Source organism: Ornithorhynchus anatinus, chromosome 14, assembly GCF_004115215.2.
Source record: "Ornithorhynchus anatinus isolate Pmale09 chromosome 14, mOrnAna1.pri.v4, whole genome shotgun sequence".
NCBI lineage: Eukaryota > Metazoa > Chordata > Mammalia > Monotremata > Ornithorhynchidae > Ornithorhynchus > Ornithorhynchus anatinus.
The window spans coordinates 50,978,314-51,121,127 of NC_041741.1; the positions used below are offsets into that span (position 1 = coordinate 50,978,314).

At 51.3% G+C, this 142,814-nt stretch overlaps 2 protein-coding genes and 1 non-coding gene across 8 annotated transcripts; 1 reads left to right on the forward strand and 2 right to left on the reverse strand.

Moving 5' to 3' along the window:
- The first annotated feature begins 2,020 nt into the window (after positions 1-2,020).
- Positions 2,021-5,608, forward strand: CDPF1 (cysteine rich DPF motif domain containing 1). 2 transcript variants are annotated; one of them, XM_001507907.4, is made up of 4 exons: positions 2,021-2,073; positions 3,838-3,932; positions 4,402-4,513; positions 5,120-5,608. In XM_001507907.4, the coding sequence occupies exons 1-4, from the start codon at positions 2,068-2,070 to the stop codon at positions 5,264-5,266; spliced, it is 360 nt and encodes a 119-aa protein (XP_001507957.2). In that variant the 5' UTR covers positions 2,021-2,067; the 3' UTR covers positions 5,267-5,608. The 2 variants fall into 2 exon arrangements, with proteins under 2 accessions (XP_001507957.2, XP_007665224.1); XM_007667034.2 differs by having other exon boundaries at positions 2,060-2,146.
- A 3,899-nt stretch (positions 5,609-9,507) lies between these two features.
- Positions 9,508-68,158, reverse strand: PPARA (peroxisome proliferator activated receptor alpha). 5 transcript variants are annotated; one of them, XM_029078652.2, is made up of 7 exons: positions 68,098-68,158; positions 38,510-38,756; positions 29,808-29,968; positions 27,206-27,344; positions 24,116-24,318; positions 13,804-14,251; positions 9,508-13,105 (listed from the first exon to the last, which is right to left on the reverse strand). In XM_029078652.2, the coding sequence occupies exons 2-7, from the start codon at positions 38,715-38,717 to the stop codon at positions 12,858-12,860; spliced, it is 1,407 nt and encodes a 468-aa protein (XP_028934485.1). In that variant the 5' UTR covers positions 38,718-38,756; positions 68,098-68,158; the 3' UTR covers positions 9,508-12,857. The 5 variants fall into 5 exon arrangements, with proteins under 5 accessions (XP_028934485.1, XP_028934483.1, XP_028934482.1 ...); XM_029078650.2 differs by lacking the exon at positions 68,098-68,158 and adding an exon at positions 64,249-64,408; XM_029078649.2 differs by lacking the exon at positions 68,098-68,158 and adding an exon at positions 64,243-64,408.
- A 39,401-nt stretch (positions 68,159-107,559) lies between these two features.
- On the reverse strand, positions 107,560-107,641 carry MIRLET7B (microRNA let-7b). The gene has a single exon (NR_034679.1). It is a non-coding gene; the product is annotated as a microRNA let-7b (primary transcript).
- Positions 107,642-142,814: the final 35,173 nt, after the last annotated feature.

Here is a 142,814-nt window from a genome sequence, read left to right on the forward strand (position 1 = left end):
GGCCTCTCAATTATCTCATCTGTAAAGTGGGGATTTATTTTTTTTATGGTATATGTTAAGGGCTTACCATGTGCCAGACACTGTACTAAGCACTCGGGTAGATACCAGCTAATCCATGTCCCGCATGGGGCTCACAGTCTTATTCCCCAGCTGGAGCTGAATTTAACTTCAATTCAATCGATCAAGGGTATTTATTGAGTGCTTACTGTACGCCGGACACTGTCCTAAGCACTTGGGAGAGTGCAAAATAGGAATATAACGGACACATTCCCTGCCCACAGGGAGTTTACAATCTAGAGGGGGAGACAGGCATTAATACAAATAAATTACAGAGAGGGACATAAGTGACATGGGGCTGGGAGCACTCAGTTGAGTGTTTCTTGTGTGCAGGCCACTGTACTGAGTTTCCAGTCCTCTACCAGTCTTGACTACAGGCGGGAGAGCCAGGCAGAGGCCTGTCCATTCCTAGCCTGGCCAGTGGCTAGCGAGTGGAAGGCCACCTGCTACAAGTCAAAACTCCCCCGTGCTGGGCAGCAGCGGCACGGGAGACAATCGAGGGCCAAGACTCGAGTCTGCTGCGGGGAAGGAGGCAATGGTCCACCACTCCTGGATTTTCACCACGAAAACTCTCTGGATCCACCACCAGAACAATCGCAGATGGAGAGCGGGGCGTTCGGGGAGAGATGTGTCCATGGCGTTGCTATGGGTTGAAGACGACTCGACGGCATAAGACGAGAGTTTCCCAAGCACTTACTTAGTACAGTGCTCTGCCCACAGTATAAAGTCAATAAATGTGATTGACTGCGCTGCATATAATGAAAAAAAATGGAGGTATTTGCTAAGCGCTTCCTATGTTCCAGGCGCCATACTAAGCGCTGGGGTAGATACAAGTTAATCAGGTGGGACAAAGTCCCTGTCCCACATGGGGCTCGCAGTCTTCATCCCCAGTTTACAGTTGAGATAACTCAGGCACAGAGAAGTAAAGTGACTTGCCCAACGTCACTCAGCGGACAAGTGATGGAATCGGAATGAGAACCTTCTGAGTCCCAGATCCGTGCTCTATCCGCTACCCATGCGTGCAGGCCACCCACGGAGAAGCAGTGTGGCTCAGTGGAAGAGGCCAGGCTTGGGAGTCAGAGGTCGTGGGTCCTAATCCTGACGCCACCACTTAGCTGTGTGACCTTAAGCAAGTCACTTAACTCCTCCGCGCCTCAGTTACCGCATCTGTAATATGGGGATTAAGTCTTCGAGCCCCACGTGGGACAACTTGATGATCTGGAATCGATCCCGGCGCTTGGAACGGTGCTTGGCACATAGTAAGCAGTTACCAAATATCATCATCATTATTATTCTTATTCTCTCACAGTAAATAATCTCCCCCGATGAGACTGTAAGCCCGTTAAAGGGCAGGGACTGTATCTGTTACCGGTTTGTCCATTCCAAGCGCTTAGTACTGTGCTCTGCACATAGTAAGCGCTCAATAAATACTATTGAATGAATGAATGAATGAATGAATGAATGAAAATACACTGATTGATTAATTGATCTACTCAGCCGCTTAGTACAATGCCTGGCACACAAGCAAGCTCTTAACGAGTGCCAGAAAAGAACACTGTGAGCCCGTCATTGGGCAGGGATTGTCTCTATCTGTTGCCTAATTGTACGTTCCAAGCGCTCAGTAGAGTGCTCTGCACATAGTAAGCGCTCAATAAATACGATTGAATGAATGAACAAACCACAAAGCTCCCAAACCCCGCCAGGGGGCCCCCGAGCCCGGCCTGTCCCTTTAAGGGGGGGGGGGGGGCTGCGGTCACGCGATGCAGACGCAGAAGCCGGGAGTGCGCGTGCGCGGCGGCATAGGGTTTTTTCCCCCCCCCCCCGCCCTTCCCGAGGCGGGCGGGAGAGCGATGTGCGCATGCGCAACCGCGCAGGGGTTTTGGTTTTTTTCCCCTTTCCCCCGGCCGATGGAGAGAGCGATGTGCGCATGCGCGGGGGGCAGTTTTTTTTTTCTCCCCCCTCCCCCCTCCCGCGGAGGGGAATGCGCTGTGCGCGTGCGCGGAGAGCGGAATGGAGGTAAAAGCGTTTTTACTGAGCGCTTACTATGTGCAGAGCGCTACTTTGCACCGGAAAAGCGGGCGGAATCCAGGTCATTCCCTTCCCACCCTCGAGCTGGCTGTCGGCGGACCCTCTTTTCTTCTTTTTCTTTTCTATACGCTTAAGCAGCACGGTGCAGCGCACGGGCCTGGAAGTCAGAAGGGCCTGGGTTCTAATCCCGCCTCCGCCACATGTCTGCTCTGTGACCTTGGGCGAGGCACGTCACTTCTCCGGGCAGAAGCGACCTCAGCTGTAAAATGGGGATGAAGACCGGGAGCCCCACGGGGGGCAGGGGCTGTGTCCAACCCCATCTGTTTGTATAATAATAATGGGGGTATTTGTTAAGCGCTTACGATGTGCAAAGCACTTTTCTAAGTGCTGGGGGGATACAAGGTGATCAGGTCGTCGCACGTGGGGCTCCCAGTTTTAATTCCCATTTTATAGATACAGCTTGTATCTACCCCAGAGGTTAGGAAAGAGCCTGGCACATAGTAAGTGCTTAAATACCAACATTACAGATGAGGTAACTGAGGCACAGAGAGGTTAAGTGATTTGCCCAAGGTCACAAAGCAGACAAGTGGCAGAGCTGGGATTAGAACCCACGTCCTCTGACTCCAAAGCCCGTGCTCTTGCCACTAGACCATGCTGCTTCTCTGTGTGCTGAGGGAGAGTCCAATTGTAAGCACACAATAAATAGTAATTATGGTACTTGATAAGTGCTATGTGCCAAACCTTGTTCAAAGCTCTGGGGTTGATACAAGATCATCAGGTTGCACACAGTCTCTGTTCTACTTGGTGCTCACACTCTTAATCCCCATTTTACATATGGGGATTTTCAGCATGGCTCCATGGAAAGAGCCCGGGCTTGGGAGTCAGAGGCCATGGGTTCGAATCCCACTCTGCCACTTGTCAGCTGGGTGACTGTGGGCAAGTCACTTCACTTCTCTGGGCCTCAGTTCCCTCATCTGCAAAATGGGGATGAAGACCTTGAGCCTCATGTGGGACAACCTGATTACCCACTATCTCCCCCAGCGCTTGGAACAGTGCTCTGCACATAGTAAGCGCTTAACAAATACCAACATTATTATTTTACATATGAGGGAACCAAGGCCCAGAGAAGTGAAGCGATTTACCCACGGTCACACAGCAGACAACCGGCAGAGCCGGGATTAGAAGAGGGTGTCCAGGTCGGGTGCGGCCAGCCACGGTTTGGAGTCAAAAGTGCGTAGTTGGCCCTGAGCTGCCGGTTGTGGGGAACTGGGAGGGAGAGCGACTCGTTGGCATTGTAACGTACCGGGATTAGAACCCAGTTCCTCTCACTCTCAGGTCCGGGCTTTTTCCACCAGGCCACGCTGCTCCCCGTGCTGTCCTGTTGTCTTTTCCCAATCGTATTCATTCAGCTGTATTTACGGAGTGTTGACTGTGTGCACAGCACTGTACTAAATGCTTCATCGCGTAAGCGCTCATTGATAGATACCACTGACTCCCAGGCCTGGGCTCTCTCCACCAGGCCGCCCCGCTTCTCATGCTGCCCGATAAGCACCGCCGATGAACGCGGACCGAGCAGAGGGGGTGGGGGAGTAGTGCCGTCGGCCGGGGAGGAGGAGGAGGAAGGTGTGAGGGGGTGAGGGATTCCCATTTTCTCGGTCCCACCGCCCGCGTTGAGGCGGGGGAAGGCGGGAGCACAGAGGCGCCCGCTTCCACGGCAGAGCCGAACCCCCCCCTCCCCCGTCCCGTTGGCAGATGGCGTCGGCGGGGCTGTTCGAGTGCCGGCTGTGCGGCCTGTCGGCCCCCTACGGCTACGTGGGACGCAGGCCGCCCGACTCGCGCTCCGTCGTGTGAGTGGACCCTCCTCCTCGGCACCGCCCGTGGCGGGCCGAGGCCCCTGAAGGCGAGGGGGGCGGCCCCGGGCCCGGAGGGTCCGAACCCCGCGAGCACAGCGGTCCCGGGGGCGGGTGCGCTTCCCCGCCGTGGGCCGCTGCTCGGCGTCCGGCTGTTGTCCTTCCGGTCCCCCCGCGGGGCTCCCGGGCACACCGGGGCACGGGGACGCCGGCCCCGGGGGCAGACCGAGGGCGCGGACCCAAGTCCCTCGCCTCCCGACCGGGGGCGGTCTCCCAGCGGAAAGGGTCCGTCGCGACTCCGGCCTCGGACCCCTCCCGCCTGCCGGCCCGGACCGAGGCACACCGCCCGCGGCCGGCTCGGGTCCGGGCGACCCCGGGGGCGGCCGGGAAGGAGGGGTTCGGGGGTCAGGGCCGGCCTCCGCGGGGGCAGATCACGCGCTGACCTCTGGCCCCTGTCCCCGAGCAGCCTGCTGGAGGAGAGCTACGTCACGCGGGACCCGTTCGCCCCCGGCAAGGACAAGTTCCTCGTCGTCGGCTCCCGGTGCGGTCTGTGTGACAAGCCCGTGTGCGCGGGCCCGGTGAGTGGCAGTCGGTCGTACGTACTGAGCGCTCGCTGCGTGCGGAGCACCGTACCGAGCCCTTGGGGGAGTACGACGCTCAACGGGACGGACGCGTTCCCTGTCCGCGGGCCCGCGGCTCCCCCCGGCAAGAGTCCCCGTTTGCGTGGGAGCCCTGAGCTGCCTGATGAGGAAGAGTTGACTCTCCTCTGCATTTTTTTATTTTATGCTACGTGTTACGCTCGTACTGTGCGTGGAACGCTGTTCGAAGTGCTGGGGAAGGTACGGGTTAATCGGCTCGGACGCAGTCCCCGTCTCTCCTGGGGCTCACAGCCTAACTAGGTGGGAGAAGGGGTATCAGAACAGTGCTCGGCACATAGTAAGCGCTTATCAAAGAAGTTTTTTTAAAAAGGGGTGGAGGTAGATACCTCAGGGACCAGAACGAGCGAGGGAGCAGTGGCTTAGGCTGACACATTGGGGAGTGGGACGGATTAATCACGGCAGACCTCCCGTGTCTTTTTACAATTGGAACGGGTGGGCGCAGAAAGGTCGGGGGGTTGAGGCTGCGGTGGCTGGCCAGACCCGGGCCTAACCTCTCTTCCCTCTTCCCTGTCCTTTGGCTTCCAGGGATGCAGCTTGTTCTACTCCAAGCGGTTCTGCCTGCCCTGCACTTGGGAAAACATCGACGCGTTCCCCCGGGAAATCCGCCACGATCTGGAGAAGAAGAGAGCCGAGACGAAGCCCTCGTCCAAAAAACCGGACTCGAGGACGTGAGCGGGTGGGATTGGCGGCCGGCAGGCGGGGTCGGGGAGGCGACGCGCGGCCTGGAGCTGGGCCGTTCCCAAGAGCCCGGAGCGCCCCCGTGGACCGACCCCCGCCCTCCCGGACCTTCCGCGGGCCACAGTCCGCCGTGGTCAGGGCTGGGTGGTCCCCACGCTCTCCGTGACACCCCCCTCACCCACCTTCCCTAGGCCATGAAGGCGGGCCCTCCTTTCCCAGTGCTTTTTCTCATCAACATTGTGAGTAGAGAGGAGGAGGCGACGAAGGAAGGGGCTGGGGGGGAGCGGAATTTGGGGCAGCGGGTTATCGGAATAAATAGATTCCAAAACCCCGGTCGGCCTCTGTCTCTGCGAGTGTTATTGCGGCCCGACGGGGGTTCCAGTGGCCAACCGGAGGCTGGAAGGTGGTGGGGAAGGTCTTGGGGTCTCTGGGGAACGGTAGCTGGGCTCTCTCCGGGTGGAAGGGGGCACCCACGACGCTGGAAAGATGCCGGTAGCACCCCTTCCCAGTCAACACACGCGTCACGGAGACGGACGAACCGCGGTTTCGCCGAGTGGCATTCATAAACTGGGTTTCGGTCGGTCCCCGCCCCCGTTCGCGATCCCGTCCCATCCAGGGCATTCCGGGAGCCCGCCCGGCCCCGGCGGGGACCGCCCGTCCGCCTCCCGCCTCCCGTACCAATCGCTCTCCGGCCGACTTTAAAAAATAGTTTATTTCTTAAACCGTTAAGGCAAAACCGTACCTTGAGATTACTCTTGACATTCATCAGTCTCACAGTGTGACTTCCGAGCGCATCGGTTTATCTGAGGTCAGGCCCTGGCTCGCCCGTCCTCCTGGATTCCGAACGGGGGACGGGGCAGCGGGAGAAGGCCGGGGGCGCGGTCACGTGGAGGGGTTTTTGCGGGTGGCTCTATTGGCTCTGAGCGAATAGGCCGGAGGGATTCGAGCGCCGCCCGCCCCTTCCGCCCTCCCACCTCTCCCTCCCCTCTCCGCCCCCACGGCCACCCCTCTCCCCATCCTGCGCCTCCCGCAGCCCACTAGCGAGGGAACCTGAGTTAGCGGTCTCGTCCGGGGAAGACCCTCGGGCCTAGGGGCTACTTTTTTGCTCAGCGGTACTTGCTACCGATGTGTCCGATGTTTCTCCCTCGAGCCAGAGCCGTCGGGAAGTCAAAGGTGGCAGCAAAAAGTGGCAGAGGGAAAGAGCGAGGTGGGGGTCGGGGGTGTTGATGGCCCAGCTGGGGCCTAGAATGGACGTCTCCATCTGGGCCCAGGCGCACAGAGTCCCTGTGATGAGTGGTTCGGTCCAACGGCTTCTTAGTGGTCTTTATGGAACGGCCTGCTCAGCCTGGAGGACCCATCTCTGGATCCCGAGGGGGAGGGAAGGGTGGGAATTTTCTCTGAGCATCTTGGAAGACTTCAGGAGTGAACCACTCTTCACTGCTTTGGGAGAATTCTCTTTCCCGATTAGTAGTGTTACAAGTAGTGTCCTTGCTCGTTTAGTAATAACGTCCGGATCGTAATCACTAAAGACGTAGCTGGGAAAGGTCGCGCGAGTCGTGACGATGCCAACGATCCAGCACACGGGGCTCGGTCGGGCCCGGGGAGGCCGGTGGCCCAGCCGGCCCGGGACGGGCGTCCGGGGTTGGTACTGGCGGCGCCTCCGGCCCCGCAGCCGTGGGCCACGGCTCGGAAGCGGCCCCGGGTTCACGGGGACTCGAGGGGTGGAGGTTCGGCGGCCCTGGGTGAGATAGAGTGCCCCGGGCTCGGGCGGGTGCCCGCCCGAGGTCCGTCAGGTGTCGCTCCTTGCCCGGCGAGGGCCGCCCCACGGTGCCAGTCGGGGCCGTCCGATCCCGGCCTCCCTCCACGCTCCTCCTGCAAACGAGGTTTAGTCCCGAGAGGACTGCCACTCGAATCGACTGAGAGGGTCTGGCTGGCGTAGACCCCCTAAGACACTTGGAGACCTCCAGGCCACGGTCAGCCGGCCCCCCCGCCACGGAAGCCGGGGATCCAAATGGCAAGGCAAAGGCCAAGATACCCCCGAGACTGCCTCCTCCTCTTGCCCATGCTGGCCCGTCTTCCCCCCGGCCCCGGGGTTAGTCTGAGCTGCCCGGTGGACACGTCCGAGCTCGGGGCGGGAAAGGGCCCGAGGACCGGGGGACCGGCTGGGAGGGCTTCTGGTTTCGGCCGCTGACGTCGCCGGGGGGGCTTTCACCCTGCACCGCCCGCGGGGGGAGGTTGCCTGCCCCCATCTTTCCGACACTACGCCTCTATGGGAGCCGCGCGTTTGCATCAGGAGCGGAAGTGAGTCGCTTGGAGCAGAGTCCAGGGTCCCAAGAGAGCGCTGGCTTAGTGTGGGATTCAGCGCTAATCACGGGGAGCAGCGACAGTACGCAACTGGAGTTTTGGAAGTTGAGGGAAGGCGCTGAGCACCATTCCGCGGGCCTCGGGGAGCGGCCGAATTACTTCCGGAGCCCTGCCTGAATGGCCCGGGTTGGAGGGAGGGGGGATTTTAGGGTGCAGGAGATGCGAGGTGGGATTTCTCGTGCAGCCACACCGGGGTCTCCCCTTTAGCAGCTTTGCCTCGCCCCGAGAATTCTGCTAAGAAGACGAGGGAGGGAAGGGGGAACGGGAGGGGGTCTGCTTTGATTTTCACCTCCCAAGCCGGCTTTCTCCCGTCTCCCCGCTAGAAGCGGAACCCGATCTTTTTTAATCACACCAAAATTAGTTCATGATAAAAATCAACAGAGGAATGGGAGGCTTTTTTGTCGTTGTTCCTTTTGTTTTTAGCGAGGAGTCTTGGTTCGCAATTTGAAAATTCCCTAAGGATGTTTTCACTCTGCCTCGGGGAGACTGACCTCCAGATCTTGGTGTCGGGAAAATGGTTTCGAATGAGGTCCAACGTCTTTCAGGGGACTCTGCTTTGGTCTGTTCAGGTTTTGCTTCGGATTCTAAGGAATGTTCGTCAAAAAAGGACTTCCAAAGTGTGGAAAGGTTCAGAATCACGACTCGATGCCATAGTACAATCACTTATTACACACTAGGAGAGTCATCCGTATAAAAGAAAATTTCAGTGCACCAGGCCCCAGAGTATTACCCAATACCGAGGAATAATTTTAAAACATCCTGCGAGGAATAACATCAGCATCATTTTCTTCTACCAAGTGTCACATAAACCCTCCCCTCCCAACTCACGAAGTCTTTAAAAAAGGAGTCACAGGTTAACTTCCCTACCACGTTCACTGAACTGAGATCCTGGGGGCTAAATTATGGCTAAGACAGTTGCCGGACACTCCCAATCTCAGGTTTTCCTTAGCTTCCCGGCAAGTCACAGGTTTGTGAGAAGACCACACCGTTGGGGGTGATGAAACTGTATCCTAAGGCCTTTGTGAATTAAATCTACACATTTTACTGCTGAGAACACACCTGTGTCTACCTTTCTAGCTTTTCTGATAAAGTCTTCACTGGCTCCATGAAAAGAATGCAAAGAACCCGATTCTGCAAAACTGAGGTTCTCCAAAGGAATCATATTCTCTAAACACTGAACATCTTCATGAAAATGAAATTTGGCCTAAGGAAAGCAATTCATCTCTAGACAGATAAAAAACAAGAAGGGAATTCTGGGCACTAACGAGGATGGTCCAGCGGGGAGCGGGTGGACATTAGCCGGCTAACGGGCTAAGGGCTACCTAGAGTGATCTAGAAGGGAAACGTGATACGAAAGAGTCGATGAAGGGCTTTTTTTTTTTTGAGTACTTTCTTTAAACTGTTTCAAATCTGCTTCACTTTCAATCCGGTGAGTTTCAAAACATGTCTGCACCCTGACCTTGGGGAAGTCACTTCACCTCTCTGGGCCTCGATTCCCTCATCTGTAAAATAGGGATTAAGACTGTGAGCCCCATGTGGGACAGGGACTGTGTCCAACCTGATCAACCTGTATCTACCCTAGTGCTTAGAACAATGCTTGGCACATAGGAAGCGCTTAACAAATACCATTATTATCTTCCTTATCATTATTGGACAGCACTGGGTAGGAAAGGGAGGGCACATTTTTCACTTTTAAAAGGAAAAAAAACCCCAAACCACACAAGATGCAGGTAACTTCCTTCTGTGACACCCTGTTAATTCCACTAATGCTCTTCTCAGACCCATCTTTAGCAAAATATAAACTACACTCATTTCTTCCAAACTTGCCTCAAACGTATCAAGGAAATGTTAGAGAAATGAGGGTGAGAAAATTCAAAGATAAATCTTTTACTTCTGAGTTTCCGGAACAATATGTGCCCAATCCCTGACACCCTGACAGGAGGAGCTGTTCGGAAGGGAATCCTATCTCAGCTACAGCTTGCTCTTCCCTGAGAAAGATGCAACAGATGAAAGAGTGGAGACCTGTGGCTAATTTGGGCCATTTTTGCGGGGGAAAAATTGTCTTCATTGAGCAGGGAAGGACAAGTTTCAAACTCTCAGGGGGCAAAATTGTGAAAAACCGAAGGAGTGGGGAAGAAGGTTTGGGGATGGCGACTCTTTCCAGATTTTCCCCTTACGAAAGAGTGAGTGAAGATAGGGGGCTGCTACGTCAGCAGCGCATGGAATGTGGGTTCGTCCCGTCCGGTCAGTACAGGGGATGCTCCTTCGCCCTTCTGACTTCGAAAGATCTCCGAGATCCGAGGGACACGTCGAGCCCCTGTTGAGCATGGATGGAGAACCTAAGGCACAGAATTATTTAAGGCCCCAGATGGCTGAATCCCCCTTTCTTCCTCGAACCCCTTCATGGACCACATCTCTTCTTTCAGGGCCCCGTGATAACAGCAGAGAGGGCCAATGTGGGGAAAAGGGGCACTCGGAAAACACTGCCGACCGAGCCGGGAGGCAGTCGCAGGACCGTCTCCCCCTCTAGACTTTCGGCCCTATGCCAGTGTGGCCCATCCTCGGGGTTTTGTTCTCCGGAAGACGTCGCCCCTCACGTGCTGTTGGCCAAGGTTTGCTACGGCAGATGGAAACACCCCGACGGTTCCTTCGCCCCGACCCAGCACCGCTGCCAGAGGGACAGCCCGGGCTCAAATCCTCGCCCCGTCAGACCCGTGGGGTCATCTGGGGCAAGTTCCTCGACCTCTCCGCCTTCCGGTTGGATGCGGAACGGAGGAAAAGTCAAGAGAGCCTCCCTGAGGAATGGTCGGGCCGTGGGGCCCGGGGCCGCTGCCAGGATGCGATGGAAAGAGAATGTGATTTCCATTAATGACGATGAAAAGAACGTTTTGCATCTTGTGACCTCCTCTGGATCGACTCGCTGGTGGCTCACGAGCAAGATTTTTGGCGGGGAATAGAGTTGAGGGTGACGTAATTGACCAGCTTGCTAGTCTCAGAAAATCTCAGAAAGCCTGCTCAGCATCCAGCCCGGGGAACAGCAAGCGTTCCCCTTGGGACGCTTGATTTGGGTGACTGACAGCATAGTTGAAATTACGTTTTGGCAGAGATCTGAAAATAAGGCGGGCATTTTCAGAAAAGAAGTTATCAAAAGGCCTGTACAGCACGGAACAGGCCACCGGTCGGTCTTTGTGTTTCCTGTTAAACCGCCGGGCTGGCTAAAGGGCACAACTGAGCCCGATTTGGGACCGCTTTGGGCACTGGGGGCATTATAGTTGTGACTGAGGGCCAGGCACTGGACAGAGAGAGGCCCTCGTCCCTGTTCTCACAGCCCATGGCTCGCCCAGGCCGCTCGGCGGGACCGCAGCACCGAGGGGGGGAAGGGCAAGTCGTTCCCAGCCTCTCGACCTCCACCCCTGGCATTCTCAGCTCCTTTAAACTCCAGTTCCCGGGACTCCTCCCAACCGGGTCTTTTCCTCCGTCTAAGGGCCACCCTCGGCCCTTATAAATGCGCTAACCCACCTGCCTGCTCAGAATGAAAGATGAAAAAGCCCCGACCGGGTAGACGCTCCCGGCTCTATCCCGTGAGCCCTGCCTGCCCGCGGATCCGTCCCCGGTCGTTTCCTCGGCCAGGGTCGCGGAAGGCTGCAGGGCACCCGTGCCTTGGCCGAGCAGACCAGCAAGGGTCGTCAGGGCCAAAACAGACTATTTCTATGGCGCAAAAAGAAGGAATCAGCGGGGTGACCCCGACACGGGAAGCACGGAGGACTAACTCCGAAGATCAGCTAAGTGCCGGCGACGCTCCCACCACGGGAGGCTATTCTTTTCGCTCTTTTCTAGAGGGGCAAGGCGATTCAGTGACGCTCCTTGGCGGGCCAGCCGCCGGGAGCTGGGGGGAAGGGAGGGGAGGGATGGTCAGTGGTCGATGGCTGCCGGAAAGAGACAACCCGGGACAGTTCTGACCCTCCTGAGCGAAGATGCCCATCCGTCTGGGCTCTCGGGAGAGGCCTGACTGATCCGGAACGAGTTCTGCGGTTCCTGTGGAAGCCCCAGAGCCCCTCGAATCTGGACGGGTTTTCTGGAGACGGTTTCCAGAGGAACAATCCGTTTCTGACCCAGATTTGCCCGGGCAGTGGTCTTCCCGCTCGACCCCAGACCGGCCCGGCTCTGTCGGGGGACCACCCGGCCGGAGCCCGGATGCCGGCATGTTCACCCGACGGACGGGCCTCGGTGCCCTCGAGGCGGCTGCCGGTGGCTCCCGCGGGCTGGTGGTGCCGCGGTGATGTTGGGGGGTGTGGGAGGGTGGCGGGGGGCGGTGAGGGGCCGGGGGTGGGGTGTCTGGCGAGCTTGCTCAGCTCGCTCTCGGGTCCGTTCTAGGAAGACTTGGCCACAGTGCATCGGGGCCCAAGTCCGGAGCCACCCGCACCCATTGGGAAAACCAGCCTCTCGCCCGCTGCCCGCTCCGGCCCGGAAACCGGGCAGAGCGGCTTTTCTCCGTGCGGTTTCGCCCGGGGACACTTTCAAAACCCCTTCGGTCCTACTAAGGTCGAAATGAGCAGTGCCGCTTGGCCCGTACGGCAGGTGGATGCGGAAGAATTGAGGTCTGCCGAATCCTTCCCGGCCCTGAAAGGCCCGGGCCTCGGCCGCCCCCAGATTTACGGCATTATGCGAGTTACCAGAAAGTGCTGACGGGCTCTCACGGGGACGGGGGGCAGAGGGGGTGGGGGTGAGGGCGCCGGAAGGAGGGGTAGGCACAAGTGGGGCGGGCCCGGATGGAGGTGACCGATTTGTTAAGCAAATTCTCTAACCATCTAACACAATATAAATAGACCCCGCGTCGCTCCAAACCGGGAGAGGGATCGGAAGCCGGAGCGACTCATCTGATCGTACGTCACCCTCGGCTGTTTTCCCGCCTCGCCCCGCCGCCGATTCCAAATCCACTCTCACCGGCTCTGGGGCGGGTTGGCGGCTCTCTGAGAAGGAGTCGCTTACGAAACCGACCCAAGCACGCGGGCACACAAACACACACCCGTGCGAGCACCCGCCACGTACAACGGGGGTGGGGGCGGAGGCGGCGGGGGCCCGTTTCCTACGGTCTGGGTTTCTCGGGCTCTAGCTTGACGTCCCCTGCCGATTGTGACCCCCGCGGTCCCTCTGGCTCCCATCCCAGGGGGATCTTGCCGATGGCTTCCGACGGGACGGAGGCGTTTCCCGACCCGCACGGCTAATACATGTCCCTGTAGATTTCCTGCAGCAAAGGGTGGAGGGGCGCGTCCGATTCTGTCTTTTTAATGACCTGGACCAGCTGAGCGTGCTCCGTGACCAGCTGCCGGAGGTCGGCCATCTTCTGGAGGAGTTTGGGGAAGAGGAAGACGTCGTCGGGGTGGTTGCTCTGCAGGTGGAGTTTGAGCACGTGCACGATTCCCTCCTGCATTTTTTCAATGTGCCCCACGTTGACGAGGCCAGGGCGATCTGTTCTCCGGCCAAAGACAAGGAGGAGGGGGCAAGTCAGCCAGAGCTGCCGGGGGAGGGTCGGGTCGCCTCGGAACCGGCCCCACCCTCCCGGGGGACGTCCCTCCCTCCGGGCGAGTCTCCGCGGTCCCGGCCCCGGGTGGGTGGGGGGCGGTCGGGGCCCGGCTGCGGGGAACTGAGCGGACCGAGTCCCCGACTCGCTCGACGTCACCGAGGGCCTCGGTGGCCCGGTCCAAACTAGTAGGTGGTTTGCCTTCCTGATGCCCTGAGGGCTCACTGGAGAATGCCGACTGTCCGGCCAGCAGCCGACCCCGGGCACGGATAACGGCAGGCCTGTCCACTCGTGGCTGCTCCGGCCTGGCTCAGATTCTAAGGAGGCTTCTCTTTTACGCCATAAAGCACTTTTCTGAGAAGGGCAGGGCAGTGCCCACAGGGGCGGTGGGATCCGATGGCAGGGTAGGGCGCTTTCTGCCTCCCTGGCACCGCACGCTTCGCTCTCCTAATGGCAACTTTCTCAATGTCCTTCAATCTCGTCTATCTCGCCGTCGGTCTCTCGCCCACGTCCCGCCTCTGGCCTAGAACGCCTTCCTTCCTCATATCCGACAGCAGCAGACGGGCCCACCGTCTCCATCTGCCCCCTCCCCTTTGGTCTGCGAGATTCCCCGGGCGCACCGCCGCGCCGCCGGAGAGAGACTCACCTCCGCAACAAATGATGGCCGCCACGAAGAGGGAGATGTCGCTGTCGTCCAGCTCCAAGGCGTTGAACTTCATGGCGAAGTCGAACTTGGGCTCCATGATGTCGCAGAACGGCTTACGCAGGCTCTTGAGGAACTCCCGGGTGATGAAGCCGCTGCCGTAGGCCACCAGCATCCCGTCCTTGTTCATCACCGAGGCCAGCATGGCGAAGATGGCTTCGTACACGCCGTACTTGAGCAGCGTCACCTGGTCGTTCAAGTCCAGGCCGGCGAAGCCGGGGATCGACTTGGCAAACTCCGTGAGTTCCGTCACCGTCTCCACCGACGTGCACTGGCAGCAGTGAAAGATGCGCACTTCGGCCTCTTTGTTTTGAATCCCGTTGGCCACGAGTTTGGCCACCAGGGTCTTCTCTGCCATACACAGCGTTTCCATGTCGTGGATGACAAAAGGCTGAGAGAGAGAAAGAGAGAAAAAGAGAGGAGGGAGGGAGAGAGAGACAGAGATGCTAAAACACGAGCCTGAATAGTCCGCCTTCATAGGGCGCACTTTTTGTTGTTTTTATGGTATTTGTTAGGTGCTTACTATGTGCCAGTCACCTCAATAAGCGCTGGGGTAGACATATGCTAATCAGTTTGGATACAGTTCCTGTCCCACATGGGGCTCACAGTCTTAATCCCCATTTTCCAGGTGAGGGAACTGAGGTCCAGAACAGCGTTGAGGCCAGAGGAGTGGGGAGAAGGGGCGGGGGAAGCCACCCCATTCCTTCCCCTCCTTCCTCGCACCTCCCTCGCCATTTCTTCCTTCTTCCCTCCTGTTTCCCGGGCTTCACATCGGAGGTTGGGTCTAATCTCCAAAGGACCATCCTGGCCTCCTAATGCATCTTGACCATCTCCCCGTGGCCACGGATTCCTTCCTTGGAAGCCAAGGCGCTATTTGGGGTGTGTGATCGTCCCCACTCAATAGGAGCAGAAGGGTTGTAGGCACCCTACAAGGAAGCTCCTTGAGGGCAGGAAGGGGCCTTGTCTTTGGCGTCCATGGTGCTCTCCCAAGCTCTGCCCCTTGTCTGCTGTGTGACCTTGGGCAAGTTACTTAACTTCTCTCTGCCTCAGGTCCCTCATCGTAAAATGGGTATTAAGACCGTGAGCCCCATGTGGGACAGGAACCGTGTCCAACCTGATTAGCTTGGATCTACCCCAGCGCTTGGAATAGGGCTTGACACACAGTAAGCGCTTAACAAATACCGTCGTTATTAAGGCCGTTGACTGACCGACTGATTGACTGACCGATTACCACAGAGGCAGGGTACTGCCAGTACCAAGTCCCCGGAGCGCTGAAGCTGGCCGCCCCCAGGAAGCTGGTTACCAAAACAACCTGGCTGAGGGGCAAGGGGCAGGGGGCAAGGGGCAGCAGGTTTTGTGCTTCCCTGCATCTGTCTGGGGCAAAACAAAGGTTAGCTTTGGGAAGCGGCGTGGCCTAAAATGGAAAGACAGCAGGGGCTCGGGAGTCAGAGGGCCTAAGCTTCTAATCCCAGCTTTGCCGACTGCCGTGGGACTTCGGGCAAGTCGCTTAACCTCTCTGGGCTTCAATTTCCTCTCCTGTGAAATGGGGACTCAAAATCTGCTCTCTAGACCGGGAGCCCCATGGGAGTCAGGGACTGTGTCCGACTAATTAACTCATATCTACCCAGCGCTTAGAACAGTGCTTGACACGTGACAAGCACTTATCAGATATGGTAATGATATTAATAATAATAATGATAATGTTTCAAGCTCCAGTTCCAGGCAGGTGAGCTCCAAGAGTTGAGCCCATCTCCCCAACGGTAACACCTCGGTGGCTGGATTCTAATTCTGCCTCTGCCATTTGTCTGCTGTGTGATCTTGGGCAAGTCACTTCACTTCTCTGGGCCTCAGTTCCCTCATCTGTAAAATGGGGACTAAAACTATGAGCCCTATACGGGACAGGGACTGTGTCTAACCTGGTTAGCCTGGATCTACCCCAGCGCTTAGAACAGTGCCTGGCATATAGTAAACGCTTAACAAATACCATCAAAAAAACCAAAACAAAACCCTAGTTCTTCAACCCCTCGCATCAGCCAAGGGAGGTTCCTTAGCCTCGCTCAATGCACGGGAAGGGTTGGATTCTAAGTCCTCATCCTCGCTGCGTCCTGGGTGGCCATCTTGGGGCGGAAGGCCCATCAAAATACCTGTCGGATCGTCAGTCAGTCAGTCAGTCAGTCAACGGTATTTACTGAGCGCTTTCTGTGTGCAGAGTGCCGTACTAACCACTTGGGAGAGGACAACAGAACAATACACAGACACGGTCCCTGCCCACAACGGGCTTACGGTCTTAGACGGGGGAGAGACAGACGTTAATAATAATAAAAAATGAGTTACAGATATGCACACGAGTGCTGTGGGGCTGTGGGGAGAGGGCCAGCTGGTCCTGGGCACACCCAGGGCGGGCCGGCAGGTAGGGAGGGACTGGGACCGCTTTTGGACGGCCGTGCCAACTTGCGGGGTGCCAGCTGGCCGCAACCCTGGCTCTTCCACACTCTCCGCCCTGGGCAGTAACACCGTCCAGCAGAGGGAGGGTCGAGTCGGGGCGACGAGGTCGGGGGCGGCGGGGAGGGGAGGAAGGGGGTTGAGGAAAGGAGAGGGAAGGAGGGGGAGGGGGGCGTTCCTGGGGGGCCAAGGGAGAAGCATGCAGGGGTCGAGGGCGGGGACTACCAGGTGTCCAGAAAGAGGCTGGTCTGCCAGCCCGGAGGGTGGGCATCCTGGCTCTGGAAGCTGTCAATACCTGCGCTCCTAATTTAGAGAGCCTTTCTCCTAGGATGGAGTAGGTGAGCCTCATGTTGGCCAGGGACCGTGTCCTACCAGATTATCTCATCTCTACCCCAGTGGTCAGCACATAGTAAGCCTTAATGAATAATAACATCTGTTATAATAATAGTGTCGGTATTTGTTAAGCGCTTACTACGTGTCAAGCACTGTACTAAGCGCTGGGGTAGATACAAGGTGATCGGGTTGTCCCACGTGGGGCTCACAGTCTTAACCCCCATTTTTACAGATGAGGTCACTGAGACACAGAAGAGTCCCTTGGGTCTGCCCCAAGCCAACAACTGCTCACCCAACGACGCCACGGGCACAGGGTGTGATGGGGCAGGAGCGTCTGTCTGTCTGTGGCCTTCCTCCTCCTCTCGGGGTTCTTCCGGGCACTCTGTGGGGCCCTGCCAGAGAGCCAGCAGCGTGGCCTAGTGGATAGAGCCCGGGCCTGGGAGTCAGAAGGACCTGGGTGCTAACCCCAGCTCTGCCCCTTGGGCTGCCGGGTGACCTCGGGCCAGTCACTTCACTTCTCTGGGCCTCAGTTACCTCGTCTGTAAAATGGGGATTCAGACTGTGAGCCTCATGTGGGACATGGACTATGTCCAACCTGATTGCCTCATATCTACCCCGGCAGTTAGTGCCCGGCACATAGTAAGTGCTTAACAAGTACCATAAAAAAAAAGGTGGGGATAGACTGTGAACCCCCATGTGGGTCAGGGACTGTGCCCAACTTGATTAGCCTGTATCTATCCCAGCACTTAGTATATTGCCTTGCATATAGTAAGTGCTCCAGGTTTCAGCCCAGAGAAGCAGCGTGGCTTAGTGGAAAGAGCACGGGCTTGGGAGTCAGAGGTCGTGGGTTCTAATCCCACCCCCACCACTTGTCTGCTGTGTGACTTTGGGCAAGACACTCGCTTCTCTGGGCCTCGGTTCCCCATCTGTAAAACGGGGATTGAGACAGTGAGCCCCATGTGGTACGGGACTGTGTCCGACCCGATTTGCCTATATCCACCCCAGCGTTTAGTACAGTGCCTGGCACATAGTAAGCATTTAACAAATACCACATTATTATTACTATTAAAAAGTAACTTTGATCTCTGTGAATGAGATGGAAGAGAGAGAGGGACCTTCCTGGGTGAGGTGAAATGCTGAAAATGTTGGGGGGAGAGGAGGATACAAGGAAGGGGTTGAGAGCGCCTTACCCGGAGGCCTGGCGGTGACCCCTGACCCTCGACCTCTGGAGGAGGGAAGGACGGCCCTACTTGGGGACCTGGGGGGGGGGGGGGGGGGGGGGGTCATGGGGTTATTCAGGGCCCTCCTGGTTTTTCCGGTTCCCTGACTTCAGGAAAATTGAACGCCTGATTATCTTGTAACTATCCCGGCGCTTAATACGGCTCCCGGAACATAGAACAATTACCGTTTAAAAGAAATTGTAGGAGAAGAGTTGGAAACAGATATTCTTTGGGGGAAAAAAATGGAAGGGGCTCATTTCAGAATCTGTACAGTTTCATTGCTGCTTTTATCTGTTGGATCTTAACTCCAACCCCTATTTAGAAACAGAGGGGTTTATTTTTAAGGGCAGAAAATAATTACCACATCTGTTCTGGTAACAGAAATGATGAAAACAACAACAATAATAGTAACGGCATTTGTTTATTGCCGGTTATGTGCTAAAAACTGGGGTAGATGCAATATAATGACCTTCTGCCTTATCGGCAGTAGGGAAAGGAACTTATCGAATTCTGGAAATTGGCCTCAAAGTACCAAGAGTCTGTCTTACCTGGGGCCCCATGGCTAATGTCAGCTTCAAGGGCCCTCATCCCTATATGCAACCAGACACTCTGCCTCATATCTCTGCTCTGAAAAAAAACAACATACGAAGCAGATAACAAAGGGGCTCCGCGTTCCTAAGAGCTAACTCTGAAATCTCATGAGTTCAGAATTGGGGAGGCCGGGGCGGTAATACGAAAAACCGACGTGGTTGTAGGTCCCAGACTGGACCTGCCGAGAGTCCAGGGGAATGTGCAGGAAGGTTCTCTCTTCTGCAGAGACGGGTCCCTTGAAGGGCAGAGAGGAGAAAGTTTGGGCCGTAAAATGACTCAGTCTCTATTTGCGGGGTTTGAGTCTTCCCGGGCTCCCGCCCAGCAAATGGAGAGTTTCGTCTTTTCCAATCAAAGTCTTTAAGGGCATGTCTCTACTGGCCAAATGAGGCCCTTGGGGCATGAAAGTGGATTTCTTCAGCAAGTTCTTACAAAGCCCCAGTCGGCTCTTTTCAAAGTTACAGGAAACCAAGGGGCTGTTTCCCCAGAGTGGCTGGATGCCCAGTTTCCTGTTCCTTTGTGGAATGAGACCCCCTCTCCCTTCCGCTGCTCCGGGATCAACCGTTCCTGGCCTTCACGCCTGAGGAGGCCCAGCTCAGGCTCCGGCCCCCGTTGGGTCCCCAGACGGGTGACCCATCTGATCCAAACCTGCCTCGGCGGGAATCCGGTCCTGTCTCCTGGGGATGCGGCCAAACTTGGGCAAATAATAATAATGGTACTTGTTAAGAGCTTACTATGTGCCAATCACCGTTCTAAGCCCTGGGGTAGATACAAGTCAGTCAGGTTGGACACAGTCCCTGTCCCACTTGGGGCTCCGACTTTTAATCGCCACCTTACAGATGAGGCAATTGAGGCCTGGAGAAGTGAAGCGACTTACTCAAGGTCAGACAGGAGACGTGGCGGAGCCGGGATTAAAACCCAGGTTCTTCTGACTCCCGGGCCTATGCCCTATCCATTAAGCCACACTGCTTCTCAAATGAATCTCAAATGAATTCGAAATACAGATCTCCCCCTATATTGCTACCTCCGCCCCGCCCCCGGACCCACCATCCAGGGGCAAAGAGGGGTGCCGGCCCCTCTCATTGCTGCTGGGCCTGGTCCCACCTGATTCTGCCATCGGTACTCTCAAGCGTTGTGGGGGGCTACCCTCCCCGCCACCCCTTGGGCTATATCGAACTCTCCCCAGCGTTCGGTCCAGTGCTCTGCCCACAGTAGTCTGTAAGCTCCTCGAGGGCCGGGATCACGTCTACCAGCTCTCTTGACCTCTTCCAAGCACTCAGTACAGCGCTCCGCACACAGTAATCTCTCAATAACTACCACCGATCGATGGATTGTCAAGGCCAACGGGTCCCCGAAGCAGTGATTCCTCTAGGCTGTTGGGTCCCCGTCTGAAAGAGCCGATGATCTGGCGCAGGAGCCGAGCAGGGAGGTCTCAGCCCAAATCCAGGCCTGCTGGGACCGGTGCACTCGATCAACTGTATTTATTGGGCGCTTACTGTGTGCAGCGCACCGTACTGAACGCTTGAGTATAACCTAACAGAACTGGCAGACACATTCCCTGCCCACGAGGAGCTTACAGTTCAGAGGGGAGACAGACGTGAAGAGAAATGAATAAATGACAGAGATGGACATAAGTGCTGTGGGGCTGGGGGGGGGGGGGATAAATGGAGCAAGTCCAAGTGCTAGGGTGACGCGGAAGGGAGTGGGAGAAGAGGGACTCGGTATCGTGGGGACTCCCGGGAGTGAGCGAATCCCCTGGGTAGGACCGGGGCCGCAGAGGCTGCCGAGTTGTGGACGTCCCCCTCCCCTCGCCTTGGGCTGCCTTCCAGGAGTTGATGCCGTACTGGGGGCGGGGGGCAATGGGCAGCCAGGGCTACTTGGAGTCTGACCCTTTCCGGCTCGTTGGTTTCTGACACTGCCGGAAGACTGACCGGTTCGGCAGTCTGCCGGCCGCCCGGGAGGGCGGGGGTGAAACCGCGGGCCATTAGCCCAACGACTGCCTTTTTTTTTTTTTTCCCAAGTTACCAAAATCCACTTCTGCTGCCGTAAAAATACGGGACGGAGAAGGTGGCCCAGATTTTGAACCGTCGTCCAAAACACGCATCTCCTTCGATAATCTAACCAGCCCTGACACGTGGAATCAGAGCAAGTGCCGTTTCGGTTTCAGAGCCTGGCACTTCCACTCCGATAAGAGCCCTTAGGACCGTGTGCCGCATCCTCTCTTCAAGCCCAAACGGAGTGGCCGTGCTCACTCAACACCCCTGGCACGTATTTCCTCGATGAAGTCGCTGACCCTCGCTTTCAGAGGGCGGTGAAGACCGTCGCGGCTCGTGGAAAACAGGCTCCCGGAGGCTCCAGGGGGCCCCGAGGGGCTCCGAGGGCCGAGGTAAATCACGATTCTCGAAACCAGAGCCCAGATCCAGCTAGGGTTTCGTTCCAGGAGGGCTTATGCAGCGGGGGCCGGGAGGGCAGGGTTCCAGCTGGACCCTGACATTGAGCAAACACGGGGAGAGAAGAGCTTGACCTCCCCTGGGCAAACAGATGCGGGGGCGGGGGTGATTTCTGGAAACCGAGTCAACAAGGCCAGGCTAGGGAGCGACTCATCCCGCACGTGTGGACAGGACGAATCCCCTGGGTCCGGGGAAGGATCCCGGGTCCGGGATCAAAGGGAAGGGGACGAGGACCCAGCTCGGACTTACAAGTCTCTCAGGCTTTTAGAGAGCAGTTTTCCCAGACGCCCCAGCATTTCAGGCTGTCATAAGTGGTTGTCGGGTTTGTGGCTGGAATGAGGGCACAGATGGGTCTTGGCTTTTTGCACTTGGCCTGATTTATAATAATAACGTTGGTATTTGTTAAGCGCTTACTATGTGCAGAGCACTGTTCTAAGCGCTGGGGTAGATACAGGGTAATCAGGTTGTCCCACGTGGGGCTCACGGTCTTCTTCCCCATTTTACAGATGAGGTAACTGAGGCACAGAGAAGTTAAGTGACTTGCCCATAGTCACACAGCTGACAAGTGGCAGAGCCGGGATTCATTCAATCGTTCATTTAATCGTATTTATTGAGTGCTTACTGTGTGCAGAGCACTGTACTAGTCGCTTGCACTGCACAAAGCATTCAGACAACAAAGAAGCAGCGTGGTTTAGTGGATAGAGCACGGACCTGGGAGTCAGAAGGTCATGGGTTCTAATCCCGGCTCTGCCACATGTCTGCTGTTTGACCTTGAGAAAGTGCTTCACTTCTGTGGGCCTCAGTTCCCTCATGTGCTTCACTTCTCTGGGCCTCAGTTCCCTCATCTGTAAAATGGGGATTAAGAGTGTCAGCCCTCTGTGGGACAGGGACTGTGTCCTACCTGACAAACTAATATCTACTCCAGTGGTCAGAACAATGCTTAGCACATAGTAAGCGCTAAACAAGTACAACAATAATTAATTATTATTATGAACCTCCAATCCAGGGTCCAGACACACACATACATTCACAAACATACACACCCCCTCTCTCTTTCTCAATCTAAATATAACACGCAGGCCTCTCGGAGCTATCTGTGTGCATCTGCGTGTCCTCGGGGGACCTTGGATTTCGTCACCTCTGGCCAAGGGCAAACAAATCACAGCTCAGCCCCTCTGGCGTGTCACAGTTGGGAAGGGCAGAGGGGCGATCTCTGGGCCACGCCAACCCAAATCCTTCAAAACGGAATATTTTCGGCTCTTGTAAACTGACTCTGTAACTTTCTACCCCGAAAACCAAAACCCAACCAGACCGAGGTTTCCTCCGAAAGCCCTGGGATATCTACCGAGCGAAGGCTTGGAGTGTTACTAGATTTTAGAGGTGGGCCTGCCCTGATTTTGCAAATGGGTTGCTGCGGCTGTTGCCGTCGCTGCCAATTCTGTGGTCGGAAACGACTCCCGCTTGTTTGGCCCCGGGGCTTCTCTTGCCGGGGTGTGGTTTTTACCAATTTAAGAAATCAATAGGGCAGGCTTCCTTAAATACACCCAAATGCCCACTCCTGATTCCCTGGGACTAGAAGGAAGAATTAAAGGCTCAGGTAAATGGGGTTGGTTTTGCTCATGAAAGCGAGCCGCCCGTGAGATGCCAGAGTTTCTCGTGACTAAATTTCGAGCGGGTGATTCCCGGTGAGAATGGCCGCAAGCTCTTCACAAGGGGGAAGCTCGGTCGGCCACGTCAAAGGGGGGCAGGCGGAAAGCTCGCCGGCATTAGTTCAACCGGGGGACGTCCCTCTCTTTGGGGGGCTCCTCGGGGCTCGGGGACCGGCTCGATCGGGGACCGGGCCGCCCCGGGGTCTGGGGAATCAATCGGAGGGGGCTCCTCTCTCAGGGTCCCCCTCGCCCCAACCAACTGCCGGGAGAAGTTCTGGGGACTGCAAGAGTGGGCCACCGTGGGGGTGCTCCCAAGGGCTTGAAGCAGGATTTCTTTATTTCTACTGTCCCTCTCCCCCTCTAGACTGAAAGCTCATTGTGGGCAGGTACTGTGTCTTTCAATTGTTACAGCGTACTCTCCCAAGTGCTTGGTACGGTGTTTTACACACGCTAGGTGCTCAATGAATACGAGCGGCTCATAGGCCGGCTAGGATTTACAAAGGACTCTCTGGCAAACCAAGCAGCGTGGTCTAGTGGAAAAACCAAGGGCCTTGAAGTTAGAGGCTGATTTTTGCTCTGCCACATAACCATTTTTTTTTTTAATGGTTCTTGTTAAGTGCATACTGTGTGCCACACACTATAGTAAGCATTGGGGTAGATACAAGATAATCAGGTCGGATACATTCCTCGTCCCACATGGGGCTCGCAGTTTAGCTAGGAGGGAGTAGGATATAATCCCCATTTTACAGATGAGTTAACTGAGGCCCAGAGAAGTGAAGTGACTTGTCCAAGGTCATACAGCAGACAGGTGGTGGAGGCAGAATTAGAACCCAGGTCCTCTCTTTCCATTAGGCCATGCTGCTTGGACATGTCACTTCAATTCTCTTCTCCGTGCCTGTTTCCTCATCTGTTCAGTACTTTTCCTCCCTCCTATTAGGAGACTGTGAGCCCCACGTGGGACAGGGACTGTTTCCAACCCGATTACCTTGGATCTCCTCCAATGTTTAGTACAGTGCTTGGCACGTAATAAGCGTTTAACAAGTGCCATCAAAAAAAAAAAAAAAGCCAACAAGCGGGTTTCTCACAGCCCTCTCCCCTGCTCTTACAAGGATGATAAGAATAATAATGATGGTACTCGTTAAGCACTTATCACGGGATAAACCCCGTTCTGAGTGCTGGGGTAGATATAAGTTAATCGGGTTGAACACTGTCCCTGTCCCAATTGGGGCTCACTGTCTCAATCCTCATTTTACAGATGAGATAACCGAGGTACGGTGAAGTGAACTGCCCGAGGTCACAAAGCACAGATGTGGCAGAGCCGGAATTTGAACCCAGGTCCTTTTGGCTCCCGGGCCCGTGCTCTTTCCACTAACCCACGCTATTTCACAGTAGCCTTGCAACTAGTTTCAATATACATATATTTTAAATATATGTAAAAGGTCAGCTTTCATTTGGCCAGCCAGTTACCCGGACTGAATCTTGGACTGCTGTCATTTACTGATGGGTTTTCTCTCACCGGGGGTCTGGGCCATCGGATCCCAACTCCAATAAAACTGAAAGCAAAAACACCTACTGGATTGTTGGTGGTTTTCCCCGCAAGGATGACTCTGGCTTTGACTTTGTTCATGTTAAAGTTTTTCAGGTAGGCTTCGTAAATTCTCTTGGCAAGGGATTTGAGGTCGGCAATTTCAGAATCTTCCACTTCGTGTTCACAGGTAAGGATTTCTGCTTTCAACTTGGCTTTCTCGGACCTCGGCATTCTTCCGAAACGGATTGCTGGTCGGCGGGGAGGGGAGAAATGCGATCATGAAACGTGCAGAGATGACACCACAATCAGTAGGGAAGCAGCATGGCTGAGTGGAAAGAGCCCGGGCTTGGGAGTCAGAGGGCATGGCTTCGAATTCCGGCTCTGCCACTTGTCAGCTGTGTGACCGTGGGCAAGTCACTTAACTTCTCTGGGCCTCAGTTACCTCCTCTGTAAAATGGGGATTGTGAGCCTCACGTGGGCCAACCTGAGGACCCTGTACCTGCCCCAGTGCTTAGAACAGTGCTCAGAACAGTGCTCTGCACATAGTAAGCGCTGAACAAATACCCACATTATCATCAGTACAGGGGGCCGGCACCTAGCAAGAAGAGCGAAATGGCAGAAGGTCGAAATGGGGTTCTGGGACCCAAGTGGTTAGTGCAAACAAGGGGGCTGCTTCTCTTGGATGAAATTCATTCCTTCTTCTTCTTCATCATCATAATAATGGTAATAATGGTACTTGTTAAGTGCTTACTACGTGCCAAGCACTGTTCTAAGCATTGGGGTAGATACAAGTTGATCAGTTCCCTCGTCTGTAAAATGGAGATAGAGACTGTGAGCCCCACGTTGGACAGGGAGTGTGTCCAACCCAACTTGCTTGTATCCACCCCGGCACTTAGTACAGAGTCCGGCACATAGTAAACGCTTAGTACCATAATTAACATTAATTAACATTAAGGTTGGACACAGTCCCTGTCCCACACTGGGCCCACACTTTTAATCCTCAATTTTTACAGAAGAGGTAGCTGAGGCCCAGAGAAGTGAAGTGACTCTCCCAAAATCACAAAGTAGACATGTGAAGGAGCTGGGATTAGAACCTGGCTCCCAGGTCTGGGCTCTCTCCACTAAGCCATGCTGCTTAATGAATTGTCCATTCTGATAATGACTTCCCCTGGCAAGGAAACAGCCCAAAGAGGCTACGGCCCATGACAGAGTGGCAAAAAAGACAAGAGCCCACAGGATCTCAGCATCTGCCAGGCAGGAGCTAGAGATTACGGTGGCCGGAGCATCCCAATTCTCTCTGAGCTTCCGAGGGTACGCGTCTTCCGACCATTTCCAGGGGCACAAAATGCTCCGGCTTTCAAGGCCGCCCTGCAGTACTTTTAGGCAGAGGCAGGTAAGCTTGTAATATTAATAATGATAATAACAATAGCGGTATTTGTTAAGCGCTTACTATGTGCCAGGCCCTGTACTTAGCATTGGGGTGGACACAGGCAAATCAGGTTGGACACAGTCCCTGTCCCATGTGGGGCTCACGGTCTCAAATCCCCATTTTACAGATGAGGTAACTGAGGCCCAGAGAAGTGAAGCGACTTGTCTAAGGTCACACAGCTGAAAAGGGGCGGAATCAGAATTAGAACCCATGACCTTCTGACTCCCAGGCCCATGCTCTTTCCACTAGGCCGCACTGCTTCTCCCAAGAGCTTAGAACAGTGCTCTGCACACAGTAAGTGCTCAATAAATACAACCGATTGACAGTACAGTGCTCTCCACAGGGTAGGCACTCAATAGATATGACTGATAGTACAGTGCTCTCCAAACAGTAAGCTCTCAATAAATACTCCCAAATGATTTGTTGATTGAGACGAGCAGTGGTTAAAATTTCTTCTGGTCTAAGGCTTGTTGTGGGCAGGGGATGTGTCTACCAACTCTGTTGAACTGTACTCTCCCAAGGGCTGAGTACAGTGCTCTGCACACATTAAGCACTCAGTAAATACAACTGATTGACAGTACAGTGCTCTGCACAAAATAAGGGCTCAATAAATATCGCTGGCTGACTGATTGAGATGAGCGAGAATCAAAATTTCTCTCTGGTCTGGAAGGATACTTTAATGTGCGTATTTCAAGATTAGGGACAAAATTCAACCGCGGTTGTTTGATTTTGCACTTTTTCACTGTCTTTCATTCACCATCTCAGTGCTGCAGAAGGGACCACTTACTGTCTTAGCTGGCAGAGGAAAGAAGTCCAGCCTTCGCCTACCTACATTATAGCCCACGTGGGCAACTGGTGGCTCCCTCTGCTACCTGTTGCAGGCAGAGGATTAAAAAAAAGAATCTTCTGCTTTTTCCCATGAAGTATGCTCACTCACAGCGCTCTAGAGGACTCATTAATGCCACCCCAATGGGGAAATTCCATAGGCCACAATTTGAACCTTTTCATTTGTCACGTGGAAATAGCATGGAAAATAGCCCGGCCTCTATTTCCTCATCCGTCTGAGCCCAGATGAGTTTGTAAAAGAAAACCGGTCGGGAAGCAGCATGGACTAGTGGAGAGAGCCCGGGCCTGGGAGTCGGGGGGGACCTGGGTTCTAATTCCAGTTCTGCCAATTGCTTGCTGTGTGACCCTGGGCAAGCTACTTGGCTTCTCCGGGCCTCAGTTTCCTCAATGGCAAAATGGGGATTTAATACCTGTTCTCCCTCCTACTTACACTATGAGCTCCATGAGGGACAGGGACTGTGTCTGACCTAATTGACCTGTACCTACCTCAGTGTTTAGAACAGTGTTTGCCCCACAGTAAGCACTTAAATGCTATCGAACAATAAAGCAACAGACAGCGTGACTTTCTATTATACTTCTGTTTCGCTGATGATTTCCTTGCCCAAAGCTGATGGCATCTCCCAGAAGGCCCTTCTCTTACTGAAGGTTATTTTGCTTTTCGGGGATGGTTTTCAATCGTCCACTCCTGCTAGATCCCGGGTGACCCCCTGAGACTATTTCTTACTTGGGTCACAGGAAAAACAGTCTCTGGACTGCGGGGGTGGAGCCCAGATATTCAAAGGACAGCGATACCCACAGAACCGTGAGAGGAAGGAATCGGAAGACGCTGACCAAGTGTCAAAAAGCGCAGGCTTACCTACCGTTATGTGACATCCCGACCGAAAGGCACTTTTGAAATCGACAGTATTGGCACTTATTACGGTTCTTTTTCTGGATTTTGCAGGTGCGGTCGCATTTGTCATAGGCCAACTTGAGTCGAATCGTCCGCCTAAAGAAACCCTGTAAGAAGCGAAGAGAACGTAGTTTAGCGGAAAGTCGGGGCTCCCGGCGGAAACAGACAGACCCGGCTGCTCTCTCCTTGCCTTCCACCTGCCACAGTGGATGAGACTAACTTCAGGCAACCCTAAGTCAGGGCAATTTCACTCCAGCCTCTTCTGCAATCTTGGGGACCAACGAAAGAGTCAAACAATTTCTGGAGCAGGAGAAACAAATTAAAACGATCTGGACCCTAGTTTTTCCCCTTGGATGTTTTTCATTTAGAACACTGGCTTTCCAAGCCATAGCTAAGGGGCTCGAAAATCTGGTGAGGTCTCATGGAGCACTCAGCCCAGTGGGGATTAAAATGATCTGCACGCCAGTTTCTCCTCCTGGATGCTTTTCAACTAGAACACTGGTTTTCAAAGCCATAGCCAAGGGGCTCAAAAATATGGTGAGGTCCTTGGATACACTAAGCCCAAGATGGGAAAACCTTTCATCCCTCATTTGTTTTTTGAGCCAGGCACTGTACTAAGTCTGGGAAAGGTACAGGCTAATCAGGGCGGATACGGTCCGTGTCCCACCTGGGGCTCACATTATTAAAATCCATTATACAGATGAGGGCACTGAGGCCCAGAGAAGTGAAGTGACTTGCCCAAGGGCACTCAGCAGACAAGTGGCGGAGCTGGGATTAGAACCCACGTCCTTCTGCCTCCCAGGGCTGGCCTCTATCCACTAGACCAAGCTGCTTCCTTCCAATGTTGTGAATCCCAATGAAAATAATGATGGTAATAATAATGATAACAGTGGAATTTAAGTGCTTACTATTTGCAAGCACAGTACGAAGCACTGGGCAGATTCAAGATAATCAGGCCGGGCACAGTCCCTGTCCCACCTGGGGCTCTTAGTCTAAGCAGGAGGGAGAGCAAATATTTAACCCCCATTTTCCAGATGAGGAAACCGAGGCCCAGAGAAGTGAAGCAACTAGCCCCAGGTCACCCAGCGGCAGAACCGGGACTAGAACCCAGTCCTCCTGACTCCTAGGCCCGGGCTCTTTCAGCTAGGCCAGCCTGGCGAGCCCCAAGGATCCCAGTGCTGTGTATCCGTGAGCGTAGTCCCAGAGAAATTCAGCTCTCAGCAAACCATGGGCACGGATCACTCGGTTCCTTGAAGGAAAAATAAATAAATAAATAAATAAAAGGAGATGGGTCCTCGCTCCACGGCCCGATTTCCTTTCTCTAAGCAACAGAGGAAATACGGTACTTAGTCCAAGCTGAATTCCACTGGCTGGCTCCAGAAGGGCCCCTCAGGCTGGCCCTACTGTTCTAGCCCCTTCTCAAAACCTAGGTGTGGCCAGTTGGAATCAAGCCTGCACGAAAGAGGGTTTTTCCATCCCGCTTTGAAGTTCATCTGGAGGCGCTGGGGTAGCCGTTGCTTTTTAGGGTTTTTTGCCTCTGCCTCGGCTCATCTGCTCTGGTTTTTACATTTCCCTTTCCTTGTTCTTCTTGGACCGACCTGAGGCGAGAACTCCAGAAGGGGCAGAGGCCTCTGAGGGAAGGCTCCCACTCGATTCACCCCTTAAGCCCTCAGACGGTGCCAGACGGGGAGATGTTCAACCAGAGGAGGGGCCGAGGCGGGGGCGAGGGGCTGGGTTGGTGAGTGGGACCCCGAGGGTTAGAAGATGCCAGGGAAGGCGATGCAGAGTCTGGAGCGAAAGGCCGGCCCTGAGGCAGAGCACATGGGGTACAGAGTTCTGGATGCCTCTGAGGACCGCAAGATCGACTGGGCACTCTGCTGCTCTGAGCATTGGCAAATAATAATAATAATAATGATAGTATTTGTTAAGCACCCACTGCTCTCCAGGTACTGTTCTAAGCACTGCGGTGGATACAAGCAAATTGGGTTGGACAGTCCCCTGGGGGCTCACAGTCTTAGTCCCCGTTTTATAACTGAGGTCACAGGCCCAGAGAAGCCAAGTGACTTGCCCAAGGTCGCAAAGCGGACAGGTGGCAGAGCCGGGGTTAGAACCCAGGTCCTTCTGACTCAAGGGCCCCGGGCTCTATCCACCGGGCCACGGGTGTCTCTCTGGGGGAGGCAAAATGAAGATTACCTGAGGTGACCCCCTCTTCCCGGACACCTCAGGCAAGTCGGAGTGAATGGAGAAAGAGCCAAGGGGATGGAACGCCCCGGGCGGGTGTCTTCTGTGCAACAATCCACCATCTTGCTTTTTAATTCCTAATCTCCCTTGTTTCCTGGATCGCCAGGGTCTAGCCTAATTTAGTGAAAATCACCATAACCATTCTGCTAATTCTTCACCCCCTCCCGGGATGGTTTCTTATTGGATAAGGCATTTCCGGTCCCGACCTCAGTCCCGGGGGGGGGGGAGACACGAACGGAACAGGGAGGAAACAAAACATGAAACAGTGAAGATTCGGCCGGGGCCGAGGCATTTATCAAACAGACGCGTGCGCTGGGTGCCAACTGTACCTTACAACCCTCACAAGCATGGACTCCGTAATGGTATCCTGAGGCTTTATCGCCACAAATTCTACATTCAATGTTTAACATGCCGCTGCAGGACTCGTCACTGCTGCCTGGAACGGCGGGGTAGTTAATGGATGAAGGGCTGGATGCTGGTGAAAGGGTGTCTAGATGAAAAGAGGAAAATGTTGGGAATGCTCGAAACAACCAATCCCGACCGCTGAAGCGTGGCAAAGGAAAAGGATGTGGTTCATGCCTGTCGGCCCTTTTCCTTTAAAATCACTCTTTAAGCACCTCCCAAGTACCAGGCACTACGCTGACCGCCGGGTAGATACTAGATAATCCGGTCGGACACGGTCCTGGTCCCGCACAGGGCTGACGGTCTTCGACTCCATTTTCCAGATGAAGGAACTGAGGCCCAGAGAAGTGAAGTGACTTGCCCATGGTCCTGCAGCAGCCAAGTGGCGGAGCTGGGATTAGAACTCGGGTCCTCTGACTCCCGGGCCCAGGCTCTTTCCACTAGGCCCCGCAAACCGGATCCAACGTTCAAATGCAAAAGTGCCTTTGGCAAAGGTAAGTGCGCCGGCCACACTAAGACAAGTTAGATTTAGCCCTCCCGGGCAGAATCACTGAGTAATAATAATGTTGGTATTTGTTAAGCGCTTACTATGTGCAGAGTACTGTTCTAAGCGCTGGGGTAGACACAGGGTAAGCAGGTTGTCCCACGTGAGGCTCACAGTTAATCCCCATTTTACAGATGAGGTAACCGAGGCACAGAGAAGTGACTTGCCCACAGTCACACAGCTGACAAGTGGCAGAGCCGGGATTCGAACCCATGACCTCTGATCCCCAAGCCCGGGCTCTTTCCACTGAACCACGCCGCTTCTCTGGAGTAGAGCACTCCAGTTGAGCGCTCCTGGGAAACAGAGTCCCGATGCAAGAGGCTCCATCTAGGGTCAGTCAGTCAGTCAACAGGATTTATTGAGCGCTTACTCTGTGCGGAGCACTGTACTAAACGTACTTGGGAGAGTGCGATAGAACAACAGAACAGACACATTCCCTGCCACAATGAGCTTCCAGTCTAGAGGACCAAGGGCTCAGGAGAGGCCGGAAGGTGGCTCTATGCCAACATTTCCTGCCCAACCTTGGACGATTCCCCGTCCCCGCCCCCGACGAGTAACAACAATCACCACCAGCAATCTTCCCAGAGTCATCAATCAATCAGTGGTATCCCCTGGATGTTTACTAAGTGCACAGCTCTGTACTAAGCGTATGGAAGAGTCCAATCCACCAGAGTTGGTAGACGGGTTCCCTGCCCCACGAGGCGCTCGGCCGGGGCTAATCGCTGAACCAAACAGACGAACGGAGAGAGCTGGGGCGGCTGTTCGTCCCGTTCCAGCTGACCGGAGAAGCTGATCGGAGAAGCAGCGTGGCTCAGTGGAAACAGCATGGGCTTTGGAGTCAGGGCTCATGAGTTCGAATCCCAGCTCTGCCACTTGTCGGCTGTGTGACTGTGGGCAAGTCACTTAACTTCTCCGTGCCTCAGTTCCCTCATCTGTAAAATGGGGATTAAGACTGTGAACCCCACGTGGGACAACCTGGTTCCCCTATGTCTACCCCAGCGCTTAGAACAGTGCTCGGCACATAGTAAGCGCTTAACAAATACCAACATTATTATTACCCGACCCCCGTCCGCTCCGGGTCCGGCCATACAGTAGAACAGAGGCGGAGTCGGGATTAGAAACCATGACCTTCTGACTCCCGGGCCCTTGCCCCAACCACTAATGCCATGCAAAATCACACCTCAGACAAGTGACGGAGCTGGGATTAGAACCCAGGTCGTTCCGACTCCCAGACCCGGGCTACAGCCACTAGGCCATGCGGCTTCTCATTGGGATAGTCGAAACCCAGCGACCCGTCACAAGGCTGAGGTGGGAAGGATTTTCTTGACCCAGGACAGTTTCAGTCAGGGAAATCTGAAATTCTGTGTTTGAGGGCACTGGCCGGCTCCAGAATCAATCAATCAAAGGTTTTACTGAGTAGCCTGAACTATATGCTTGGTAAAGGACAAAGAAAGCGACAGACAGGCGCTGTCTGCAGGGGTTTACAATCTCAAGGGGAAAACGGGCAGACGCAAATTATTGACTAAGACGGGGCACGGAAGGAAGAACGAGGATTATATGATGATATGTCAGGAACGAGTTTCTTAAACAGAATCTCCCAGGACGGTCACCCGGACAAAAGATAACTGAGTTATCCTCCGTAGGCTAAAGTCTGAGCCGCTACGATCAATGAATCAATGGTATTTATTGAGCAATTACTGTATGCAGAGCACTGTACTAAGCGCTTGGGAGAGTACAACGTAACAGTGTTGGGAGACCCGATTCCCTCCCGACAAGGAGGTCTCCAGTCTACAATCTCCACCGCTACAACTTGGAGAATCTCACGTTCAGGCTGATTCGGGAATCGGGAACCAAAGATTAAGGGCAATACTGTAATAGATTTATGGTTTGTTTGTTGTTGTTTTCCTCAAGAGCCAATGTTTCTGGCCTTTCGATTATGAGTGTAATCCCTGAGTCTTTGTATCCAAACGTAATAATAATTATGGCATTTATTAAGAGTTTACTCTTTGCCAAAGACCACAGGATAAGAATAAAAGTCAGAGCCAGAGAGCTTTTGGCTGTATTTCCGAAGTGGAAAACACTAAAGAGTGGAGCCTGAACATGGAGAAGGAACGATGAAAATAAGTTGGGTGGTGATTCAGAAACGATACAGCTAATAGCATTTTTTCTGCATTTTTTCTCCATTGTGTTCAACTTCAGCGTACTTGTGTTCGATTTTATAAGCGACTGCCCATCAAGCTTTGAGAAAATGGAAAGCGGCACGGCCTGGGGGATAGAGCTCAGGCCTGGGAGTCAGGAAGACCTGGGTTCTCATCCCGGCTCCGCCTCTTGTCTGCTGTGTGACCTTGGGCAAGTCACCTCACTTCTCTGGGCCTCAGTTCCCTCATCTGGAAAATGGGGATTAAGACTGTGAGCCCCACTCGGGGCAGACACGGTGTCCAACCGGTTTAGCTTGTACCTACCTCAGGACTTACAGCAGTGCTTTACACATAGTAAGCGATTAACAGAAGGCACCTTTATCAGCATTATTATATTAAAATGAAATACGACATCTATGCCAGGTGGAATAAAATGGTAGATCCATGGCCAGTTCACACACAAGGACCTACTAACTCCCCAGTGCCCTTAGTACAGTGCTCTATATGGTGTAAGCTCTCAGTAAATACCACTGATTATGCCAAAAACATGTTTTCCCGTGAATATTTGGGGAGCTCCTGGGAAAGGCATGCCTGAGGCCTCGCAAAGTAACCCAGCCCAAACGAAGGAAAAGCCCCCTAACTCCTAAGGCCGCCAATGTGATGATAATAATAATCATATCATAACAATAATCGGGGTAACTGGTTAAGCACTTATGATGCGCCAAGCACTGATCTAAGCGCTGGAGTAGATGCAAGATAATTGGGTCATCTCTGGGGTTCTCATTCTAGGTAGAAGGGCGAACAAGTACCGAATCCTCGTTTTACAGAATTAGGGAGGCACAGAGAAGTGAAGTGACTGGTCCAAGGTGAGACAGCAGACCAGCGGGGGAGCCGGAATGAGAGCCCAGGGTCTCTGACTCCCCGGCCTGGGATCTTTCCACTGGGCCTCACTGGTTCCCTACACCAGCAGACCTCATAGCTGCCGGAGGAGAAGAGCCTCCAGATCACCTCCTGTGACTACTAATCTAGTTCAAGAGAACGGCAGGCGAAAAGAAAATAATCTGGGCCGTTTGTAAATGAAGGTTTCAAAGACTTGAGACCTCAAAGAAGAATGCCAGAGTTTGGCCTCTTTCTTCTCTCTCTCTCTTCGGAAGAGATTTGCTTCTCCTGGATGAACTCACCTCACCCTCCAGGACACCCAGGGACAAACTTTTGCAGAGAGTAAATTCCAAAGGACCTTCCGTAAAAGGCATGATTCTGGCGAAACATCTTAACGGAGGACTGGATTAGATATGAAGCCCAGAAATCCAATTTACAAGTAAGGAAATAAGTTGCCAGAAAAAAAGCCTTATCATCATCATCATCATCATCATCAATAGTGCTTCCTGAGCATTTACTGTGCAGAGCACTGTACTAAGTGCTTGGGAGAATACAATATAACAGATTTGGAAGACACATTCCCTGCCCACAACGAGCCTTGTGTCCTAAACAGGTCTGGCCAGAAACTGTAAACTACAAAAACTGGGAGGGAAAACTAAACTGAAAAATGATCCCACAGTCCCGAATAAAGTTTAACATCCTGCTAGCTCTGGTAGAGGGTGCAGGTGGGGAAGGAGACCCCCTGTAGTATTTTTTATTAGTAATAATAGTAATGATAATAATTGTGGTATTTGTAAAGCGCTTACTACTGTGCCAGATACTGTACTCAGCGCTGGGGTAGATACCAGCGAATCAGGTTCAACACAGTCCCTGTCCCACATATGCCTCAGTCTTCAACCCCATTTTCCAGATGAGGGACTTGAGGCCCAGAGAAGTGAAGTGACTTGCTCGAGGTCACACAGCAGACACGTAACGGAGCCAACATTAGAACTGGGGTCCTTCTGACTCCCAGGCCCAGGTTCTTACTCAATGAGTCAAACTGCTTCTCTATATGCTGACTATGCGCTAAACACTGGGGTAGATACCAGACAGGCAGGTCCAACATGGGGCTCACATTCTAAAAAGGAAGGAATACAGGTATTGACTCCCCATTTTGCAGATAAGGGAATTGAGGCCCGGAGACACGAAGTGACTTGCCCAAGATCTGAGCAGGTGAGTGGCAGAAATGGGATTGGAACCCAGGTCCTTCTGACTCCCAGGCCCGAGGTCTTTCCACTAGGCCATGCTGCTCCACACTTAAATATGCTCTGAGTCTTCTGGGGGGCTTAGGGCCCACCCTACTTCCCTTAGGAAATGAAGCACTAAAAGCCTGACCGGAGCAAAACTTTGCCTAGGACAGACCGAGTAGTTTCTGGCCTTTCGGGTTGAAGGCGAACCGATAACTGGAATCTGGACTGCGCTGATCGGATTCACACGAAACTTCCCCGACCAGTACAAAAAAATCCACCCTGAATTACAGAGTACATGTCTAAATTAACACTTGGCCCCGCATCAAGGCATTCTGGCAAATTCACCCATTAAAAATCAGTTTGAGTTTGCTTTGGACGAGAGACTAATCGGTGAACAGATTAGGTGTCAAAAGCCTGGCCAAAATCGGAGGAAAGGGAAAGAGGGCTGGGGCGGTGCCACGCTGAAGCCGCTGCAGACGTCTACTTTTGAGATTTCTCTAGGTTGCACAGTGTAAAGGTCACCAACAGATTTTGTGTAGATGCAGAGGGAAGGATGAAATGAGGAGGTAACGCTAAAGAAACCCTTTATTGGCCTCTTCCACCGGTTAAACCGGCTGTCCGACATAATCTCACGCCTCTAGAGACGGAATATCATTTAAAAGCAGCTCATTCGTTTATTCAATTCATTTGATCGTGTTTGTTGAGCACTTACTGCGTGCAGAGCACTGTACTAAGTGCACGGGAGAGTAGAATAGAACAATAAACGCACATTTCTCGCCCACAACGGCTTTACGGTCTAGAGACGAGTTTACCGTCTAGAGGCGAGTTTACGGTCTAGAGCTCATTTGGAGGAATTCCTCTTGGATACAGAAGGTAGCCAGATGACTTGATAATAATAATAATAATAATCACTGTGGTATTTGTTAAGCGCTTACTCTGTGCCAAGCACCGTATTAAGCACTGGGGTGGATATAAGCAAATCATGTAGGACACAGTCCCTGTCCCACGTGGGGCTCACAGTCTCAATCCCCATTTTACAGGTGAGGGAACTGAGGCCCAGAGAAGTGAACTGACTTGCCCAAGGTCACACAGCAGACATGTGGTGGAGTCAGGATTGGAACCCACAACCTTCTGACTCCCAGGCCCAGGCTCTATACACTGCGCCATGCTGCTTGATCTAACCCCCACACACGCTCTCCCCATATGTGAAGATTTTCTCTTCTAATGGACAGATTCAATTTTTCTTAGGAAGAAATAATTATTATGGTATCTGGTAAGCGCTTACTATGTGCCAGGCACTGTTCCAAGCGTGGGGGCAGGTTCACGTTTATCAGGTTGGACACAGCCCCTGTCCCCACACGGGGCTCAAGGTCTCAATCCTCTTTTTAAAGATAACTGAGGCTCAGAGAAGCTAAGTGACTGGCCCAAGGTCACCCAGCAGACAAGTTATCCATCGTGGGTCAGACCAATGGTCCTTCTGGTCTAATTTTCTGGTCTCCAGTGGGGGTAGGGATTGCCCGGGGGAAACTGGTCTCCCGGGGACCCTAGTGGATGTCTAACCTCGTCGTTAGGGACGGAACACCTGACAGATCTACCTTTCTCGAGTCCACCCCTACCTGCCCTTTCAGGCCACGTTAGGGACGCTCCACCCACAGTTGATCCAAGCCCCTCTTGAGTCTGCTCATCTTTTCGGTTCACGCGACTTCCGGACGTAACAAAAACCCGTGTCCTCACTGACCGTTGGGTGACGGAGTCCTTTTTTTTTTAAACCAAGCGGTCATATTCACTGTGTGCTTACTACATGCAGAGTACGGTACTAAGCGCTTGGGAAGGTACAATACAATCAAATTTAGCAGACCCGTTCTCTACCCATAATGAGTTTACAGTGTAAAGGGGGCTTTTATGCTACTTCTTAAGGACTTGCTATGAGTCAAACGCTATTCTATGAGCTGGGCGAGGTTCAAGTGAATTAGGCCAGACGCAGTCCCCACCTCGTATGGGCCTCAGTCTACACGGGAGGGAGAGCAGATACTTAATCCTCATTTTACAGATGGGGAAACTGAGGCAGGGTCTTCTGTAGTTCATTTGGTCATCCCGGTGGTAACGATGACTTCCGGGTCTGTGATTTTTCTCACGTTGGGCAAACTTTGCCTTTCTAAGCCCTATTTATTTTGGTCTTTCCTCGGACTGTGGTTTTTCCACTCCCACCCTAGCCACCCTGGGTTCCTCCTCCGTATCTAATGACAACAACAATAATAATAATAATAATAACAATGATGACTGTGGCATTTGTTAAGCGCTTCACTACATGCCAAGGACTGGGCTAAGCGGTAAGGACAGCCACAAAATAATCCGGTTCGACACAGGTTCTAAGGAACAGGGATTTACTTCCCCTTTTACAGATGAGGAAAATGATGCCCAAAGAAGTGAAATGACTTCCCCGAGGTCACAAAGGTGGCAAGTGGCAGAGTCGGGATTAGAACCCAGAACCCATGGGGCTTTGTTGCATCTTTCCTAATTAATCACTGGTACTCACTAAGCGCTTACTATGTGCTGAGCACTGTACTAAGTCCTTGGGAGAGGACAGTACAACGGAGTTGGTAGACATGTTCTCTGCTGCCCGCAAGAAGCTTGCAGTCTAGAGGAGGTTAAGATGAAGGAAAGGCTTGGACGATAATCGGTTGATATTTGACAGACACTTTTTGGGTTGATAACTTAGCTGTCAAGGATCTGTTAATGTGACTTATTTTCAAATTTAATGTCAATCTAGGTGTTACGAGAATCAAAATCTGTGATGAAAAAATGCATTTACGATTCTTAATTTTCTTGCTCGAACATGGTAATAAGAATGATGGCATTCGTTAAGTGCTTACTAAGTGCCAAGCACTGTTCTAAGCGCTAGGACAGATACAAGGTTATCAGGTTGTCCCACGTGGGGCTCACCATCTTAATCCCCATTTTATAGATGATGTAACTGAGGCCCAGAGAAGTGAAGCGACTTGCCTGAGGTCACACAGCTGACAAGTGGCGGATCTGGAATTAGAACCCACGACCTCTGACTCCCAAGCCTGTGAAATTTCCACTAAGCCACGCTGCTTCTCTAATAATAATTCTCTAATAATAATAATAATAATGATAATTCCTGTACTTGTAAAGCACTTTCTATGTGCCAAGCACTATTCTAAGCATAGGGGTAGATACAAGTTAATCAGGTTGGACACAGTTAATTAACACATTGTATTTCAAGTAATATACTATGTACTGAGCACTGTAGTGGACAGAGCATGGGCCTGGGAGTCAGAAGGACCTGAGTTCTTTCTACTCATGGCTCTGCCACTTGTCTGCTGTGGGACCTTGGCCCTTCACTTCACTTCTCTCGGCCTCAGTTCCCTCATCTGAAAAATGGGGGTTGAGAGTGTGAGCCCCATGTGGGACAAGGACTATGTCCAACCCGATTAACTTGTATCTACTCCAGTGCTTAGAACAGTGCTTGGCACATAGTAAGTGCTTTACAAGTACCATTATGAGTATTATTATTATTGCAACGCAACGGAATTAGCAGACACATTTCTAAGATCTAGCCCCCAAAATGGCAGCCAGTATTCCCCGTGGGGGCCCGTGAGGCTCGATCTAAGGGGAGCCCCCTGCCTTTCTTGGCAATTTCCTAGGCCCTCCCGGAAGATGCTGAGCAGAACGTGTCTGTTTAGTGTCGTAGTGGCCTCTCCCAAGGACTTAGTACTGAGCTCCGCACACGATAAGCGCCCAATAAATACGACCGAATGAACGAATGAATCTATCCGGCCGTCAGCGGGGGAAAAACGAAAACCGGCAGTGGCAACCTGTGACGACAGATCCGTCGGACCCCGGTCCGTTTCCCAAGCACTGGTACTCGGTGAAGCTGAACGGTCCTGAGCTGTCATCACCCATCGACTGAGAGATCTCTTGGATGTTTCCCATTTCCTGAAGAAACTCTTCGGAGAGTGGACTCTCCAGGTCATCTTCGTCGAGGGGCGGAAGTGGGCAGAGCTGGCTTTCCGTGTCTACCATCTTGATTAGAGGCTGCTGGTCGCTTTGATTCTTCTTAGACTGTGATGGGGAAAGACAAAAAACCCACTTGTAAAAATCCAGTCAGCCGATGGTACTGATTGAGCGCGTGCTGGGCGAGGTTGATATAACGATTTGGGATGACTTGTGGATGATTGGGGACAATTCTGTAATCAGTGGTATTTCCTGAGCATTTACCGTGTGCAGAGCACTGTACTGAGCGCTTAGGTGAATAGAATACGACAGAGTTGGTAGACGTGTTCCCTGCCCCCAATGAATGGCAATCATTTCCCACCATCAGTAATAACAATAATAATCACGGTACTTGTTAAGCACTAACTATGTGCCAAGCACTGTTCTTAGCGCTGGGGTAGATACAAGTCAGTCGAATTGGACACAGTCCCTGTCCCACCTGGGACTCACATTCTTAATCCTCATTTTACAGATGAGGTAACTGAAGCCCAGAGAGGTGAAGTGACTTGCCCAGGGTCACACATCATTCATTTATTCATTCATTCAGTAGCATCTGAGCGCTTACTATGTGTACAGCACTGTACTAAGCGCTTGGAATGTACAATTCGGCAACAGATAGGGACAATCCCTGACCAATGACGGGCTCACAGTCTAATCAGACAAGTGGGACTGTAAAATGGGGACTAAGACTGTGGGCCCATGTGGGACTTTATAGCTCTGTATCTAACTCCAGTGCTTAGATCGGGGCCGGCACATCGTAAGCGCTTAACAAATATCAATTAAGAGAGTTGTTCCTCAGGGTCATCTGGCCTAGCTGGGTTAAAGATTCGAATAGCTATTTCCTGCCCCAAGTTCTGTGCTAGAGAGGCGGATTCAATGGTACCCATTCCCACACCAAATCCTCTCAAAGTTCCTTTTTTATGGCATTTAAGTGCTACTATGTGTTAAACACTGTTCTAAGCACTGAGGTAGCTACAGGTTCATTAGGTCAGTCCCAGTCCAGCATGGGGCTCACAGTCTAAGTTCTCTCTAAGTATGAGGGAGAACAGGTAACCCCATTAGAAGAGCGTGGCTTAGTGGAAAGAGTACGGGCTTGGGAGTCGGAGGTCGTGGGTTCTAATCCTGACTCCGCCTCTGCTGTGTGACTTTGGGAAAGTCACTTAACTTCTCGGTGCCTCAGTTACCTCATCTGTAAAAATGGGGATTAAAAAATGTGAGCCCCATGTGGGACAATCTGATTACCCTGTATCCACCCCAGCGCTTAGAACAGTGCTCGGTACATAGTAAGCGCTTAACAAATACCATAATTATTATTACTATTACTTTACAGTTGGGGGAACTATGGCCCAGAGAGGTAACTTGTCCAGGATCACGTAGCAGACAAAAGGCAGAGCCGGGATTAGAGTGCAGGTCCTTCTGACTTCCAGGCCCCAGCTCTCTCATTCATTCAATCTTATTTATTGAGCACTTATTCATTCAATAGTATTTACTGAGCACTTACTATATGCAGAGCACTGTACTAAGCGCTTGGAATGTACAGATCGGCAACAGATAGAGACGGTCCCTGCCCTTTGACGGGCTTACAGTCTAATCAGGGGAGACAGGCAGACGAGAACAATGGCAATAAATAGAGTCAAGGGGAAGAACATCTCCTAAAAACAATGGCAAATAAATAGAATGAGGGTGATGTACATCTCATTAAACAAAATAAATAGGGTGATGAAGATATAGACAGTCCAGCGGACGAGTAGGGTGCTGAGGGGGTGGGACGGGAGAGGGGGAGGAGGAGAGGGAAAGGGGGGAGAAGAGGGTTTAGCTGCGGAGAGGTGAAGGGGGGGGTAGAGGGAGCAGAGGGAAAAAGGGGGGAAGCTCAGTCTGGGAAGGCCTCTCGGAGGAGGTGAGCTATAAGTAGGGTTTTGAAGAGGGCAAGAGAATTAGATTGTCAGAGGTGAGGAGGGAGGGCGTTCCAGGACCGCGGAAGCAGGACCAGGAGCACTTAGTGTGCAGAGCACTGTACTAAGCGCTTGGAAAGTACAATTCATCAACAATTCTCCACTTAGACCACGCTGCTTCTCAAGTTTCAGTGGGATCAGGGAGGCCTCTATTTAATCGGGCTGCAGAGATGGTCTCTCAAAAAAATGGAACCGATTCGCCCGACACCATTTCCTTTTCTGGATTGACTGGCCCAACGTTTACCGCTCATGGTGATTTCACCCCATTCTCCGGCCTCGGCGCCTCTGAAACGTCTAGTCTGCCCTGGGACGGCCTTCTCCGCCCTTCGGCTGACTTTGGTCCTCCCTTCCTTCCGAACTTTCTGGAAAACCCTTCTGTCCCCCGAGGTCTTCCTCGGTTAATCCCACCTGGCTCCGATCACGCCCGCAACCCCCGAACGCCTCTGGCGATTTCCGCTAATGACATGTTTCCGTGTTCCCGCGGCCTCTCTCTTTGGGTTCTCGTGTCTTCTCCCCATTAGGCTGTGAGTTCCTCGGAGGCAGGCAGGGGTTATGACACACTCCTCCCATGCGACCCCATTCGGCACCAGGTCTGGGTCTCTCTACACAATGGGACGTCAAGAAATCCTGCCAATAGGCTCACGGACCAGTCAGAGAAACTGGGGTTGGGGTATTCATTCAATCAATAGTATTTATTGAGCGCTTACTATGTGCAGAGCACTGGACTAAGCGCTCAGAACGTACAATTCGGCAACAGATAGAGACGATCCCTGCCCCACGACGGGCTCACAGTCTAATCGGGGCATACGGTGAAGTGGATAGAGTCCGGGACTGGGACTCAGAAGGACCTGGATTCTCATCCCAGCTCCGCCACTTGTCTGTTGTGTGACCCTGGGCAAGTCACTTCTCTGCTCTGGGCCTCAGTGACCTCAACTGTGAAATGGGGATTAAGGCTGTGAACCCCACGTGGGACAGAGACTGCGTCCAACCTGATTAGCTTGTATCTACCCTGGTGCGTAGTAATAATAATAATAATTACAGTACTTGTCAAGCGTTTACTATGTACGAAGAGCACTGTTCCAGAGCACTAAAGTGTCTGGAACATAGTAAGCACTTAACAAATACCATTAAAGTAAAAAAAAAAAAAAGAGAGGCAAAATTAGTTGATCAAAAAGCCCGCCAGGCCAGTTACAAGCTGGGCCCCGCAACGTACGTCTGGGAGTACTTCCGCCCGATGAGTAATTTTCCCGGGATGCTCCCCGGGGAAAGGCCGGGGCCGGATTCAGGGTGCTGCAGAAGAGGCCCACGGTTGGAAGTCCCCGGATTAAAAAAGGAGGGGTCCCCTCAGCTGCTGCTCAATCGCCCCACTGCTCCCGGGGTGGTCTCTGGGACTCGACTGCTCCAGGGTCCCCCCTCCCCTGGGGGAGGCCGTCTTGGTCTTGGAGGCCCGGAGCATTTACTAATAATGATGGCATTTGTTAAGCGCTTATTATGTGCCAGGCTCTGTACTCAGCGTTGGGGTGGATACAAACAAATGAGGTTGGTCACAACCCCTGTCCCACGTGGGGCTCGAAGTGTGCCCGGTCTTGGGTATCACGCTTTTGGTGGGGCGTCAGAGTTCGGAGAAGCATCATGGCGTAGTGGATTAAGCCCGGGCCTGGGAGTCAGCAGGAGGTCATGGGCTTTAATGCCGGCTCTGCCACTTGTCAGTTGAATGACCTCGGGCAAGTCACTTCACTTCTCTGGGCCTCAGTAACCTCATCTGTAAAATGGGGACTGAGACTGTGAGCCCCGTGTGGGACAAGGGACTGTGTCCAACCCGATTTGCTTGTATCCACTCCAGCGTTTAGTACAGTGTCTAGCACACAGTAAGCATTAAACAAATACCATCGTTATTATAAGAAATTAGGGATTAATGGTGGAAGAACAGGAGCCATAAGGGGACAGTTAAGGGAGATGGATTAGGATAAAGCACGGAGAGCTATGGGCCAGTCGATCAATCGTATTTATTGAGCGATTACTGTGTGCAGAGCACTGTACTTCGCTTTTGGAGAGTGCGATTTAATGAGAGAACACACACCTCCCCTGCCCACAACAAGCTTACAATCTAGAGGGGGAGACAGACATTAATATGAGTAAATTTTAGATATGGACATAGGTGCTGTGGGGCTGGGAGGGGGAGGGAATAAAGGAAGCAAGTCAGGGTGACGCAGAAGGGAGCGGGAGAAGAGGAAAGGAGGGCTTGGTCAGGGAAGGCCTCTTGGAGGAGATGGGCCTTCGATAAGGCTTTGAAGGCGGGAGAGTCAATGTCTGTCAGATATGAAGGGTTCCAGGCCAGAGGCAGGACATGGGCAAGAAGTCAGCGGCGAGACAGACGAGATCGAGGTACAGCTTAACTACAGTCTGGACCGGGTGAACCACACTACCGGGGTTGGCCTAGCTGCCCACCGGGACCAGACGAGGATGCGCTGGGTGGGAAGTGCTCAGTCTACTGTCGTGAGCGCTAAGTAGCGTGGCTCAGTGGAAAGAACCTGGGCTTTGGAGTCGGAGCTCATGGGTTCGAATCCCGGCTCTGCCACTTATCAGCTGTGTGACTGTGGGCAAGTCACTTAACTTCTCTGTGCCTCAGCTACCTCATCAGTAAAATGGGGATTAACTGTGAGCCTCATGTGGGACAACCTGATTACCTGTATCTACCCCAGCGCTTAGAACAGTGCTCAGCACATAGTAAGCGCTTAACAAATACCACCATTATTATTAAGTAAATCCTACGGCATTTGTTAAGCCCTTACTATGTGTTAAGCACTGTTTTAAGCTCTGGGGTGGTACATGGGCATACACTGGGCTTACGGTCTTACGTTCCATTTTACAGACGAGGGAACTGAGGCAAAAAGAAGTGACTCGGCCAGGGTCACCCAGCAGACAAGCGGTGGAGGTGAGATTAGAACTCGGATCCTTCCGACTCCCAGGGCCGTGCTCTATCCACTAGGCCATGGAGGCAGGGAGGGAGAGGGATTGTCCACCACACCCGGTTGAGGAATGGAGTCACCGAGGAGGACAGCAAGGGGACACGTTCTCCTCCAGCCCCAGTGGTCTTACGGGGGTTCTCAGGTTTGGATGATACAGGAAGAGGGACTTGGCTAAATGCTCAGTGGTATTTATTGAGCGCTGCTGTATGCAGAGCAATCAAGCAAGCAATGGTACTTATTGACAGCTTACTGTGTGCAGAGCTTGGAAGAGTCCAACACAACAGAATTAGTGGACCCGTTCCTTGCCCATAAGGATTCCCAAGGGAAGTTCCTTTTTTTTACCCCCCTAGAGCCTTTGAGATGGAGGCCTCTATTCGCTGGACTTCCCTGCCCCTCCCGCCTTAACGTTACTGACTCGCAACGCTAGCGAGTCACCTCAGAGAACCGGGCTTTTGCCCTCCTGAATGAGGTCTGATGAAACCTCCAGAGGAGGAACTCGTAAAATACGCTAAAGCACACAACTGATATATTTTAACGGCCTTCCTGTACTTTCACCCAGCCCTATTAGGTTAATCATTGCCAGCTGCATAATCATTAATTAGCTCTACCTGAGAAGGCGTAACTACAGTATGGGAAACCAAGGCTTGCCGATGTATCCTAGGCAAAAAAAACAGGCATCCCCAAATAACGACGGAACGTCCATTTCGGTGTCAGAAGGATGTCCTTCCGTATTGGGTCATCGAATCCAGTGGACGGGTCCACGTTTTGTTGACATACCTATTGATGCCCTCCCCACAATCCCTTGATCTTAGGAATTGGGAAACATAAATAATAATAATAATAATGATGTTGGTATTTGTTAAGCGCTTACTATGTACAGAGCACTGTTCTAAGCACTGCGGGAGATACAGGGTAATCAGGTTGTCCCATGTGAGGCTCACAGTCTTAATTCCCATTTTACAGATGAGAACATCCCCATTTTACAGATGAGGAGATAAAGAACTAGGACAGACGCTAGAAAACCTCCAATCTGTCCGACAGAGGAGAGTTTAGAAAAGCACGAGCCACACCCGGCCCAAAGGCCCGCTTCATCTCCGCCTGGGTTTAATAAGAATAATTGTGGCATTTGTTAAGTGCTCACTATGTGCCAGGCACTCACTGTACTAAGCACTGGGGTAGATACTGCTAATGGGGTTGGACGTAGTCCCTGTGCCACATGGGGTTCACAACCTTAATCCCAATTTATTATTAATAATAATAATGATAAGGGTATTTAATTGCTTACTATGTGCCCGGCACTGTACTAAGCACTAGGGTGGATTGAAGCAAATTGGGTTGGACGCGGTCCCTTTCCCACGTGAGGCTCACAAGCTCAATCACCTTTTTACAGATGAAGTACTGAGGCCCAGAGAAGTGAAGTGACTTGCCCGAGGTCCCACAGCAGACAAGTGGCTGAGCCGGAATTAGAACCCATGACCTACTGACTCCTAGGCCCTGCTCTATCCACTACGCCACGCTGCTTCCCTAACAGATGACCGATGAGGGAACTGGGGTAGGGAGAAGTGAAGTGTTGGAATTAGAACCCAGGTCCTGCCTCCCAGGTTCACAGTGACTACTTGCCCGAGGTCTCTCAACAGACAAGTGGCGGAGCCGGGATTAATAATAATAATAATAATGTTGGTATTTGTTAAGCGCTTACTACGTGCAGAGCACTGTTCTAAGCACTGGGGTAGATGTAGGGTAATCGGATTGTCCCACGTGAGGCTCACGGTTAATTCCCATTTTACAGATGAGGTAACTGAGGCACAGAGAAGTTCAGTGACTTGCCCACAGTGGATTAGAACCCAGGACCCTCTGACCCCAGGTCCGGGCTCTAGTCACGAGGCCAGGCCTCGCCGGGTGGTCCCGGAGGTCTTAGTTCCTTCTTGTCCGTCATTTTGGAGGAGGCAGCGATGGCCAAGTTACGTTCCAGCTGAAGTCCCTGGCCACATTCTGGGATTCTGTCACCCCCCTACTATGCCCGGGACCCCCGGAAAGCCCGCCTGGTCTTGCAATCTACACAGACGTTTTATCTGCCCGGGAGGTCGTCAGAGAGCCAGGACGGTCATCAGAAAGCCAGGGTCAGTTTGCCCCTCACGAGAGTCCTCTCTCACCCCCACCCCACCCTCTCCCCCGAGCTTTTATTGCCGTGTCCCCTGCCCTCGAGGTCAAAGGGCCCTGGAGGAGGCAGGGAGGGGAAATCTTGCCCCGAGGCTAAAGGCCCACATTTGCTCCAGGTCTGGGGTGGGGGGGAATTCTGCACCGACCTGGGTGGGTGATTGGGTTGGGGGGGCACGGGGTCACCCCAGTTTGTTTACCTCTGGGCCACGCTGGGCTCTGGCGATGCCATGCTTTGATCCCGGGACCACTGGGCTAGTGGGGCCTAGTGGTTAGAGCCGGGGCCTGGGAGTCAGAAGGACCTGGGTTCTAATGCGGGCTCCACCACCTGTCTCGTAGAGGGCGTTGGGCAAATCACTCCACTTCTCTGGGCCTCAGTTCCCTCATCTGTAAAATGGGAATTAAGGCTGTGAGTCCCATGTGGGATGTGGACTGCTTCCAACCTGATTAGCTTGTCTCTACCCCAGCGCTTAGTACGGTGCCTGGCACGTTGTAAGCGCTTAACAGATACCATAACAACAACAAAAAAACATTCTTCAGCAGCTGATCCAACAGTACTCTGGCTACGGATCTTGCCGGCAACAGACTCGGGGATGCCGCAATCGATTGACTGAAGATGGTCTTTAGGAAGGGTTTACTGGGGTCAAGCACGGTGCTAAGCGCTACGATGGCTACAGAGTAATCAGTTCAGAGACGGGGCTCACGGTCTAAGGGGGGAAGGGTAGATTCACAGAAATGGGGATACGTCATCGTCGTCGATGGTATTTCATTCATTCATTCGTATTTATTGAGCACTTACTCTGTGCAGAACACTGTACTAAGCGCTTGGAAAGTACAATTCCATAACAAATAGAGACAATCCCTACCCCTCAGTGGGCTCACACTGAGCATTTACTACGTGCCCAGCACTGAACTGAGCATGATCAATGGGAGTGATTAAAAGAGCATTTAAAAATGAAGAACTTTACTTGGGCTAATGTTTAATAATTAGCATTATTAAGGTCACATCGTCTCCGAGAGGCCTTCCCCGATGAAGCCCTATCTTTCCCGGCTCCCTCTCCCTTCTGCATCACCTATGCACTTCGATCTGTGGCCTTTGAACATTTGATATTCACCCCACCCACAACCCCACAGCAATCATGTATATCTATTTAAATTATATAAATTTTTTACTCTTAGTAATGCCTGATCTCCCTCTAGACTGTAAGCTCGTTACGGGCAGAGAACTTGTCTGCTAATTCTGCTGTACTGTACGCTCCCAAGTGCTTGGTACAGCGCTCTGCACATTCTAAGTGGGGCTCACAGTCTCAGTAGCAGAAGAGGTATTAAGTCCCCATTTTACAGATGAGGTAGCTCAGGCACAGAGAAGTGAAGCGAATTGCCCCAGGTCACACAGCGGGCAAGCGGCAGAGCAGGGATCAGAACTCACGTCCTCGGGGTCGTGGCACAGGTACCAGAGATCTTTCCCTTCAACAAATCTAGTTGACTCACAACTCGAAGGGGAGGAGAGAACTCATTCCCTGCCCAAGCCCACGTTAAAACACAAGTCAGTCATACTTTGAAACGTTCATGTTTTCTATGGCATTTCTTAAGCGCTTACTCCGGGTCAAGCACTGTACTAAGCGCTGGGGTAGATACAAGATAATTAGGTCGGACCCAATCCCTGTCCCGCAAGGGACATTCTAAGTAACCCGACTTTGAACATTCCGTAAGATCTCCGGCACGCCATCGCTCCGACATCCAGAAAGCAAAGTCAGAAAAGCGTGGGCCCTTCTATGGGTTTTTCAGTACTTAGTTCCACCGTGCGTTTCATCCGCGACAGCCGAGTAGTGATGACTTATCAAGGTTGCATAATCGCCAGTAAACAACATTGTGTTATAGGGTTCTGCCAGGAGAAAAATGGGGAACCCACGTTAAAAAAAAAATGTCCAGGGCTATCTTTTAAAGGCTTGGCCCATGTCCCATTTGAAAAGCTTCCTGGTTATAATAATAATAATATTTGTGGTATTGGTTAAGCGCTAACTATGCGCCAGGCGTGTATTATGCGCTGCGGTAGATACAAGCAAATCGGGTTGGACACAGTCCCCGCCCCACATGGGGCTCACAGTCTTAATCCCCATTTGACACATGAGGAAACTGAGGCCCAAAGAAGTGAAGTGACTTGCCCACGGTCACGCAGCAGACGTGCTGTAACCATTTCCCATTTTCGCGGCTCCCCGTACACGCTGATGGAGAGTCACCACCGTCGGGTAAGGAAGGGCGGCAGCTCGATAAATACTTCCCACGTGCTGAACAGTCCGGCTTCTCGCGTGAGCGGCCGTATGGCTAAGCGGAAAACGGGGGACGGCCGCCTTTGGCCCTGATGAGTTATGAGTCGCTCTGAGACAGGGGATTCATTCCTTCCTTCCTTCCGTTGGGTAAACAGCTCTTTGAAAACACTCCCGGCACATGCCCCGTCCTGAAGTTGTGTTGCAAAACAGGTTCCCAAGGAGGCAGGGAGCCCTGGCCTCCTCGAGGCCTCCTCGAGGCCTCCCGGAACCCCTAACCCCACGCGGGGTCACTAGGCGGTGGGCCATCGCTGCTTCAAAGACCCCGCGCCCCCAAGCAACGCCTCCACCGCCCGGATTTCAGTCATTCTGGAGGCTCCCGACTGAGGAAGAGTGGGAGAGAGGAATCTCAATCCAGCCAAAGGAAATTAACAGATTTTTCGGGCTCCTCCAGGAAATGGCAACTAAAGGGATTCCCATCCGAGGTTTCCAGGAGGGACACCGCCCAGCAGTCTCAGCGACAGCTGTTTTGGCGCTCTCAAGGAGCAAGGACGAGCGCCGAGTACAGTGTCAAGGGCTTAGTACGGTTCTCTGCGCATGGTTAAGCACTCAATAAATACGACTGAATGAATGAAAGACAGGCCTGGGCCAAAAGGTAGCCCTGGATATTAGTCGGAAAGCCTATTTCCCATGATCCGTGAGAAGCCGCGGAGGCCAGTGGAAAGAACCCGGGAAGAACCCGGGCCTGAAGTCAGCAGACTTGGGTCCTAATCCCGCCTCCGCCACATGTTTGCTGTGTGACTTTGGGTAAATCACTTCATTTCTCTGAGCTTACTCACCTCATCTGGAAAACGGGGATTAAGACCGAGAGCCCCATGCGGGACATGGACTGTATCCAAACTAAGTTGGCCGTACCCCGGCGCTTAGTACACTGCCTGGCTCACAGTAAGTGCTTAACAAATACCGTAAAAACCAACAACAAACTACCTCAGTCCTCAGCACTGTGCCTAAGAACTTAGGAAGTGCGTAATACGTACCAAGATTAAGAGATCAAAACTCCTCAAAAGAATGAAAAACACACGGGAGAGTGGGTTTAAAGCCGATATGAAATCACGATTCCCAAGCGAAGACCAACAGTTTAGGAAGGGGAAAAATCAGGCTGTCCTTTATTTAACTTTTTATGGTCTTTGTTAGGCACTTACGACATGCCAAACGCTGTTCTAAATGCTGGGGGAGATACAAGTTAATTAGGTCGAACAAAGTCCCTGTCCTGCATGGGGCTCACAGTCTAAGTAGGAAAGAGAACAGGTATTTCCCTATTTCACAGCTGAGGAAACTGAGGCCCAGAGAAGTGAAGTGTCTTGTCCAATGTCACAAAGCAAGCAACTGGCAGAGCCGAGACTGGGACCCAGGTGCCTTTGACTCCCAACCCCGGGGCTCTAGCTGCTGCTCCTTTCCCTGGGAACCGGCTAGAAGATGCTGGACCCAAGCTGGAGCGGAAAACACCTTGGGGAGTCTCTCTGGCCTTGTGTTGAGTGAGGATCAGATGAGGCCGGGACCTAAACCTATGTATGTGGGGTCATCACCCCCATAACGCCCTCCCTCTCCCACCCCCCCAATCACCCACTCCACGGAGCCGGCGCCTCCGAGCTGGATCCCGTGTCAAAGCGCCGAAGCTTTACGAAAACAGAAATTACCCTCCGCGGCTCCTCTGCCAACCTTCTGCCCGGGGAACATATTTAAAGCAGGGAGCAGATGTCAACACGCCTTGGAGGAAGCGTGCCCAAACACGACCTCTTGCTCTAAGCCCGCTCTCAGAGATGAATCTGTTGCCGTCCCCTAGACAGCGGAGGTTCTTGTGTCATATGAAACGAAGCTCAGTGTTCTAGGCGGCTCTGCCTGCTCCCCGTTCAAAACACAACCAAAGGGCCTGATGATTTTCCAACGGGGAAGCTGGGTCAGGTCTTTTCTGTCTCAGCTGGCTTCATGAGAGGTTTGTGCCCAACTACTTGAAAGAGAATTGGTCAGATACCGGCCTGTCACCCTACGGCCCCCGCCACAGGACAAAAAGAGGATGCCAATGAGTGGGTGGCATTAGCACTGGCTTATGCTGGCACACATCCTCTTCTGGGCACAAATCCCCAGCACCATTTGGGCTGTTAGAGGGAAAGATCTTATGTGATCTGGGCTGAAGACTTTTTCTGAAAGAAGTGACATCATATTGGGAGGGCACACTGGGCACCATGGACATTTTGATATTCTTTATTCTTTTTTAAATGGAATTTGTTAAGCACTCACTATGTGCCCGGCACTGCTCTGAGCGCTGGGGTAGATCTAAGTAAAATCAGATTGGACACAGGCCATGTCTCACATGGGGCTCACAGTCTTATTCCCCATTTTACAGATGAGGTCACTGAGGCCCAGAGAAGCGAAGCAATCTGCCCAAGGTCACACAGCTGACCAACGGTGGACCCGGGACTAGAACCCAGGACAGTGCTCTATCCACTAGGCCACGCTGCTTTTTATTCCTGATCCTGTTCAAACTGAGGCTCAGGGCACAGGTCCCTGTTCAACAGAGATAGAGATTTTGGAATAACCTTCAGCATCCTGACTATGCAAAGTAGTCCTGTGAGATTCAAGGGTGTTACCTAAGAAGCAGCATGATGTAGTGGATAGAGTACAAGCCTGGCAGTCAGAAGGTCATGGGTTCTAATCCCAGCTCCGCCACTTGTCTGCTGTGTGACCTTGGGCAAGTCACTTCGCTTCTCTGGGCCACAGTGACCTCATCTGTAAAATGGGGATTGACACCGTGAGCCCCACGTGGGACAGGGACTGTGCCCCGACTTCATGATCTTGCATCTACCCCAGTGATTTGTACAGTGCCTGGCACATAATCAGCACTTGACAGATTACTTAGAAATAAAATATGGCTTAGAATAATAATGATGGTATTTGTTAAGCGCTTACTACGTGCCAAGCACTGTTTTAAGTGGCGGAGGGGCGGGGAGGGAGCATTTATCCCATTAGCCTTTAATTTTTACAAATCTGTCTAGGTGCCGTTTGCAAAGCTTAACCCACCACAGCTATTTTCTAGAGTCAATAAAACCTTCAAAAATACCCTGGCCTCAGCACAAGGCCCGAGGGTCACCTCACACGGGAAAACCGTTTCTGATCACCGGAGAAACCAATGGCCATTTCATTTCCATTCCCTGAAGTCTCTCCCTCCATTTTCCATTCCCGTCCCCAGCTTCCCTAAAGCGCTGTAATTGCTTTTTGGGCCATCCAGGGCTTGTCAAGTGCTGCTCTCCTTCCCTCAATAGGGCTCCTTCGCTACTGTTTGCCCTTCGACTTGTGACCACAAAAAGTCAATCTCAGTAATTTGGCGGTTTGGGGGAGCACCTGAGGCGGGCTGGGAGGGGTTCCACTCCGAGCTCGGCTCCGGGTGGCCTGACAGTGCTCCACAGGCCGGCCCCCCGACTCTACCCCGGGATATTGGGTCAGAGCCCGGGGCCACTCGGGAGAGGACTATTGAGGTTCCCTGTTCCAGGCTGAGGTTCCCTCTAGAACCGGGAGCTTGTTACGGGCAGGGAACGTGTCTGCTAATACTGCTGTATTGGACTCTCCCAAATGCTTCTAAGGCGCTCTGCGCATAGTGAGCGCTGAATAAATACGATCGGCTGACTCCCCCGAGTCTAGGGCCGACCCTGGGGGACCTGGGAGAGCCAGGGGCTCTCTGGTCTTGCCCCTGGAGCCCGAGGTGGGTCCCACCTGGGCTGAGCTTGGGCACCGGACACTCTGTTGACCCTCTCGCCTGGTGGTGTTGATCTTGGGGGCGTCGGCAGAGCGGGTGCGGTTGGCTTCGCTGGGGCTGAATGCCACCTCCCGTTCTCACAGAGAGGTTTTCATTGTGGACTCGTTATTTGGGTTATCTTATCGTTAGTCATTTGATCACGAGACTGGTCTTAAAAAGGGGTGACCCATCTGGCTCGGCTAGTTTTCCGAACCAGGTCTCCCTCGCTCCGGGGTACGGAGTAAGGAGTCTCGCACGGTGAATCGGCGCTGGGCCTGCCCCTGCCTGCCCCTGTTGAAGGAAAGGGGTTGGCTTCCTGACCTGGGGAGGTGGAGCCCTGCCATCGATCCATCAATCAAATCGTATTTATTGAATGCTTACTGTGTGCAGAGCACTGTGCTAAGCGCTGGGGAGAGGAGACTATCAAGATACAACTGACACATTCCCTGCCCACAACAAGGTTCCAGTCTAGAGGAGGCCCTGAGCTACCCAGGAGCCTTTCCGGAACCAGGTGTGCCCGAAGGGGTGGGACGGGAGGATGAGAGGGCACACGTCTATTGGATACCCCCCCCAGATTATTGTAGAACCCCAGCGGTACCCATTCGATAAATCACCCTCTTGACTGGAAGCTCCATGAGGTCACGGATCGAATCTACTGACTCTACTGTATTAGACTCTCATGAGCGCTTAGTACAAAGTACTGCACACAGGTAGCGCTCGATAAATACCATTCACTGATCGACTGACCGGAGATGAAATCTGCAGCCCTGAAGTTAGGGTACAAGAAAGTAGGGCGGGGTAGGGGGCATCTGTCGAGTGACTGGGGAGATTGGGAGGAATTGGTGGAAGAGGGCCGCAGGGCAGGGGCTAGAAGCAACAGGAGAGGGGGCTAGGCAGATAAGCAGAGAGAAAGAGTCAGTCAGCTGAAGTTATTGAGTGCTTTACCTTGTGCATAGCACTGTAATAAGCACGTGGAAGAGGACAATATAGCAATAGGGCAGATCCATTCCTTGCCCACATGGGACTCATGGTCTCAATCCCCATTTTACAGATGAGGTAACTAAGGCCCAGATAAGTGAAGTGACTTGCCCAAGGTCACACAGCAGACAAGTGGCAGGGCCAGGATTAAAACCCATGACCTTCTGACTCCCAGACCCATGCTTTATCCATTACAACATGCTGCTTCTCATAGGAAGACTCGACAAGACACACAGTGAAACCGAGGTGGCGGTGTAATAATGATAATAACTGTGGCATTTGTTAAGTGCTTACTGTGTGCCAAGCACTGTACCAAGAGCTGGGATAGATACAAGATCATCAGGTCCCACATGGGACTCACAGTCAAGTCGAAGTGGGAACAGGTATTGAGTCCCCACTTTGCGGAGGAGGGAACTGAAGCATAGAGAAGTCACTTGTCCAAGGTCCTACAGCAGACGAATGGCGGAGCCAGGATCACAAACCTCGGCCTTTGACTCCCAAACCCAGAATCTTTCCACTAGGCCACGGACACAACGCGATGGACTCTTTGGGGGTTGTTAATAGACAGCTGGCTAACTATAACAGTTTGATCATCGATAACTTGTCATCTCCCCGTAGAGAGTCCTAGGAAAGTGATCTGTTGATGAGCAGGAAAAGGAAGCAAGCAGCACGGCGACCCCTGGGTCTTTCACCGGGGGCCCGAGCCTCAGGTTCCATTTCCACTCCCACCACTGGACCACCCAGGGCAGGGCCGGAGGGCTCCAAAGAGCAGGGGTGGGTGAGGTGAGGCGACGCCTCGGGGCACTGCGGTTCGTGGCCCCGAGGGACCTCCTGGGGAAGGTGGCCGCCCAGCCCAGCTTCTCTCACTGATGGCGGCGGGAGAGGGAGATTTTATGGATCCTTTCCAGGAATTTCGTCCCCCAGCACCAACGATGGAAGCTGGTGGGGCCTGGCTTGGGGCGGAGGGTGTTTTGGATGAGGGACGGCGGGAGAAGAGTGGAGGAAGCAGAGGTGCAGGGAGGGGCAGTGGACATCTCCTTCTTGTCCCTGGGAATGAGTGCCGCTACACCGCTGCCTCTGCAGTGGACGTCACCCTGGTGGTGGGCCCGGGACAGAGGTGGTCCCGCCAAGCACCCTCCTCCCTAGTGGCCCCCTAACTCCAAGTGGCTGAAGAAGTTCTCCCGGCTGTTCCAAGGCTTCAGCCTCACTCCCTCCCCCCCCCCCCCCCCAGGCCCTCTCCGAGATGTTCTGTTGGGCGTAAACAATAATAATAATGGTGGTATTTGTTAAACGCTAACTGTTCTAAGCGCTGGGGTAGATACACGGTAATCAAGGTGCCCCATGTGGGGCTCAGTCATAATCCCCGTTTTACAGATGAAGTAACTGAGGCCCAGAGAAGTTAATAATGATGTTGGTATTTAAGCGCTTACTATGTGCCGAGCACTGTTCTAAGCGCTGGGGTAGATACAGGGTAATCAGGGTGTTCCACGTGGGGCTCACAGTCATAATCCCCATTTTACAGATGAGGTAGTGAGGCCCAGAGAAGTTAAGTGACTTGCCCAAAGTCACACGGCTGATAAGTGGTGGAGCCGGGATTAGAACTCACGACCTCTGATTCCCAAGCCCGGGCTCTTTCCACTAAGCTACTCTGCTTCTCGTAAAGACAAGGGACCAGAGAGTAAGAGAACACAGGCCACCAACTCCTCTTCCTCCTTCTCCTCCTCTCTCTTCTAATCATCCTCCTCATCCTCCCCCACGCAGAGCTCCCAGGTCCCTACAGTCCAGCAGAAGCGGTTCCTGGCTCCTCACCCCTCAACACCATTTGGAATCCTCCCAGTTTTACCCTCACAATGCCCCTGAGAGATGCCCCACAGAGAGCGGCCCCGACTACCCCACCTGTGCCCCAGCCCGGCGCGTCAGGGAGGGTACGGGCATCGTTCATATCCTGGCTCAGAGCTGCCGTGGCAGCATAACCAGAGGCGGGAGCTTTTTCTGAGGGTATCTAACGGTGCGCTCATTACGGGCCACCTCTCCACCGCGCCACCGTACTGTACCTCAGAAAGGAAACAGCAGAGACTGTTCCTCCTCAGAAAATACAGCTCCGCTCTCCAAAAGGATGGGGGGAAAAAGAGGCCTGGATATTTTGGAAGAACAACGGGTCTTGGTAATATTTCTTGAGTCTTCCAATTCCTCTCCATCCCCACAACCATCCCCTCAGTTGGAAGCCTGCAGCAAGCTCCTTCTGGCCATGATCAGTCAATCAATGGTTCTGACTGAGCGCTCGCTCTGTGCAGAACCCAGTTCTAGGCGCTTGCGAGAGCACAAGAGAGTAAGCAGATGTGATCCCTGACTTCGTGGAGCTGATAATCTAGTGGGGGGGAAGAAGGGCAGAAAGTAAATTACAGGTAGGGGAGGTGACCAAATATAAGGATATGGACATAAGCCCGGGGGTTGGGCGGCATGGGGCAGAGGGGTGACTCCAGGCCTCGGCCTCCGTCGCCTCCCATCTGCCTTCCTCTGTGCTTTCTGAGGCCACCAGTCCGTGGCTCAGAAGCTCAATGGCTCTTGCCTCCCCCTTGGACCGAGCTGCCATTTTCACCCTCGACCTTCCCCCAGTTGCTCGTGTTTTCCCCTCTGCATTTTCTCGTGTTTCCCCCTCTGCCTTTGGATGGACTGCCTCACCCCCCGCCTCCCAATTCGGGACAGTCTTCTGTCATGCCACCAACCCTGCCTCCTCTTCCTCCCCCTGGAGAGTGTCAGCTCCTCGAAGGCAGAGGACATCCTTCGTGGAGCTGTTTTAACCCCGCTGAGAGCTTCATATGGGGCTTCTTACCCCATGATCCCACCACTCCTTTAAACTGCACCTAGCACCAGGTCTCCTCCACAGAGCTTTCCCAGGTTGGTCCCATCTGCCTTTAGTCCGTGGCCTAATCCCTCACAACCTGGGCACATTTCTTTAAAGTTTTCGTTTCTATGATTTGTGAAATAATTTTTTCACCCTGCTGAAAGCGGAGGGATGACTCTGGTTATGAGTAGTCAAGAGTCAAGGAAAGGGTGGGGCCCTCTCAGGAATCAGGAGTTGGCTCTAACTTAATGGAAATGGAAAATCTCTCTACCTGACATGGTTGGGCTAGCTAACCCTCAGCCCTCTCCCGCACGTCTCTCTCATTCTCCAGTGACCAATGGTGACTAAAAGTTGGTCCTGACACCTCGGGGAGGCAAGTTCTGAAGAGAAGCAGAGTGGCCTAATGGAAAGAGCACGGGCCTGGGAGTCGGAGGACCTGGATTCTAATTCCGGCTCTGCCAATCACTCTGCCAATTGCCTGCTGAGTGACCCTGGGCATGTCACTTAATTTCTCTGTGCCTCAGTTTTCTCAAAAGTAAAATGGGGATTTGATATCTGTTCTCCCTCCTACTTAAGGCTGTGAGCCCCATACGGAACCGGGACTGTGTGCGACCTGATCTGTACCTACCCTAGTGCTTAGAACAGCGTTTGATGCATAATAAGCGCTTAACGAGTCCCATAAAACAAACACACTTTATCCTCCATCAGGAAAGCTCTTTGACCAGAGGCTTTGCTGACTTCCCGCGTTGACATGGAAGAGCTGAAGCGTTCAATAAAAAGGATCGATCTCTTTGCCCTTTGTCAAACCACATCACTTAGGGGCTGGAGGCCAGTTACGGGTGGGGAATGATGGAGGCCGGAAGCCTCGGGGTGTCTTGTCGGTGGTGGGGCTGCCAGGGCTGATGGAAAAATGCCAGCCTCCCTCAGCGAAAGGGGACCAGGGAGGAGGCTGGAGAAAAGTGGGGTGATGGGGCGTGCCCCAGGGATGCTCCAGGTTCGGGGTGCCGCCAGAATGGACATGGCGTCAAGCGTGTTGGAGCGTTGCCCTAAGGTGGTGACGGCCCCAACTACCTGAATCTGGCCCTGGAGTCGCTCTTTCTGAGCTCCGTGATTCTAACGGGGAATAGCTCGTTATTACTTCTTGTGTCCTTCTTCACTAACTGAATGCTTTACATGTCTCTGAACAGACTAATAATAATAATAATTGTGACATTTGTTAAGCACTTACTATGTGCCAGGCACTGTACTAAGAGCTGGGGTAGATACAACCAAATCGGGTTGGACACAGTCCCTGTCCCACATGGAGCTCCCAATCTCAATCCCCATTTCCCAGATGAGGCAACTGAGGCCCAGAAAAGTCAAGTGACTTGCCCAAGGTCACACAGCAGACAAGCGGTGGAGCCGGAAATAGAACTCATGCCCTCCTGATTCCCAGGCCCATGCTCTATCCACTACAACATGCCGCTTCTTAGGCACACACACGAATGCACACATACACACAGTTCACCCACAAAAGAGCACTTAAGTACAATGTTAGGCATGCAGAAAGTGCTCAATAAATACCGTGGATTGGTTGGAGACAAATGAGAGAAAAACCGCTGGTGTGGTGTTGGCGGGTCACGTGTCTAACAACGCAGGCGAGCATCTTGGGCCATCGGTGGCCCCGGGGCTGGCCGGGAGAAGGATTTCGGTGTGGAGATGACGGCACGCCAAAGGTGGCCCAGCATCCCTGCCGCAAGCTCCTGGGCTAGCTTGGGCCTGGTCGGGGCTGCCGCGATAAAGAGCTGGCTGTGCATCTTGTTGTGCCGCACAGCGGTGCCCAGCAGCAATGTGGCTTAGTGGAAAATGCACAGGCTTGGGAGTCAGAGGATGTGGGTTCTAATCCCGGCTCTGCCATTGATCTGCTGTGTGACCTTGGGCAACCCACTTAACTTCTCTGTGCCTCAGCTACCTCATTTGTAAAAAGGGGATTAAGACTGTGAGTCCCACTTGGGGCAACCTGATTATCTTGTATCTACCTCAGTGCTTAGAACAGTGCTGGGCACATAAGTACTTTAGAAATATCACAATTATTATTATTGCTTTGGCAAAAGCACGCCTGGTAACTGACTTCTGAGCAGCCCTGGGTTCTAATCCTGACTCTGCCACATGTCTGCTGTGTGACCTTGGACAAGTCACTTGATTTCTCTGTGCCTCAGTTCCCTCACCTGGAAATTGGGGATTGAGTCCGGGACCCCTATATGGGACAGGGACTGGGTCCAACCCGATTATCTTGTATCTAAGCCGGTGCTTAGTAGAGAGTCCAACACAATGCTTATTATTGCTGTTGAACATACGTTTATTCGCCCCGGGGCTCAGTGTAAAGGCTCTGGAAAGACTTCAGTTCTACTCAGCCAGATGGGTCGAGTGGAATTCGGTGTGAATTCTTCGAACCTGCCAAAATCGTGATTTCTTCAGAGCCGGGGAGAGGGCTCGCCACCTTTGCACGTGGGCTCGCTGTCTTCCATGCCCTGCTCCTGGAGGGGAGACAGCTTGAAAAAATGGGCACGCTGTTCTGTGATGTGGAGAACTAGCAAATGAATTTGCTCGTTTCTTTGACGGTTTCAATTTCCCAAAGCAGGACCAGAGAGGGCATAATGAATGTTTGATGGATCAATCAATTGTATTTATTGAGCGCTGTGTGCAGAGCACTGTTCTAAGCACTTGAGAGAGTCCAACATAACACGACACATTCCTTGCCCACAGGGGTTGGGATCACCATTTCCTCTGTCTATTGAAAACACATGACATGGGGGGGGGGGTCAGGTTTGGAATTCGTAACAGAAGCATGGTGTTCCCTTAATTATGATTTTCTTTTTTACACTCCCTGAGGCACTGTTGTAATTCTTCAGGATTCTTGCCACTGGACCTCTAATCTCAGGCTCTACTAAGGGATAAAAGATTATTGGCTGTCCTTGATGAAAGTGGTTAAATATTCACTCATTGTTTAGGACTTCTGACCAAAGGCAGACAGCTAGGAAAGGTCTGAGGAAAGATAATGAAGAACCAGCTCCAGGTTTTTGTTTGCTGTTTAAAAAAAACTCAAAACAAAACAAAAAAACTACCCAGAGATCCATTTAGAACTACTGAAGTTCTTTTTTTGTGCTCTGACCTCCCTGGAGAACATACTCTGCACGGCTGGACCGCTTTGGAAGGGCAGGAAAGAAAAGCATGTTGAAAAGGGAAATCTCTCAAACTCCAAAATGATTGTTGCCTCCTCTGGTCCTTGAAGGGGAGGGGATGGGTGGTCTTCAGATCATCACTAAAACCACCCCCAGCCACCACCCCACATCTCCCACCGCCCATGGCCAGGTGTGCGGACACCTTTCCTTCTGGCTCCACTGACCTCTATTTTGTGGCTGTGGTCATTTATTCCACCCCCAACCCCTTTCCCTTCGAGTCACTGTCCAGAAGCAGCGAGGCCTAGTGGAAAAAGCCCAGACCTGGGCATCAGAGGACCTGGGTTCTAATCCTGGCTCTGCCAATCGCTTGCTGGGTCACCTTGGGCTTTTCTGTACCTCAGTTTCCTCAACTGTAAAATGGGGATTAAGTCCAACTCCCTCCTACTTGAGACCGTGAGCCTCTGTGTGGGACAGGGACTGTGTTCAACCCGATTAACTAGAATCTACCTCAGCACTTAGAACAGTGCTTGACACATAGTAAATACTTAAATATCATAACATTAATAATAACTCCCAGCAGGTCTCCCTCTAGACTCTAAGTTCATTGTGGGCAGGGAACCTCTCTCCCAACTCTGTAATACTGTACTCTGCAAGTGCTTGGCAAAGTGCTCTGCACACAGTAGGAGCTCAATAAATACGAATGATGGATTGACTGATTGATCACGAGGCACCCTCCCTCCTCTTGCCTCTCCCTAAATGACGGGCTTAAGTTTGGACCCGGATTCCTTCATGACCGCTTCCCTTGCTCTGTTTTAGCTCTGGACAAAAACTCCCCGCCAGGCCGACCCCCACATTCTTTGGCCATCTTCTGCCAGAGCTGAACTTTAAGGCAGGTTATCTTGTTTGCTCCCATCTCCCCTCCCAGGGAACACTGCGTTTCCAATCCCGAACGGCCTCTCGCCCCCTCAGGGTCGCCTCTCCTTCCCTCCTGGCCTCCCTTCTCGCAAGGTCTGAGACCTTTTAGAACAGACCTTCCCGGCCTCCCTTCCAGAACCTTGTCTTCTCCGCCGAGGCCCCAGGGTTTCGTCCCCTGGGCTCGTTTGGTCTCGTAAGACCAAGTGAAGGCCCCTTCTATCCTTTCTTTTCTCCCCCCTCCCCGACCCCTCGGCTGCCCCCAGATGGAATGCCTCTTCTTCACGTAAGGCACTTTGATTTCCTAATTTCAGATTAGTGGAAGAGCTGTCTGTTGAAAGACCTTGTCCTTCACAGGAGACGTTATGCCAAAGTCCCTTTTGCCTATTTCCAGCGGTAAGATTCCAAGTGAATCGGGCACAGCCCTGCTGCTCTGGCCAAAATCCCTTCTCCCAGTAAACAGATGCTAATGTCCAAGGCTGTTTCGATCACACAAAAAGACTGGCCTGTTTGCTCCCACCAAGGCTCCTGGGGGAATTTCAACCATTACCTGAGAGAATCTGGACAAACTTAAGGAAAGAGTCGATCAGAGATCCGATTTTGCCATGTCCTTATCCCTCATCGGTCCACTACCCTGGTTGATCCCACTACCAGAGGCGTACATCCGAGTCGCCTCCACTACCAAGCAACAATATCTCCCCAGTTCGGGGGGAGAAACTGAGGCTTCGGGAAGTTGGTTCCGCGCCGTAGAGTTTAGGGACAGGACCCAAATCCCAAGGTGGAACGCCAAACTCCTCGACCGCTTGAGTGGGTGATCCCTTCACTGGATCCACCTGCGCCCTCAACCCAAATAGGGGTCGAGCTATGAAGCAGGACTTTTAAAATCCAAAATGGAACCAGACCTCAGGATTGATATCCTCGATGGTGAGTTCTGTTTCTTCTCTGGAGAAATGGGGCTTGTGAGAGTTCTTGGGAGACTGTCTTGAAGGATGGGAAGTATTGAATGCCACTTTTTCATTCTTAAGAGAGAAAAAAAAAAGAGAGGGCTCGAAAGTAGCCTCATGGAATAAGCACGGGCCTGGGAGACAGAGGGCTTGGATTCTAATCCCAGCTCCCCACTTGCCTGCTGTGTGATCTCGGGCAAGTCGCTTCACTTTTCTGTGCTTCCGTTTCCTCAAGTGACTTAGACTCGGAGCCCCAGGAGGGACAGGGACTGCATCCAACCTGTTCGACTGGTATCTACCCCAGCACTTAGAACAGTGCTTGACAGAGAGTAAGCGTTTAACAAACACCATAATGATGAGACTAATAGTAATAACCACATGCTGGAGAATACACGGATATAGCTTAGGAAGCACTTAGGGGAAAACACTTAGTCATTTCAAGTGACTAAGATCAACTGTAGTCTGAGCTGTCACTAAATGGTGTCACTTGGAGAATTCCTCACTTACAAACCCTTCGGAGGAAGTAAGACCTTTGTGTGCGTGGGCACGTGCTCACAAACACGCACACGTGCATACACACACGCACACCCACCACAAAAAACAGATCTACAGAGTTCTCCACCAGCCCACGGAGAGGTTCTAATCATCGTCCTATCTCTCCTGCGAATAAGTGGTATCCCTCCCATCTTGGCACACTTGTCACTCCCAAGTGATTATCTCAAAACTTCAGGCTTCTTCGGTTACGAGTGGTTGCGAGAAGCTTGGCCCTTGACTCAGTGTTCGGAATGAAAGCTCATTCCCAAGTTCACTTGAACAAGCCCTCTCACGTGGTTAATATTTCCAGCATGCTTGGATCTTCTTTAATTTGGCGACGGCCAATCGAATCTACGCTCACTTTGCCATTGTTTGTGCCCTTAATAGGGGTCCGAGCGTCATTTCCCATGAGCTTTATTTCCGACCTCGGTGCGGGAGAGGCCATTAGGTTGGACCGGGGTTTCTTCCCATGCTTTAAACGGCACTGGAAAAACTAAGAAAGACTTGCAAATTAATAAGTTTCACAAGTATTACACCTCTTTGCTTTCAACATCTATTTGATTTTGTAAGACATGGAGCATTACTAGCTGAGTGGAAAAAAAAATCTCCCAGGAGTAGCACTTTGGAGCAACATTTAAGAGAGAGTTTTGTATAAAGAATTATTACAGAAAAGCAGTAATGCTTGAACCTAGGCATGAAAAAAGACTTAACAGAAACTGCAGGGCCTGTTGGTTTCCACATTATATGACCAAGGTGAAATTATTTTTTTATTAGCAAAGTGGAAACACAGATCTAACCTAAGCTCATTGTGGACAGGGAACATTTTTACCCACTCTGTTATATCGTACTCTCCCAAGCACTTAGTACAATGCTCAGCATAGTCAGTGCTCAATAAATACCACTGATTGTTTAACTGATCTAATCAGAGCTGTGCGGAAGGACAAGTGATCTTTTTTCCCTGCAATTTCCTTTTAAGATTACAAATCCGACTTCTCCTCTATTCGTTTTTCTAATGCTTCTCCAATGGAGCATATTCCTGGCTCGAATAACAAAAATTTTCCTAGCAGGGCTGACCCAGGGGGGAATAAAGTGCTCGCCCACCAAAATGCACTAACTCTTTCCGGCTGCTGGGTAATCATTTAGAGTAGCTGGGTTCTCTGCAGGCTTAGAAAATGAATTCACCTCCAAAAGATGAGCAATTTACAATGCTGGGTGGATCCAACCCTCCTGCCCAAGGGTTCAAAGGGCCTCAGCACCTATCTCCCTCCTGGGTGGGAAAGACTGAGGGAAGAACTCTCCTCCTCGTCTGGTTCGTGGAGGAGTCCCGAGCCAACTAGGTGGATACCCTAGATTTCTCTTATTATTTCTTAATAGCCTAAACCCAGCTTCACCCTCAAGCCTGAAATTAAACCTTGCCCTAGTCTTGGCTCATTTGTTCCCTATTTCATCCCACCATCTTATCCGGGGAAGGAGTTTTCTGAGTGGAGGCGGCCAGCGGTTCCCTCAAAAATGACTGGAGAATTCCATTTGGGATTTGTTTTTAACCTTTTCGAACAGATATTGGCATGTGAGATGGGCTTGGACTTTGTACTCTACAGACATCACCCCAGCACTTAGTACAGTGGGAAACAGCGTGGCTTGGTGGAAAGAGCCCGGGCTTGGGAGTCAGAGGTCATGGGTTCTAAACCTAGCTCTGCCACCTGTCAGCTGTGTGACCTTGGGCAAGTCACTTCACTTCTCTGGGCCTCAGTTATCTCTCATCAGTAAAATGGGGATGAAGATTGTGAGCCCTACGTGGGACAACCTGATTGCCCTGTATTTCCCCCAGCGCTTAGAACAGTGCTTGGCACATAGTAAGCGCTTAACAAATACCAACATTATTATTATTATTATTACAGTGCCTGGCACATAGTAAGCGCTGAACAAATACCACTCATAAAAACTAAAAAAACCCCTTTTCTTCTCCCTGGAAAGAAGGGGAAAACATCTTTCTCTGCTCAATTAATTCTTCCTTTGAAATGTTAGCGAATTCAAGCAGACCTCCTGTATCTTTGGGGAAAACGAAACTGACCTTTTCTGAGCTGCTGGGAAGGTGCGAAGTAAACCAGTGTCATTAGATAAGCCTCGGGGAAACAACATTCATTCAATCTTATTTATTCTGCATTTACTGTGTACAGAGCACTGTACTAAGCGCTTGGAAAGTACAATTCAGCAGGAAAGAGAGATAATCCCTGCCCACAACAGGCTCACAGTCATCTTAATGGAACTCAGGCTACCTCAAGAACATCAGTCCTCGGGCCAGATAGATGCCTCCAGTTTTGAATCTTCCCCCACATGGTCCCGGACCAATTTAGCAATCAATCAGTCAATCCATCAGTGATATTTACTGAGCGCTTACTATGTGCTGAGCACCACATTAAGCGCTTGGAAAAGTCCCATACCAGAGTAGGAACAGACAATCTCTGCCCTCAAGGGCCTTACAGATGAGAAGATTCACGTTGCCCTTTTGTAATTCAAGAGGCCTGGAGGTGTATACCATTACTATTATTATTCATAGGTTAAAATATACTCAAGTTTCCGTATAAAATGCTTTGGATTGAATTACCTGAGAACACACTGATCCAACAAGACAAGAACCACGAACCGAGGTTAAGGCTAATCCCAAATTTTCACAGAGAAAGGTGAGCAAATCTTAGAACCATTTCAGATTTCAGATTGCCTTCCGTCTGCTAAGCCGCAAGTATCCCCCGAGAAATGACGATGTACAAAACAGGGGGTGTTCGTGGCTCAAAATGGCCTAGACCCGAAACTAAGGAACGGTCTCTACACCCGGTCAGGCTTTGTCCCCAAACCCATTCATCATCCGGCTAAGTATTTACCTGGGAACGCAACTCCTTGGTTCTGGACTCCTGCTTCACACTGTTCGTCCCCAGGGAGCCCGAGAACCTTTAACATGGTCTTGGCAGTACGGTAAAGGAGGAAAAGATTGCACTACATTCTCTGGAATACCCCCAACCCTGACACAACCTTGAAAGGCAAAAGTCACCTCGACCTTCTTCCGCTGATCATGACAGCACCCTGGAATTCCAACCGGCCTCTTCGACTCATTCGGTCAGAGTCTCCAGGATGCACACCTTTCCAAGAGCTCCAGGGAGTGGATTTCCTGGTTTGCCAACTACAACCCGGACCAGGGGTCAGCAAACTTTTTCTTCTGTTTACCAAACAAAATTACCAGTCAGATGCTCTTTGCCTCTGCTGATGTGTACTCTGTTTGTTTTTGCCTGTTTGATGTCTTATCAGGATACCTCTCGGCCTCTAGCTGCTGGATTTGTTAATTACATACTGGATGACCCCCTAATCAGCCTGGGTTTTTTCCCCTCCTCATTGGGAGGAGACCAGGGTCTTCCTTGAGCACCAGGCTGCTCTCTTCCTCCCCTTCTAATCAATCAATGAATCGGATTTATGGGCGTTTATTGTATGCAGAGCACTGGAATAAACGCTTGGGAGAGTACGATGTAACACAGTGTGAAGGCACCTCCCTGCTTACAGGTAGTCTCCTTTGCCAGAGCAGCTCGGAGGCTGGAAGGTCAAAGCAGAGGGTCTTTCTGAGCCCCACCACGTGAACCCGTACCCTCTAATCACCCCGCACCGGGCATCGGGTAAAACGAGAAAAGGGAGGGCCGGAGGTGACCGGGAGATGGCTCTGACTTCACAATTCCACCAGCTAGACACCCCTGCCTTTACACGGGCACCGGCTCTGCCTCCGGCCTGGCCAAGAACAAAATGATTTTATACACCGAGCAATTATATCGGCAGAGAGTCCGCCCTTCAGAACCACAGAAACATGTAACCGGGGAATACATCGCAACATCCAAATCCGAACCAGTCCCACAGGCTCATTCTCAGACCCTGAAAGGAAAGCTAAAGGGGTACATATACCTCTCTAGAGGAGGAAAAAACCATGCCAGGAGGGCACTGACAGGCCCCCCTCAAATTCTAGGTGAAAATACAAGCCGAATCAGTCCGTCCTGTCCTTAGAAGTCCTGTGACCATTTAATCTCAGAGTGACAGATGGAAAATTGGGCATCAGTTAGCAAAATATTTGTGAGCTAGCTACACTGGGGCTTGCTTCTCATGTGGTGTTAAGTGTGCTGCCCCTTCGCAGCTGCCAACTCGACTTGACTATCACAGAACCGTCAACCTGATAACTGGGTCGTACCCTGTGTGCATCGCCTAGAGACAACACCCAGCGAAACCAAAATGTAATGATTCTTCTGCCTCTTCTCCAAGGAGCTCGAACATCCATAAATGAACATTTAAAAGTTGTTCCCAGCATAGCCAGATATTCCTGCACGGTTATTTCCCCTCCTCCCAAATATCCTGTCTCTTCACGCTTTCCTTTGCAGAGCTGCTAAAATCCCAATCTCACTTCTGAGGGCCTTAAAATTCTGCGCCACTGTGCCCGACATCCCCAGGACACAGGAGAATTCCTACAACCAAACTTACGGGGTGACCGGTCTAACTCTGAATCAGAGGGGGGGATGAACCCCAGGAAAGGTGGGGGGTGGGAGAAGTTCTGCATGAGGAAAGGGAAATCCGAAGCGGGGACCCCGTTGAGTCCTCCACTTCCCAGATCCTGGGGATGGAAGGGGATGAAGGGGAAAGGAATAGTTTATGACTCTGGCTATTTGGGGAGAGGGGAAACCCCATCTTTTCCTTTCCTGCTTTTTCTGTCTCCTATACACAGTGGAGCAGGAGGCATCTTGGGAACAACTTTCAGCCAACGCTTAGGACAGTGCCTGGCACATAGTCAGCTCTTAAAAACAAATAACGTAATAATAATAAAACATCTCAATCCCACCCAAGCCTCGAGTGGGGCGGGGGGGAAGGGTGCAGGGGTGATGGAGAGGAGGAAGCAGGGTTCCCTAGTGGGTAGACCCCAGGCTTGGGAGTCAGAAGGACCTGGGTTCTAATCCTGCCTCCTCCGCTTATCTCCTGTGCGACCTTGGACAAGTCACTTCATTGGGCCTCAGTTCACTCCTCTGTCAAATGGGGATGAAGACAGTGAGCCCCACGTGTGACCAACTCCATTAGCCTGTATCTACCCCAGCACTTAGTACAGTCCCTGGCACATAGTAAGTGCTTAGCAAATGCCATAAAAGAAAAAGGGGGGGGGGGGGCGGGGGCCCGATCCTTTGAGAGCCAGGGCTGAGGCTCGCCCAGGCAGTAATAATAATGGTATTTGTCAAGCGCTTACTATGTGCCCAGCACTGTTCTAAGTACTGGGATAGATACGGGGTCATCACATTGTCCCACGTGGGGCTCACAGTCTTCACTCCCATTTCAATAATGATAAATTAATAATAATGGTGGCACTTGTTAAGCGCTTACTATGTGCGAAGCGCTGGGGAGGTTACAAGGTGATCAGGTTGTCCCACGTGAGGCTCACAGTCTTCATCCCCATTTTCCATTTTCCAGATGAGGTCACTGAGGCCCGGAGAAGTGAAATGACTTGCCCCAAGCCACCCAGCTGGGACAGAGAAGCAGCGCGGTTCAGTGGAAAGAGGCCGGGCTTGGGAGTCCGAGGTCATGGGTTCTACTCCCACCTCTGCCACTTGTCAGCTGTGGGACTTCGGACAAGTCACTTAACGTCTCTGGGCCTCAGTTCCATCATCTGTAAAATGGGGATGAAGCCTGTGAGCCCCATGAGGGTCAACCTGATCACCTTGTATCCCCCCCAGCGCTTAGAACAGTGCTGTGCACATAGTAAGCGCTTAACGAATCCCAACATTATTATTAGAACCCACCACCCTGGCCCGGAGTCTTGCCGCGGAGCCTCGCTGCTTCTCCAGCCCCAATGCTGAGGTCACGGCGGCCCAGAGAAGTGATGTGACTTGCCCAAGGTCACCCCGCAGAGGACTGCGAGCCCGTCATGGGGCAGGGACTGTATCTGTTGCCGAATTGTCCATCTCAAGCGCTTAGTCCAGTGCTCTGCACATAGTAAGCGCTCAATAAATACTACTGAATGAATGAATGAGTGGCTGGGGTGGGGATTAACAGTAATAATAATAATGGTATTTGTTAAGCGCTTACTATGTGCCAAGCACTGTTCTAAGCGCTGGGGGAGATACAAGGCGATCAGATTGTCCCACGTGGGGCTCCCAAGGAAAAGCGGCGTGGCTCAGTGGAAAGAGCCCGGGCTAGGGAGTCAGAGGTGATGGGTTCGAATCCCGACTCTACCACCTGTCAGCTGGGTGACTGTGGGCAAGTCACTTCACTTCTCTGGGCCTCCGTTCCCTCATCTGCAAAATGGGGATGAAGACTGGGCGCCTCACGTGGGACCAGCTGATGACCCTGTCTCAGTCCCAGCGCTCAGCACAGTGCTCTGCGCCTCGTAAGCGCTTAAACCAACACCAACACCATCATGATTCTGAACCCCCATTTTCCAGACGAGGTCGCTGAAGTGACTGGCCCCCAAATCCCCCAGCCGAGCCGGGAATTCGAACCCATGACCTGGGACTGCCCAGCGCGGGCTCTATGCCCGAGCCCGGCTGGATTCGAACCCACTCCCCAGCGCGGGCTCCGGACACCCCCCTGCTTGTCAAGGCGGAGGGGGGGGGGGTGGTTCCGAGCGTGCGAGGGATCCCAAAGAGGGGATTGCGTCTCCCACAGGACGACTTGGAGGACGCCCCCAGCCCCGGCCGCAGGACCGGCCGCGCATGCGCCCCCGCCGTCCGTCCCCCCGTCAATCCAGTCCGGTGGGGGGGGGGGGCGGGGGGCGTCTCCCTCATCGCCCCCCGTCCGCGTGGGGGGCGGGGGGCATCTCCCTCATCCCCCCGGTCCGTGTGGGGGGCGGGGGGCGTCTCCCTCATCCCCCCCACCCCTCGGTCCGCGTGAGCACCTGTGAGGGCCGGCGCCGCGCTGAGGGGCGCTGAGGGGGCCGGGCGGGGTGCGGGGGGGCCGGGCCGGGCCCTGAGCGGCCCCTCGGGATCCTCCTCCTCCTCCTCGTCGTCGTCGTCGTCGTCGTCCTCTGCCCATGGCCAGGCAGGGGGGTCGGTCGGTCGCCCGGCCCCTCCGCCCCCCGCTCGCGCCGCCCGCCGCCCTCGTGCCAGCGCCCGGCACGCGCCGCCGCCCCGCCCCCTCGCGCGTGCCGCTCCCTCCCCCCGCCCGCCCGTCTGAGGGGGGCGCGCGCGCTCCCGGCGGCGAGGGTGACAGGCCCCGGAAGTGACGGGCGGAGCCCGGCGCGCGCGCGCGCGGGGGGAGGGGGACACACCTCCCCGCAGCGGCCCCGCTCATTGGCTGGGAGCGGAAGGGGGCGGGGCCTCCAGGGGGGACCCCCTCCCCCCAGGAGCGGCCCCGCTCATTGGCTGGGAGCGGGAGAGGGCGGGGGCTAGAGGGGAGGGGGGGGACACCCTCCGGAGCGGCCCCGCTCATTGGCTGGGAGCGGGAGGGGGCGGGGCCTAGAGGGGGAGGGGGGAAACACCTCCCCGGAGCGGCCCCGCTCATTGGCTGGGAGCGGGAGGGGGCGGGGCCTCGCGGGGAGGGGGGCGGGGCCTCCCCTCGCCCGCTCCGCCCAGCCGGCGGTGAGCGCGTTGTTTCTTCATAAGCACAATCATAACGATAGCGGTTAAGCGCTTACTATGTGCCCAGCTCGGTGCATTCAGTCAGTCGTCCAGTCGTATTTGTTGAGCGCTTCCTATGTGCACAGCTCTGTTCATTCCTAATAATAATACTAATGTTGGTATTTGTTAATTCATTCAGTAGTATTTATTGAGCGCTTACTATGTGCAGAGCACTGTACTAAGCGCTTGGGATGAACAAGTCGGCAACAGATAGAGACAGGCCCTGCCGTTTGACGGGCTTACAGTCTAAGCGCTAAGTTAAGCGCTTACTATGTGCACAGCTCTGTTCATTCATTCATTCGTTCAATCGTATTTATTGAGCGCTTACTATGGGCAGAGCTCTGTTCATTCATAATAATAACAATGTTGGTATTTGTTAAGCGCTTACTACGGGCACGGCTCTGTTCATTCATTCAGTCGTTCAATCGTATTTATTGAGCGCTTACTATGGGCAGAGCTCTGTTCATTCATAATAATAAAGTTGGTATTTGTTAAGCGCTTACTATGTGCCGAGCTCTGTTTATTCATTCGTTCGTTCAATCGTATTTGTTGAGCGCTTACTATGTGCCCAGCACTGTTCATTCATTCATTCGTTCAATCGTATTTATTGAGCGCTTACTATGTGCAGAGCTCTGTTCATTCATTCATTCGTTCAATCGTATTTATTGAGCGCTTACTATGTGCAGAGCTCTGTTCATTCATTCATTCGTTCAATCGCATTTATTGAGCACTTACTATGTGCCGAGCACTGTTCATTCATAATAATAATGATGGTGTTGGTATATGTTAAGCGCTTACTATGTGCAGAGCACTGTTCATTCATAATAATAATAATGATGTTGGTATTTGTTAAGCGCTTACTATGTGCACAGCTCTGTTCATTCATTCATTCGTTCAGTCGTATTTATTGAGCGCTTACTATGTGCAGAGCTCTGTTCATTCATAATAATAATGTTGGTATTTGTTAAGCGCTTACTATGTGCAGAGCACTGTTCAATCATTCAGTCGTTCAATCGTATTTATTGAGCACTTACTATGGGTAGAGCACTGTTCATAATAATAATAAACTCGGCCACTTGTCGACTGTGTGACTGCGGGCAAGTCACTTAACTTCTCTGTGCCTCAGTTTCCTCATCTGTAAAATGGGGATTAAGACTGTGAGCCTCACGTGGCACCACCTGATGACCCTGTATGTCCCCCAGCGCTTAGAACGGTGCTCTGCACATAGTAAGCGCTTAACATATACCAACATTATTATTATTTGTTAAGCGCTTACTATGTGCAGAGCTCTGTTCATTCATTCGTTCAATCGTATTTATTGAGCGCTTACTATCTGCCGAGCACTGTTCATTCATTCATTCATTCAGTAGTATTTATTGAATGCTTACTATGTGTCGAGCACTGTTCACTCATTCATTCGTTCAATCTTATTTAGTGAGTGCTTACTATGTGCCGAGCACGGTTCATTCATTCATTCGTTCAATCGTATTTATTGAGCACTTACTATGTGTTGAGCGCTGTTCATTCGTTCATTCGTTCAATCGTATTCATTGAGCGCTTATTATGTGCAGAGCACTGTACTAAGCGCTCGGAATATACAATTCAGCAACAGATAGAGACTGCCTGCCCAATGATGGGCTCAGAATCTTCTAAGCACTGGGGTAGATACAGGCTAATCAGGTTGTCCCACTTGGGGCTCACAGTCTTAAGCCCCATTTTCCAGATGAGGTAATAATACTAATAATATAATGATATTGGTAAAGTGCTTACTATGTCCCGAGCACTGTTCTAAGCGCTGGGGTAGATACAGAGTAATCAGGTTGCCCCACCTGAGGCTCACAGTCTTAATCCCCGTTTTACAGATGAGGGAACTGAGGCACCGAGAAGTGAAGTGACTTGCCCAAAGTCACACAGCTGACAGGTGGTGGAGCCGGAATTAGAACCCATGACCCCTGACTCCTAAACCCTTGTTCTTTCCACTGAGCTACGCTGCTTCTCATAGAAGTGACTTGCTTAAAAGTGAAGTGACTTGCTTAAAGTCACACAGCAGACAAGCGGTGGCCTGAGGATTAGAACCCATGACCTTCTGACTCCCAAGGACGTGCTCTGTCCACTATCATGCTGCTTACAGTACATCAATTAATCAGTGGTATTTATTGAGTGCTTCCAATGTGCAGAACACTTTACTGAGCGCTCTGGAGACTACAATAGAGGGGGGGTTGGGAGAGGGGATGCCGTGTCCCGACTAATAATAATAATAATAATATAATAATATAATAATTATTATTATTGTGGTATTTGTTAAGGGCTTACTGTGTGCCAGGCACTGTTCTAAACGCTGGGGTGGATCCAAGCGAATCGGTTTGGGCACAGTCCCCATCAGATGAGGAACCTGAGGCCCAGAGAAGTGAAGTGACTTGCCCAGTCTCCATCCCCATTTGACAGACGAGAGGACCGAGGCCCAAGTGACTTGCAGGCAAGTGGTGGAACCTGGATTAGAACCCGTGACCTCACTCAAACCACTAAAGCCGGTCGGTTTCCCCAGGCCCGTCACTTCAATTCAATTCCGTCGTATTTATTGAGCGCCTACTGTGTGCAGAGCACTGTGCTAAGCGCTTGGAAAGCACAACACAGCAATAAAGAGAGACAATCCCCGCCCCCAACGGGCTCAGAGCCTTTCTCCCCGCCCCCACGTCGGTGTCTGGGCCCAGCAGCTGGCGGGGGCTGGGGGCTGGGGGTTGGGGGCCGGGCGGGGGCTGCGGGGCCGACATTGTGACACACCACAAGTGCGTGATGCTGCCAAGGTGCGGGGCGGGGAAGGGGGGAGTCTTTCCCGCCCACCAATGGCAGGCGGCGGAGGCCGACAAGCTCATTTGCCCTGGAGCTCTTGAGTTACTAGCAGCCCGGCATACAAAGCCATACTGTTGTCGGTAAATCAGTGCAAAGATGTAATCAGCGTGTCACTTCTTTGGGAACAAAATGTGTGTTATTCCCCCTCCTCCCTCTCCCCCCTTCTCCCTCCCTCTTCTCCCCTACCCTTCTCTTTCCCTTTCTCCCCCTTCTCCCTTCCTCTTCTCCCCTTCTCCCCATTCTCTCTCCCCATTCTCTCTCCCTCTTCTCCCCTTCTCTCTCCCTCTTCTCCCTCCCTCTTCTCCCCTGCTCTCTCCCCTTCTCGCTCCTTCTTCTTCCCTGTTCTCTCCCCCTTCTCCCTCCCTCTTCTCCCCTGCTCTCTCCCCCTTCTCCCCTTCTCCCTTCCTCTTCTCCCCATTCTCTTTCCCCTTTCTCCCTCCCTCTTCTCCCCTGCTCTCTCCCCTTCTCTTTCCTTCGTGTTCCCTACTCTCTCCCCTTAACTCTCCTGCTTCTTCCCTGCTCTCTCCCCTTCTCCCTCCCTCTTCTCCCCGGCTCTCTCCCCCTTCTCCATCCCTCTTCTCCCCTGGTCTCTCCCCTTCTCTCTCCCTCTTCTTCCCTGCTCTATTCCCTTCTCCCTCCCTCTTCTCCCTTTTTCTTTCCCTTTTCTCCCCCCATCTTCTCCCCTTCTCTCTCCCTCTTCTTCCCTGCTCTCTTCCCTTCTCCACTCCTTGTGACTCAGTGGAAAGAGCCCGGGCTGGGGAGTCAGAGGTCGTGGGTTCTAATCTCGCCTCCACCACTTATCAGCTGTGTGACCTTGGGCAAGTCACTTAACTTCTCTGTGCCTCAGTGACCTCATCTGTAAAATGGGGATTATTAAGACTGTGAGCCCCACATGGGACAACCTGATTACCTCGTATCCCCCAGCGCTTAGAACAGAGCTTGGCACACAGTAAACGCCTAAATGCCATCATTATTAAATTTTAGAGAAGCGTTGTGGCTCAGTGGAAAGAGTCCGGGCTTGGGAGTCAGAGGTCATGGGTTCGAATTCCAGCTCTGCCACTTGTCAGCTGTGTGACTGTGGGCAAGTCACTTGCCTTCTCTGTGCCTCAGTGACCTTATCTGTAAAATGGGGATTAACTGTGAGCCTCATGTGGGACAACCTGATTACTCTGTATACACCCCACCGCTTAGAATAGTGCTCGGCACATAGTAAGCGCTTAACAAATACCAACATTATTATTTCTCTCTCTTTCTTCCTCCCTCTTCTCCCTTTCTCTTTCCCCCTTCTCCCTCCATCCTCTCCCCTTCTCTCTCCCCCTAGACTGTAAGCTCCCTTTAGACTTTAAGCTATTTGTGGGCAGGGAATGTGTGTGTTTTATATTGTTAGATTGTATTTTCCAAGTGCTTAATACAGTGCTCTGCACACAGTAAGTCCTCAAGGAATACGGTTGACTGACTGTGCTCTCTCCCTTTCTCCCTCCCTTCTCCCCTCCTCCTCCCTCCTGTTCTATTTGTGGCAGCCGATGGCCTAATATGAAATACTCAGTGAAAGAAAGACACCTCCCATCCCAAACCCCTGCATAACACAAATTCAGTTGGGTCTTTTTGCTGAAAGAGGAGACATGCTGTGAAAATGGTTTTAAAGAATCTTTTCTTTAAACTGTGAAGAGTGGGACCCACATTTTCATAGGTTTGGTAAAAAAGCGAGGCGAGGTGGGGTGTTGAGGGGCTGGGGGTTGGGGGAAAGTAGCCAGACATAGAACTTTTTTTTTTTTAATTCTGAAGGCTCCAAAGTGTATCACAAGCTATTTATATGCAGGAGCCTCTTTGGGATAAATGAGCCTCTAGCTTGTTCTTTTACTAAGATCTCATGGTAATTTGCAAGGATGTGGATGGAATCCCCAATGACAATATGGTTTGGAGTGAAATGTAACTTCATCTTTAACAGCCTTTTTCTTCCACTAGTAGGAAGCTTTCAGGGGATGGAGATAGAGTAAGCAGATTTTTTTTCTTGAAAGAGAATTTGAAGTGGGGCTTAAAGAGTTCGTGAAGGTGGGACTTCGAGAGTCTCTTTCTTTCTCTGTGGTGAAGAAATGACATGACCTAGGGACTTATCTTTGAGTCTGGGTTTTTTTCTTTGCAATTAGCAGCGGGTCAGGGTAGACGGCCCGTCTGTCATGTTTATGTATTTCAATAGATCAATCCGTCAGTGGTATTTATTGAGCACTTACTGTGTGCAGTACAGTACTGTACTGTACTAAGCTTGGGAGAGTATGCTATAACAGAGTTAATAATAATAATAATAATAACAATAATTAGGGTATTTAAGGGCTTACTATGTGCCAGGCACTGTACTAAGCGCTGGGATGGATACAAAAAAATCGTATTGGACACGGTCCCTGTCCCGCATAGACCTCACAGTCTTATTCCCCATTTTACAGAGGAGGTAACTGAGGCACAGAGAAGTGAAGTGACTTGCCTAAGGTCACACAGCAGAAATGCAGAGGTGTCAGGATTAGAACCCATGACCTTCTGACTTCCAGGCCCACAGGGAGCTTATTGTCTATCAATCCATGAATGGTATTTACTGAGTGCTTACTGAATCAGAGCACGTTACTAACTGCTTGGGAGAGTCAAATATAACATTATTTCATGTATTTCTGCCAGTGCAGACCAGCGTTTACCAAAGAAATGTTCAAGGTTCATGGAACCGGGGGATCAATCATTCCCTCAATCAATTACTTAACAAAAACCATTTAAAAGTGACATTTACTGAGTGCTTACTGTACTCAGAGCTCTGTACTAATCACTTGGGGGAATACAAAAGAGGAAGTAAACATGATCCTTGCCTTCAGGAACTGACAGTCTAGTAGGGAAAGAGTCATTAAAATAAAATACAGGTAGGGGAAAGAGCTGGGGTAGGGATAGTGGTTATTTGATACTGAGTCCAGAACCACAGCCCTTATGTTCATTCATTCATTCATTCATTCATTGGTATTTATTGAGCACTTACACTGTGCAGAGCACTATACTAAGCGCTTGGCAAGTGCAATTCAGCAATAAAGAGAGACAATCCCTGCCCGCAATGAGCTTACAGTCTAGAAGGGGGGAGACAGACATCAAAACAAGTAAACAGGCATCAATATAAATAAATAGAATTATAGATATGTACATATATACACCAGTGCTGGGGGATACACCAGTGCTGGGGGGCGGGGAGGGGGGTGTAAAGTATTTCCCGACCTGCAATTTATTGTAATGTCTGTTTCCTCCCTGTAGACCGTAAGCTCCTTGAGAGTAGCGAACCTGTCTACCAACTCTATGGTAGTGGACTTTCCCAAATGCTTAAAACAGTGCTCTGCACACAGTGAGTGCTCAACAGACACCATCGGTTGATCAACTGATTGATGGGGTCCAGGGTAGGATTGAGGATGTACCCTGGAATGGACAAGGAGTAGGAGGTTGAATGGCATAGGGTGAGGAGAGGAGCAGGGGTTGGGGTTTTTGTGCCAAGGGGAGTTAGGAAAGAATGAAGGGTGGGAGGTATTGTGATGGTGATATCAGGGTGATTTTGCTGACGGTATCACTACCCAAGTGAAGGAACTGCTGAGAGACTGATGTAGAATTTGCAATCCCATCCGCAATGATTAAACGCTTACTGAGCAATCAGTCAATTAGTGGTATTTAATAATAATGTTGGTATTTGTTAAGCGCTTACTATGTGCCGAGCACTGTTCTAAGCACTGGGGTAGACATAGGGGAATCAGGTTGTCCCACGTGGGGCTCACAGTCTTAATCCCCATTTTACAGATGAGGGAACTGAGGCACAGAGAAGTTAAGTGACTTGCCCACAGTCACACAGCTGACAAGTGGCAGAGCTGGGATTCGAACTCATGAGCCCTGACTCCAAAGCCCATGCTCTTTCCACTGAGCCACGCTGCTTCTCAGCGCTTTATTGAGCGCTTACTGTGTTGAGAGCTCTGTACTAAGCACTTGGGAGATTACAACAGAGTTGGTAGACACATTACCTGCCCACAGCGAGTTTATAGTCTGGAGAGTGACAGGCATTAAAATAAATAGGAAGATTACGGATCTGTACATAAATGCTGTGGGGCTGAGGAGGGGATGAATAAAGAGAGCAAATTCAATTGCAAGGGTGTCACAGAAAGGAGTGAGGGAAGAGGAAATGAGGAATTAACTGGGGAAGGTTTTTGGAGATGTGTGCTCAGTAAGGTTTTGAAGGTAGGGAGAGTGATGTCTGTTGGATATGAAGAGGGAGGGCGTCTCAGGCCAGAGGCAGGACATGGACGAGGGGTCGGTGGAAGGATAGACGAGATCACGGAATAGTGAGTAGGTTGGCATTAGAGGACCAAAGTGTATGGTCTGGGTTGTAGTAACGAGATGAGGTAGGAGGGGGCAAGGTGATTGAGTGCTTTAAAGCAAACGGTAAGGAGTTTCTGTTTGATGCAGAGGTGGATGGGCAACCACTGGAGGTTCTTGAGAAGTGGGGAAACATGGACTGAACGTTTTCGTAGAAAAATGATCCAGACAGCAGACTGAAGTATGGACTGAAGTGGGGAGAGATAGGAGGCAGGGAGGTCAGCAAGGAGGCAAGATAGGATAAGTATTTACTCAGTCATTTATTGAGTTCTTACTGTGCGCACTAAGCGCTTGGGAAAGTACAACAATAAAGCTTAGATTAACTTGGTAGCAATTTAGATGAAGAGATAAAGGCAGATTTTAGTGATGTGGTGAAGGTTGAATTGACAGGATTTGGTGACAGATTGAATAATGTGGGTTGAATGAGAGAGATGAATCCCTGACCCGCAGCCACATAGACAAAGCAGATATCCCCATTTTGCAGATAAGGTCACTGAGGCACAGAGTGGCGAGGTGACTTGCCCAAGAACACACAGCAGGTGGGTGGAAGAACTGCAGTTAGAACCCAGGTCTCCTGACTCCTAGTCCTCTCTTAACTTGCCCGTCACTGTGGACGGCATAACCATCCTTCCCGTCTCACAAGCCCGCAACCTTGGTGTCTTCCTTGACTCAGCTCTCTCACTCACCCCACACATCCAATCCGTCACCAAAGCCTGCAGGTCTCACCTTCACAGCTTTGCCAAGATCCGCCCTTTCCTCTCCATCCAAACCGCTAACCACGTTAGTACAATCACTCATCCTATCCCGACTGGATTATTGCATCAGCCTCTTTTCTGACCTCCCAACCTCCTGTCTCTCCCCACTTCTGTCCTTACTTCACTCCGTTGCCCGGATTATCTTTCCACAGAAACGCTGGGGCATGTCACCCCCATCCTCAAAAATCTCCAGTGGTTGTCTATCAACCTCCGTATCAAATGAAAACTCCTCACTCTTAGTTTCAAAGCTCTCCATCACCTTGCCCCTTCTTACCTCACCTCCTTTCTCTCCTGCATCCCAGCCCGCACACTGTGCTCCTCTGATGCCGCTAACCTTCTCACTGTGCCTCGTTCTCGCCTGACCCGCCGTCGACCCCTGGCCCACGTCCTACCTCTGACCTGGAACGCCCTCCCTCCTCAATCCGCCAAATAATCTCATGTCCCCCCTTCAAAGCTCTACTGAAGTCTCACCTCCTCCAAGAGGCCTTCCCAAACTAAGCCCCCCTTTTCCTCAGCTCCCCCTCCCCTCCGCGTCACCCTGACTCACTCTTTTTCCTCTTCCCCCTCTCCCCATCTCACAACACCTGTGTATATATGTACATATCTATAATTCTATTTATTTAGATTGATGCCTGGGTACTTGTTTTGATGTATATATATATCTATAATTCTATTTATTTATATTAATGCCTGTTTACATGTTTCAAAGTCTGTCTCCCTGCCTCTTGAACTGTAAACCCAGTGTGGGCAGGGATTGTCTCTATTGATGAATTGTACTTTCAAATGCTTAGTACATTGCTCTGCCCAGCGTAGGTGCTCAATAAATACCACTGAATGAATGAATGAATGGTTCACTAGACCCTGCTGCTAAATGCACTTCTCTCTGGTCTGATAGAACATGATGGAAAAATTAGGGAACGTTCTACCTTAACAGGAGTCTGTTCTGATCCACAAATAAATACAGCAAGCCCTGGCGTCATAAGTGGATCCAGCACAGGAAGTAGACCCGGCAGAGGAAGAAGATTCTGCTGTAGAAGAAATGTCAGCCTCCCTGTAATATATGGGACTTTGTGTGCTTGCAGATTTACAGTTGAGAAGCAGCGTGGCCTAGTGAAAGAACGCGAGCCTTAGAGTCAGAGGACTTGGGTTCTAACCCTGGCTCTGCCACGTGCTCACCGTGGGACCCTGGGCAAGTCACTTATCTTCTCTGTGCCTCAGTTTCCTCAACCTGTTAAAAAGGGGATTCGATACCTGTTCACCCTCCTACTTAGACGGTTAGCCCCATGTGGGGACAGGGACCGTGTCCAACCTGATAAACTTGAATCTACCGCAGCGCTTAGAACAGGACTTGACACATAGTAAGTGCTTAACAAATACCATTTACAGTACAGTAGAGAAGCAACTGTGGCTCAGTGGAAAGAGCCACGGGTTAAGGAGTCAGAGGTCATGGGTTCTAATCCCGGCTCCGCCACTTATCAGCTGTGTGACTTTGGGCAAGTCACTTAACTTCTCGGTGCCTCAGTGACCTCATCTGTAAAATGGAGATTAAGACTGTGACCTGATTACCCTGTATCTACCCCAGTGCTTAGAACAGTGCTCTGCACATAGTAAGTGCTTAACAAATACCAACATTGTTATTATTGTCATTATTATTATTATTCAATTAATTTGAGAAGCAGCGTGACCTAGTGGAAAGAGCATGGGGCTGGAAGTCAGAGGACCTAAATTGTGATCCTAGCTCCGCCTCTTTGCTGTGGGACCTTAGGCAATCTACTTAACCTCTCGGGTGCCTCACTTCCCTCTTCTGTAAAACGGGGATTAAGACAGTGGGACACGGACTGTATCCTATTGGATTATTTTATATCTCCCCCAGTGCTTAGTACAGTAACTGGCACATAGTAAGCACTTAACAAATTCCATTAAAAAAAAACTGGACTAAAGGATCAGAGGCTTAACTAAAATACACTCTGTAAATCTGTATTAACCCAGAGGATCTTTAACTCTATCATAGACTCTTTCTCTCCATGACTAATCCTATATTAAAAGAGTTACCAAGGAAAAATTTGGGGTTAGATCCTGCAAGGAATTCTCTCTGCTCACGGGTTACTTTTGTTTCAAACACTTTGGGCTCCTTGAGGGAAAAACGCTATGAAAATAAAGCAAACTGACTGGTCCAAGGTTAACCTGTAAAACTCAATGAGGGGAGAAGCAGAATTCTGAACAGGCGATGTGGCCTAGTGGATAAATCTCGGGCCTGGGAGTCAAGAAAGATCTGGGTTCTAATCTCGGCTCCACTACTTGTCCTCTGGATAATCTTGGGCAAGCCACTTCACTTCTCTGGGCCTCAGTTACCTCATGTGTAAAATGGGGCTTAAGACTGCGAACCCCTTGTGGGACATGACCTGTTTTCAACCAGATTATCTTGCATCTAACCCAGCTCTCAGTACAGTGCTTGGCGCATAGTAAGTGCTTAACAAATACCAGTGAAAAAAAAAAGTGGCACAGGAAGAAGCAGATGCTACCCAGCTTGAATAGGTCCAAGACAAAAAAATTAAACCGAAGGAGTTCATTAGCCAGGCCCCTCAGGCACTTTCCTGCTCTTTAAAGATTCAGTTGGCCTTCCCAACTCCAGGCTTTTAATCAATCAATCAATCAATCAGTGGTATTTATTGAGCGTTATGTAATGAGTACTGTACTAAAAACTTGGGAGAGTTCACTACAGCAGAATTAGCTTTCAAGACAAGCCCCTCCCTTTCTGTACCTTTGCTTACCCTATCTATTTTCAAGTCAACGATTTTGCAGGCGTTGGGACTTGCAATAAGGAATATGAAATTATATACGAGGTTTTGATTTTGATCTTTGGAAGGGGGAATTAACGAGGCGTAGGCGTGGTGCCTTTTGAGCAGGGGAGTTCCACCCATGGTCTGTGCTGGCCAGACTGCCCCCAGGGTGAGAGTTCATTCATTCATTCTATCTTATTTATTGAGCTCTTACTGTGTGCAGAGCACTGTACTAAACACTTGAGTTTCAGGTGAACTCTAGGGAGCTGGACGGGATGGCACTCAGGGTGTCCCAGAGTGCTTGGACCAGAGGGCCAATTTGGTCTTCACTAACCCGATCCCAACACTGACTGCTAGAATCCTGCCGATCTCTCTGTGGAGTCCCTTGACCTTCATGTCTGAGAAGTAGCATGGCGCAGTGGATGGAGCCTGAGCCTGGGAGTCAGAAGGTCACAACACATATGAATATATCTGCAATTTGCTTATTTATTTATCTATTTATTTATATTAATGTCTGTCGTCGTCCCCCGCCCCCACCCCTGAGCTTGTCATGGGCAGGAATGTGTCTGTTTGTTGATATGCTGTACTCTCCTAAGCGTTTAGTACAGTGCTTTGGACACAGTTAAGTGCTCAATAAATACGATTGAATGAATGAATGAATGGCTTCAAATCCCAGTTCTGCCATTTATCTGCTGTGTGACCTCGGGCAAGTCACTTCACCTCTCTGTGTCTCAGTTTCCTCATCTGTACAATGGAGATTGAGACTGTGAGCCCCATGTGGGACAGAGACTCCGTCCAACCTGATTGCCTTGCATCTGCTCCAGGACTTAAGAACAGTGCTCAGCATCTAGTTAGTGCTTAACAAATACCACGATTATTATTATTATTATTATCTGTACCTGTACATTCACGCCTCAGTCTCCTCCTCTATAAAATGGGGATTTGATCACCTCTTCTGCCTCCTGCTTAGACTGTCAGCAATTTATTTTAATGCCTCTCTTCCCTTATAGACTGTAAATTGCTTGTGAATAGGGATCGTGATGACCCAATCTCTGTTGTCTCTCCCAAGGGCTTAGCACAGGAAGCACTCAATAAATACCATTGATTGATAGATTGATTGGGTTGTGAGTCCCATGTAGGACAGGGATGGTGTCCAATCTACTTCCACTGTATCTACCCCAGTGTTTGGCTTATATTAAGCGCTTAACAAATACCGCATAAGTATGATTAAGATTCAGCTAATTTCAGTAAGGTCACTGTGGGCAGGGAACGTGCAAGATGGTATAGCCTGTTATATTCCCTTTCGATGTGGGGGCCGACGTTTAAACAAGAATACAGGGAGTACAAGGTAGAGAAGCAGCGTGGCCTAATAACTGTGGTATTTGTTAAGCGCTTACTGAGTGCCAGTCACTGTACTTAGCGCTGGGGTGGATTCAAGCAAATCAGGTTGGACACAGTCCCTGTCCCACATGGGGCTCACCGTCTTAATCCTCATTTTACAGATGAGGGAACTGAGGCCCAGAGAAATGAAGTGACTTGCCCAAGGTCACACAGCAGACAAGCAGCGGAGGCAGGATTAGAACCCATGACCTTCTGACTCCCAGGCCTGTGCTCTATCCACTATACCATGCTGCTTCCCACACCATGATGCTTCCCTAGTGGAAAGAGCCAGAGTCTGAGGACCTGGGTTCTAATCCCAGCTCTGCCCCCTTGTCTTCTGAATGACCTTGGGCAAGTCATTTAACTTCTCTGTGCCTCAGTTTCTCATCTGCAAAACTGGGATTCAGTACCTGTTCTCCCTCCTATGTAGACTGCGAGTCCCTCACTGGACATGGACTGTGTCTGACTTGATTACCTTGTATCTACCTCAGGACTTAATACAGTGCTTGACACATAATGAGCACTTACAAAATACCACAGTTACAATCACTATTAGGAGTGGAAAAGAGGGTGTTTTCTCTGAGTGGCAGAACTGATGTCCAAGAAAAGAGCAGGATGGGGAAGCAGGGAGGTCGGTGGTGGAGGAAGTGACCTCAGCGGAGGATTTTTTCCTCTTTAGCTTGTGGAAAGACATGAGACGGAGGATTCGCAGTTGACAGTGCACCCAGCTGTTCGGAAATCATTCCAGGACCAGATCTGAGCGGTGGAATCCGTCTTCCCCTGACCTCTCACGTGGTCGCCCTGTCGGCCAATGGAGAAGAGGAAAGGCCCCAATTGAGGGGGGCTGTAGTCCCCGGATTTCACCCGACCCTACCAGTCTGGGAATATCTCCCTGCAAATCCATTGCTTTAACCCTTAACATCGTTTTTGTAATGATATTCATAAAGCACTTAGTATTGCCAGGCCCTGGGGTGGATGCAAACAAATCAGGTTGGACACAGGCCCTGTCCCACGTGGGGCTCACGGTCTTCATCCCCATTTTACAGAAGAGGTCACTGAGGCACGGAGAAATGACGTGACTTGCCCAACGTCACACAGCAGGCATATGGAGGAGCTGGGATTAGAACTCAAGTCCTTCTGACTCCTAGGCCCGGGCTCTTTCCACTAGGCCACACTGCTTCTCTGTTTCCTGGGTCTCGGCAGGAGGAATACAGTCCTCTCCGATCAATCGATCAGTCTCTACTATGTACAGAGCACTGTACTAAGCACTTGGAAGAGTCCAACACGGTTAGAAGATAGGATCCCTGTCCTCAAGATTTCAGTTTCTACTAAGTGCAGAGCACTGCACTGGGTGCTTGGGAAAGTACGATAGGGTTAGTAGACACAATCCCTGCCCTCAAGAAGCTTACAGTCAACTCTGCCCAGAGCACTGGATTAAGCACTTGGCCTAGTGGGGAGAGCATGAGCCTGGGAGTCAGAGGTCCTGGGTTCTAATCCAGTATCCACCACTTGCCTGCTGGATGACCTTGGACAAGGTCCCTTAACTTCTCTTATGCCTCAGTTACCTCATCTATAAAATGGGGTCTGAGACTGTGAGCTCCACGTGGGTCAGGGACTGTGTCCAACCTGATTATGCTATATCTACCCCAGCGCTTAGTTTAGTGCCTGGCACATAGTAAGCACTTAACAAATACCATTCAAGGAAAAAAAACTCAAGAAAAGCAAGGGCTGAGGCTTTGCTTGCCTGCCTCCTGTCTTTGTCCAAACCTATTAGTATTTAGCACTTACTGTGTGCAGAGCACTGTGCTAAGTGATTGGAAGAATACAGTATAACAGTAGAACACACGTATTCCCTGCCTACACGAGTTTACAGTCTAAAGGGGGAGACCAGACATTAATATAAATGAATGGATTATGGATTATAGATTATAAATGCCGTGGAGTTGTGGGGTCTGGTGAATAAAGGGAGCAAGTGAGGACCACGCAGAAGGAAGTGGAAGAGGAGGAAAAGGGGGCTTACTCAGGAAAGGCCGCTTGGAGGAGATTTGCCCTCAATAAGATTTTGAAGGTGGGGAGAATAGTTGTCGGATATGAAGAGGGAGGGTGTTCCAGGCAAGAGGCAGGACGTGGGTGAGAGGTCGGTGGTAAGACAGACGAGATGGAGGTACAGTGAGAAGATTGGCGTTAGAGGATCCAAGTGTGCTGGCTGGGTCGTAGTAGGAGAGCAGCGAGGTGAGGTAGGAGGGGGCAAGGTGAGCGACTGCTTTAAAGACAATGGTAAGGAGATACTTATGTACTTAAGGTACTATGTACCAGGCACTATGTTAAAACCCAGGGTAGATACAAAATAATCAAGTCAGACACAGTCCCTGTCCCATATGGGGCTCGCAACCCAAGAAACGGTGAGTACAGGTATCGAATCCCCATTTTCCAGGTGAGGAAACTTAGAAGTGAAGTGACTTGTCCAAAGTCACATGAAAAGAAAGTGGCGGAGCGGGGATTAGAACCCAGGACCCTTGCCTGCCAGGCCAGGACTCTATGCTAGACCGCACTCCATCTCAAAATGTGGCATCCTCTCCATAGAGGTTTCAAAATAGAATAGAAACTCATCTCTCTGGGAACGGCCTTGGCTGATGATAGGGAAGGATAGAGTTAAGGGCCTCTCAAAACTTTCCCCCCCAACTCCGCCTCTCAGACAAATCCCTTTTGACCTGCAAATCCGGTGCTAAGGAGAACGGAAACATGCAGTAACTACCCAGTGGGGTTTAGCACTGTCAGTGGAGTTGACACTCCAGTATGTTTCGCAGATGCTAATCCACAAGCTCAGGAATACTAATGAATCCCTTCCCTTTGGCTCCACAGGCAGACCAGAAGCAGGTGGCCTCGGTGGGGCTGGCTTGGGGAAGTCAGTCATATGTATTGAGTGCTTACTGTGTGCAGGGCACTGTACTAAGCGTTTGGGAGAGTACAGAGTAACGGGAGAACAGACACATTCCCTGCCAACGGTGATTTTACAGTCTAGGAGGGGAGACACACATTAATATAAAGTATGGATATGGAGAGAAGTGCTGTGGGGCTGGGATGGAGGGTGAATAAAGGGAGCAAGCAGAATAATAATCATAATAATACTAGTATTTGTTAAGCTCTCACTATGTGCCAGGCACATACTAAGCGCTGGAGTGAATACAAGCAAATTGAGTTGGATACAGTCCCTGTCCCATGTGGGGCTCGCAGCCTCAACCCCCGCTTTGCAGATGAGGTAACTGAAGAAAAGTGAAGTGATTTTGCCCAGGTTCACACAGCAGACAACTGGCAGAGCCGGAATGAGAACACACGACCTTCTGACTCCCAGGCCTGTGCTCTAGCCACTAGGCCATGTTGCTTTTCAAAGGGAGTGGGAGAAAAGGAAAAGAGGGCTTAGTCAAGGAAGCCTTCTTGAAGGAGATGTGGCCTTAATAATGCTTCAAAGATGGGGACAGTGGTCATCTGGAGTATATGGAGGAGGAGGGAGCTCCTGGTTGGGGGTGGACTTTCTTTTTTTCCTGGTATTTGTTAAATGCTTACTATGTGCCAGGAACTGAGGTAGATAGAAGCTAATCGGGTTGGGCCCAATCCCTGTTCCGCATAAGGCTCACATTCTTAATTCCCATTTGGCAGATGAGGTAACTGAGGCACAGAAGAGTTGAGTGACTTGCCCAAGGTCACACGTGAGGCAGACACGTGACAAAGTGGTGGATGGGTATCGGTGAAAACGTGGCTCCCCCTGGAGCTGAAGACTGCCTCTCCAACTCTGTGTCTGGAGACCTAGCACCTCTCTCTCTACTTGAAATCCCTTCCACAACCACAACGTTAATTTTAAAAAGCCTCAGCATAAGGGGAATGTCAGGGTTGTTCTCTGCAATTTATTTCATCAAGGAAACAAAGAGAGAATTGTAATAGCTATGTGGGAAAGGGGAGGGGGTTATTTTTTTTCTTTCCTCTGACACAAAGAAATGATTCTCTCTTTTCTCGATTCAAGGCATAGCACACCAGGCAATGAGACTTTGGCTCTCCATTTGTAGATCTGGAAACGCATCTTTGAAGGAGCTGAGGAAGGAAAACTTCCCCTTCCCAATGAAACGTGCTGATGAGGATGTGTTTCATCCACCAGGATGTTTGGGATATGGGAGTGGAATTGGTCAGGAGGATGGGGAGGGGGACCGAAGGGGGGGGCGGCGAGCGAGGCTGGAAAGGGGCCCCCTTCTCTTTGAAATGTTCATGGAAGAAAGGCTTTGACCACGATCACTAGAGAGAAGAATAATTATGGAGGATCAAATGGTGAATGTTTAGAGAAGCACCGTGGCCTAATAATGTTGGTATTTGTTAAGTGCTTATTATGTGCAGAGCACTGTTCTAAGTGCTGGGGTAGATACAGGGTCATCAGGTTGTTCCACGGGAGACTCACAGTTGATCCCCATTTTACAGATGAGGTCACTGAGGCACAGAGAAGTTAAGTGACTTGCCCAACAGTCACACAGCTGACAAGTGGCTGAGCCGGGATTCGAACCCAAGAACTCTGACTCCCAAGCCCAGGCTCTTTCCACTGAGCCATGCTGCTCCTCTGGATAGAGCTCGGGCCTGGGAGTCAGAAGGACCTGGGTGGTTCTAGTCCCAGCTCCACCACTTCTCTGCTCTGTGACCCTATGCAAGTCACATGACTTCTCTGTGCCTCAGCTGTCTCATCTGTCAAATGGGGATTATGATTGAGAGTCCCTTGTGGGACAGGAATGGTATCCAAACTGATTACTCTAGCACTTAGTACAGTGCCTTGCACATAGTAAGCACTTAACTATTACTGTCATTATTGTTATTTGCTAAGAACGGTATTCTGCACACAGTAGAATGTAAGCTACTAGGAGGAAGGGAACATGTTTCCTAGTTCTATTGTATTGAGTCTTTGGGTTCTGATTTACTCTCCCAAGCACAAAATAATAATCATAATTATAAAATAAGTGCTTAATGAGTGCTAAACACTGTTGCTAAGTGCTGAGGTAGATACCAGATAATCAGGTTAGACCCAATCCCCTGTCCCAATTGAGGCTCACAGCCTAAGAAGAAGGGAAAACGGGTATTTACACCCTCATTTTACAGATACGGAAACTGAGGCCCAGAGAAGTTACGTGACTCCCCCAAGATCAAAGAGCAGGCAGTGGCTCAGCTGGGATTAGAACCCAGGTCCTCTCACAGCCCCGTTTTACAGAGGAGATAACTGAGACCCAAAGAAGTGAAGTGACTCTCCCAAGATCACACAGCAGGCAAGTGGCAGAAATGGGATTAGAGCTCGGGTCCTCTGACATTCCCATTTGGTAGATGATGTAACTGAGGCCTAGAGAAATCAAGTGACTCGTTCAAGGTCACATAACAGACAAGTGGCAGAGCCTGGATTAGGGCCCAGGTCCTCTGACTCCAAGGCCTGGGCTCTATCTGCTGGGCCTCACGGTTTCTCACACAGTAGGCCCTCATTGATTGATTGATTGAGACCTTCACTCGCTGCCCCTCCTGTCGCCCACACCCCCGCACCTCACCTGATCCCTGTGGCCTTTGGGTCCAGATTAATGCCGAGAACCCCATGAATGAAACTACCTGCTCGTCTCAGACATTTACAACATCCTGGATCTGTAAACAGTTCACTGGGTGACAGAGACCCGGGAAGATGACGGGGAAATATAGCACTTAATTATAGTATCATTGAAACGGGAGATGGAAAAGATATTTTAAGTCACCGAGGCTAGCTTTTCCCTGCCTCTCCTTTCCATCGTCCCCCTGCCAGGGAAGATCAATTTTCCATTGTACACCAGGGAAAAACTCTTGGCGTATCTTTCCGCCTTGGAGTGGAACAAGCGGTGCGGCTTAGTGGAAAGATCCCGGGGGCTGGGAGTCAGAGAACCTGGGGTCTAATCTCAGCTCCACCATGTACCTGCTGGGGGACCTTGGGCAAGTCACTTCCCCTCTCCAGGCCTCAATCTCCTCTTTGGTAAAACGGGGATAAGATCTCTGCTCTTCCCGGTTGTGGTGGCCTTCAGTTGACCAGTGAACACTGTGCTCTGAGAACTGAGCTCAGTTGTGCTCCGGGCCCCGGTAGGAACGCGGAATGGGGCGTGCGGGTGGCACCCGCCAAGCTGCTAGCCCTTCCATCCATTCCTCCTTCCTCCGGGCAGGATCTCCATCCTAAAGGCTTGGCACTGAGCTTCAACTACCTCTCTCCACAGGATACCATTCCTTCCTTCCTTCCTTCATTCAATCATTTATTGAGCACTTGCTGTGTGCAGAGCACTGTACCAAGCAGTTGGGGGAGGACAATATAACAATAAAGAGACACGGTCCCTACCCACGACAAGCTTGGGAGGGAGGTGGGAGGGGCAACAAACATCAATACAAATCAATAAATGACAGATATATACATAAGTGCTGTGAGGCGGAAACAGGGGAAAAAGAAAGGGAGCAAGTCCGGGTGATGCAGAAGGAGTGAGAGGAAAGGAAAGGGGAGGTGCTTAGTCAGGGAAGGCCTCTTGGAGGAGATGTGCCTTCAGTAAGGCTTTGAAGGAGGGGAGAGCAATGGTCTGTTATATTTGAGGAGGGAGGGCATTACGGAACAGAGGCAGGACGTGGGCGAGAGGTCGGTGGTGAGATGAGTGAGATCGAGGCAAAGTGAGAAGGTTGGCATTAGACACCCATCACTATCCTTGGATGCATTGGCTCAGGATAGTGGGCTTTTGACCATGTACTAACTGTTTAACTCCTTGGGGCCAGGTATTGTATCTTTTATGATTACTGGAGGCTCTCAGAGGCTTAGCACAGTGTTCTGTGCACAGTAATAATAATAATAATGTTGGTATTTGTTAAGCGCTTACTATGTGCCGAGCACTGTTCTAAGCGCTGGGGTAGACACAGGGGAATCAGGTTGTCCCACGTGGGGCTCACAGTCTTAATCCCCATTTTACAGATGATGTAACTGAGGCACCGAGAAGTTAAGTGACTTGCCCAAAGTCACACAGCTGACAAGTGGTAGAGCCGGGGTTCGAACCCATGACCTCTGACTCCAAAGCCCGTGCTCTTTCCAGTGAGCCACGCAGTAGCTGCTCAATGAACATTAATAATGTTGGTATTTGTTAAGCGCTTATTATGTGTAGAGCACTGTTCTAAGCGCTGGGAGAGATACAGGGTAATCAGGTTGTCCCACGTGAGGCTCACAGTCTTCATCCCCATTTTACAGATGAGGTCACTGAGGCACAGAGAAGTGAAGTGACTTGCCCACAATCACACAGCTGACAAGTGGCAGAGCCGGGATTCAAACCCATGATCTCTGACTCCCAAGCCCGTTCTCTTTTCACTGAGCCACGCTGCTTCCCATGAATGCTGTGGAGTCGGGGGAAGAGGATGGGAGAGAGAAGAAGGAAGAAGATGGAGAGGAAAAGGAGGAGGAGGAGGGAGAAAGAAGAGGAAAAGGAGGAGGGGGAGGAGGGGGAGGAGGAAAAGGAGGAGAGGGAGAAAGAAGAGTGAAAAGGAAGAAGGATGAGGAAAAGAAGAAAGAGGAGGATGAGGAGGGAAAAGGAGGAGGAGAGGGAGAAAGGTGACTGAGGAGAAAGAAGGAAGAAGAGGAGGAGGGAGAAGGAGGAAGAAGAGGAGGCGAAAGAGGAGGATGAGGATAGAGGAGGAGGAAAAAGAGGAGGGAGAGGAGGAGAAGAAAAAGAGGAGGAGGAGGGAGAAGGAAGAGGAAAAGGAGGAGGAGAAAGAGGAGGATGAAGAGAGCAAAGGAAAAGGCATTTTCTAAAGATTCCATCCCTGGGCAGAATCTGCCTGCTGCAATTCTCTTATCTGGGGCTCCTTGCCCAGCAGACAAGAGTTAATATATTAGAAGGCTCAGACCCCCAGACCCTCTCCCACCACAAGCCCCTCCTCTAGGCCCAGCTCAGGCACGGTGGTAGCGGATCCCACCTCAACGACAGATAAGACTCAGGGTAGGTCCCTGTCCCCCCGTCAGGCCCGGCCCCACACCCCGAAGCCGGACTGTCCCTAGAGTGCAGCAGGTTTCCTGCCGGGCCAGGGAGGGACCACCGAGCTCCCAGCACTCCCAGGCAGCAGCTGTCCATCAGACAGAAGCCAGAGCCAATCAGGAGGCAGCACGAGAACAGAATCCCATCCCAACCCCTCCCCACCTGCCCAAGCCAACCAACCAACCGCTCTCCGACGACCCCGGACTGAACGGAGATCCCAGATGGAATTTCTTCAGACCCTGTTGCCAGTTCAGGCTCTCCCCCCTCATCTTTCCTCCCCGCCGGCAGCTGCGTAGAAGATTTCCAAACTCCCGGGAGGGCCAGGAGAGGGAGAGAGGCCCCGGATTTTCCAGACGCACCTTTGTTCCCGAGAGCAGGCTTCCAAACTTTATCGCCTCTATCTGCGTTCTGCGCTCCCGGCCCCACTGGGCTAAGGTTGGTCTATGTCCCCATTGTAAAGAAGAGCAACGTTGGGCAAGGCTGAACTTTGGTCTCCGTGGTGGTCATTGCATCAGATTTCCAGCTGGTTTGTTCTGCTTTTACTTGATTCGTAAAAGAAAATCCCATCTCCAGATACGGTGGGTGGAGAGAACCAATGAGGCAAAAGCCCGTTAGTAGCCTTCTCCCCCCAACCCCGCCCGAGAGTTACCAATAACTCAGGGGCCGGCAACTGCATAAAGACCCCAGCCCCAAAGTTTGTTCCCTTTCCACTCTTCCCAGACCCCTCTCCTCGGCCCCAGACAGGCCTCCCCCTGCCTTCAGAGGGAAGCAGGGTGGCCTAGTGGATAGAGCACGGGCCTGGAAGTCAGAAGGTCATGAGTTCTAATCCAGACTCCGCCACTTGTCTGCTGTGGGACCTTGAGCAAGTCACTTCACTTCCCTGGGCTTCAGTTTCCTCATCTGTAAAATGGGGATTGAGTCCGTGAGCCCCACGTGGGACAGGGACTGCGTCCAACCTGCTTTGCCTGTATCCACCCCAGCGCTTAGTACAGTGCCTGGCACATAGTAAGCACTTAACAAATGCCACAATTATTATTATAGATCTTCAGGGCTCAAGGTGGGAGGATAAAAGGGGTCAGCACTGACGGATCTTTTGCCAGTACCGTCTGAAGGCAGGCCCCCTTAAGGGGTAGTCTTGGGGCAAATTCCCCCTTACTCTGCAGACAAAGGGTCCTGCTTGATTAAGGAGACAACATAACCAAGGGACAGAGAACGGGGCTACCTGCCTGGTGATGATCCACCTGGTTGCTGGGGTCCCCTTCTGCCTGGTAGTGTCCTTTCTTTCACTCATTGATTCAGTCGGATTTACTGAGCGCTTACTGTGTGCAAAGCGCTGTAATAAGCACTTGGGAGAGGACAATAGAACAACAAGCAGACACCTTCCCCGCCCACAATGAGCCCACAGTCTGGGGGGAGACAGACATTATTAGAAATAAATTAATAGATAAATAAATGAATAACGAGTCAATCATATCACCACGGCCCCTACCCCACATGGGGCTCACAGTCTAAGACGTAGGGAAAGCAGGTAACGAATCCCCATTTTCCATTTGAGAAGTGAAGCAACTTGTCACCCAGCAGACAAGTGGTTGAATCGGGATTAGAACCCAGATCCTCTGACTCCCGGGCCTGTGCTCTTCCCCTTAGGCCACACCGTAGCCCACAAGTTCCCCCGGTACCACTCCAAGTCCTTTCGGCCGACAGAACCTGGGTGAGGGTGCCGGTCTGGTCCCCTCGGCCTTGCCTGAGAGACCCCTACTGGACCCGTGGCCTGGCCTGCCCAGCACCAATCATTAGTAGACTGGCAATGCCAATTCGATGTAGGACCACCCGAAACCTCGGGAGAGGAGAAACCACGGGAGAGGACAGCAGGCGGAACACCGTCAAGCAGGAGGGCCAAAGCCAGGCAGGCAGAACAGCAATTTCCATGCAAGAACCTCCCTCCCTCCTCACATCAGGCAGATTATTGCTCTCCCCTGCTTCAGAACCTTCTTGAAGGCCCAACTCCTCCAAGAAGCCTTCCCTGATTATGCCCTCCTCTCCTCTTCTCCCACTCCTCTCTTTGCTGCTCTTACTTGCTTCTTCATTCATACTCCCTCCCATCACCACAGCATGTATGTCTATATAATAATAATAATTATAGTATTTGTTAAGCGCTTACTATGTGCCAAGCACCATTCTAAGCGCTAGTGTAGATACAGGGTAATCAGGTTGTCCCAGGTGGGGCTCACAGTCTTCATCCCCATTTTACAGATGAGGCAACTGAGGCACAGAGAAGTTAACTGACTTGCCCAAAGTCACACAGCTGACAAGTGTCAGAGCTGGGATTAGAACCCATGTCCTTTGACTCCCAAGGCCTTGCTCTTGCCACTAGACCACTAGTGCTTCTCCAGATTTCTACTTACTCTAGACTGTAAGCTCCTCATGGTAGGGAACACGTCTACCCACTCTAATATACTGTACTCTCCCAGATGTTTAATACAGTGCTCTGAACACAGTGAGCTCTCAATAGATACCACTGATTGTGTGCAGAGCATTGAACAGTCAGTTGCTCAATCAATAGCAATGAAATATACTTTTGCATTGTATTTCCCAAACACTCTGTACAGTGCTCAGCACACACTAAGCACTCAATTAATAAATCAATCAAAGGTGTTTATTGAGCTCTTACTATGTGCAGAGCACTGTACTAAGTGCTTAGGAGCGTACAAGAGTTGGTAGACATGTTCCTCACCCACATTGAGCTTACAGTCTAGAGGGGGGCAATAAATACCACCGATTGATGGGATGGTCCTTTCCTAATCATGAAGATGGAGCCCAAGAGGACATACAATCTCAGGTTCCTTCACGTATCCTGTTGGCAGGGAGACAGAATCCTAGGCTGGATGGACCATTATTCTGATCCAGCGATCGCACTGGATCCAGTGATCCAGTTAATTAATCAAATAATCACTGTCACAATAGAAAGGTCTGTCCAGGACACATCAGTCCAGTAATTGTTAGGTTTAATGAAAACTGCTTGGGCCAGGCTCTTGGACACGATACCTGGAGCACGTCAATTAATCAGTCAATCAAAAGTTTGCATTGAGCACCGACTTTGTGCGGAGCACTTTACCAAGCACTTTGAAGAGTTCAAAAGACATGACACCTGGTCTTGCATTCATTAATTCATTCGATTGTATTTCTTGAATGCTTACTGTGTGCAGAGCACTGTACAAAGCACTTGGGAGAGTACAGAACAACAATAAACGGACACATTCCCTGCCCACAGTGAGCTCACAGTCTAGAGGGGGAGACAGGCATTGATATAAATAAACGAATTACAGATATGGACATAAATGCTGTGGAGCTGAGCAGGGGGGTGAATAAAGCAGCAAATCAGGGCGATGCAGAAGAGGGTGGGAGAAGAGGAAGCAAGGGCTTAGTCGGGGAAGGCTTTGAGGGGGGGAGAGCGATAGTCTTTTGGATATGAAGAGGGAGGGCATCCCAGGCCGGAGGAAGGACGTTCGTTATGGGCAGGGAATGAGTCTGCTATTATTGTCTTCTCCCAAACTCTTAGTTCAGTGCACTGCACAAAGTAAGCACTCAATAATAATAATAGTATCTGGTGAGTGCTTACTATTTGTCAAGCCCTGTTCTAAGCACTGAGGTGCATACAAGCTATTCAGGTTGGACACAGTCCCTGTCCCACATGGGGCTATCAGTCTTAAATCCCATTTTACAGAGAAGTAACTGAGGCCCAGAGTAGTTGATTGACTCGCCCAAGGTCATACAGCAGATAAGTGGCAGAGCCAGGATTAGAACCCAGATCCTTCCGACTTCCAGGCCCAGGGTTTAGCCGCTAGACCATGCCGCTTCCTTATGATTGCCTGACTGAAGTGGGTGAGTTGGCAGTGAGATAGATGAGATGGAGGTGGCTTGGGCCGGAGGCCCGTGGCCACCTCGAGCCCCAGGAACCTGGGAAGATGTTTCCAACCCTGTATAGAGGCGGCCCTGGCCTGGCCCCGATCACACCCCGCAGGAAGCTCCGGAAAGAGCCGAATTTCCCGTAAGATCTTCTGGCACAGGCCCGCCGGGCACCATTTCTTGCATGCCGATGTTTACCCGTCCTTTGCCACTCTCGCTTCTGCCCCAGAGAGGGAGGGAGGAACTACTAACGCCTCCAAGAGGACCTGAAGCAAACACAGAAGCGTCGGGACGAGTCTCAACAGAGCGAGCGGCCAGAGACTCTTTGCACAACGGGGCATTGGCCCGTCCTCAACGGGATTGGGAGACGGATGGGAACAGAGCCTGGCGCCATCGTCAAAGAGCACTTACGGAGCACCTGGTGAGCACCCGGGTTCCAGAGTAAGGCTCAGGCCACGGCCCTGTTCACCGCAAAGAAGCCCATGGAATGGACACAGACTGAGGGGTGTGAGAATAATAATAATCGTGGGATTTGTTAAGCACTGTACTAAGCATGGCGGTGGATACAAGCCAATCAGGTTGGACACAGTCCCTGTCCCATATAGGGCTCACAGTCTCACTCTCCATTATGCAGATGAGGGAAGTGAGGCCGAGAGAAGTGACTTGCCTAAGGTCACACAGCAGACAAATGGCTTAACCTGGATCTGAAACCAGGTCCTTCTAACTCCCAGGTCCATGCTCTATCCACTAGGCCACATGGCTTCTAAAAATGGCCCCGGAAGCCCCCGGAGGGGGCGTGAAGTCAGGGAAGGGGTCAAGAGCTAAGGTGGGTCTGACCTTGGAGGTGGGCCCCAGATGAGAGACAGGGGATTTGGGAGGGCCCACTGTGTCTTGGGCTTGTGATCCAGAGCTGCATCTCCCCCCGGGAAGGGGGGAGTTGCCCTCACAGGGGGCGAAGCAGGGAGGTCTTGAGGTCTCACCTTATGGTGGTGAGGCTCGGGGCTACCGTAGGGAGAGGAGGAGAGGCCCATGGGGAGGTTGAGGAGTCTTGTCGGGGACTGAGAAGGAGTCCCGAGGGGGCATCGCATGGGGGAGACCTCAAGGGGGTCTCTGGGAGAGTCGACCTGGAGGGTTTGTGGTGGATTAAGTCAAGGACATTTGAGGAGGGAGGGCAGTCTCTGGTGTCAGTCACGGAGGGGAGTCAGAGGGCAGGGTCCGAAGACAGAATCCAGCAAGGGGGAGAGCACCTGCTTCATTCATTCATTCATTCAATCACATTTATTGAGCGCTCACTGTGTGCAGAGCACTGTACTAAGCCCTTGGGGGCGAACAGTAGAACAACAAACAGAAACCTTCCCTGCCTACAATGAGCTTACAGTCTGGAGGGGAAGACAGACATTAATATACATAAATAAATGGCAGATATAGACGTAAGTCCTGCGGGGCTGGGAGCGGGGATGAATAAAGGGAGCTAATCAGGGCAAAGCAGAGGGGAGTGGGAGAAGAGGAAAACGGGGGGGCTTAGTCAGGGAAGGCCTCTTGGAGGAGATGGGCTTTCAATAATAATAATAATAATAATAAATAATAATGTTGGTATTTGTTAAGCGCTTACTATGTGCTGAGCACTGTTCTAAGCGCTGGGGGAGATACAGGGTAATCACGTTGTCAGTAAAGCTTTGAAGTGGGGGAGAGTCATTGTCTGTGGAGGAACTTGCTAGAACCCTGCCTGCCTCACCTTCCCCTTCCTCCGGCCCCTGACCCTGGCCCATCGCCCTGCCCCAGCCCACTCCCAGGACCAGCCCATCCCCGACCCCAGCATCCCCCGGCCACATGGCAGCAGCATGATGTGAGATCAGCAGCATGGCGTAGTGGATAGGACGCGGGCCTGGGAGTCAGAAAGTCATGGGTTCTAAACCCAGCTCTGCCACGTGTCTTTTGTGTGGCCTTGGGCAAGTCCCTTCACTTCTCTGTGCCTCAGTTAACTCATCTGGAAAATGGGGCTTAAAACCGTGAGCCTCATGTGGGACGGGGACTGTGTCCAACCTCGTTTGCTTGTATCCACCCCAGCGCTTAGTACAGTGCCTGGCACATAGTCAGCGCTTAACAAATACCACAATTATTAATTGGTTACAACTCGAGGCGCCCCCCGGCGGTGTGCCCTGGAACTCGGCTTGGGAGAAAGGGCAGGGGATCCTCAGCACCCACTGAATTTCACGCCCCAAATTTCTACTAAACGGGGCCTCCTGGCCTGCCTGGGACCCCCCACCTTCCATCGGCCACACAGTCACGGAGCCAGGACGGTCCCGACATGAGAAAGCCTTCATTATTACCTGGCATTAGATTGTAAAAGCCCCTAGAGAGCAGGTCCTGCCATTTGCCTGCGGGTCTGGGGATTTTATTAATTGTATTTGTTAAGCGCTTTCATTCATTCAGTCAGTCGTATTTACTGAGCCCTTACTGTGGGCAGAGCACTGTACTAAACGTTTGGGAAAGTACAAGACAACAATAAACAGTGACATTTCCTGCCCACAACAAGCTCACAGTGGAGGAGACAAACATTAATACAAATTAATAAAATGACAGATATGTATATAAGTGCTTCGTGGCCGGGAGAGGGGAAGAGCAACGGGAGCAAGTCAGGGTGATGCAGAAGGGAGTGGGGGAATGAGGAAAAGCGCTTTCTGTGTGCCAGGCACTGTACTAAGCCCTGGGGTAGATACGAGCAAATCAAGATGGACGCATTCCACGTCCCACAGGAATTTACAGTCTTAATCCCTATTTTACGGATGAGGTCACTGGGACCCAGATCTCCTGAGTCCCTGTCCCATGCTCTTTCCATTGGACCATACCGCCCATGGATCCTGGAGCTCACAGTTCAGCATCTGAGGGAAACTGGGGGGGCGGGACGGAGAAAGTGCAGGAAGAAACTAATTTCCTCAGCTATCGACCTGGAAGTTCCGGCTCTTCAGAGCCATTCTCCAGCCTCAAGCCCTTCTCCCGTACGATCGTGACTGTCGACAGTCACGCCGCCACTTCGTCAACAGTACCCCAGGAGCCAGCCTTGCCTGTTTCATTCATTCAATAGTATTTACTGAGCACTTACTATGTACAGAGGACTGTACTAAGCGCTTGGAATGTATAATTCGGCAACAGAGACAATTCCTGGCCAATGACGGGCTTACGGTCTAGCCGAGGCCTGTTTGCCTCGGCTTCCCTTCCCCAACGAGCTAGAAACGTGAGCTCCTTCTCTCTGGTAGGAATTTGGGTGCGGTGATAGTTTACAGTGGACCTGCAGGTAAGAATACCACCTACCAGCCCCCCGGGTGGAATTTTTCTGAATAATCTCCATTTCCCTCCCTCCACCTCCATGGGCCAGACAACCCGGATAGCAAAATAAATCTACATGACAATTTGTGACCCATCATGGATCGGGTCGGACCACTTGCGACAGGCCTTGGGTGGGTGGGTAATAACCTCTCTGAGCCTCAGTTTCCTCTTCTGTAAGATGGGGATGACAGGGATGGACCCAGGTGCCCAGGCTCATTGGTCTTCAGGTATTAATAATAATCGTGGCACTTGTTAAGTGCTTATTATGTGTCCTCTAGACTGTAAGCTCTTAGCACAGTGCTCTGCACACAGTAAGTGCTCAGTAAACACAGTTGAAATACGATCGAACGTAAGCTCTTTGTGGGCAGGGAATGTGTCTGTTCATTGTTATACTAAATTCTCGCAAACGCTTAGTACAGGGGATTAAGACTGTGAGCCTCATGTGGGACAATCTGATTACCCTGGATCTACCCCGGCGCTTAGAACAGTGCTCTGCACATAGCAAGCGCTTAACAAATACCAACATTATTATTATTATTACAGTGCTCTGCACATAGTAAGGGCTCAATAAATACAACTGACTAAGCCCTGGGGTAGATACAAGTTCATCAGGTCCCACATGGGGCTCAGAGTCTAAGCAGGAGGGAGAACAGGGATCGAATCCCCATTTTGCAAGTGAGGGAACTGAGACCCAGAGAAGTGAAGTGATTTGGCCAAGTTCACGCACAGCAGACACGCAACGGAGCCGGGATTAGAACCGAGATCCTCTGACTCCCGGGCCCGGGCTTTCTCCACTAGGTCACACTGCTTCTCCACCCTCTCAAATATAGCTGCGGCCTTCAGTCAGGCCCTTCCCCACCGAGTCCTGGATTGGGGAGCGTAGGTGTTGGGGAAGAGGGGGGGCACATCTGAAGAGAGGGGATGGGGATCTTAAGGATTGGGAACGGGACTAGAGGTGACACGGGGATGATAGGGATGAACAAAAGATGGGGTGAGAGAATCAGACTTCTTCTGGCGGAGGGCTGTCAAGCAGACTTCGTGCAGGGGGTAGAACATGCTGCAATCCACGTGTAGAGCGATGACTGGGCCTCCCACATTTCGGTGGGATGGGGAACAATTTGGGACTCCTGACCCTGACGGATAAAGGGCTTCAAGTGAAAATCCTCTGATACGTAGTGCTCAGTACAGTGCCCTGCATACAATAGGCACTCAATAAACACCATCGATTGACTGATATTAGTGCATGGGGAAAAGGAAAGGAGAAGCGGAGGAAGAAGCAAGACCCAGAGGGGACACAGGAAAGGAAGGGGAAAGGGAAGGAGGGAGAGGACTGATATATATTTGTAATTTATTTATTCATATTACTTCTGTCTCCCCCTCTAAACTGTAAGCTTATTGGGTGGCAGGGAACATGTTCACCAACTCTGCTATACTGTACTCTCCCAGGCACTTAGTACAGTGCTCTGCACATGGTAAGCACTCAATAATAAATATGATTGATTGATATAAGGGGTGGTGGGGAGGAGCAGGATGGGGTAAAGAATTCATGCATCAACTGTGGTATTTCTTAAGTTATTATATAACAAGCTAAGCACTATCCTAAATAGGGAGGACAGTCTAAGAGGGAAGAAGAACAGGCACTTTATCTCCATTTTGCAGATGAGGAAACAGGCAAAGTGAAGTGACTTGCCGAGGGAGAAGCAGCATGGACTAGTGAAGATAACCTGGGCCTGGGAGTCAAAAGAATCTGGGTTCTAATCCCGGCTCTACCAATTGCTTGCTGTGTGACCTTGGACAAGAGGATCAGTTCTCCTGTTCTCCCTCCTACTTAGACCATGGGCCCCATACTGGACAGGGACTGTGTCCAACCTAATGAACTTGTAACTACCCCAGAGGTTAGGACAATGTTTGACACACAGTAAGCACTTAACAAATGCCATTAAAAAAAAAAAAGTCACACAGCAGGCAAGTGGCAGAGCCAGGACTAGAATCCACATGCTGCTCACTAAGCCATATGACCTGACCCCTCTCCGGGGGAAAAGAAGGAGTTTGGGAGAGGGGATAGGAACCTAATACTCTCATTTACCCTGGCTCATTACAGGCAGGGAACATGTCTGCTAATTCTATCCTACTGTCTTCTCCCAAGCACTTAGTACAGTACTCTACACATAATAAGCACTCAATAATAATAATAATGGTATTTGGTAAGTGCTTTCTAGGTGCCTAGCACTGTTCTAAGTGCTGGGGTAGGTACCAGGTAATCAGGTTGGACACAGTCCCTGTCCCACATGAGGCTCACAGTCTTCATTCCCATTTTATAGAAGAGGTAACTGAGGCACAGAGTAGTGAAGTGACTTGCCTAAGGATACCCAGCAGGCCAGTGATGGAGCTTGAATTAGAACCCACCTCCTCTGACTCCCAAGCTCGTGTTCTTGCCACTAGGCCATGCTGCTTCTCAATAGATACTATTGATTGATTGATTGATTGATGTGCAAAGCATTGTGCTGAACCCTGAGCTAAAAGACAAGATAAGATCAGACAGAATCTCTTTCTCAAAGGAGGCTCACAAAGTGTAAGAGGGAGAGAGAGCAGGGAGCTAATCTCCATTCTACAGATGAGAAAACAGAGGCCCCGAAAAGGTTGAACGATGTGCCTGAAATCACCCGCAGGCGAGTGACGGAGCTGGGACTCAAATCCAAGGCTCCTGACTGCCAGTCCCCTGACCCTTCCACTAAGCTACGCTGCTTCCTGAGCCCATGTCTAAAATCATTAGCATTTAGTAGAGTGCCCAGCACTTAGTACAGTGCCTGGCACATAGTCAGCACTTAAGAAATGCCATCATTATTATTATTATCTGGGACAGGAAGTGAGGACAGCATGAGGGGAATTGAACGCGGGAGCCAGAGAGGCAGAGCCTGAATTTAGAAGTTGGCCCGGGCAGCAGAGTTACAATGTACTGTATGTGCTGTACTGGGGACTATATATATTCCCACGGACACCGGCATGAAGCCTCTTTTTTCCTTAAAGGTCAGAGAGTTCCAGCTCCAATTTCCAAGCTCTTTGGGGGGATGAGGGGAGGGGTCTTGTTTACACGCAGGGACCGGTTAACCCCATTTGGCTTGGCATCCAAAGGTCACCTTCACCCCTCCCCTGACTCCTGGCACCTCTCATCCCCTGGCCTCTCTGGAGCTGTCTGTCCTTCAGAGGACAGAGCCTTTTCCTTCTTTAAAAAAAAAAAGAAAAGGCATTTGTTAAGCGCTTACTCTGTACTAGGCTCTGTTCTAAGTGCTAGTGTCGAGACAAGCCAGTTAGGTTGGACACCGTCCATGTTTCATTTGGGGCTCACAGTCTTAATCCCCATTTTACAGATGAGGTAACTGAAGCACAGAGAAGTGAAGGGACTTGCCCAAGGTGATAGAGCAGACAACGTGGCAGAGCTGAGATTAGAACCCAGGCCCTTCCGATTCCCAGGCCCGTGCTCTATCCGCTAGGCCACTCTGCTTCTTTCCCGCTTCCTGTCTCATCATCCTTCTTCTGAGCGACACAGATGGGGCTTGGTTATATGGTTCCAAGGGCAGGGGTGGGTAATGAGGATAATTCAACATGGCACCCACTGTGAGGTGCAGGATGAGGACAGAGTGAAGCGAGGTGAGAGAAAATGCCAAGTCCAGGCCTGGGTGGCAATTGGGCTGGGGGAAAAACCTCTCAGCTTCCCAAAATGGCTTCCGCCGCCGGCCGTGGAAATAGGTTTCTCCCTTCCATCCCCGACCCTCCTTCCTCCACCAGCTCTCCCAGAGTGACTCATCTGCCCTCTCTAGGACAAGGGGTCCTCGGGCAGGGTCTCCCCTTCCTCCCCACCAAAGCCCACCTCCGCCAGTAACGCCCCAGGCACCTCTATAAGGCTCAGCTAAGTTCCAGCCGTGACCCGTCCTCAGAAACTTCAGGTCAAACGGGAGAGCCGGAGGGACGGATGTCGAGACCACCCCCGTAGATAGACAACTTAGTTGGTCTGTATCTGAACATAACCTCCCGACAGACACACGAAGACCTCATTTCCAAGAATAGGGAAAATCCCCAATGTGAGCCCCACCCAACGGAGAAAGCCCGGGCCCGGGAGTCAGAAGGACCTGGGTTCTAATCCCGGTTCCGCCATTTGTCGGCTGTGTGACCTTGGGCAAGTCACTTCACTTCTCTGGGCCTCAGTTATTATATCTGCAACATGGAGAGTAAGACTGTGAGCCCTTTTCAGGACAGGGACTGTGTCCAACCTGGTCACTTTGTATCTACTCCAGTTCTTATAAGCGCCTGGTACATAGTAAGCGCTTAACAAATACCATTAAAATAACCCCCAAAACTGAATTTCTCAGTGCCTCAGTTACCTCATCTGAAAAGTGGGGATTAATTCCTTCTCCTTCTGACTTATACTGTGAGCCCTTATGCGGGACATGGATTGTGTCCACCCTGACTGACTTGTATCTACCCCAACCCTTAGTTCTGAGCCTGGCACATAGTAAGCACCTGAAAAACGGCAGCTAACCAGACTCTGGGGCCTTCCAGAGTGACCCGGTTGGGGGGATTTAGCGGTCTCTCGGCGTCTTTCAGGGTCTCCAAGGGCCAGTAATCCGACTCAGGGAGAGACTTGAGGAGTCTTTCTTTGAGGACTGAGCAGTCAGCCCTTCTACTCCTTCTGCAGGCTTGACATTGTAGCAGGAGTCAGGCTAAGTTTAGCTTGGTCCCTTTCTGAGCCGGGGCAAGATTGTCCGGGTCCTGGCTTCTGGGAAAAATCAGATTTTTGCTCTCATCATTACAACAATATCCTTGGCACTGATTAAGCACTTCTTCCATACCCAACACCTTGTTGAGCACCGGGGGAAGTTACAAGATCATCAGATCGGACACAGTTTTTGTCCCACGTAGAGCATACGGTTTGAGAGGGACAGGCAGCGGGGATCTTATTCCCACTGTATGGAAGAAATGGAGGCCCAGAGAGGTTAAGTGACTTCCGCAAGATCACACAGCAGGCTAGTTGCAGAGCTGGGACCAGAACCTGGTTCTCCTGACCCTAGGGCTCGAGCTTTTTCTACTAGACCACACTGCCCCCGATGCTAAGGGGTTTCTGGGTGGAGTGAAGTGAGTGGAGCCAAGTGTGATTGATCTGAGGAAGTTTCCTGGAAGAAGTGGGATCTTTGAGAGATGATAAAGAAGGAGAAGGGCATAATTTGGTGAAGGAAAGGGTAGGGGATTGGGCAGGGGGGAGGTATCCCCCCCCGAGATAAGCACCATATGTGAGAGGTTACTATAATTACAATTATTAGTATTATTATTATAATAATGTTGGTATTTGTTAAGCGCTTACTAGGTGCCGAGCACTGTTCTAAGCGCTGGGGTAGACATAGGGGAAGCAAGTTGTCCCACGTGGGGCTCACAGTCTTAATCCCCATTTTACAGATGAGGGAACTGAGGCACAGAGAAGTTAAGTGACTTGCCCACAGTCACACAGCCGACAAGTGGCAGAGCTGGGATTCGAACTCATGAGTCCTGATTCCAGGGCCCGTGCTCTTTCCACTGAGCCACGCTGCTTCTCAAAACTGCTTCTCACCTGTACATATCTGTAATAATGTTGGCATTTGTTAAGCGCTTACTATGTGCAGAGCACTGTTCTAAGCACTGGGGTAAATACAGGGTAATCAGGTTGTCCCACGTGAGGCTCACAGTTAATCCCCCTTTTACAGATGAGGGAACCGAGGCCCAGAGGAAGTGAAGTGACTTGCCCACAGTCACACAGCTGACAAGTGGCAGAGCCGGGATTTGAACCCATGACCTCTTGACTCCAAAGCCCGGGCTCTTTCCACTGAGCCATGCTGCTTCTCTAACAATAATAATAATGGTGTTTGTGAAGGACTTACTATGTGCCAAGCACTGTACTAAGTGCTGGGGTAGGTTACGAAGTAATCAGGGAGGACCCGGTCCTTGTCTTGCATACGGTTCACAGTCTAAGTAGGAGACAATCCCCATTTTACAGATGAGGCCCAGAGAAGTGAAGTGACTTATCCAAGCTCTCACAGCAGCCAAGTGGCGGAGCTGGGATTAGAACCCGGATCCTCTGACTCCCAGGCCCAGGCTCTTTCCTGAGGTTAAGAGAAAGAAAGTATGAAACCTGGGTTTAATCCCTGGGTCTGCCCGCTACCCCACATCCCCTCCACTACACTCTGCTTCTCGGGGACAGGCCCCCCAACCCCGCTCAACCCCACTGCTCCTCAGAGGGCAGAAGGTGGTGAGGACAACCGCCTCTCCATACGGGAGATGAAGGTCCTGCCCTCCCCTCATTCCCCTCCCACTTGCCTGCTGTGTGACCTCGAGCAAGTCATTTCTCTTGTCTCTACCTCATCTATTCACTTACCTCATCTGTAAAATTGGATTTGAGATTGTGAGACAACGCGGAGCAGCGACCGTATCTAACCTGATTCACCTGCGTCCACCCCAGTGCATAGTACAGTGCCTGGTGCCTAGTAAGGGCTTAACAAAAATCACATTTATTATAATTATTATTCACTGTCACAGAGGCCTGTCACTCTCCTACTTCCCAGGGCCCAACGGATGGGTCACCACACCCCCGGAAGGGGAAACCGAGGCATGGACACCAGGTTGACCCAGCAAGCCAGCGTCGGAGCCACCACATCCCCCTTCCCGCCTCACCCCTGCCCTCCCTCCCCCGGCCCCCACGCAGGGCGCATCCAGTAGGAAGGAGCAGGCGGTGCCGGGCGGCCCGGGCTTCGTGTGGAAACTTCGACCCAGAGCCCCATGCCAAGGGAGCCCCTCCCCCGGCGGCCTGGCACGGCGGGGAAGGACTCCACCTCAGGCTCCGACCCACCTGGCCGGGGTCCAGGGGTGTTGTCGGCCGGCCCCTCGCACTTCGTAAACGCTCCCGAGGGGCCGCCTCCTCTCCGAGGGCGGCGGGGTGGGCCGGGGGCGAAACCGGACACCCCCGGCAGCCCGCACCTCACAACCGGGGTGGAAAGCATCCTGGGCCGGGAGTCCGGAGACCCAGGTTCTAGTCCCAGCTCTGCCCCCGACTGCCCGGTGACCTTGGGAAAGTCGCCCGATTCCAGAGCTGCTGTGGCCCTTCCCCTGAACGCAGGCATCGCTTTTGACTTGGGCCAAAGAACACCGGCGCTTTCCAAAAATGTTTTTTAATGGTATCTGTTAAGTGCTTACTAGGTGCCAGGCACTGTACTAAGTGCCGGGCCAGATACAAGTTAATCCCGTTGGACACAGTCCATGTCCCTACATGGAAGTCACAGTCTTACTACCCAGTGGCACAGAGAAGCCAAGTGAGAAGCCGCATAATTAATTAATTAATGTTGGTATTTGTTAAGTGCTTACTATGTGCCGAGTACTGTTCTAAGCGCTGGGGTAGACACAGGGGAATCAGGTTGTCCCATGTGGGGCTCACAGTCTTAATCCCCATTTTACAGATGAGGTAACTGAGGCACAGAGAAGTTAAGTGACTCGCCCACAGTCACACAGCTGACAAGTGGCAGATCCGGGATTCGAACCCATGACTTCTGACTCCAAAGCCCGTGCTCTTTCCACTGAGTCACGCTGCTTCTCAATGTGCATAGTGGATACAGCCCAGGCTTGGGAGTCAGAAGGTCATGGGTTCTAATCCCGGATCTGCCACTTGTCAGCTGTGTGACTGTGGGCGAGTCACTTCACTTCTCTGTGCCTCAGTTACCTCATCTGTAAAATGGGGATTAAGACTGTGAGCCCCACATGGGACAGGGACTGTGTCCACCCTCATTGGCTTGTGTCCACCCAGCTCTTAGAACAGTGCCTGGCACATAATAAGTGCTTAAGAAATAATCATTATTGTTGTTATTACTATTATTACTATTATGTGACTTGCCCAAGGTCACACAGCGGACAAGTGGCAGAGTCAGAATTAGAACTCAGGTCCTTCTGACTCTCAGACCCCTTCTCTACTACTACTGCTTCTCGCAGCAAAATCAGGGTGGCTTAGTGGCAAGAGCACGGGCTTGGGAGTCAGAGGTCGTGGGTTCTAATCCCGCCTCCGCCGTTTGTCAGCTGTGTGACTTTGGGCAGGTCACTTCACTTCTCTGGGCCTCAGTTCCCTCATCGGTAAAATGGAGATGAAGCCTGTGAGCCCCAGGTGGGACAACCTGATTACCCTGTATCCAGCCCAGCGCTTAGAACAGTGCTTGGCACATAGTAAGCGGTTAACAAATACCATAATTATTATCTGACCACCTCACCCCCTCTGACAGAGCACCCTGAGGCAGGCCCCTCCCTTGCTCAGGGGGGTTTGTGGGTCAGGGCCAGGGCCCCCCACCCCCCAACCCCTGGAGTTCCCCGGGCCACTACTAGGAGAAACACCACCCCCCCAAAGCACCTGCAACCGGCCAGTTGCAGTCACTGCACACCCCGCTGGCCGGGTCCTTGTGGCTAGGACTTGGTGTCCAGTCAATCAGTTGATCGTATTTATTGAGCACTTACTGGGTGCAGAGCACTGCAATAAGCACTTGGGAGAGTACACTATAACAAAAACAGACACATTCCCTGCCCACAAAGAGCTTTCAGTCTAGAGGGAGAGACAGTTATTAATAAGTATTCTATTTATAGCTTGATTTATTTCTTTATCCTTCTCTCCCTCTCCCTCCCTCTCCCTCCCTCTCTCCTTCCCTCTTTTCTTTCCTTCCTTCCTTTCCTTTCCTTCCTTTCCTTCCTTTCCTTCCTTCCTTCCTTCCTTCCTTCCTTCCTTCCTTCCTTCCTTCCTTCCTTCCTTCCTTCCTTCCTTCCTTCCTTCCTTCCTTCCTTCCTTCCTTCCTTCCTTCCTTCCTTCCCTCCCTCCCTCCTTCCTTTTTTCTTTTTCTTCTTTCTCTTTCTTTCTCTTTCTTTCTTTTCTATTTCTATTTATTTCTGGATTCTATTTATTGCTATTGTTTTTGTCTGTCTGTCTCCCCCGATTAGACTGTAAGCCATCAAAGGGCAGGGACTGTCTCTGTTACCGATTGGAGAAGCAGCGTGGCTCAGTGGAAAGAGTACGGGCTTTGGAGTCAGGGCTCATGAGTTCGAATCCCAGCTCTGCCACTTGTCAGCTGTGTGACTGTGGGCAAGTCGCTTCACTTCTCTGTGCCTCAGTTCCCTCATCTGGAAAATGGGGATTAAGACTGTGAGCCCCCCGTGGGACAACCTGATTCCCCTATGTCTACCCCAGCGCTTAGAACAGTGCTCGGCACATAGTAAGCGCTTAACAAATACCAACATTACATTCCAAGCTCTTTGTACAGTGCTCTGCACATAGTAAGCACTCAATAAATACTATTGAATGAAAAATAAGTAAAATTACAGATGAAGACATAAGCAGCATGGCCTAATGGCTAGAGCCTGGGTCTGGAAGTCAGAAGGACCTGGGTTCTAATCCTGGCTCTGCCACTCGTCTGCCATGTGACCTTCGGCAAGTCACTTTGCTTCTCTAGGCCTCAGTTTCTTGACCTGTTAAATGGGGATTGAGACTGTGAGCCCCACTTGGGACAGGGACTGTGTCCAACCCAATTTGCTTGTATCCACCCCAGTGCTTAGTAAGGTGCCTGGCACATTCTAAGTCCTTAACAAATAGCATTAATTGGGGCTGGGAGAGGGCATGAATAAAGGGAGCGAGTCAGGGCAACACAGAAGGGAGTGGGAGATGTCCACCCACCTGAGTCCATCTCCATCAGAGACTGTTGGCATTTCGCAGGTGGGGACCGTGTTGTTTTGCTTCTGGGTGCTACCCAAGCTCCCACTGCAATTTTGAAAAACAGTGCTCAGGAAACCGATCCGCACGTGGGACTCCAACTGCAGAGAAGCAGCGTGGCTCAGTGGAAAGAGCACGGGCTTGGGAGTCAGAGGTCATGGGTTCGAATCCCAGATCTGCTACTTGTCAGCTGTGTGACTGTGGGCAAGTCAAGTGACTTCTCTGTGCCTCAGTTGCCTCATCTGTAAAATGGGGATTGACTGTGAGCCTCATTAAAATGGGGATTGACTGTGAGCCTCACGAGGGATCTACCCCAGCACTTAGAACAGAGCTTTGCACATAGTAAGCGCTAAACAAATACCATCAACAGTTCTGGGTAGGTTGGGGCATTTCTTCTGTGATGAGATTGCCATGCTGTTTCCCACCCATCCAGGTGCCCCCGTGAGGGGGCAGGGCCGCGGCAAGCCCCCGTGGGAAGGCCAGGACCCGCGGACCCCAGACCGTAGCCTGGAGTGCTTAGAAGGCAAGTGGGCAAGTGGAAGGGCTGGAGGCCAGAGAAGCGCATCTCCAAGTCAAACGTGAAGCTGTGAGATGTCTCTGCCATCCCCGCTGTCACTCCTCGCAGATCCGGGGCCCGTTTGGCCGTACCTAGAGTCCACTGGGAGGCTACCTGTGGCCCGTTGGGCTGGTATCTGCGGGCCCATTTGGATGGTATCTGCAGACCGGTTTGGCTCGTACCTGGGGCCTGTTAGGAAGGTACTTGCAGGCTCCTCTGACACCACAGAATCTGCTGGCTGAAGCAAGAGTGTGGTCCAGGGCTGGAGTTTTTTTAGCAGGGGTAGATATTCCTTCCCAAGGTTGACCTGGGGCATCTCTGCCATCCCTGCTCCTGCTTCAGGAGATGCTGGACATGACCGGCAGTTGCAGGGCTACCGGCACACGCGCGTATACACCCCCCCATGACTGATGGGTCTGCGGAGTCCCAGACTTGTACACATAAGCACACCTGTCTCAGTCCCATCCATCCTGCTGTATGAGCGCCAACCCTATATGCACACAAGTTCCCTTCCCCCTGCTGAGTTCCCACCCTGGGCTCACGTGTGCATGCGGACTTGCACACACAATCGTGCTTTCAAGAAGGCCTCCAATAGTGGCTCCGTGGCCTCTTTACTCTTTGAAGTTTTGCCCCACCCAGTCCTCACCTCCCCTAAGATCCGTACCCATTCTCTAACACAAACACACATATGATCCTTGAAACCAAGGGGGAGAAAGAAATGGAGTGGGAATCCAGCACTTATGACAGTTGGACGACTTTATTAAAAGAACTTGACGGACAAAATCACTCTTGCAAGAGCCTCCCAAGACCCACACGGAGAGGGAACGGTCGGAGCGGAAAACCGTTCCCAGTCCCGGGGTTGTTTCCCCACTTACGTGTCGGCTGGGGGCCGGGGGGAGGAAGCCGGGCTTCCGGGAGTCCAGGGAAGGGTCTGGGGGTCGGGGGCCCGGCGCCCGCATTTCTCCCCCCGTGGCTGCGGCCTGTCTCCCGGGAGGTGACGGTGAGGACGTAAGCCCACCAGGGAAGGCAGTAGGCTGTATAGTTATCTTCTGATTGGGGCAAAATCACTCCCCTGAAACCACACAACCTACTACCTCATCCCGCCAGGGCACAGAGAGCACCGGGAGGTTGGAGGAAAGGCAGGCAGGCAGGCAGTCAGTTCATACCACATACTGAGCGTTTACTGTGTGCACAGCACTGTACTAAGCGCTTGGGAAAGTACAAAAGAACCCCAGAACAGACACATTCCTGGCCCACAGTGAGTTTACAGGGTAGAGGGGGAGACAAAAGAATATATACAAATAAATGACAGAGATGGACATAAGTGCTGTGGGGCTGGGATTGGGGAGCAAGTCAGGGCGACGCAGAAAAGAACGAGGGAGAAGAAGAGGGAAAAGGGTAGAGGGAAGAGGGAAAGGGACTTTTCTTTCCGGTTCGTGCTGAGCCCTGGGGGATTTTGACCAACGTAAAAGCCGGCATCCTCTGGAAAGGGAACCTGGAAAAGGGGTGGAGGGAATGTTTTCCCTTCTATCGATCCATCAATCAATCAGGGAGATTTGAGCATCTGTTGTGTGCAAAACACTGAAGTAAGCACTTTAGGAGTGTCCAATATTAGACCTGAACCCTGCCCGCCAGGACTTTACAATCTAGCAGAGGAAGGGGACTCTCACACGTTCCCAAGAGTCAGAGGGTCTTGAGTTGTAGTTCCAGCTCTGCCACTTGTCTGTTGTGTGAACTTGGGCAAGTCGCTTCACTTCTCTGGGCCTGTTACCTCCTCTATAAAAGGTGGAATAAGAATGTGGGCCCTATGTTTGATAGGGACTCTATCCAACCCAGTTACCTTATATCTACCCCAGCGCGCAGTACAGTGCCTGGCACATAATAAGCGCTTAAGAAATGCCAGTTATTGTCATTATTAGTAGTAGTATTAAAAGCAGTATGACCTAGTGGAAAGAGCCTGGGCCTGGGAGTCAGAAGACCTGGATTCTAATTCTGGCTCTGCCACTTGTCTGCTGTGTGAAATTGACCAAGTCACCTAACCTTTCTGTGCCTCAGGTACCTCATCTGTAAAATGGGGCCTCGATCCTACTCCCTTCTCCTTAGATTGTGAGATTCATGTGGGATAGGACTGTGTCCAACTTAACTTTGATCTACCCCAGTGCTCAGAACAGTGTTTGACACATAGTAAGCACTTAACAAATATTACAACCATAAAAACAATAATAATAATAATAATAAGGCAGTCGTGGCCCGGGGAACCAAATCAACATTCCAAGGCAGTCCAGGGACATGGATCCAAGCTGGTCCTCTATCCCAAACCTGGCCAAGGGTGTGTGGCAGGGCACGATAAAGGATTTGGGAGGCAGTGTGGCCTAGGGGAAAGAACACAGGGTCAGGAGTCCTGGGTTCTAGCCATAACCCCATCCCTGGCCTGCCTGGTGAGTCCCTCCTCCTCTCTGAGCTTCAGTTTCCTCACCCGTAAAACGGGTCATCAACCCTTACTCTCCCTCCTTCTTAGAATGGGTGCTCGTGGGGGCCTGCGACCGTTGTCTGATCCGATTATCCAGTATTGGCCCTCCCCAGCACTCAGCACAGCGCTCCGCATGTAGTGAGGGTTGAATCATTACTACGGCATGGTATCGTTGGACAGAGGGCTGGTCAAAATCAGGTGGACCAGGTGGGATCGGACTTGGTCGGATGGTGGTGCGAGACGCAACCGGGTCCCCCTAGATCGGAAGCTCGTCACAGGCAGGGAACGTGTCTGCTAATTCTGTTGGACTGCCCTCTCTTGAGCGCTTAGTACAGTTCTTCCTGGACTGCAAATTCCCCTCTATACCGGAAGCTCATCATGGGTGGGGCTCATGCCTGCTAATTCTGCTGCACTGTCCTCTCCCGAGCGCTTAGTACAATCCTCCTTGGACTGTAAACTCCCCTCTACACCAGAAGCTCGTCACAGGCAGGGAATGTGTCTGCTAATCCCATTGAATTGTCCTCTACCGAGCGCTTAGTACAGTCCTCCCTAGACCATAAACTCCCCTCTACACCTGAAGCTCATCACAGGCGGGTAACGTGTCAGCTAATTCTGTTGCACTGCCTGTTCTGAGCACTTAGAACAGTGCTCTGCACACATGAAGCCCTCAATAAGTACAACTGTTTGGCTGATTACTGAAAACGGCCTTGGTCCCTCGCTGCACCTGGAAGCCCTGCCCCTCGACGTCCGCGACTGAGAAGACCCCTCTAAGTCTTGCCCGCTTGAGGGTCCGCGCGCAGATCCTTTGGCCCGCCCCCCCGCCCAACCGACGACGCCTTCTGGCGGTGTCCCTCCTGGGTGGTCTCTCCAGCGTCGCTATCACAGCCACTTCAGGAAAGACAGTAGATTGTATAGTTATCTAACAGGCAGGGCGGAGCCCTCAAACTATACAACCTACTACCTCACCCCAAAGGACAGTCTGTCTCCGTGCGGCGGGGTGGGATTCGGGGGTCCTCGGCCTTCGGACGCGGCTGACCTGAGGGAGAGAAAGCTCGAGAGAGAGTGGGACAGCTGGGCGCTTCACACTGTACAGAGAACGCTCTGCTCAGGACCCTTAATATCTCTCTCCCCCTCCTCTAAACTGTAAGCTCGTTGTGGGCAGAGAATGTGTTCACTTGTCCTCTCCCAAGCGCTCAGTCCAGTGCTCTGCACACAGTAAGGGCTCAATAAATACAACTGACTGACTGAAGCATGGGCTAGGCCCCCGGTGCATTGGGACAGTAGGATTCACCCAGGACGGGGCTCCGTCTCCATGGGAACAGGATGCCTGGAGGAGCTGTGGGATGGTCAACCAGGTGGACATCCGTTCTCATGGCTAAGGACGGAACATCCAACTCTAACTCTCCATTCAGTGACTCAGCAAGGATCATCCAACATCCCTGCCTCTCCCCCGGTGATCCAGTATGGACGATCCAACACCCCTGACTCTTCCCTAGTGACCCAACACAGACCAGCCAACACCCATGACTCTCCCCCTCCATCCCTGACTCACCCTCAGAGACCCAGAATGGACCATCTCTCACCCGACTCTCCCCTCTCCATCCCTGACTCTCCTCAGTGACCCAGCACAGACCATCCCACACCCCTGACTCTCCCCTCTCCTTGGACCGTGGGCCTACCGAACCCCTCTTGTTCCTGGTGACATTCTCAACTGCATAGCTTCCTGTGGGAAGAGTCCCACATGCTCACCCAAGGTGGGGGCAGATGTGCTTCCTCCTTTTGGTGTCAGAGTGCCCATTTTCTGCCTTCTATAGGTGCCGCTCGTCCAAATGCTGTGAGATGTGGTGAGCCCCAATATCATATTTGCCCCATCTCGCTTTCACAATGCCGCGGCCCCTCAGGCCTGGTATTTCGGGATTGACGGGACGGGTGCCAAGACGGTCAGCTTCTGCGCAGGCGGAAGCGGCCATACTCTGCTCCCCTGTCCCGGGCTTCTTCCATTCTGGGTTCGAAAGCCACCAACGGCTGACCAACGGCGGCACCTGTGGGAGGGAACTGTGGACAGTCAGGGGAGGCGGGGGGAGGAGTGTCAAAGGGAAGATACATGGGCCACTCAAGGACAGAGGCAGGAGGAAGAGAGACACTCAGGCCACCCAAGGACAGAGATGGGGGAAGAGAGACACAGGCTACCTAAGAACAGCGATGGGAGAAACATCCAGACCACCCAAAGCCAGGGATGATAGTGTGAAAGAGACACACTGTCCACCCAAGGCCAGCAGCATGAAAGAGAGACCACAGCATTTACTCAAGGCCAGAGACGGTGTGAAAGAGAGAATGTGCTTTTTTGTTTTGTTTTTTTACTGGAATTTAAGCGCTTAGTATGTGTCAGAACCTTTACTAAGCACTGGGGTAGCTACAAGCTCAACAGGGTGAACACAGTCATGTCCCACATGGGGCTCACAGTCTTTATTCCCATTTGACAGATGAGGTAACTGAGGCCCAAAGAAATGACTTGCCCATGGTCACACAGCAGACAAGCGGTGGAGCCGGGGTTAAAACCCAGGTCTTTCTGACTCCTAGGCCTGGGCTCTGGGCCTTGACTATGCCAGTCAACCCCTGCTCCCTCCTAATGCTAGAAAAAGGGCTGGGAGTAACAAACCTGTCTCTGACGTACCCGCTCGAACCCTTCGTAGAGTCCGTGAAGTCTTTGACGGTGGCCGGGGTCGGGCTGCTGGCATCTGGTCCACCTGGAAGGAGGGAGCTGGGGGATGGAGAGAGACAGAGAGAGAGAGAAACAACATGAGTGTGGCTCCTCATCAGTCTGGCCAAGAGCTAGCATCAGTCGGGGGGCAAACAGCTTGGGTGTGTGTGGGGGCGGGGGGGGGGAGCCTCCTGAGTCAGCCCACTTAAATCCCTCCTGTCACCCCCAAATCATCCCCTGCTGGGCTCTGGGAGCGGCATAAGCCCCGTCGGGGGTCCTTCTGGCTGAAAACAAATCAGTTCCATTACTGGGATTTATTGGCTGCCTATTAAGTGCCCATCATTTGAGCACCTGAACCAGCTGGCTATTGGCTTCGGCCACCTCCCAGAAGTCTTCCCACGCTGTCCCCGCAGCCCGTGTGATCCAGACCGCCATGGTGTCACAGGGGCACTGACCGCCTGCTCCCTGCCCATTCCCACTTCTGTCCACAACCGTAATTTATTTATTCCTATTAATATCTGTCTCATTCCTCTAGACTGTAACCTCACGGTGAGAAAAGAATATCTGTTTATTGCTGTATTGTACTCCCCCCAAGAGCTTAGGAAAGTGCTCTGCACACAGTAAGTGCTCATTAAATATGATTAGAGATTGTGGGTTCTAATCCCGGCACCGCCACTTGTCCGCTGTGTGACCTTGGGCAAGTCACAACTTCTCTGTGCCTCAGTTACCTCATCTATAAAAATGGGGATTAAAAAATGTTAGCTCCAGGTGACCCAACCTGATTACCCTGTATCTATCTTAGAACAGTGCTCAGCACACAGTAAGTGCTGTGGCTCAGTGGAAAGAGCCCGGGCTTGGGAGTCAGAGGTCATGGGTTCGAATCCCGGCTCTGCCACCTGTCAGCTGTGTGACTGTGGGCAAGTCACTTCACTTCTCTGTGCCTCAGTTCCCTCATCTGTAAAATGGGGATGAAAACTGTGAGCCTCAGGTGGGACAACCTGATGAGCCTGTATCTACCCCAGGGCTTAGAACAGTGCTCTGCACATAGTAAGCGCTTAACAAATGCCAACATTATTATTACTATTAATAACACATACCATAGTAATGCTAATACTAAATAAATACAATTGACTGGTTGTACGGAGTGGAATGCCTGCACAGCTTCAGAGCGTCCACTAGGTGTCAGCCGAGAGCCACAAAAGTGGTCTTGGTAGAAACTTGAATTCATGGCCTTGTTCGGGACACGCGTTGATCAATCATATAATAATGTTGGTATTTGTTAAGCGCTTACTATGTGCAGAGCACCGTTCTAAGCGCTACGATAGACACAGGGGAATCAGGTTGTCCCACGTGGGGCTCACAGTCTTAATTCTCATTTTACAGATGAGGTAACTGATGCACAGAGAAGTTATGTGACTTGCCCACAGTCACACAGCTGACAAGAGGCAGAGCTGGGATTCGAACACATGACCGCAGACTCCAAAGCCCATGCTCTTTCCACTGAGCCACGCTACTTCTCTAATCTAATCATATCTATCGATCAGTGGCATTTACTGAGCGTTTCCTCTGCACAACACTGTACCGAGCACTTGGAAGAGGGCGGTAGAGTTGGTAGACACCTGTCCTCAAGGAGCTGACAGGCTACTGTTTGGAGAACACCGTACTGAGTGCTGGGGAGAGTAGGATAGAGTTACAGCAGACAAGTCAGAGCAGGTATCGAAACCCCATCTGCAGATGAGGGAACTGAGCCACAGGGAAGTGAAGTGCTTGCCCAAGGTCACACAGAAAGGAAATGGCAGAGGCAGATTAGAACCCAGGTCCCTTGAAATTCCCAGGCCCGTGCTCTCTGGCTGCTGTGTGACCTCGGACAAGTCACTGCACTTCTCTGCATCTCGGTGATGTCTTCCGTAAAATGGAGATTAAGACGGCGAGCCCCATATGGGACATGGTTGTTTCCAATCTCTTCAGCTTGTATCTAGCCCAGTGCTTAGTACAGTGCCTGGCACCCAAGTGCTTAACAAGTATTATCCCGGCTCTGCCACTTGGCAGCTGTGTGACTGTGGGCATGTCACTTAACTTCTCTGTGCCTCAGTTCCCTCATCTGTAAAATGGGGTTTAAGACTGTGAGCTCCACGTGGGACGACCTGATTCCCCTATGTCTACCCCAGCGCTTAGAACAGTGCTCGGCACATAGTAAGCGCTTAACAAATACCAACATTATTATTATTATTATTAAGTCACTTCATTTCTCTGTGCCTCAGTTACCTCAACTGTAAAATGGGGATTAACTGTGAGCCTCACGTGAGACAACCTGATTACTCTGTATCTCCCCCAGCGCTTAGAACAGTGCTCTGCACATAGTAAGCGCTTAACAAATACCAACATTATTATTATTATTATACAATACTCCAACGTGGCCAGCAGACGGTGCATTTTGGCAGAACTAGATGGACCCCTCTCCGAGGGAACTGCCAAAAGGCCGGCCGGCCGTGTGACCTTGAGCAAGTCATTTCACTTCCCTGGGCCTCAGCTTCCTCATCTATAAAATGGGGATTCAAAGCCTGTTCTCCCTCCTATTTAGTATAGGCAGCCTGTCACCGACAGTGATGTGTCTGCCCTGATTAGTCTGTACTTACCCTTAGGCTTCGTACACAGCATGGGGTACATTTTAAGCATGCAACAAACGTTAAAAAAAAAAGACACCTGGAGGAGGAAGGGAAGCAACGAGGCCCTGTGGAAGGAGTCCAGGCCTGGGAGTCAGGGGCCCTGGGCTGTAATCCCGGCTCAGCCACCTGCCCGCTGTGTTACTTTCGGCAAGTCACTTCACTTCTTGGGCCTCAGTTACCTCATCTATAAAATAGGGATTAAATCCTACTCCTTCCTGTTTAGACGGAGCCCCCATGTGGGACAGGGATTATGTCCAACCTGATTAACTTGTATCTACCCCAGCGTTTGGTATATAGTGAGTTTTTAACAATTTTTTTTTAAAGAAGGGGTGGGGCCCGGGGCAGATGGAGCCCCTGGGCACCCCCCCCAACCCACCCAGGGCACTCCCCCTCCACCCCTGACACTCCTTCCCAACAGACCTCCTGGAAGCCTGTGGATGTACACTAAGGGACTGGTCTGCCCAGCCCCAGACACACGTGGGAGGCCACTGGAGGACCAGCCCCCTTTCACTGGGGAGAGGAGGGGGCTCTGGGAGGATAGTCAGGGAAGGCTCAGCCACCCTGATGGGAAGACTGTCCTCACAAACCCAGCCCGACAAAAACCTGGGCACCCTGAGCCTCACTGAACTGCTGGTGGAGGCCGCCGTACCGGCCATTAGCCACAGTGCTCCCCCTGCTCGGGAAGGCCTCCGTCCCCCGGCGATTATCCGTGACGCTCACATCTCTCGGGTCAGTGCCCAGGCGGTTCCAGGTAGCGTCTCGGCCCTGGTGATATCCTGGTCGCGGCCACGTTCCTGGCCGATCCCGCTGACCATTTGGTTTGCCGAAAATGCTCGGTTCCAACACTGCCAATGGAACGGCACCTGGTGGCAAGCCTGGTTTTTGACTCGGGTGATTTTTGACTCGGGTCCCTGAACCCCCTGAGAGTTTGACAGACCCCACAAGACAAGAACAAGAGGGTAAAATAAGTTATAGGGAAAAAATGGAGCTGTTTGTCCCTGTTGCCCCACAGACAGAATCTAGGGGAGCCCTGGTCTCCACCGCCTCCTCATTTGGGACTCAGGAGGACCCCGGTCTCCATGGATTCAACCCCGTCAGCCAGTTCCACCCTTGGGCCGGTGACCTAAAACTGGCCATTTTCAAGATGGCGGCACCCTTCCACATGTGGGCGGCTCCGGTGCTCAGTTTGCTTTTCTACTCTTTGCTGAATGACAAACCCAGATGCTCCTTCTGTTTCGGGGTTGTCCTCGGGGGGCTGCTCTGAGGAGACCATGCCACATACCATTCCCGAACACGGCAGCGGCCGGGGGAAGGGTGGGGCGAGGAATCAGTAGTCAGTGTAATAGCAACTTCCTTCTGGAAAGTGAGCTGGCAGCCGGCAGTGTCACCAGGCATGGGAATCAGGCCCCCACTGCCCCTCAACACTTGGAGGATGGCTGCAGTCAGAAACGCCCAGATCGCTGGCCACGGCCAGAGCCGTCCAAATCACAGCTCGCCTCCAGAGCCGTCCAGATCACCGCTCCCCACCAACAGCCGTCCAGATGGTTGGGGAGGCTAGACCACTGCCCGGCCACCTGTTTCCCCCACAGTCCGGTCCTAGAAGGAGCCGTCCGCCGGTTGCCGCCCTGGATGTGAGGATACGTCCACTGTGTCCTCGCTCTCCTTCCTCTCTCCCTACAGAGAGGGGAGGGACAGCTTCCCACAACACGTTGCCACTGATAGCTTTCTGTTTTTGTTTTACTGGTGTCTGTTAAGCGCTGGAGTAGAGTAGTCCATGTCCCACAGAGGCGTCACAGTCTTAATCTCCATTTTACAGATGAGGTAACCAAGGCCCAGAGAAGTAAAGTGACTTACCCAAGGTCACACAGCAGACAAGATAATCAGGTTGGACACAGTCCATGTCCCATACGGGCCTCACAGTCTTAATCCCCATTTTACAGATGAGGTAACCAAGGCCCAGAGAAGTAAAGTGACATGCCCAAGGTCACACAGCAGACATGTGATAGAGCCGGGATTAGAATCCAGGCTCTTCTGACTCTCAGGCCTGTGCTCTATCCACGATGCCACACTGCATCTCACTGTTTCTCGCTGCTAACGGAGGCTACCATCACCACTACAGGTAGCAACGTCTCCACCACCACCGGTGTCAACTTGGTAGAGAAGCAGCGTGGCTCAGTGGAAAAGAGCACGGGCTTTGGAGTCAGAGGTCATGGGTTCGAACCCCGGCTCTGCCACTTGTCAGCTGTGTGACTTTGGGCAAGTAACTTCACTTCTCGGTGCCTCAGTTACCTCATCTGTAAAATGGGGATTAAGACTGTGAGCCCCACGTGGGACAACCTGATTCCCCTGTGTCTACCCCAGCGCTTAGAACAGTGCTCGGCACATAGTAAGCGCTTAACAAATACTAACATTATTATTATTATTATTAACTTGGGGCAGAACACTGTTCTACGCACGTGGAGTCTACGTGAAAGTGAAAGCATAAGACCCTCCCCTCCCCTGCCTTCAAAGGGCTTCTGGTCTCCACTCAATTTGGGGGAGGATTTGTGATTTCCCCAGCCTTTCATCCTCAAACCCGGCACAATTTTGAGAGAGGGGATGTGTGTCTCAGTCAGCCAATTGCATTTACTGCACACTTACAGATCACTGTATTAAGCTCTTGGGAGAGTACAATATAACAATAAACAGACACAATGAGCTTAAAGTGCATTCATTCGATGGTATTTATTGAGCGCTTACTATGTGCAGAGCACTGTACTAAGCGCTTGGAATATACAGTTCGGCAACAGATACAGACAATCCCTGCCCAATGATGGGCTTACAGTCTAATCGAAAATGTTGGTACTTGTTAAGCGCTTACTATGTGCAGGGCACTGTTCTAAGCGCTGGGGGTAGAGGTCTGTGTGGGGAGGGGGGCGGTAGTTGAGGGTAATTCTACTTCCTGTGAGGGTAATCCCCAAATCCGACCCTGCCACCTTTAGCCAGAGCCCCACACTTGCCTCTTCCTCCACCGGGCGCTCTAGAGTGCTCACATTAGTGCTTGGCCCACAGAGGCGCTCAAGAAATATGAATGAAAGTGGTATGTGCTTAGAAAAATTCAGCGCCTGACCATGAGAGGTTAAATCCAAAGCTCTCTTCAATTTTGAGGTCTTTTACAACTCATGGACTAACTTCTATACACATTAACGCAAGCATTTCTGTACACATTAAACTTCCAGACCGGACTAGTTAAGCATAACTAGTCACATACATCCTCATTCCTTCTTCTGCTTCCCTAAATTACATCATGGTCTGGCTTCCCAGTTAGACTGTAAGCTCCTTTAAGTCACAGATTGGGTCTCAACTCTATTGTGTTTTCCCAAGTGCTTAGCAATCAATCGAATTTATTTAGCACTCACTGTGTGAAGAGCACTCTACTAAGCGCTTGGGAGAGTGCAATATAACTGACACATTCCCTGCCCACAATGAGTTTACAGTCTAGAGGGGGAGACAGACATTAATATAAATAAATAATAATAATGGTATTTAAGCGCTTACTATGTGACAAGCACTGTTCTAAGCACTGGGGTAGATACAAGGTAATCAGGTTGTCCCACGTGGGGCTCTCACTCTTAATCCCCATTTTACAGATGAGGTAACCGAGGCATAGAGAAGTTAAGTGACTTGCCCACAGCTGATAAGTGGCAGAGTCGGGATTAGAACCCACGACCTCTGACTCCCAAGCCTGGGCTCTTTCCACTAAGCCAAGCTGCTTCACTGGAAATGGACCTAAACGCCGTGGGGCTGGGTGGTGAATAAAGGGAACAAGTCGGGGCTACGCAGAAGGGAGTGGGAAAAGAGGAAACGAGGGCTTAGTCAGGGAAGATCTCTTGAAGGAGAAGGGCCTTCAATAAGGCTTTGAAGGGGGCAGTGAGTAATTATCTGTCAGCTATGAGGAGGGAGGGCGTTCCAGGCCAGAGACAGGACGTGGGCGAGATAGACAACGTAGTTAGTAGGCACCCAATAAAGACGACTGGTGGTTGATATTCAAATTTTCACTTGTGGACACCAGTCTCTAGGGGAGGACGGAAACTTTAGCCGTTTTGCTGCCTACGGGCATCGCCAATGGCTTCCCCTGACATTCTGGAGAATGTTTGGCTTCTGGTGAAACCAAGATTTAACATGTGAGCACATGTGATCACCACAATGGGGATGAAGACTGTGAGCCCCGGGTGGGATGGGGATTGTGTCCAACCACCAATGGACTGATCGGAGAGGCTGGACAGGTTTCTGAACACATCCAACAGGCATCACCGTAGGACAGGGCCACTGGACACTGATGATGAAGAAGCCAAGACTCTTCTGTCCTCTGACCATGCTGTGATACAGACCACCCCAGCGGTAACCCCTGGGGCCAAGGGAAGGCGCTGGTTCTGCTACAATAATTATGGGGTTTAATTGATATGTTAAGCGCTTACTATGTGTCAAGAACCATACTAAGTGCTGGGATAGATAGAAGATAATCAAGTCCTTCATGGGGCTCACAGTCGAAGAGGAGATAGAACAGAAATTGAATCCCCATGTTGCGGGTGAGGGAACTGAGGCACAGAGAAGTAAAATGACTTGCCCACCATCACACAGCAGGCAAGTGATGGAGCCAGGATCAGAACCCAAGTCCTCTTACTCCCAGGCCCTTTCTTTCTACTCTATTAAGCCATGCTGCTTCTCTTAGTTTATAAAGAGCTTTCTACACGCCCAGCATTGGAGTAATAATAACAGTGATAATGGTATTTGATAAGCACTTACTTTGTTCCAAGCACTGTAATAGGCACTGGTGTAGATTACAAGGTAACCAGGTCAGACACGGTCACTGTCCCACATGGGGCCGCAATCTAAGTAGGAAAGAGAATAGGTATTGAATCTGCATTTTACAGGAAGGAGACAGAAAAGTGAAGTGACTTGAACAAGATACACAGAAGGCAAAGGGCAGAGGTGGGATTAAAATCCAGGTCCTCCGACTCCCGGACCCAGGATCTTCCCACTAGGTTTCAGTCCCACACTTCGGGTGTATGGGGTGAGTACAGGTGTCTCATCCTAATTTTACAGATGAGGGAACCGAGACCCGGGAAGGTTTTAGGTCCCAGAACAGGTCAGGGCCCCCAACTCTCCCAGCCAGCAAAAAGAGGGCAAGGCCACCACACGGCCTCGTGGATAGAGCCCGGGCCTGGGAGTCAGAAGTGTAATCCCGGCTCCACCACGTATCTGCTGCGTGAGTGACCTTGGGCCAGTCACTTCACGTCTCTGGGCCTCAGTTATCTCATCTCTCAAATGAGGATTAAGACTGTGAGCCCCATATGGGACAGGGACTGTGTCCAATCTGATTAGCTGATTACCCCGGCACTTAGTACAGTACCTGGGATGTAGTAAATGCTTAACAAATATTATAAAAAACAAAACAAAAAGAAGTTGGGGGGTCTCCCAATTCAGTGGGCAACAACTCCCAATTCAGCGGGCAAGGAAGACCAGCCTGGCACGTCTAAACTGCCCGGAGGAGGGCACTGCTTGGCCATGGGAGGAGGGCAGTCCCAGCAGCAGTGGGATTGGCAGCCTTTCGCTCTTTCTGCTGCCAACCAGAGTTCGTTGGCAGGGGGTTTCCTCCAAAGCTCCCACAGGGACCAGAGAGCCTGCTGGGGGGCAGAGGAGGGAAGCAGGCCTCAACGACCCTGTCAAGCGTCCGGCTCTGTATCAGGACCGAGACGGCCAGCCCTAGAAAGTCAAGGACTCTGAAACTAACGTCCCCCTCCGCCAAACATTTCCAATCAATCAATGGTATTCATCAACAGCTTACTGTGTGCAGAGTACTGTACTAAGCTCTTGGGAGAGCTCACTACAAAGGAGTTGGTAGACCATTTGCTGCCCACAACAAGCTTATAGTCAAACCAGTCAATCCATCAATGGTATTTATGGAGTGCCTTGCATACAATAGACTATAACAACAGAACTGAGTTGGTAGTTGGTAGTTAAGAATCTAGAAGAGGAGATCCTGGGTCTTCGCCCTTTCCAGCCTCACTCCCCTCCCCTCGCCTTCACCCCCCACCTTTCTCCAACTCCCCACTAGTAGGTAAGATCGGGTCTGGAAGGTGGGCACCCGCCCCTGCTCCAAGAGGCCCCCGGCAGAGAGAGGGGGAGGCCCGCCTTTCATGACAGTCGGGGCACTTTCGGTGGGTGTCTGTAGTGGCTGAAAATGCCTCCAATCATGCCCGGCCTCTAAATACAGTAGGATTGAGAAACAGACACAAAAAAACCCTTTATTCAGAAAACTCCACCCATGACGCAGCGATCTTCCCCGCCAGCTGCTATTTCAGGGTTGCCTGTTTTTGTTTTCTCTCCCTCTCCCTCATTGGGTCTGTGGCGCTCTCCCCGCCTCTCTCTCCCCCTCTCCTGCCCCCCTCATGTCTGCCTCCTCTGTCTCTCTCCTCTGTGTCCGTGTCTCTCTCTCTCTCTCCTGCCTGAGTCTCTCTCCTCTCTGTCCGAGTCTCTGTCCTTTCTGAGTCTCTCTCTCCTCTCTCTGTCCAAGTCTCTCTCCTTTTTGGGTCTATGTCTTTCTCCTTTCTCTCTCTCTGTGTCCACTTTCTTTCTCTCTCCCCCCTCTTCTGTCTCTTTTTTTCGCTCTCCTTTCTCCTCTTTCTTTCCCCTTCCTTCCATTTTTCTCTCTCCCCCTCATCTATATTTTTCACTCTCAACTGTCTCCCGTCCCTTTCTCTCTTCCCCCCCCCTCCTCTTTTTGTCCTGTCTTTCTCTCTCCCCCCCCCTTCTCCTCTGTCTCCTTCTCTTTCTCCCTCTCCTCGGCCTCCTTCTCTGTTCTGTCTCTTTTTCTCCTCTCCGTCTCTTTCTCTGTCTCTCCCACCTGGTCTCTCTCTCCCCAATCCTCCCCTCTGGTCTGTCTCTGGGTCCCGACGTGATCTGCAGCAGGCTCTCCAGAGGCGAGACCGATCTGCGGGTCCAGCGGCGGTTGAGGCGACCCTACCCTCTCCCCGGCCTTGCCCGCGGGCATGGAACAGAGGCCGGCCGACGGGGTCCCAAGGTCAGCGTCTCCAAACCGGCTCTGGGATCCTTCCAAAGCCCGGACTGCCGCCGCTTGTTGAAATGCAGCCAGTCGGCAACAATTAAGCATCTAAATAAAACATGTGGGTCCCGTGTTCCTCACGAAGCTTCCTCTCGGCCACACTGTTTATTTTCTATTTCTCACCGTCTTCACTTGCCAACACTCAGCCACAAAATGGCGGCGCCCGGCCCGGCAGACATTTTGTAACTGTCTCGTTCCAGCAGAACAGAACCAAGAGACACACGGAAGAAAACAACACCGACTTGCCGTGTCGCAAAGAGATCCAGACAGGAAATATTGCAGCCTTCTCCCCTCCCTCTGAGGGGCTTCTCTGCTCTGGTGTAGATTTACATATTAAATCTACAGAAATGGCATAATTAGGGTTTTCTCCTGCCAATGACCCCTCCCATTTTGCTCCCCAACATTAGAGACAGATTCCCTGACTCAGCCCCAGCCCTTTTCTCTTCACCCACTCTTTTCTGCAACGCCCTGACTTGCTCCCTTTATTCATCCCACCCTCCCAGCCCCACAGCACTTATGTCCGCATCTGTCATTTTATTTAGAGAAGCAACGTGGCCTAGCCGATACAGCCCGGGGCTGGGAGTCAGAAGGACCTGGGTTCTAATCTCGGCTCTGCCACTGGTCTGTTGTGTGACCTCGGACAAGGCACTTCACTTCTCTGTGCCTCAGTGACCTCGTCTGTAAAATGGAGATTTAGCTTGTGAGCCCCATGTGGGACAGTGATTGTGTGCAACCTGATTAGCTTGTATCTACCCCAGTGCATTCAACAGTGCTTGACACATAGTAGAGGCTTAACATATACCATCATTATTTATCATCATAATTATTATTAATTTCTACTGATGTCTGTCAACCCCTCTAGATCGTAAGTTCATTGTGGGCAGGGAATGTGCCAGTTTACTGTTATATTGTACTCTCCCAAGTCTCAGTATGGTGTTCTGTACACACTAAGCACTCAATAAATACGACGACATGCTTGGCACATCTTTACACCTCCTCTCCCACAACATTGGAGTGGGCATCAACACCCAAGTGAGCCAACCCCACAATCCGGCCAGCGTACAACTTCAGCCCACGGGTCCCCTGAGTTCCAACCTCCCAGAATCTATTGCATTCAGTGGCTACGACCCCTCCTGCACTCTCCGCTCTGATTGCCGTCCTGGGTTGCCTCTTACGGGAGTCTGGCAAATAAACAATGGACCCGGCAGCGCACCTGCAAAAAGAAGGGGAACATCCCCCGACAACGACTCTGCCTCGGCCCCCGAAGGACGGCCCAAAGCACACGGGGTTCCACTGTGTCCACTCCCTGCCCAAACACCAGCTGGAATATTCTCCCCAGATAAAGCCTGAGGGCCATCCTGCGCTAGACATTCCAGCCTTCCTTTTTTTAAAAATGGTATTTGTTAAGCACTTGCTATGTGCTAGACACGTCACAGTCCCCTTCCCACATGGGGCTCACAGTCTTAATTCCCCCTTGAAAGATGAGGAAACTGAGGTGCAGAGAAATGAAGCCCAAGGTCACACAGCAGACAAGAGGCGGAGCTGGGACTAGAACCCACGTCCTTTGGACTCCCAGGCCCGGACTCTTGCCATTAGGCCATGCTGCTTCTAAGTAAGAGAGGATCCCTACAAGATGCACCCTTTGCTAATGGCTGGTAAGAGTAATAATCATAATTATCATCATCAATAATAAAAACGGTATTTCTTCGACGGTGAGCCCCGGGGGAGCCAGAAACAGGGCCTACTGCTCACCTGTGTACTTTTTCCCAGTGCTCAACAGAATGCTTTGCCCATGACCAGACCCAGGTCCACTCTTGTAATAACAGAGAAGTGGCGTGGCCTAATGGAGAAAGCCCAGGCCTTGGAATCAGAAGGACCTGGGTTCTAATCCCAACTCTGCCACTTGTCTGCTGTGTGACCTACAGCACGTCACTTTACTTCTTTGGGTCTCAGTTACATCATCTGTAAAAAAGGGACACACAGACTGTGTCCAACCCGACTACCTTGTATCTATCCCAACAATTAGTACAGTCCCTGGCACGTAGTAAGCGCTTAACAAATGCCACAAAAAAAATCTGAGATGGGAAAAGGTGCCTTATCCCAATTTTTCCTAGGAGGAATCTGAGTTCCAGAGGCTTCGGGACTTGCCGGAAGTCCTATCCTATTAGCCGGTGCCCAACCTGGCCCTGGTCTCCTGACTCCCAGTTCTATGCATGGGGCGATCAATCATTCGGTAGTATTTACTGAGCGCTTACTATGTGCAGAGCACTGGACTAAATGTTTGGGAGAGTATGGAATAACAGAATTAGCAGACACACTCCTGGGGCAGTATTGAGAGCATGGATGCCCTCCCCGACCTGCTCCCCCAACCCCCAAGGACTGTAAGTTCATTATGGACAGGGAATGTGTCTGCTGATTGTTATATTGTTCTCTCCCAAGCACTTAGTACAGTGCTCAGCACACAATGAGCACTCAATAAATATGATTGACTCTTTAAGCTCCTTAGAAGGATGCCTGGCCACCCAGCAACCAACTACCACAGGACCAGGACAAGCCTAACATCTACCACAGCCTCAATAGTCAAACAACGTCACACAAGCAACTGACCAAATCAACTCTGATGTTCGCATGAACCTACTTTTGTACACCTCCCTTTTCCCTTCTCCCCTCCTTAGATAACTTGGTGCCTGCCTCCCCTGGTAGGCTGTAAGCTCCTTGAGGGCAGAGATCATGTCTACTAACTTTAATGTACTTTCCCAACTGTTCACTACGGTGTCTGAAGAGAGCAGATTGTAAATTTCTTGAGGGCAGTGACCGTGCCTTTTAACTTGGGAAGCAGCATCTCCCAGTGGAGAAAGCACGGGCCTCAGAGCCAGAGGACCTGGATTCTGATCCCGGTTCCTCCATTTGCCTGCTGTGTGATCTTGGGCAAGTGACTTCACTTCTCTGTGCCTCAGTTTCCTCAACAGTAAAATGGGGGCGCGATACCTGTTCTCTCTCCAACTTTGAGCCCCATGTGGGACAGGGACTGCATCTCACCTGATGAACTTGTGTCCACCCCAGTGCCTAGAACAGTGCTTGACACCTAGTAAGTGCTTAATAAATATCATTAAAAAACAACAGATAAACTCCCAAAACGGTTGTACCCTCCTAAGCATGTGTACAGGGCCCTGCCCACAGTAGGTACTCAATAAATACCTACTGGTGGATTGACTGGCCATGAGTTCATTATGGGCAGGGAATGTATCTGGTAATTCTGTTGTACTGTAATCTCCCAAGCGCTTAGTTCAGTGCTCGACACACAGCGAGTGCTTAATAAATATGACTGATTGATTGGCTGGTGGGCCAAGGAAGGTGCCTCAGTAAGCGCTTAACGAATACCATATTTATTATGGGCAGGGAGGAGAAGGTCCAGGGGCTCGTGAATCTTGTGCCCAGGTGGCCAAGCAGTATGCCCCCTAGCAGAGCTGAAGCAGCAACAGTCTTTGGCCCCGAGGTGCCAGCACCTCCTCCCTCTCCCGAAGGGCAGGGCTCACGCTTCCTGATGCGGCAGGCTGAAGGGAGGCTCTGAATCCCCGGTGGAAAGATCCGTGTGGATGTCGGGAAGAGAGAGTTCCTGAATGGTGATTCTACCAGGATGACTCCCCTTCTATTCTCCATCTACACCCACTCCCTTGGAGAACTCATTCGCTCCCATGGTTTCAACCGTGCGGGTGATTTCCAAATTTACCTCTCCAGTCCTGATCTCTCTCCACTGCAGTTTCGCATTTCCTCCTGCCTTCAAGACACCTCTACATGGATGGCCCGGCCGACACTTCAAACGTAACACATCCCAAACAGAATTTCTCATTTTTCCCCCATAAACCCTGTCGTCTTCCTCGACTTTCCCATCGTTGCGGACGTCACCACCACCCTCCCTGTCTCACAATCCCATATATCCATGGAGAGAACTTCAACTCGTCTCTCTCATTCAACCTACATATTCAATTTGTCACCAAATCCTGTTGGTTCGACCTTCACATCATTAAAATCCATCCTTTTCTCTCCATTCAAACTGCTATCATGTGAATCCAAGCATTTATCTTATCCCACTTTGATTACTACATCGGTCTCCTTGGTGACCTCCCTGCCTCCTGTTTCTCCCCACTCCACTCCATACTTCAGCCTGCTGCCCGGATCATTTTTCTACAATAACATTCAGTCCACATCTCCTCACTCCTCAAAAACCTCCAGTGGTTGCTCATCCAACTCCACATCAGAGAGATACTCCTCACTGTCGGCTTCACATCGCTCAATCACCTTGCCCTCTCCTACCTCACCTCGCTGCTCTCCTACAGCCTTGCCCGCACACTTCACTCTTCTAACGCCAACCTACTCTTTGTCCCTCAATCTCATCTATCTCGCTGCTGATTTTTCACCCGCATCCTGCCTCTGGCCTGGAACGCCCTCCCTCTTCAGATCTAACAGATGATCACTCTCCTTACTCTCAAAGCCTTATTGAGGCACACCGGGTTCAGCTAATAATAATAACAATAATTGTGGCATTGGTTAAGCGCTTACTTTGTGCCGGGCACTATACTAAGCGCTGGGGTAGATAAAGCTAATTGGATGGGACACAGCCTCTGTTCCATGTGGAGTTTTCAGTCTCAATCCCCATTTTGCAGAGGAGGTAACTGAGGCCCAGAGAAGTTAAGTGGCTTGCCCAAGGTCTCATGGCACACCAGTGTCGGAACCAGGATTAGAACCCAGATCCTCTGACTCCCAGGCCTGTGTTCAATCCATTAGGCCACACTGCTTCTCAGAGCAGACTAACAGTTTAGGAAGGTGTACTAGGATTGAGTCCTTATTTGAGAGATGAGGAAACTGAAGCTCAGAGAAGTGAAATGACTCACCCACGGTCACCCAGCACACCTGTGGTGGAGTCAGGGTTAGGATCCAGGTTTCTGGGCTAGAAGGACGCACCCCCGGTTTAAGGAGAGCTGGGATTAGTGCCCTTCATCAATGGAGGTGGGGGTGGGAGGGGTGCTGTGGCCCGTCTTGCTCAGAGCCCTGCTGGCCCCAGAGGGCACAGACAGCCCACGTACCTGGAGACCCTGTGCCATCTGGGGGCGGGGGTGGGATGACCCGACAGGAAGGCTGAGCTGCAAACACCATCTGCTTGGGGACGGAAGACAGACAGAGAGAGAGAGAGAGAGATCAAAAATGTTTCTAAAGCTATTTTCCCCATTGGTGAATTACCTGAAAGTTGGGATTTATTATTGTTAATAGTAATGAGGATTGTGGTATTTGTTAACTGCTTACTGTGTATCAGGGACTGTACTAAGTTCTCGGGTAGATACAAGCAAATCAGGTTGGACATAGTGCATGTCCCATGGCTCACCGTCTCAATCCCCAAACCTCACAGATGAGGTAACCGAGGCACAGAGAAGTGAAGTGACTTGGCCAAGGTCATGCAGCAGACAAGTGGTGGAGCCGGCATTAGAACTCAAGACCTTCTGACTCCCAGTCCCGGGCTCTATGCCCTAGGCCACGCTGCTTTTCTAAAGGCATGAAGCCCCCTTGCCACCATTCCCCATAAAGACATCAGCAACCCTGAGCCATTCATCGCTCCCGCCAACTCTAGCACTGAGGAACTTATTTACATCTCATTTATTTTTGTGGTAAGTATTTTTGTTTGCCTCTCCTTTACAGTGCCATCGGCCTAGAAATGGGGCCTTTCATCACTCACACACACTCAAGACATACTCTCTCTCACACTCCTACACACGCATATTCTCATTCATTCAATCGCATTTATTGAGCGCTTACTGTGTGGAGGGCACTGTTCTCATATACTCACACTCCATACACAAACACTCTCGCACACTCACAGACCCACCCATCTACCCTCTCTCCCTTGGCCAAGGTTAGCTTTTGAAACCCACTGGTCATTTTTGTGGTCAGAATTCCTAGACAATGGGGTGACTAGACTCCAGACTAACTGCTACAGGCTAAATATATTTTTATCCCTTTAATAAACATCTGAAATTACAGATAACAGATAACAGATTGCTGTTATCCCTTTACAGGCTCTGACTAGCTCTTGTTAATAATAATAATCATAACTGTATTTGTTCATTCATTCAATAGATCGTATTTATTGAGCGCTTAATGTGTGCAAAGCACTGTACTAAGTGCCTGGCAGAGTACGACAGAACAGACACATTCTCTGCCCTCAAAGAGCTTGCTAAGCACTTACTATGTGCCAAGAACTGTACTAAGCACTGGGGCAGATACAATATGATCAGAGCCCACGCAGAGCCTACAGTCTAAGTACAAGGGAGAGCGGATACTGAATCCCCATTTTGCGGAGGCAGGAACTGAGACCTAGAGAAGTGAAATGTCTTGCCCAAGGTCACACTGAAGGTAAGTGGCAGAGCTAAGATTAGAACCCCGGTTTTCTGACTTCTAGGCCCGGGCTCTTTCCACTAGGTCACACTGCTTCTCGTTGGGACAGTCACAAGGGTCTCACGATGGACAGATGGTCACGAAACAGAAACAGTGTGTGATGACGTACATTCTCGGATCCAGGGAGGACAGTACGGGGGAGCTACGAGGGGCGAGACCAATGATCCAAACCAACGGGTGTGGGACCGTGTGTGAACGTGCGAGGGAGTGTGGGAGACTGTGGGGGAGGTGGTGAGGGTGGGAGATTGGGTGTGAGTGGGGACGCAGGAAAAGGAGGACACAGAGACGGAGAGAAAAACTGATGGCGTGATGGAGACCAAGAGACATAGGAGAATATAAAGCATTAATAGGGTGGAACGGTTAAATGGGGTTTGAAGGCTCAAGGACAGGTTAGATATAAAGATTAGCATGGTCCAAGGGAGAGAAGCACAGGTCTGGGAGTCCGAGGACCTGGGTTCTAACCCCGGCTCCGCCACTCGTCTACTGGGTGACCTTGGGCAAGTCACTGCTTTGTGTCTCAATTATCTCATCTGTAAAACGGGGATTAAGACTGTAAGCCCCATGTGGGGCAGGGACAGTGTCCAATCTGATTAGCTTGTCTCTCCCCCAGTGCTTAGCACAGTAGCAGTCCACTTAGTACCTCCGGGCAGAGAGAGTCTTGCAGGACTTCCATGAGAATACCAACCAAGGGCCACCCTTCTGCCTTCGGTCGATATTTTCGCATCCGACGCCAGAGCTTTCCGAAGGCTTTATTCCCACCAACTTTGTAATAATAACTTATCTCTGATTTGCCTCCTAGGTGAATTCCCCAAGGGTAAGCTGACGTGACAGATTTCTCAACCCCCATCCAGCCTCGAATCAGCATTTTTGACCAAAATAGAAGATTCCAAGTTAATCGAGGACTTTCACCTCCTACACACACACACCCGCCCTCCCCCTCCTCTGACTTCTCTGGTTTTATTTTCTAGGTGAGAAGCACCATGACCTTGTGGATACAGCACAGGTCTGGGAGTCAGAAGGACCTGGGTTCTAATCTCAGCTCTGCCATGTTTCGGCTGTGTGACCTTGGGCAAGTCACTTCACTTTTCTGTGCCTCAGATACCTCATCTGTACAATGGTGATTAAGACTTTGAGCCCTATGTGGGTCAGGGATTGTGTCCAACAGGATAAGTGACTTACCCAAGGTCACAAAACGGGCCGGTGGCAGACTCAAACCCCAGTCTCCCAGCTCCAAGACCTCTGCTCTTTCCACTAAGCCATGCTGCCTCCCTGCCAGGCCTCTCCCCACTGAGAACCTGGGCTTTCCTTATAGCACTGGGGTGGGTGGGAGGGTGGAGCTGATGAGGAGCACTCCTCTTTGAAGGAAATTTCAGAGCTGTGGGCAATCTGGGACATAAAATCATCCGGATAGGTCCAAGGAGTTTGGTGTGCTCCACTTATGTTGTATCTAACCCAGCGCTTAGTCCAGTGACTGGTACATAGCAATCACTTAAATGCCATTAAGAAAAAACAAACTCTTCTGGGCCTCAGTTTCCTTATCTCTAAAATGGGGATTCAATACTTTTTCTTCTTCTTAGACTATAAGCCCTGTATGGGACAGGGACTGTCCCAACTGATTATTATCTAGCTCCCTCTGTGCTTACTTCAGTGCTTAAAAAATCCCACAATCAATAAAATTACTATTTACTGGCAAAGAAAGAGGGTGCTGAGAGAGAACCTGAGGAGAACAAAGGGAGAGGGGGAAGATGGAGCCAGAGAAGGAGAGGAAGAGGGAGAGAAGGAGGTGAAGTCGAGAGGGAAGGGGGAGAAAGAGGGAAAGATGGAAAGTGAGGGGAAGAAGAGGGAGAGGGAGGAAAAGAGGAAGTAGAGGAGGAGAAAGCCAGGGAAAGAGAAGCAGAAGGAAAGAGACAAAGGGATTGAAAGAGAAAAAAAAATCACTCATAGCCCACCGTCCTCTGGTCTCCCTCTACCAGAATTAAACCTTAAAAATCCACATGGCCCAGATGGACAGAAACAGAGAAAACCCCAGTAGAAGGAGGAAGGAAGGAGGAGGAAAAGAAAAAAAAGAAGGAGGAGCCTCATTAAACATGACTGTTCTGAGCACGCCCCTGACTTTGGATCGGGGTTTCTGTGGTGAAACTGGTTAGGAAATTAGTTTCTTGCTTGATAATTTCCCCCACATTCACCACATCAAAGGCCGAACGGGGGCCCTCTCGTGAATGGAGACAGTGTGTACGTAGCTGAAACAGCGAGGAAGAGGGCGAATGGTTTTTTAGCGGATTTTATAAAGACCATCTGGATGGGTAAGCCTGCAGAGGTTCCCAGCTCCTGCATTAGGTATTTTCTCATGTAAGGAAAAATGTCCCCTGACAAAACCCGTGTGCATTTTAAGGGAACAACTCCTGTTTTGGGGGTCCCAGCAGTGACCAACTTCAAAGGATAATGATCCGTATGACCTAGGGGAAAGAGCACAGGCCTGGGAGTCAGAAGGACCTGGGTTCTAATCTTGGCTCCACCACTTGTCTGCTGTGTAACCTTGGGCAGGTCGCTTCACTTTGGGCCTCAGTTACCTCATCTGTAAAAATGGGGATTAAGACTGTGAGTTCTATATGGGCTTGCACACAGTAAGTGCTCAATAAATACGAATTAATGAATGGGACAGGGACTGTGTCCAACTCAATTATCTTGTTTCTTCCCCAGCACTCAGTACAGTGTCTGGCACATAGTAAATGCTTAACACACATCACAATTACTATTATTATTGATCAAGGAAGGTTACTTGTTCAACACCGCCTGGGTGACAACATGGGGTTAAGTGCTGGGGATGCATTTGGGATAATCTGACGGGACATACTTCCTGTCCCTCTTGGGCCTCTCATGCCAAGAGGGAGGGAAAGCAGGGACCTTCTCCCCAATAGACAGAGGAGGAAACTGAGGGCCAGAGTAGTTGGGTGACTTGCTTGGGGACACCCAGCACGCCACGGGCAGGGGTTAGAACCCAGGGCTCCTGACTCCCTCCAGCCATCCCGTTCTGCCTTGCCCTTACACTCAGATTTGCTTCGTTTATTCACCCCTCCCTCAGCCCCACAGCATTTATGTCCACATCCACAATTTGCTGATTTATATTCATGACTGTCTCCCCTGCTAGACTGTAAGCTCATTGTGAGAAGGGAACGGGTATACTGACACCGTAGTGCCTGCTAAACTGCTGGCTGCCCCCCCCCCCCAAAGCCAATTCTTGGGGCTTGTCTCGGCACTCCAGGAGGGTCCCCCGGAATCATCCCGGCTTCTGGTGGGACCCAAGCCTGGACAGCTAGGGCACCCGGGGTCTCTGTGGGGCCCAGGCCCAGGGGAAGGCCAGTGTCGTGGCCCCGGCTCAGGGGTGCGACCCGTTGAGGAGGTGGGCAGAGGGGGACAACTGGAGAAGGGCCCTGCTTCGAGAAGGGGGTCAAACTCTCCCGCTCCTCCCCATGAAAATCCAGATCTGTCGATCCCGTCGTCTCTGGCAGAGGTTTTGGACCCCGCTGATGGCTTCCTAGGGGGCCGGCGCCATCTGGTTCCCTTTTCCTCCCCGACCCCCAGGCTGAGAGAGAGCCCAGTCCTTAGCCTCCTCTGGCCTGGCACACCACCCTGAGCTCCCAGGCTTGGAATTGACAAAACTTGTGGGGGGAGAGGTCAGCGGCTCAGACAATCATATTTACTGAACACTTACTGTGTGCACAGCACTGTACTAAGAGCTTGGGAGACAATTTCACAATAGAAGAGACACAATCTCTGCCCACAATGAGCTTACAGTCTAGAGGAGGAGACAGATGATAACAGAAATAAGTAACGGCCAGGACATAGCTAAGGGAGGCAGTGGGTCCTAGTGGAGAGAGAGCTGGCCTGGAAGCTAGAGGGCCTGGGTTCTAATCCTGGCTTGGCCACTTGTCTGCTGTGTGACCTTGGGCAAGTCACTTCACTTCTCTGTGACTCAGTTTCCTCATCTTTAAAACGGGGCTTCAAAATGTGATGTTCCTCCCACTTAGACTGTGAGGGCTTTGTGGGACAGGTACTGTGTCTAACCTAATTATCCTGCAACTGCCCCAGTGCTTAGTATAGTGCTTGGCACCTAGGAAACACTTAACAAAATACCACTGTTATTATTTTCATTATTATTAACAAAGCATCTGGGTTTTCTTTTTTTTTTAATAACAGCTCTCAGCCAGGGCGCAGAGAATACCCAGAACATTTCCAAGTTGCAGCTGGCAATTGAAGCAGTCCCTAAACCCTACATCAATTGACACTTAAGCACTTATATCGAAGTTGGGAATCTTCTTGAAATGACTGAGGTTAGCAAAACAAAAACTATTTTTCCATCAACTTCCTGCTGCTCAGTGTCTACAATACATAAGGGGGCAGGGTTTTAAAATAGGTTTATACTGTTCCATTTGCAATCCTGATTACATATACAGAGAGGCCATGTTCTAGTGGATAGAGCATGGGCCTGGGAATCAGAGGACCTGGATTCTAATCTCACTTCTGCCATTTATCTGCTGTTTGAACCTGGGCAAGTCACTTCACTTCTCTGTACCTCAGTTCTCCTGTTCTCCCTACTATTTAGACTGAGCCCCATTTAGGAAAGGGACTATATCCACCCTGATTCCCTTATATCTACCCCAGCATTTAGAGTAAGCGCTTAAAAAGTACCACTGAAAAAAATCTGTTAAGGTTCTTCTGCCCCCTCTCCCTGGGTACCAGTCCACAGCAGCATGGTGTAAGGATAGAGCATGGGCCTGGGAGTCAGACGGTCATGGGTTCTAATTCCAGCTCCACCACTTGTCTGCTGTATGATCTTGGGCAAGTCACTTCACATCTCTGTGCCTCAAGCGCCTCGTCTATAAAATGGGGACTGAGAAAGCGAGCCCCAAGTGGGACAAGAACTGTGTCCGTCCCGATTTGCTTGTATCTAATCCACTGCTTAGTACAGTGCTTGGTATATGGTAAGTGCTTAACAAATACCACGATTTTTATTTTATTCTACTGTCCTTTCCCAAGTGCTCAATACAGGGTTCTGCATCTGTAAGCGCTCAATAAATAACACTAATTGATAGACTGTAATCTCCCTGTGAGCAGGGAATATGTCTACCAACTCTGTTGTTCTGTACTCTCCCAAGCGCTTAATAAAGGGCTTGGGCATGTTTTTGTGTACACATGCCACAGGCACACAAACCCTTCATGTGTACATGCACACATACACTTACTCATGTCCATGCACACACGGGCAATCAGGTCCCTTATGTGCGTGCACAAGCGCACGCTCACACACACACACACCACAATCTTCCGTGCTCAAGACAGCTCAGCTGGGCCATTCATTCCTCCGTGTTTATTTTGCTGTGGTTTATTTGCTTTTCTCACACACTTTTAGCCCTTAAATTACGTTTAAAAGCCGGAGAAACCCACAGTGTAGCATGAGCTGCGAACTCTTTCGGGCTAATTGAAAGGCATCGGCCAGGACTTATGTCCCCAGGCAAATGTAAAAAACTCAAAAACACTCAACACCCCAGACACCCCGGGCCCAGAACAGATCCCTAACTCACCCCTCACTGGCCCCCCAAATCCCCCAAGCAGAAGCTCCCCAAAGAGCACACCAGCCTCTGACCCCTGCCCGTCGCCCCTCCATTCATTCATTTTCATTCCATTGTATTTATTGAGCGCTTACCGTGTGCAGAGCACTGTACTAAGCGCTTGGAAAGTACAATTCGGCAACAGATAGAGACGATCCCTACCCAACAACGGGCTCACTCCAATGGAAGGCTGCCTCTTCCACAGCCACTTTGAGTGGTAGTTCACAAAAGGTGGATCTGGCGCCTTCTGCCCCGCCCCACCCCACCTCACACTAGCCCACCCCACCCCGGGCAAGCCCACCCCACTGACCATGAGGAGGGTCCGGGCCCTTACATATCCGGTGTTGACCGCAGCCTGAACCCCTGGCCCCCCGCGCACTGAAGCCCATCAGCCCTTGGCCACGCACACTCAGGCCCGGTCCTCAGCCACACACACACATACACACACAAACATACACACAATAATAATGATGGTATTTGTTAAGCGCTTACTTTGTGCCAGGCACTGTACTAAGCGCTGGGGTGGATAAAAGCAAATCGAGTTGGACACAGTCCCTGTCCAATGGGGGCTCACAGTCTCAATCCCCATTTTACAGATGAGGGTACGGAGGCCCATGGAAGTGAAGTGACTTGCCCAGGGTCACACAGCAGACAGGCAGAAGAGTGGCCCTAGGCCACACACGTGCGTCCACATGCACACACAGGTCTGGCCTTCAGCCACACACACACACACACACACACACACACACCAGCCAATCTGTCCCAAGACCCCCCGCTTGAGTCACCCCTGGCAAACCCACACAGCCCCTCTCTAAAGCCCACTGCCGGACCTCCGGCGTGACCTCAACACAGACAACCACTGCACGACAACTAAGCTCGGGACAGGATGGACCTTCCAAAGTTCACCCAGACCCTCCTGCTGCCTCTGGGCAGACCACCCCTAACTCGTTCTGGAACAAGGCGGGTCTGGTAGGGACTTGGGGAGATCGGAGGGTGGGCTTTGGGTCCAGGGCAGCCGTGGATTCCTGTGGCCGCCGAAGGTTAAGGGAAGAGCTGCAGACCAGCACCCCACAAGCGTAGCAGCTAGGACAGCTCAGCGACAACCCGGAAGTGGTCACGAGGGAGGGCTGTCATGAGCAAGGCGGGTGTCATCCGGCATTGCACACGGCCTGAGTTCGGGAAATGCAAACTCAGCCCCAGACGGCAGGCAGCCAAGGTCAAGGAGAACAAATTTGGCTACCTATGCCATCGAGGAAGAAAAGGCTGGGACTTTTTTTTTATTTTTTATGGTTAAGTGCTTAAGAGAAGCAGCGTGGCGCAGTGGAAAAAGCACGGGCTTGGGAGTCAGAGGTCATGGGTTCGAATCCCGGCTCCACCGCTTGTCAGCTGTGTGACTGTGGGCAAGTCACAACTTCTCTATGCCTCGGTTACCTCATCTGTAAAATGGGGATGAAGACTGTGAGCCTCATGTGGGACAACCTGATTACCCTGTATCTACCCCAGCGCTTAGAGCAGTGCTCTGCACATAAGTATTTAACAAATACCAACATTATTATTATTATTACTAGGTGTCAAGCACTGTGCTAAGCACTACTGAAGTAGATACAAGCTACTCAGGTTGGACACAGTCCCTGTCCCACATGGGGCTCACTGTCTTCATCCCCACTTTAACACACGAGGGTACTGAAGCACAGCATGGAGAAGTGACTTGCCCGAGGTCACAGAGCAGACATGTGACATGCCAGCATTAATAATAATGTTGGTATTTGTTAAGTGCTAACTATGTGCAGAGCATCGTTCTAAGAGCTAGGGTAGATACAGGGTAATCAGGTTGTCCCACGTGAGGCTCACAGTTAATCCCCATTTTACAGATGAGGTAACTGAGGCACAGAGAAGTTAAGTGACTTGCCCACAAGTCACACAGCTGACAGGTGGCAGAGCCAGGAATCGAACCCATGACCTGACTCCGAAGCCCAGGCTCTTTCCACTGAGCCACGCTTCTTCAATAGAACCCAGGTCCTTCTGACTCCCAGGGCTGGACTTTATCCACTAAGCAACACTGCTCTTATGCTAATGCTTATACTAGTAGTCAGTGATAGCCGGTGGTCTGAAGCAAGTATGGCATTGTCTTCTGAAACAGGCTCATCCAGTCAGCCCAGAGGGAAGGTGCAAGGGCTCTGCTAAATCAGCACCTGGGAGGTGGGCACACCCCACTCCCTCCACTCATCAGCAGGTAAGTCTGTGAGCCCCACCAGGGACAGGGACTGTGTCCAACCTGATCAGTTTGTATCTACCCCAGTGCTTAGAACAGTGCTTGACACCTAGTAAGTGCTTAACAAACACCGTCAGAGTGGATAGAGCACAGTCCTGGAAGTCAGAAGGACCCAGGTTCTAATCCCGGCTCTGCCATGTGGGCTGTGTGACCTTGGGCAAGCTGCTTCACTTCTCTGGGCTTCAGTTACCTCATTTGTAAAATGGGGATTATGAATGTGAGCCCCAGATGGAACAGGGACTGTGTCCAACGCGATTACCTTGTAACTACCACAGTGCTTACAACAGTACTTGGCACAGTGTTTAAAATGTACCATAATTATTATTAGGTGGAAGAGCCAAGATTACAATTCAGGTCTCCTGACTTCTGGTCCTGTGTTCTCGCCACTAGGCTATGCTGCTTCTCTTCTTTCAGAAGCTGCAGGCTCAGAGCCCGGGGCCGGATCCAAATGGAAACTCCAACTGAGGGCTATTTCTTCTGGCTTCCTGATGGTCAGAAGAGGGACAGTCTCACCACTCCTCTTAACTGACCTCCAGGAGACCAGCAAGAAGTTCTGAGTCCTTCAAACAGCAGAGGTAGACATCTTCCAGGAGCCTCTTCCCCCAGCGAACACAGACTCGAGAGACAATGGTATATATTGACGGCTTACTGTGTGCTGAGCACTGTACTAAGCGCTTGGGAGACGACAAGACAACAGAGTTGGTAGGCATGTTCCTTGCCCAAAATGAGCTTACGGTGTAGAGGGGTGGGCAGACGTTAACAGAAATAAATTACGGATCTGGACGGAAGTGCTGAGGGGCTGAGGGTGCGGTGAATAAGGGGTGCAAATCCACAAATCCAAATGCAAGAGTGATGCAGAAGGCAGTGGGAGAAGAAGAAATGTGCTTTGGACAGAGTAAACGCTCAAATACAGCTGAATGAATGAAAGAATCCTGAGCCATTCTCTGAAACGTCTGTTTAGAAGAGACAAGAGAGAAGCCCTGGGGGAAAACCACAGGTAGAAAAAGAGCTGGGGGGGGGAGGGGGAATCATCCATCTATCAATCAATAGGTGTTTACTGAGCTCTTACTAGGTGCAGAGCACTGTACTAAGTGACAGAGAGTGCAGATACGTTCCTTGTCCAATCACTGGTTTCTGCTGAGCACAGAGTACTGTACTGGGTGCTTGGGGGAGTTCAGCAGAAGCAAAGTCTCTGCTCTAATAGGGAAGACAGACCTAATGGGAGCAGGAGAAACAACACAGAGGGAATATGCCAAGATGAAGTAAATCATAACTACTCCATTAAGAAGCAGCCTAGCCTAATAGGGAGAATCCAGATCCAGGAGTCAGAGGACCTGGGTTCTAATCCTGACTCTGCCCCGGATGTGCTATGTGACCTTGGGAAAGTCACAACCTCTCTGTGGCTCAATTTCCTAAAGTATACATTGGAGATAGGATCTGTAATTCTTCCTCCCTCTTAGGCTACGAGCCCCATGTGGACCAGGATGCTGTCAGTCTTACTACACTAAGCACCTTTTAAATGCTTAATAAATTCCACTATTATGCTTCATCATCATCAATGGTATTTATTAAGTGCTGTGTACAGAGCATCATACCAAGTGCTTGGGAGAGTACAATACAACAGAGTTGGTAAACACATTTCCTGCCCACAAGGCTTTATAAATTCCATAGTCATTATCAGTATTATTAAGATTACTGAGTTATGGAGTCACCATGTGGGAGACACAGATCAGAAATAAGGGAGCCCTATTATATTTGGGGGCTGGACTATATAGGGAGAACACCCCAAGGGAAGTGGGTTAAGAAGGTGAGTTTGGGGGGGAACCCCAATTCCCTCCATCACCCAGCTCTCTCCCTGTTCGCTCTAGGAAGAACTGGGGGGGGGGGGGGATTGGCTCTGGTGGCTTGAGCCGCACCCTCAGGAATGCCGTGAGGGGACTGGATGATGGCCAATGGGTAAAGGCCAACTGTATTGAGGGCTTACTGTGAGAAAAACACTGTACTAAGTGCTTGGGAGAATACAACTTAACAGAGTTGGAAGACATGTTCCCTGCCCATGATGAACTTCCAGCTGGGAGGGGCATTGCCCAGTTGCGGGGGGAGGAAGGGCGGGAGGATGGAGAAGGAGGAGGAGAGAAGGAAAAGAGGAAGAGCCTCAGACCTCTCTGAGCCCTAGGCTTATCGTGCAATGATCCTCCCTGCATTGGCAGAACCCTAATTCCAGATGGCTTCTGGCCTTCCTGAGTCCCAGCCCGAGGCCCAAGTGGACAGGCTGAATGACTGACCGACCCACCGACTGAACCACTCACTGACCGACCAGAGGAATTCAGGAGGAGACCGGACAGTGCGGGGCCAGGAGCCCGGACACTGGGCGAGGACAGGAGGGAGCAAGGGAGGAGGAAGAGAAGGATGGTAAAGGGGAGGAGGAGAATGACAACAGGGAGGAGGAGAAGGGGCAGGAGGAAGAGGACAGGAGCGAGAAGTGGGAGGAGGAGGGGCGGAAGGAGGAAGAGGAGGAGAAGGAGGACAAGAAGAAAGGGCTGGAGGAGCATTACACCCATCCTCCTAGGTAGACATGGGAGCCCTGAGAGTTGATCAATCAGTGGTATTTATTAAGCAGTCAGTCGAGCATATTTATTTAGCGCTTACTATGTGCACAGCACTGTATTAAGTGCCTGAGAGAGTACGACACAATAAAGTTGGGAGACCCATTCCCCGCCCACAAGGGGCCTGTAATCTAGAGAGGTAGACATTAAAAGCAATCAATAAATGATGCTGATAGATGTAAGTGCTGTGAGGCTGAGGGAGGTGTGAATAAAGTGAGCAAGTCAGAGTGATGCAAAAGGCAGAAAGAGAAGAGAAAACGAGGGCTTAGTCAGGGAAGGCCTCTTGGAGGAGATGTGCCTTCATTAAGGGATTTGGGGGCCACGACACCCCATCTCCCAACCCCCATGGAGGGCTCTGTCTCATATGTGTCAGGGGAGGGGGCAAAGGGTTGGGGAAGCCAGGATCAGAAGCAGGTGCCAGGTTGGGTGACCAGTGGTCTGGGGAAGATGGCGGGAACAGGAGGAGGAGGAAAGTGGGACATTCATTTATTCAATCATACTTATTGAGCACTTACCGTGTACAGAGCACTGTATTAAATGCTTGGGAGAGTACAATATGACTAGGAGGGAGAAGCCTCTGGGGTTAGGGTAGAGAGAAGCAGTGTGGCCTTGTGGATACAGCACTGGCCTGGAGTCAGAAGGACCTCAGTTCTAATTCCAGCTCTGCCACCTGTCTGCTCTGTGTCCTTGGGCAAGTCGCTTAACTTCTCTGGGCCTCAATGATTTCACTTGTAAAATGGGGGTGAAGACTCTGAGCCCCATGTGGGACAGGAACTGTGTCCACCTTAATTATCTTAAATTTACCTCAGCGTTTAGAACAGTGACGGGCACAGAGTATGCGCTTAAAATTTTTTTTTTTTAAAGTAACTGAGACGGATGGAAGCTGACCATCCCAAAGAAAAAACATGAAAATGCTACCCCCGAGGCCCATGCCTGCGACGCTGCCCACAGCAGCACTCACAACAGCACCCATGATGGTTGGGGCCCGTAGTCTGTGCCTATGACGGTGCCCATAGCAGCGGGCTGTGCTCGGGGTGCGTCCATTACCCCCATCCAAGGCCCATGCCTACAATAGTTCCCACGGACCATGCCCGGGGCAGCACAGTGCCCACCCCGGTGCCCACAATAGCCTATGCCCACCACGTACTGACGACTATGACGACGGTGGGCAGCTGAATGTCCATCGTAAAGCCCTCTTTGGCACAGAGAAGCAGCATGATGTAGTAGTGGTTAGAGCCCGGGTCTGGGAGTCACAAGGACCTGGGTTTTAATCCCAGTTCAGCCACTTGTTTGCTGTCTGACCTTGGGCAAGTCACTTCACTTCTCTATGCCTCGGTTACCTCATCTGTAAAATGGGGATTGACACTGTGAGCCCCATGTGGGACAGGCACTGTGTCCAACCTGATTTGCTTGTATCCACCCCAGGGCTTAGCACATTACGTGGCACTTAGTAAGCGCTTTAACAAATTCATTCATTCATTCAATCATATTTATTGAGCCCTTACTGTGTGCAGAGCACTGTACTAAACTCTTGGAAAGTATAATTGGGCAACAGATAGAGACAATCCCTACCCAATAAACGGGCCCACAGTCTAGAAGAACAAATACCACAATTATTACTATTATTATTATCTGACACTGGTTCTCAGACACACAACCCATGGCTGCCCGGCCCCAGGAGTCCGGAAACTGGGTTCTATGTCCGGCTCTGCTGTTGGCCTCTGTGTAACCTGAGACCAGCCTCCTCACCTCTCTGGACCTTCATTTCCCCATCTGTAAAATGGGGATAAGATCCCTGCTCTTCCTCCCTCTGAGCTCTGAATGGGTTTGAGGGCAGTGATCGCTTCTACTGATGCTACTGTATTGTCCTCTCCCAAGCGTTTAGGACAGTACTCTGCACACGGTAAGCGCTCAATAAATATGACCGGTTGATGAATGGATTTGATTATCTTGAATCGGCCCGGGGCTTAGCATTCATTCATTAAATCATATTTATTGAGCGCTTACTGTGTGCAGAGCACTATACTAAGCGCTTGGGAGAGTACAATACAACAATAATCACGTTCCCCACCCACAACAAGCTTACAATCTAGAGCAACGAATCTATAGCAATGACCTTCAGTATAGAACAAATGAACTCCATAATGATTACTAATATTATTAAGGTGTTAGTATCAATGTTGGACCTCACTTTCATTCATTTCTAACATTATTATTTTATCTAATTGAGCATTAACTTTCTCTTCTTAGGATTTCTCCTAATCCACCCACATGACTCCTGGGAACCTCCTAACTAGGTATTGGGGACGGTTAGAGCATCCTTCTAAAGCCACCTCGAAATTTTCGCTTTTGCGCACTACCAATAAGAGTTGGCCAAACCAAAACTCTGCCTCCATTTGATTATTCCTGGAGACTTCTAAATGCAAGTTGGGATAACACTGTCCCCACATATCAGGGGGTATAAGCTTGGGGAAATTTGGGATAGGAAATCCCCATCTGTCTACTCTTTTTCAAAAATTATTTTAGTTAAGCATTTACTAGGTGCCAGGCACTGTGTTAAGTGCTGGGGTAGATACAAGGTTGGACACATTCCATATCCCACATGAGGCTCATGATCAATCCTCATCTTCCAGATGAGGTAACTGAGGCCCAGAGAAGTGAAGTGACTTGCCCAATGTACAGCAGCAGACAAGTGGTGGAGCTGGGATTAGAACCCACAGCTTCTGACTCCCAAGCATCGTTCTGACTCCCAGGGCCGGGCACTTTCCACTAGGCCGCGCTGCTTCTCAATCTCTGGGAGCTGAACATTTTGGCTGAAAAACGAAAGTCCAACCGGTCTCCACCCATTCATTCATTCATTCATTCGATCGTATTTATTGAGAGCTTACTGTGTGCACAGCATGGATGGAGCCCGGGCCTGGGAGCCAAAAGGACCTGGGTTCTAATCCCAGCTCTGCCAACTCTCTGCTGGGTGACCTTGGGCAAGTCGCTTCACTTCTCTGGGCCTTTGTTCCCTCATCTGCACTGTGAGCCCCATTTGGTACAGGGACTTTGTCAACCTCATTACCCTGTAACTACCCCAGTGCTTAGAACAGTGCTGGACACTTAGTGTTTAACAAATACCATCATTATTGTTATTATTATTATTACTAAGCACTTGGGAGAGTACAAGAGAACAATAGACACATTCCCAGAAAGGGAGCTCTGCTCATGGTAGATAGGGTTGCCACTGGCCGCTGTCTGCCCCATCGCTGGAAAGTCCTGATGGAATCAGGTCAGTCGAGAACCGAGCATGAAGCCGACACACGTTCTCCAACCCCGTCGCCCCCAAGCTCTCAGTGTCCAGCAGCAGGTGAGCACTGACCGCGGCACTCCGGGCCCAGATGGATGGATGTGTGTGGCCACAAGAGGCCATCTCCTCCAAGAGGCCTTCCCAGACTAAGCCCCACTTTTCCTCATCTCTTACTCCCTTCTGCGTCGCCCTGGCTTGCTCCTTTTGCTCTTTTCCCTCCCAATCCCACAGCTCTTATATATCTGTCATTTTATTTATTTGTATTGATGTCTGTCTTCCCCCCTTCTAGACTGCAAGATCATCATGGGCTGGGAATGTCACTGTTTACTATGGTACTGTACTATCCCAAGCACGTAGTACAGTGCTCTGCAACGGTAATCACTCAATAAGTATGAATGAATGAATGAATGAATGAATGAGACTCCCACGGCCACCAGCTCTTAGCCCAAGTGAGAGCCTGTCCTGGTCAGGGATGGGGGCATTTCTGAGGACGGACAGGAGTCCCCGATTCATAATAATTATTTGTTAGGCGCTTACTATGTGCCAGGCACTGTACTAAACGATGGAGTGGATACAAGCAAATCAGGTTGGATACAGTCCCTGTCCCACATGGGGCTCACAGTCTTAACCTCCATTTTACCGATGAGAGAACTGAGGCCCAGAAAGTGAACAGACTTGCCCGCGGTCACTCTGCAGACAAGTGGCGAAGCTGGGATTGGAACCCATGACCTTCTGACTCTCAGGCCCGGGCTCTATCCACTTCTTGCCGGCAACTAAATGCTCACTGTCCAAGGCCTCTCTGCAGGGCGGTCAGTCAGGGGCCTGTCTGCCCAACCTTGGCTTCCCTGGAGAGGTGAGAGTGGGGGTGCACTGCGGAGTCAGGGGGACGAAAGGGCCAGAGGAGGGGAGCTGGGAGCCGGCGGTCCACAGGCAGGTCTAGCGGCAGGAGGAGTGTCAAACTGGGCATTTCTGGGCAACTCCCACCCCAGCCAGCCCAAGCTCCGGCCAGGGAGTAGCAGCAAGGTGTAGGGGACAGAGCCCGGGCCTGAAGTCAGAGGACCTGAGTTCTAATCACAGTCCCACCACTTGTCTGCTGTGGGGCCTTAG

Coding starts and splice junctions, on each gene's coding strand:
- CDPF1 (XM_007667034.2), top strand. CDS start 2,102: ATGTGCAGAGCGCTACTTTGCACCGGAAAAGCGGGCGGAATCCAG. Junction 2,147..3,837: donor GAAAAGCGGGCGGAATCCAG/GTCATTCCCTTC, acceptor TCCCGTTGGCAG/ATGGCGTCGGCGGGGCTGTT. Junction 3,933..4,401: donor CCCGACTCGCGCTCCGTCGT/GTGAGTGGACCC, acceptor GTCCCCGAGCAG/CCTGCTGGAGGAGAGCTACG.
- PPARA (XM_029078652.2), bottom strand. CDS start 38,717: ATGGTAGACACGGAAAGCCAGCTCTGCCCACTTCCGCCCCTCGACGAA. Junction 14,252..24,115: donor GGAAAACCACCAACAATCCA/GTAGGTGTTTTT, acceptor TCTCTCTCTCAG/CCTTTTGTCATCCACGACAT. Junction 13,106..13,803: donor GGCCATCATTTGTTGCGGAG/GTGAGTCTCTCT, acceptor GCCGGAGAACAG/ATCGCCCTGGCCTCGTCAAC.